General features: G+C 40.9%; 5 protein-coding genes across 24 annotated transcripts in view; 3 read left to right on the top strand and 2 right to left on the bottom strand.

Moving 5' to 3' along the window:
* The window catches only part of RAP1GAP (RAP1 GTPase activating protein), a 44646-nt gene extending 16305 nt beyond the window's left edge, over positions 1-28341 (bottom strand). For 2 of the 14 annotated variants that reach the window (XR_001920892.2, XM_018074562.2), the window contains exons 1-16: positions 24941-25392; positions 20796-20889; positions 20298-20333; positions 14901-14948; positions 13749-13787; positions 13444-13635; positions 7771-7874; positions 6232-6310; positions 5895-5948; positions 5723-5806; positions 4926-5026; positions 4180-4309; positions 3778-3933; positions 1940-2011; positions 1672-1758; positions 844-978 (exon numbers count right to left, since the gene is read on the bottom strand). Coding sequence is in view for 11 of the 14 variants with exons in the window: in XM_018074562.2 (XP_017930051.1) it covers positions 844-978; positions 1672-1758; positions 1940-2011; positions 3778-3933; positions 4180-4309; positions 4926-5026; positions 5723-5806; positions 5895-5948; positions 6232-6310; positions 7771-7874; positions 13444-13635; positions 13749-13787; positions 14901-14948; positions 20298-20333; positions 20796-20889; positions 24941-24984 (1455 nt within the window). In the remaining 3 variants the exon portion in view is untranslated. Of the gene's footprint in view, positions 1-843; positions 979-1671; positions 1759-1939; positions 2012-3777; positions 3934-4179; positions 4310-4925; positions 5027-5722; positions 5807-5894; positions 5949-6231; positions 6311-7770; positions 7875-13443; positions 13636-13748; positions 13788-14900; positions 14949-20297; positions 20334-20795; positions 20890-24771; positions 24893-24940; positions 25397-28085; positions 28195-28233 lie in introns of those variants that run through there. The other 12 variants (XM_018074563.1, XM_008927472.3, XM_018074560.2 and 9 more) reach the window with 10 other exon arrangements.
* Positions 28342-45575: 17234 nt separating this feature from the next.
* Positions 45576-49775, top strand: TMEM139 (transmembrane protein 139). The gene is made up of 3 exons (XM_025895336.2): positions 45576-45963; positions 46959-47267; positions 48611-49775. The coding sequence occupies exons 2-3, from the start codon at positions 47020-47022 to the stop codon at positions 49017-49019; spliced, it is 657 nt and encodes a 218-aa protein (XP_025751121.1). The 5' UTR covers positions 45576-45963; positions 46959-47019; the 3' UTR covers positions 49020-49775.
* Positions 49776-51909: 2134 nt separating this feature from the next.
* CASP2 (caspase 2) lies at positions 51910-69749 on the top strand. Of its 2 annotated transcripts, none has more exons than XM_018074576.2 (10): positions 51910-52202; positions 57478-57645; positions 59346-59421; positions 60778-60872; positions 62308-62484; positions 63665-63793; positions 64221-64311; positions 67881-68030; positions 68122-68231; positions 68826-69749. In XM_018074576.2, exons 1-10 carry the CDS (start codon positions 52053-52055, stop codon positions 68958-68960), a joined length of 1281 nt encoding a protein of 426 aa, XP_017930065.1. In that variant the 5' UTR covers positions 51910-52052; the 3' UTR covers positions 68961-69749. The 2 variants fall into 2 exon arrangements, with proteins under 2 accessions (XP_017930065.1, XP_017930066.1); XM_018074577.1 differs by lacking the exon at positions 68826-69749 and adding an exon at positions 64421-64482.
* A 5377-nt stretch (positions 69750-75126) lies between these two features.
* Positions 75127-132929, top strand: CLCN1 (chloride voltage-gated channel 1). 6 transcript variants are annotated; one of them, XM_018074552.2, is made up of 23 exons: positions 75127-75302; positions 102681-102831; positions 103353-103484; positions 104998-105126; positions 105230-105363; positions 105976-106053; positions 109421-109499; positions 111720-111845; positions 115170-115254; positions 117743-117844; positions 119260-119344; positions 119746-119895; positions 121794-121863; positions 123160-123270; positions 123358-123610; positions 124351-124484; positions 124992-125218; positions 125335-125440; positions 127144-127226; positions 127974-128009; positions 128663-128767; positions 130629-130715; positions 131198-132929. In XM_018074552.2, exons 1-23 carry the CDS (start codon positions 75252-75254, stop codon positions 131591-131593), a joined length of 2910 nt encoding a protein of 969 aa, XP_017930041.2. In that variant the 5' UTR covers positions 75127-75251; the 3' UTR covers positions 131594-132929. The 6 variants fall into 6 exon arrangements, with proteins under 6 accessions (XP_017930041.2, XP_017930040.2, XP_017930039.2 ...); XM_018074551.2 differs by lacking the exon at positions 75127-75302 and adding an exon at positions 96144-96538 and having other exon boundaries at positions 103353-103441; positions 104998-105043; XM_018074550.2 differs by lacking the exon at positions 75127-75302 and adding an exon at positions 96144-96538 and having other exon boundaries at positions 123403-123610.
* A 5192-nt stretch (positions 132930-138121) lies between these two features.
* The window catches only part of FAM131B (family with sequence similarity 131 member B), a 14520-nt gene continuing 8462 nt past the window's right edge, over positions 138122-144179 (bottom strand). Inside the window, exon 6 of the mRNA XM_008926986.3 lies at positions 138122-144179. This exon is cut by the window's right edge and continues 2423 nt beyond it. The gene's annotated coding sequence lies outside the window, so the exon portion shown is untranslated.

The raw sequence follows: 144179 nt of genomic DNA, 5'->3' as shown, positions 1-144179 counted from the left end.
AAATTCATGGTTAGTAGCAAAGGCAGGGTAGATTGATTTTATGTAAAAATGCACCTCACCAAAGCATCCCAGATCTGACCAAAGCTATGCACATAGCTAAAGAAACTGTATGTGAATGGATTCGTTTCAAAGCCCTTAGTAACTCTAACCAGCCTACCATACAAAGCAGGTGGAGGTCATCTGAAGAAATGCTATTCATAACACTTCTTTCCAGACAAAAGTGACATCAGATTCTCTCTATATAACCAGTTCAAAACTCAGTTTGCCCATTCATATAAAAACTTTGCTTTCTCGTATCATCTTGATCACTTTCAAAACAATGTTCTGTCACCTGATCCTGACTTATTAAAAAACTGAAACAAAACAACACCATGCCATTTACACTGAACAAAGATAAAATAACTCTGGCTTTTAGAGAGTAAGTAAAGCATCACAGTTTTTCTAGACAGTACACTCAGAGAGCCTTTTGCAACCGGACGTGTCTCATATTGGCCTTTTTAGCCACCAATGCGCTTGTAACAAACGTGGGTAGAGCCCTTCCCAAATCTTTGTTCACGAAGCCCAGCCATGACACTCAGAGACAGTTTAGAAACTCTCTTGTAGTAGTTCTTGCAACTCTTCCAATTATAACAAAAATGAATTGGAGGAGATCTGCTGTAGGAACCAAAAGCCCCTTGCTACTAGTTATTACAATTCCACTTGCAAACAGTTTCCTTTTTCTGTAAGTCACAGAATAAAACCCCATCTGACACTAGACACCAGCATGAAGCACAAAGAGTTTGACTTCTACAGGCCAGTATGGAATTCTGCACCATACTGCACCTGCTCTGTAGGATGGCTCACCTTGAAATTTTCCAGGAAGCCCCCACTGCCATTCTCTATCTTGTCATCCTCCCCTGTGGGTAATCCCATCATACTGCGGCTGCGAAGCTGCAGCTCCTCAAAAAGGCTCTCCAAGAGGGCACTCCGTGTTCTTTCCTGCATCAGCATTGGAAATGAGAATATCTTTTAACAGGAGCGGAGGATTTTTTCCCTGTTTTCTCAGTGTCTCACATCCTTCTTAAAAAAACCCAACAACCAACCAAACAAAAAATTCCCAAAACAGCAACAACGAGAACAACAAAACCCCATGAAAATACTTCAAACAGTATGAAGTGTTTTAACTGCATAGTTACAGTTTACAGTTTTACGACACAGTTATTATTGCAGTAAGACCCAGCCCTTTTAAACTCTTTCTAAAGCAAGTCATAAAGGACACTTTTTTACAGCTGATGAGACAGAGGCATGTTTTTTCCAGATCAGGCAAACAGCAGAGTCTGGAACAGAATTTGGTACCAAAAATCAGTGATATCAGTATGCATCCTGTACCATAATAGTGAGTTTCAGCTAATACAGAATTTCCTCCAGCAAACTGTATGTGTCACATTCCCATTCTTACTTGAGGATTAGACCTTTACATTAGAATGCACCTGTTCATATTCTATCACACCTGCTATGAAATATGAAGGAAGCATCCCATAACTGAGTATTAATCACATTTCATCTTCCTTTCTTAAGCAACACAAAATCAAAAGTTAAAAATTTTACTATATTTTCTTAATCTGACAATAATATCTTTATAACTACATATAATTATAATTTTTAATGGAAGCAACCAGGTAATAGACCCACCTCTAATTTAGCAAATTTCTCAGCTCGATAGCAGCTGTACTCAGCATTGATGAGCTTGACCAGAAGGAATTCACGAAATTCTGCACTCTGTAAGATAAGATGAAGACTAGACTAAACTGGAGATAAAAACAGTAATAAAAATATCACATGATAAAAGCTCTGCTTACTACTCTTTGGACCTCCAAAGTCATTTAGCCAGACTGACTCAGAACATTAAGTGTGTGTACAATATCCTCCTGCCATCTAACATTGGACCAGAGAAACAAACCTTTTTAAATATGGCTGGATTTGGCAGAGGGGGTCCAAAGAAGGGGACATCATCTCGGGCTGTGACTGAAACCTGAAATAATATAAGGGAGAAAAAAAAAGTATCGTAACACAAGTGAAACTATCAAAGTTTTCAAACTACTATGATAGACCTGATCCCTTCTGAATAATTTACATACCCAAAAGAGATCTAATACAGCGTCCTGTGCATCCCTTTGTTTCTGAACTCAGTGGATGAATGTGCTGATTTATCTCCTAGAAATTCAGCTGGATGTGCACACAGCAAGAACAACAAAAAATTGAACCGACTGCTTTTTTAAAAAATATTTTTAATAATAACCAGTATAATCAGTATATTTACCAAAAAAAATGTTTCTATTCAGGTTGCAAGATAGATTTACCTCCACTAGAACAACTTTGGTCAACATGGTTGTACTGACCTATTTGTTTTTTACAGAGAATCCTTGGTAGAGATATACTGCACACTGAGAGGAGCATCTCAGTGTCACTGCCTCTCTGAGTCACGGGTGATAAACATGCAAAAGCATTTTCCCAGTATGAAATAAGGAAATGCATGAGTTTTGTTTGTTTTATTTTTAACATGCTCCTACCTAACATATCAATGTCAAAAAAAAAAACTGTAATGCAGGCCAGCTTTTACATAGTCACTTGTCTCCTCACAGCACTTACTTATAATTACATGCAGCTATCTTACCACAGCACTTCACAACATTTCAGAGTTAATTTTTTTGTCATGTTTGAAATGGAGCAATATCGTTATTTGCTATTTCATTCAAGAGGGAACAATGTCATGACAATTGCAGCTGCCTCAAAATAACAACGAATAAACGTCACAGAGCCACAGAGCCAATGAGAGGTGTGAGTTTACCGAGAAGAAGCAGTGAATTTTTGCGCCCTACAATACAGAGAACAAGAGAAGTGGAATCCCATGCCCCTGATCAGCATGAGGCTTTCATTTGTCACTACAAAATGGCTGCCCAAAGCAGAACAATGGAAGATGGTTGCTCCACCAACACCCTCTTCGGTGGAAAAGCAGATGGAGATCCTGTCCTAATTTTGGTATTCTCAGTGTTCCTGTAGACCTCCAAGGCATAGGGACTCATCATCACCAAATCAAAATCCCTACATAATACGAGACATAACACACGGATTAAAGCGTTTCTACAATGGAAACTCCATCATAAATGCAAGTTTCTTTATATTTTCTGCTCTTTAAGCATGACTGAAAGTTGAACATAAAGATATATAGACATCCATACAGAGTCATGTCAGGGAGGGAGAAAGAGAGCTGTATCCAAAGACTGCAGATATGGAATATGAGCTCTAGCAGGACTTCTTTCAACTGGAGGGCCCTAACAGGTAGCTGTTCCCTACCAGATAGGCATCAGTTCTGAGATCCCCAAAAGCAGGTGTAGATCCCATAGATTAGGATAGCCAGCTGTATCTGACCTGAAATCTCAGGCAGTGCAAGCTCTAAGCACTGCGCGGTACAGCAGAAGAAATGCAGACATGAATTTTACCTGACTTATATCATGTAAGCAAGACAACCCCCAAAGTGGGATCAATTGTGCCTCATGTCCCTTGATGTAAACAAAATTCTTTTATCTGAATTCTTCCTGCTTCTGTTCCCAAGCTTCAAGCTTCAGAAATTCATCAGCTACTTTGAAAAACATACAACTAACACTCTAGTTTCATGTGCAGATACTTAAGAAATGAGGATGACAGCTGACTGAACCTGTACCTCTCCCAGAGGCCCAAGTACAGGTTTCCACTTCAAGGATCAAAATCAGTAGAGGGGAATCTATTGATTCTGGTTACCTTGTAGAGAGTGTCCCCAGTGGTGCTATGAGTGAGCTGAACTACCACATAAGCATGTAGGAAATTAGAAGCAATCATATCAGGGACAAAAGGTGTGCTTTCATCCTGGAAGATGATGGCTACAATGTCATTCCCAATGTGACGCTTCCGCTGAAGCTGGAGAAGAAAAAATAATAAAGAGAGAAGGCAGGTGAAAAAGTGCAGAACAGTACAATGGGGCCTCAAACACCCGTTTGCCAAGCATCTCAAACCCCTGTTCAAGCAAACCCCTCACCACTACTTTTACCATTACTCCAGCCATGATTCCCAACATTATACAGCTAGTCGTTCTCCCCTCTACACAGTCCTTCTTCGAATATCCCCCCTCTCTTAGACACACTGTTGTAGTTCTCCTTCTGATACCTGTTGGGAATCTCCCTCTGTGAAGGGCAGCTTTGTAGATACATGAAACATGATCTCCTTCCCCCGGAAATTTGTATAGACTGACTCAGTGCCTGTTTGACCTCTGGTAACATCCAAGCCTCCCCGGAACCTGAGCAAATCCATACCACGCCATAGGTCAGGCAGTAGAGATGAGAAAGTAGAAAGAAAAACGACAGTATCAGTAACAGTAGTACATCAATATTATCAAAGGTAATTTTTAGGAAGTCAGTGATAGTGACGCACCAAATCTTACCCAAACCAATGCACTGACTGAAGCTGCACAGTGTTTCTGCTGGTGAACGTACCAGCTTGCTAAAAGCTATGAAGCTAAACCAGGGATCCTCAAAGATGCTACTTTCTTTGGTATTCTTCTGAGAAACACACTCCATATTTCAGAACTACAGAAGGGATGGGCTGCCCCACAGAAAGAGCCTAAAACAATACTGTTCCATACCATTGTGAAACAAACTTGTATTTGCACTTGTTAAATAAAATTATTCTTTGATGTTACTGCGGGTCAGACTGAGATACCAGGAAAATACCAGCAGACACCTAACTAGTTTCCAGCCACGATGGCTGACAAAAGCATCCTGGGCTTCTTCACCTGCACTGGGATTCAGAGGACACAGCACTTCTCTGAAAGCAGGGCTCTAACAGAGTCGCAGCCTGTGAATGCACAGTGTTCTCTGACTCAGTTTGGCTTTCTAGCTGCGCTGGGTACGCACCCACGGAAATCCTGCAGCTGAATCTTGTCACCAAGAAAATCCAGGAACTCCAGGAAACCCTGACTCTCTACTGTGTTACTGAAGACTTCTTCTTCAGTTGTCTACAAAAGGAAAGCAGAACTTGTAAGAAGCACAAGCAGTACAAAGAACAAGCAGTAATTTCTATGCACAATTCAACCAACAAACATCTCTGCTTAAATACATTTCTGATCTGGGCCTTCCATGGTGCTGGGGATTCCTACCTCAGCCCCAAGCAGCCATTAGGGTTAGACTTAGGGTTCAGAGATCCACAAAGCCTGCACTTCCATGGACACTGGGAGTGGAAGAAGCATGCCAAGGGAAGCATGGCATTGCACCAAAATTGCTTCCTCCACACCTTTCTCATCTGGGCCACTTCATGGTTCTGGGGAGCTTTGCCTCATCCCTAAACTGCCTTTAGGGTTAGGATTAGCATTCAGAGATCCATAAAGCCTACAGCTCCAGGGACAATGGGGGTGGAAGAGACAAGAGAAGGGAAGCACAGCACTAGAACAATATCACTGCCTCCACGAACTTCATCTGGGCCACCTATGAAGCTGGGACTTCTGCTTCAATCCCAAGCTGTCATTAGGGTTAGGGTTCAGAGATCTGCAAAGCTGCCAGGGATACTGGAGGTGGAAGAGGCATGCCAAGGGAACCACGGCACTGCACAATCACTGCTGGCCTCTGCACCGCACAGATCTTCTTATTACATTTAAGCTAAGAGAACTGACTCTTTGCATTTTGTCTCACATACAGTGGGATCTGACAGAGCTTACCTGTCCAGGTTTCTGGTAGATGACCCCAAATTTGAAGTTATTGCTTATGACGTGTTCATCAAATGCAACAATAAGCTGCGAAGCCTGAGGTAATGAAAACAGAAATTATCAGCTGGATGTCATTAGCCAGATCTTGAAGGAAAAGTGACACAGACATACCAGAACACTGTACCTTGGGATAGAGGACAGGAAAGAAGCGTTCAACATTCACATCCTCACACAGTAGCTGTCAAGTGAGAAAGAGAGGGAAACAGAAACATGATTATCATTTGCCCTAGCTTGCTACACACATGAGAGTGCAGGCACTGTTTACAATTATTTGACAGGAGCCCCTTCAGGCAAAAAATCTGAGCTAAAATTAAAAGAGAAAGAAGAGAAGCTAAATGGAAGGGTAGGAGGGAACTATATGACAGTTCTACTGGGAAATAGTAGAAAAAGAGGGAAATGGGAAGACAGAAGTGAAAATAACTTGAAGAATGAGGTCTTAAACAGGCAAGCATGAATCTCACCTTTGCCATCTGGACAGCATTGGGAAACTCATTCAGACAGGAAATGGGGATTAGGTCATGTTTGGTGCCAGTACGAGTCCTGACACAAAATAAAAAAAGGCATTAGAGACATAGCTGAAGGGAAACACAAACAACACTGGTCCTTTCTTAAAGAAAGGTATCCATTTCTTCAGAGTATCCTTAAAGCAGTAAATCCCAAAGGGTTATTTTAAGCCTGGTGCATAAAGTCACTAGAAAAACAAGGTCCTTTCAGTTCTTATTGTTCATCACTTGTTGTGGGAAGCAGAGGAAGACGAAACAGGAATGTTTATTCTCTTGCTCCTTTGCATTCTTTTGTTTAAAGAAATATTTTGCTTTTCTTTTGCCCCCCGATTTTCTTTCACAGAAATCTAAATGCTGAAATACAATTCATGAACAAAGAATAATAAAGGATTCCTAAGACCACATATTGAGGGCTTGAAAGACTGTAAAAGGTCTGTTATAGACAGCTTAGGAAAGCAGATCTAAGCAAAGTAAAGGAGGCAGAAATTGGTGTAGCATTGTTCCAGAAAGATAAAGAAAAGCTTCCTTCCTCTATATTTGTATATTTAACGAGAGATATCTTTCTAAGAAAGAAGAACCATCGATCTGTCAGAATCCTCTTCAAACCATTATAAACAAGCTACTGACCAAAAAGTACTGCATATAATGAAATATCTTAATAGAGGAATTTCTACCCTTTTGTTCTTCCTTGGTCTCTTACAGGGAAGGGTTTGGGGCTCAGATAAACATTCCCAGGCACAGCTCATAAATAGGCTCTCTCTTTATTTTAAGATTATTGCTGGCACTGAAGCATTATCTGCATACAGTGATGGAAACCCACCAGTGATTCTCTTGTAGCTGACTCCTATGCAACCAGTATTTTCCCTCAGTCCTGGACGAATCCTTCTCAGCAGCAACTGTATTAGAATAACTGTTGATTCCAGTAGCATGTTGCCTACTGGAAATTCACCCAGCCCATACTGTGGTAAAAAGCTTTTCTGAAGCGTTGCCTCTCACCCATGCAAGGTCCATCTCTATTCTTCCTCTAGTTCACTCAGCAGCTCTCTCTGGGCAATGTCTCTCTGTGGAAGCCCTAAAGGTTATGGCACTTTGTAGGCTGCCCTGGGAACCTAGGAAATGTTCTAGCTCACCTTCAAGGGAGTCTTAGTCTCAAGGACAAAGCCTGGGCTAGGCTGTCCTCCATTAGGAAATCTATATTCTCCTAGAGAGTACTCACATGTCTCTAAGTAAACAAAAAACCCAGAAAAACTTCCTATTTGAGGGAAGAACAGGTATCTTTCACACAGCTACTATAAAGACGCACTTGCAAGCACCACTTCAGCTTCCTGAAGGAGACTGCTGAGAGCAACTCAGAGGGGAAGGCAAGCAGAAAAATGGCTCAAAGTTTTCTTTGTGGTCCTCTCCAGAAGAAAGTCATGAAATTCACATAGAAGGAAGCTCAAGGTAAGATGAGAGACACAGCACAGTAACATATGCTTCAACAACAGCCACTGTTACCTCAGCAACAGGCGTAGATTTTCCTGCTTCTCAATCTGTTCATACTTCACAGAAAGTACTAGGTAGCCCAAGGACATGTCACTGGAGTAAAAGTTCTGGTGCTCCTGCAAACAGGAAGCCAAAATGCATTATTCCCAACATGCTTCCCAGAGAAATTTACCAGATTTTTTTGCATACAACCTGTCACTCAAGATTAGCTGATTTTTAATTTAACTAGCAATAGCATGCTTGAAGACATGCATATGCTGTCTTCCAGCCCACTTGATCATCAATGCATGAGCATATCAGTCAGAGTGCATCCACTGTCAATTCATTTTCTCCTCACCTGTCCAACATCAGAAAGGCTCCTGAGAAGGAATAGGATTAGAACATTCAGCAACACATTTTGAAGAAATCGAGTTTCTTGTAAACAAAATTATATCTTCCGTGGACTTTCCCTGTATTCATTCAGACTGTTCATGACTAAGCAGTGGTCCTCAGCACATTCAACTGGATGTGGTTGTGGGAATTTTCTATACAAAAAGTAAGGATCATTATGCCAAATGGTTGACCTCCAAGAGTGCTCACATCTCAGGAAGGATACAGTCAGTAAGTAATCACATTGCAGATGAATGTTCTCAGCAGTGCCACTGACACTGCTCAAGCTTTAGCAGTGTGCCTAGAACAGAACCATTCAGTCAAACCATGAGCCACAATGCAAACATTTTTACAGTCTCTGTATGTAAGTGGCTGTGGTCAAACATTTCTCCTGCTGCACAGCCATATTCCAATGGTCTGTGTATATCAATATATATTGATATATAACCTCTAATCTCAAAAGGTTAAAGCATTTTGACACAGGATGTGAATGGAAACCTCTAGTACAATGAAAATACTACAAAGGTGGAATCATGCAGAAATGCTTTGATCACTCCCACCGTCCTAGTGGAAAACCTGTTTACAGCCAGTATTCAGAGCTGGCTGCTACAACAAACTCTGACCGAAGCACTGAGACTGAATTTATGCTTCCAGCAAACAGTCCAAACTTAACGAATTTGAGGTATAAGCAGAGAGACCAATGAAAATGTCATGCAGGGAATTTGGTTCTCTTTGGATTAGATTAATATCTTAATCTTTTGCTGATAACGAGAACTTCTGTTGAAAGGGGCAATAGTACATTTCAGTATTTAGCCTCCAACCCAGAGGAGTTCTTTCCTCAGCCTTTTGCATAGAAAATATAGAAGGTCTGTTCTGGCTTGCAGAACTTCTCTCAATACAAAGGTGACAGCCTTTTGCTGTCTACACGTTTTTTTGTATTAGTCATAGCTCTGACTCACTGTGAAATAAAAAGATATATCTAGTGAAATACTCTGATATCTAAGTGGACACAACCAACTTGAAGTTAACAGACATGAACCAATTCTCTCTGTGAAACAAAAAACGGAATAACTAAGACTACAATCACTACCCTGAACCTCAATGTGAAGATGAAGTTATCCAACTTCTTTAATTATTAAAGATATGATTGTCCCCATTTCCTCTTTGGGACAGGAAAAAACAACACCCAGAACTGCCCTGCTACTGACTTATGGGTAAAAGGTTTCACAGCTGATCAAATGAGAGGATCTGAAAAAGTTAAAGTGTGAGTAAAGAGCAGCAAAGAGGCAGAGTAATATGGCCTCTAGCTGCAGTGTTCAAATCCCATAAGTTCAGTGTGATCTGTCACACAAGTCAATGATAGTGACTGAACTTATCTGTCCATGGGAAGAAAAGGTGAGATCAAAGGAAGCCACAAAGGACAGTTTATTTCTTCTGATCATGACTTTCAGGATACTAATAGATTTTTGGGATGTGAACAAGAATCAGGTGCCCTGTGACCAAGGGCAGAAAGACAGAGTAGCTGAGGAATAGACAGATTCAAGGAGCAAAACAAAAGCATGTTCAATGGTCAGCTGAAGTCTAGAATCAAAACCCATAAATGAAAGAAGTCATATGCTAGGGTGGATGGCCAAGACAGGCTGTTAAGGAAAAATATGGCACAATGCCAATAAACGTCAGGACTAGAAGGCAGAGCAAAAGACAAGGAGCCAAAACCTGAAGTTAGCTGCAGCCAAAAGTAACACTGAGCTGCAAGGACCAGAAATCAAGATTTCTTTTGGTGAGACTTCTAAGCCACACCCCAGCAGATTTGACACTTTGAGATCTCAGTTGCTTTGGAGACCAGGGTATCAGCTCTGTAGGCAACATAACAGGGCTACACAAAACGGTGCAATCTTCACAGTGGAATGGGCACCAGAATTAGTGGAAGTCTTAAAATAACCGAATTTTTTTCAAAGATGCTCTGGCTGTGTAACTTGATCCTGAATGTAAGCCTGGGTTTTAAACTGAGATCTGAGTAATCATATGTATGTATAAACCTGTAATTTCCTCATTATGATTTTCTTTTTCCTCTGTGATTTTATTTCTCTGTAAAAACACATAGGAAACAGAAGGCAGACTCCGAGTCCTTCAGTGGACAACAGCATTTATCATTAGCTGTCCTGATATTAAGAGATGAACCATCAGAAGACTTTATGGTTAATACTGAAGATTCTCAGTGGTGACAAGATACCCTGGAGCTGAGATGACCTATATATAGGTACAAATTTCTTCAGCCATAGAAGCAGTTTCTGTAACATTTAATGCAGTCTGAAAGGAAGGTTTGGATTTCAAACAGATCTCTGTGAAAAGAATTAAGTCTCTTCCATGGGTCCAAGGGAAAAGACTAACTGACAGTTTGCCTCAGAAGTTATAAAGTTATTAAGACATCTGCCATCTGCAGCAACAGTACTTTAACCAGCATGAAGAAAGGACAACCTAACGGAGAAACACAGGAATGCACGGCAAGAAAGCTTCTCTCATCAGCACTGCCAGCCTCAAGCACTTGTCAAACTGCACCCTAAGTTTCTTTGACTGGCAGTTCCAATGTATACTTTTATTAAATCCCTCCTGGCTTCAGGCTACTTCTCTTTATTATAGCTTTGGAAAACAAAGTAGACATGGAATTATTCCCAAAGTATAAGACATAAGGTTTTACAGCCTTCTTCCTACAGGCAGAATAAATCTTACTGTGTAATCATCATGTAAAATACAGACCATGATGCAAAGAAAAGGAACTGAGCTATGGCTTGTGTGTCCTACCGCTTTTTTTGAAGGTTGTTTTAGAGAGTCTGCTATAAAAAGTTCTGCAAAAGAGTCAAAAGAATTGTCTGAGTGACCTGTATATGCACACCCATGCATAACACAGACATGCATATTAAGTTTGTAATACCACACAAATGCTCTAATTTCCCACCTTTTCTAAAGGATATTCCCTGAACCATTTGGCTGTGCCTCTCCCACCACATGATGCTTTTGGACTCTTCTTCAGCTAAGAACTGTTTACCATTATTCAAAGTTTGAAAGAGAATTTTCTTGACATCGCTGAAATAACCCTTCCAATGTTCTCAGCAAGAAAAGGACTCAATGCACACAGAATCAAAATCAATGGTATCACAAACTTTGCACTGAAGAAATACTCATCTAGAGAAAAAGCTCTGAGCTCCCTCCTTACCTAAGCCCTTAAACCATTGGGTAAAGTTTTCTATTAGGAAGACTTTTCTGTGACAAGAGTCCTGTTCACCCTGTTCTTTTCTGACACTGGCTTGCTCAAAAACATGCATGTTTAATTGAACACAAACACACATTCATATCAATTAAGGCAAAGAATAAAACACTGGACACTAGAATAGGAATAATATAGGAGAGAGGAGATTTTCTGTAGTACTGAGGCACTGATGGTTGGGCACTCTGCAAATACAAAGTCTGATGATACAGGGAATCCTGGATCTCACTTGCAAGGAACAATGATGATATGGCCCTGCTTGAGCAGGAGTATGGACAAGATGAGCTCCAGAGGACCCTTCCAACCTCAACTGTTTTGTGGTATCAGGTCAGCAGTGAATCCTACAATCAGATTGAAAAAATCATATCCCAATTTGTCTCTCATGCTATCTGTCTCTGGAAGCCTTCAAGCACAACCCCAAATTCAACATGACATAAAAATAATTACAGTTGGCATACTGAAAGCTTCCAGAAGGTTGCAGGATAAATGTCCATTAGCAGATTGCACAGCAAATCTGCCAGTCTTGAAAGGAAGTCTCCAGGAAGGCTTTCTTTTTTTTTCCTAAGTACTTATAAATTATATTAATATCAGTTTTCAGAGTTGCATACTACACAAGCACAACTAGTGCTGGGGACCTGCTCAAAGCTCTACCTATTCCTGTTTTTGAACTCACTGTGCAGTCATTGAGGGAGATCACTGAGTAAGCAGCATGAGTACACCTGTCAGGCTTTCTTATCTCTTTATGCTATGAACTGAATCTCAGAAGAGATCATGGTTTGTTCTCACTTGTTCTTGATGGCTAATATCATCCTTAGATCCAGTCTGGTAATCAGCCAACTCACTAAGTAGGCCAACCCAGATGGACCTTAATGGCCAGCCAGCAAACATACACTTTATGAGGCCAAGCTCTGTTTCCCTATGTGTCAAATTGAATTTTTTTAAGTCAAGGAGCATTTAGCACCAAACTCACTGTGGTGGTTTGGAGCTGGCTCCCTGCCAAGTCCCCAAACCCCACCGCAAGAGCTCCCCCCCCACCAGAACCAAGGGAAAAGAAAAAAAACCAAGAGAACCGAAATAAGAGAGCTAAAGCAACATATAAATATATTTACACTTATATTACATTTATATACAATTACAAAAACTATATACACATTAAAAAAAAAAAAACCAACAAAAACAGAAAAGAGAAAGGGAAAAGGAACAAAACAAAAAAAAAATGAAAAAACAGGTATACACACTCAATAAAGAACTAGCCAAAGAAAACCTTAATACTTTCCTTGACATAGCACAATCGCACTCAACACCGCCGCCACGCTACCAGACCCCAGATCGGCAGAAACAACAGGCCCTGTAGGCCCGGCCAGGCCTCAGCTCCCCCACAGGAGTGAGACCAGCTGCAGGAGTCTGCTGTCTCCAAACCTTGCCGGAAGGGAAGAGAGGAAGCGGCTTCTCTCCCATCTTATTTATACTCTAGCTTACGTAAAAAAATACTGGGAACATGGTCACTTCCTAGTTCTGACCTGATTACCAGAAAGGCCTAAAAAACCAAACCACTACGCTCACTTAAATCAACAACTATAAAACACACATTCCAGTTTCATCATACAGATTCTATGATGACCAAACACTGAGGAAAACAGACCATTTTTCTTCCTACTGAGAGGCTTGCACTGTCAGTGGTGAAGTCCCCTCTGAAATAATACCATCTCCATTTCCAATTTTATTACACTGTTTTCCCCTTGTCATCCCAAGGTTGGTATCTGTACAGAAGCCTCAAAATAGCTTCTTAACCAAATATAGTAATTTCCTGTGCAAATCTTTCTCTTCTATTAATGCACAGGATGATGCACATTTCCACATTTCACAAGGAGATAGAACCAACTTAACGTACTACAGGCTGTACCACAGTATGTACTTTATTTACACTAGTTCAAGACATCATAAGGAACTGAAATGGAGCAGCTCTGCAGTCATCTCTAAATCCATCAGAAAAAGCTTGAGAAACATTTCAGTCTTGAGGCTGAAAAGAAGGTTCTGAAGGTCACCCTTACCTTTCCCAGAAAATGTTTGCGGTACAGCTTGGCTGTAGGGTCACTTTCCAGTTTCACTTTACCACTCCAGGGAAAGGGTACATCAGACAGAGTTGGACTCAAGCTGGACAGGTTGTGGCTGGTCCCTTCAATCCAGTAGCCCCCAAACTGGGGTAAGATAATGAGAGGATATGGCCACCCTTTCTGTAATACCTATTCAGAAGGACGGAGAGCATCAAAACCCACACACCAATAAGCTGGAAGGCCAATAAGCTGAAAAACCAATAAAATCCAAGGAAAAACAGTGGAGAGTAGTACTAACTCACCTCATGGATGCTGGGGTAAGGAATATACTCCTCTTCTGTCTGAAATCAGAAGAGACCATTAGCAAAAGCATGTGACATCTTTTAAAGTGTTATGCGCTCATGATGGTGCAAGCTGTGCTCTCAGCTTCCATTCTTCCCTAGATCATCTTTAGAGCTTCATTTCAGGATTAAAGGTTAGACTCCATTTCCAAGGTCTCAGCATTGTAATACAGAACTTTGAGAACAAATTTAGAAGTCAGATTTTACCCACCCTCCTCCTTGAAATCACAGAATATAGGCATGGAAAATGTGGAGGTAGCCAAACTATAGGCAAATTCAATGTGGTTAGAGGAGTCTCAGTATCTCTCTTTTCCTTCCACATAGTATTAGACAGCTGCTGTTCTTCTGCAGACAGAGATGACAGCAGGAATAGTAGAAACAGTACTGTTATTTACAGTGAGACTGAGGTTGTGTCATCTCCATTGCTAGATCTGTGGCATACAACCACAGGTGCTGAGGCATGACTGAGGGAAGAGGAACAGTATCTAAGCCATTTTATGCCAACTGGATGCCCCTTCCATCACCACAAAGATCACTGACTATCTCTGTCAAACTGAGCTGTATCAATTCTCTAAGTGGTTTTTTTTAAAAGGTTATTCCAAGATTAAAATCAAGGTCAAGTTTGATTTTAAGTTTACTGGGCCTGAGCTGAGACTGAAGAAATGGAGAGGAAGAGTTGAGGATTTAAAGATGGGAATCTGTCCTTATTGTCCTAATATTGAGCAAAATGGACCAGTTTTCTAGAGTATCTCTATGTGTCTTCAAGCAGACTACTGAAATAAATGCAATCTGGTTTCATGGATATTATTACAGCTGTTATATTGACTAAATTTAAGAAATTACTTAGGCAAAATTAAGACTGCAAATAATAATAAACACTTATTGGAACCATTAAATTAGAAAAAGGGAAGTGTTAATTCTATTTCAGCTACACAGTTTCACCCTTTTGTGCAGCAATGAGGAAAAAAAAAGAAAAAAAAAAGGCAAGCATATATGTGTTCTTGGGATGTTTGTGGACTCCCTGTTCATCCAAGATGAAAATATACTGCAAGCCAGGTCAGTAATTATCTGCCATTCTCAGCAAATTAAGAGGCAACAATGACTTGGTCTGACCTTGAGAGGAGCTGGAAGGGAACATCTCTGTTCATCCAGACGACTCCCCTGGAAACATAAAGTCATAGACAGTGAATCCTAAATTTTAGCATGTCTGTTTCACTTACCCTCTGTGTCCTTCTCCATATACTTAATATGCATATTTTGTCTCTCTACATAATCTTCTATTTTATGCAAGTTTGGAAGTTTGAATTAAAAAGAGCAGGAAAGCTAGAACTTGGCCAGTCCCCTAGTTTGACATTAAAACTGAAAGGCTACCCCCAAACTTACATCTCTTAAAAAGCAGAAAGTTGGGAGATATCAAAAGCAATCTCCCAAACTGATTATCCTATGTGCTACTCTAATCTCTTCTAGCTACTTTATTTCCTATCCAAAGCAATATAAAAAAGTGGAAGAGGTAAAGACAGAACACAAAAGAACAGTATTTCCAATCATTCTTTCCTGTTCTATTCTTCCTTCTCCCTCGAAGATATTGTCAGGCAAAGCATAGAGAGCCTCAAAGCAAGGTTCAGGGAAGTAAAAAACACTTGTTTTGAGCATTAGAGTTAAACAAGAAGCCCTTTTCTTATCAAGCAGCTCATGTGCCTTGCTTCCATCCACATATGGGAACAAATCCACCTCTTGGAGGTAAGGCAGAAAATCAGAGCTTCTCTCCATCCAAACATTTGACTAGTGCAAGAGACTCTTGAAGGCAAAAAGGAGTCACATAGTGAAACCATGTACATCTGCTTTCCCAGGCACCATTACCACAAGGTGGGTTGGAATTGCAAGGCAAAAGGCTACTGAATGTCTGTTTCTTCCTGAATCAGGAGCTGGCATCCAGACTTGGTTCTCTTTCTTTAAGGCTATTCCATCCTCTGCCTTCTCACCATGGCAAAGGAGCTCACTTCCACCACACCTCTGCAGCAGAAGCATACGAGAATAGGAAAATTTTATTGAGGATAGCCCCAGCACAGAGCATAGGCCCAGGACAGAAGAAGCCAAAAAGACACGGGGGGTCAACAGGCCATAGTCAAAGTCGCCATCACAGACTGAAGAATAAGAGCCAAAATTGGCATTGCTGGATAAGAAGCTGAAAACCAGGATTTAAGTTGAAGCTTTCTCTTACACACGATACATGAATATTCAACTACTGCCACCTAAATCTTGTAACTCTCATACCAGAACATGATGCTGAGACTACATTTTTATACACCATCAGCGACTGCTTAATGGAGCGGCTAATCAGGGATTCCAGACAGGATAGGCAGCTCTCGACTTTGTTCTGAAAATAAGCAGGATGTGATTTATAACAGGTATGCCTATGTATGTATTCTACAGTGGAACTAGCTTTTAAATGAGATTCTGGTAGAAATAGGTAAATCTCAGAGGAGCTCTACAGTGGAAACTTAGGAGGCTCCAGAACAAAAGTTTTGGGCCAATGCTCCAGCTGTATAGGGTGCAAAAACTGCTAGCATAGCAACAACATTGACATTAAGAAATAGCAACCTTACATTGAGGATTATTAATAATCAGGATGCTCCTTGTAGGAGCAACAAAAGCAAAAAAAAAAGGAAACAATCCCCAACATATCTATTTCACATAAAAATGAGATTTTGGAAAAATGAGAAAGGTTATTAAAAGAATATAAAAATGAGACATAAAAAAAGCTAAACTTTAATGAAATGATGAGGAGCCAGACTTCGAGCTCCTAAAGATGTTTAACATCTTTTAAAAACTCTTAGGAAAAACCAGAAGTAAAACAGTATGGCTCAACTCCAGGGTAAGGAAAACTAGCAATAGATGCATGAGGTCCTTCTTCCTAAGTTTGAAGTTGAGTTCAATCACAAAAAAGAGCAGTAACAACAAATTTTAGTTGGTTAAATATAGAAACATAGTAAAGCACGCAAGGAACAATCAGCAGACAACAAAATTGAAAACGAAATTGATTTCCTTAAGTGTATTAGGAGAAAGAAGCTTTGAATAGTATCTACAGGGTGACACAGGATCAAACTATAAAAGCTGAGCTTTGAGAGAGTTATGCCACCACCACCACCACCCTGCCCTCAAAAAAAATATTTTTTTTTCATTTGTGTTTTCAACAAGGGATTCTAAACAAATACCAGCTTGGAACCTTTCATAGGGAAACTTCAGAAGACCTGTTTTGAATTGTGATTTTGGTATACAGCAGTCAAAATGAACAACAAATTACCGGGGCATACATAGGTACAAAGCAGCCACAGCCTTCTGCAACTAACTGTGGAAAGTACTGGCACAAACTTACTGTGCACCATGGGCTTTCTGCACATGGAAATGGAGATTGGGAAACTGCAATTTTCTAATATTTGTCTCCCCTTCCTTGACATTTTTGGCAGATCTGATAACTGCAAAAACTTTCCAGTTTCAAAGGAGGTCCTGGTAGGAGACCAATATCGCGGCAAGGCCCGAGGGAAAACTTCCTGATAAAGGAACTGCTGTTGTATCAGAGCCTCTATAGAGAGCAGAGGAATGTACCAGCACATTCCATGACCCTGCACTGTTAAGGGAGCTCCTGCTAGCCTGAGAGTAGAAGACATAGGTCTAAAGCTACCAACCTCTCCTTTAGAGTGAAGCTTAAAATACTGGCAAAGATCTAATGGAGCCGTGGGCTGTACAGTCCAAAGCTTTATTTTAAAGGGTAACCAGGACTGCGGAAATATACAGCACAAGTTGTTGGAAGTGTCAGATCACGGGCAGACCAATTTGTTGATGATCACTGTCATTCCTTGAAAGGGAAAGGCATAAACTGCAGCAGTCTCAGCCACTGGTTGAGATATTCTTCTGATTTGGTCCAGTTTGGCTTGCAGTACTGCCTTTAAGGAAAGGTTTTCCCTCACTGTTTCCCTGGGTACCCTACTGAAGACAGGATCATTCTGGGAATCTGATATTCCCAAGGTCTTGTACAGGGGAAACACCTGGCCTGAGCAAAATGAGAGAATGAATGGCAGAGAAGAAACTGTCCAAACCCAAAGTCAGGTCCAACGTGGCATAACAATGCTACAGTCACAGACGTTTTTTATGGGGAAAGAGCGGTGTCTGGAGGGGACTAGTTCAAAACAGACAACTTGGATACAAAAGGGGATACAGGGAAAAAACATGAAGGTAGTTGTGAAAAAAGAAGACTGAAAAATATGTGGAAACTAAAAAATAATGCAGAACAGAGGTAGCAAACAAAAGCAGTTAAGTGAAGAGGGACTGGCTATGCAAACGTGAAGATGTGAAAAATCTGGTTTTATTGGTTGAAATAAAATGTCCATGTTTTTCAACTACTTGCACTGCAAAGCAATCTAGGAACAGCATATTCCTGTGTGTCCTTAAAGTGTTTACTGTGACTTCACTACATCTGGAAGCATGGAATAAAGTGGCAAATAGCCCATTTACTTCCAAGTCCAATTAAAATTGAAAAGAAAAAAAGAAAGGAAAAAAAAAGGCAAACTTCTCTCCCAGATCTTGGGGATTGGTTTCAGTTTAAAAAGAGAGTACAACTTTACCTGTTAATTCATCACACACAATGCAAAATGGCTATGTTAATTGTCAGTAATACAATTAGCCTCCAAACCAATTGTTAAAATACTCAAAAATCAATTCTATCCTGTAGCTTTGCTGTTGTTATTCTACAAGAGAAATGTTCAAGTCTCTTGCTTTGCCTTTTACTCACTTTGACTGTTAATGAAAATCCCACATTTCATTTTCAAGATTGATTCAACAAATCTAAAGGATTGTCACAGTCAAATGGAAGGAGAAACCAAAAAAAAACCCCAAAAGAATAAATAATAAATTAGTAAAAATACAAAGAAAGATCACAACAAATATTAAAACAAAATATCAGGGGAGTTTTTTCTTTTGGAAAACATCTCTCTTCTTTCAAAAAACTTTTGTCATGCTTACACAGCAGATACTAGTTCTCCTAGTGCAAGTCAGATGACAAAACAAACTAAATTAGAAAAAAACAAGCTACTATACAGTCTTAACAATGGGCAGCTAAGAAAACAACACAGATGCAAAATTAAGCAGCCTGCATATGTTGGAAATTCTTATCAGGTTCCTGTTATCTAACTAAAGGAGTGCAAATCCAGTCAAGAGACTTTTCATATGGTAAACTAGGAGTCGAGAAACACTGAGAATCTTAAGCAACAGTCTTCCAGTAAGAGACATCTGCTAGTGACTCTTCTCTAAACATATTTCAAAAGGCTTGGAAAGGACTGTCATACCTTTTAACATGTGCTTGAACTGAAGCAGCACTGCATGCTCAAGCTTACTTTCCAGCACAGAGTTAAATAAGCCAGGCACACTTACAGAGCTTGTAATTCTAAATCACTGAGAATAGACCCCAAGTATAGTTTGAATGTCAGTACAGTGGTTACAAGGCCTGTGTCTGTCTAACATGAATATATAGCAGATATACCTTCAGCCCCTCCCTCCCTCCCTCTTCCTTTCTGGTCTGCCAAATACTACCTCAGCCTCATAATCTATATTCAGCATTTTGCTGCTACCTTTCACCTCCTCACCTTTATGGTCCGACTGAAGTCTTGTATTTTCCTCATACTCATAATTTGATCACCCAAATGCCAGAAAATAAGGTAATTGGTTTTGATAAGTTTAATTCCTGCACATAATAAAAGGCAGGAGTTATGTGCCATGTTGTGTGTTATGCTAGGTCAAGGTTAAGCACAGCATTTTAAAGAAGGTGCACCACTCAGGGAAAATACTGGCAGCTTGCAAGGATGCTCTGAGAACACACAACGTGAAAAATTTAAAGACTTCATTGTTATATGTTTAACACATATAACATACTATTATACTCCTATTTCTTTATTTGATAAGTTAAAAGGCAGAGAAACCTAACTCTGCCCTATTTTAATTTTATAACATAATATATGCAACTAAATGCACCTATTTCCATATAAGAATTAAGGCAGAGTCCTTCTATCTTGCACAAGTTAAAGACAGGGCCTACCATAGTTATTTATTAAACTGTTTGACCTTGCTAAACGCAGTTAGGTCAACAACCAATTAATCACCTGTCATTAGTACCTGCTACCCAGCAGAAACACAGTTTTCTGAAGAAGATGACAGAGATACCTTAATGCAGCTTTGATTTTCTCTCAGAATCACACCTCCACAAAGAACATACAGAATTATAATAATCTGTGTCTATTGCTTCCATCATGCTGGTTGGAAAAAACAAACACAGAAAAACGCTTTTGATATCCCATTGAAGAGCAGCCATAGGAGTTTGAGCCCAGAAGACCTAAACATTCTGCAAGCCCAAATTAAAGGGCACTGGGAGTGAAGTGACAGGACAAATGGCAGCTGCTTATTTGTTTGGCTATGAAAAATCAAGAGATCCCAAAACTTTACAGAATTACTTCTCCTTACCTGCATTTTTTCAATCATCTCAAACAAGTCCACAGTCTGAAAAGGAAAAGACAAGAGGGGAAAATAATTTAACATTTGAAGAAGCTAACATTATCTTCTGTCGTATCTCAGATATTGAAGGAGCCAACAGTTCCTTCCATGTTCTGGCAAGGAAACTACTTGCTCACCAAAGACATGATGGAATTGTTCTTCCTTAGAACTGATAGCATGGGCAAAACAACTGGCCAAATTGTCTTCAGCTTGTGTTGCAAAAGCTTGGCCTGAAACCTGGTCAGACAGGTATCAGGAATTTCTCTCTTTCAACGGGTCACGCTGACTTGATACAGTATGGCATAAGAACAGTTTAAATGAAAAAGTTTAGGATTCTCACAGAAGTAGGCAACTATAGCTGTAAGACATGCTTCACACGAGCTTGATTTCAGTCATTCCTCCTGCACACATAACTTTTGTTCAAAGCACACTCCAACCCTGAGCCAGAGGAACACAGACTGCTTTTACCTTGTTGGGGGCAGCCGGAGTGAGGGCACATGGAAAGCCTTCAGTGGGAGAGTCTATAACATTGCTGAAGCACCGCGCTACCTCCTCAGACCTCCTGCAACAGAGAGAGTAAAAGGAAAAAGAAAAAAAAAAAGAAAAAAGTTTTAACACTTAGAGAATTCAAGATGCCAGCGCTTGCCTGCATGTCTCCTTTGCCTTCTGCTTACTATTCCTCCCCCCAGGCCATTTCTTACCTATGAGGAAGCTGTCATTTCCTGTGAGAATCCCTGAGATATTACTACTTACCGCCTGCAAACATCCTCGATATAACAGCAAAAATCTTCTGGCCCTGAATGCTCTGCCTCTGTTCACACACAATATTTTCTTCACAACTGTCATGTAAGTGCTGAATGGTCTTTCTTTGCCAAGTTCCTCTTCCATCATGGATTTGCAGCAGACTAAAGAATCACAAGAAGGTCTCGCAAGAAGCTTTGTGTTCAGATTTTGACCGTATTAAAAGAGATGAAAGTTCTGAAATATCACCAAAATCAGCATCTAAAGGACAGCCCCAGTTGCCACAGCCTGGGTATTAGTCTCCAAGACAGGGGCATAACAGAGATGGTGTGAGATCAGAACTGATACAGCCTGCAGGAGAGATGGAGGCACAGTTCTGTGTTACCACTGCTAGTAAAGCCAGCGTGGAGATTAGATGGGCTTTTGCCTGTCCACCTGCTATGGAAAATATATTATTACTATGGCCCCTGCTGGAGCAGTAGTGTGTACAAGCAGCAGCAGCACTTTATTTGATTTCATAGAAGGGAAAATAAAAAGCAACACAAATAATCCACTGTAGTTTAAAAGACATACATACTATTCTTGTGTACTCATGTCTGGGACTGCCCTGACCCAGGTGCAGCACCTTGCACTTGAACTTGTTGAACTTCACAAGGGTCCCATGGGACCCCTTCTCGAGCTTGTCCAGGTCCCTCTGGATGGTCCCTTTCTGCTGTTGTGTCAATCATACTGCTCAGCTCTGTTTCTTTTGCAAATGTGCTGAGGGTGCTTGATCCCACTGTCTATGCCATTGATAAAGATATGAAAGAGCACCAGTCCCAAGACAGAGACCTGAGGGACACCACTCATCACTGGCCATATAATCATCATATAATGCATATAATAATCATATAATGCAATCAAGAATTGCTATCCTCTAACTATTAGATGCATGGCTGCTACAGCTTCCATTCTAAGAGATCAGTATCTGTAAGTCATGCAGACTCTTGCTTTGAAACCAGTGGCTGCATTCCCTGTTGTATGGAGGTACAACATATTTCTGTAATCATGAAGCTACTCTATCACAAGCTCCAAGAAGCATAATGCTCTGACAATTCGCAATTTATTTTAGTGGCCCAATGGCATCATGTAACTTGCATATAGGCTCATCTATACAAAGTAACACAATGCTTCCATCCCACATCCTGAAACTGGAGATGAGAGAGATCTGTGTAATGCATCTAGAGATTAAAGCCATAAAATATGTGGGAGGGAAGATGTAGGAGTTAGTCTTGACAACCCCAAATAAATATTGAAATAATTTGATGGCAAATATATTTTAAATGAATATTAGTATTATACTAATACATGCTTTATTCATCATCTTATTCATTTACTTGAAGCATATTTGGGATAAGCAAAATATATGTCCAAGGCAGTACATGAAGGATTTTCACTGTTTCTTTTAAAAACCTGAAGTTTTTATTCTGTGAGCCCTAAAAAGATAAGAGCTTAATTTGATAAATTCTCATTTTCAGAAAGAAATGTAATAGTTGAACTTTTTGTGCAACTGGGGCCTTGTTGCATGCTACAGTGTTTTCTTTGGCATGTCACTGGGTTGAACGCTGAATCATCCAGTGAAGAGTTAAATACACACCTGCATCATGGAAATCTGACAATTCCTACATGAGATCACTCTGACCAGTACTGCCCCTGTTCTCTCACCATAAATTCATCTCTATACTTTGGACTGACTGGAGAACTTTGTGCAGCAACTTCTCCTTTACTGTTGAATTCTAGTACAGTTCTATTGTCAAAATGAGTCCAGGAGAGACCAAAATCACCAGTCTTACCAGACGTTTAGAGATGTTCAAAATTCTGTAATTATCCCAGATTAGGAATGTGCCAAAAGACTTTAGAAATCCAGGAGGATTACTTGAATTTTAGGTTATCTTTTATAAAATATCACAAAAATATGGGGCCATTATAACTACTGCTTGAAAATCTACTCGTGAATTTTTAACTTCTGGAATGAAAAGCACTGACCTCTATTAAAGAAAGAGAACATACTTTTTTTCAAATTGGAACTTCAAACTCTTTGACCACAGAAAAGAAGAATATCATCCTTTTGAGAAAGAAAAGCAATTCTGCAATCTGGGAGTGGAATATTTATTTGCAAATGTATACTTGCTGAAGCTTTATTTTTAGGAAATGGCAACTAGGGGAAGCAAAGGGCCTGGAAAATGCTGAAGTCTAAACCAGGATTTTGCTAGTGACATTAACCAGTGCATTAGTTTCAAGTGGGTAGCCAAACAAAACATAGGTACTGCTGATCCACTGCCAAAGACTCCACTCTCAATTCTGAAATAGTGCAGGAAGCACCTTTGCAGACCTCTGTCTCCACACACACAGAACTCTGCTCATGCCCTATATTTCCTGTCTTGCAGCATCATTTCAGTCCTGATACAGAGATCCCTCTATATAGCTCTCAAAATTGTCACTATCTGCTATAGCTGAGCCAGTTCAAGAACCAAGTCAATGCAAACATTTGTTCTAAGAAAAATACAAATTGGACTTGACAGAATTTCATACATCCTTTCATAAGTATTCCAGAGGTAAAGGGGATTTGTTGCACTCTAAAAGACAAGTGCCCCAAATCCTCAGGTAACTCGTTTCCTGGAAGTTCACAGGGAAGCAGGTGCATAGCTACCGTAAATACTTCAGCTAATCTGGAAGCCTTCCAGAAGACGAAACACTACAGCATGATTTGCAGCTATCTACGGAATGACAGTCAATAGAATAACTGGTGTCACAGCCTGATAGGATAGTGAGACACTAATATGTTTTTTAAATCCCTCACTAGAAGGGATAGGCAATTTAGAACTGAAGGTAATGTGAAACAAAAGCAGGCCTGAAATACTCGTAAGGAAAACTCTGGGCAACCACTTCTCATGAGTAACAGCTTCTGCTCTTTCTCTCTTATCTCTCCCTTATAGAGACACATTTAGTCTACCAAATATGATTGTTAGGTATACAGTGAAGACAGCTGAAAACATGACACGAATAGCCCCACTCTCAAGCACCTGTACAGCTTTGAAATTTGCTTACACGCATATTCATAAAACTCAAGAGAAGGAATTACTGAGACAGAACTAAGAAAAGGAAACAACCACTACGGATGAGATGTGGTTTGCTCTCAGGTGGTCACAAACTTTCTGCTCGTAGACCCCGACTTCCAGTAAGGAACCTCACTTCCAGCCACACTCCCCCCAGCTCCTGCCTCTCGCGTGGAGGCCGCTGTTCAAACTCGTGGGCTGCCCATGCCCTCTGCTCAGGTCTTCGTGCAGCCACAAAGGAGATGGGCAGGGTATCGGGAGGGCCTGGAGAACCCAGCCAGCTCCCTCTGCCCGTGAGGTACAGCCCCGCGGGGCAGGAGAAAGGATAACTCTAGAGGGAAATTTATCTCACACTCCCAGCTCCTGAGAAGTCCCAACCGGAGAGCTTCCCCATTCCCAGGGCTGCAGAAGAGCCCGCCGAGCCTCCCTCTTTCCCTCCAGGGAGAGGAGCACCCTCTTGATGTATTGTATGTCACCTCATCGCCTGCGTCCCCCCGGCCAGAGCCCGTCCGGGAGGGAGGTAGGGAAGGGGGGTGGGAGAGAAGAGGGAGCGCCGGGCCCACAGCCAGACCCGGACCTGCTGGGCCGGGGCACAGCCATCGCCTTACCCCTCCTCGGCCCTCCGCCCTTCCAGGCAACCCGCGAGGGCTCTTCTGCTGCTCCAGCACTGCGCCCAGCGCCGGCAGCCGCTGCCCTGCCCCGTGCCCCAGGCTGCCGGGAAAGGCAGGGCCCCAGGCCCCGCCGGCCGCCGGCACCACTCCCGGTCCCGGTACCTACCCTCCGCAGGCTCCGGCAGGGAAGCCCTGCTCCCGGGAAAACATGCTGCACTGCTCCGCTGAGTCAGCTCCCGGGTTCCCTCCTCGGGAGCTTCCTCTCCCCCGGCCTCGCCATGGAGAAGGACTCAGGCTCCCTCCCGGTCCCCCGCGAAGCCGCGGCTCCCGCCCCCACCCCTCCTCTTCCTCCCAGGCCGGGAGTCACCGGAGAGACAGCGAAGGGACCCCCACGGCTGGCACCGGGCCCCAGCCGGCAGCGGCTCAGGGAAGGACGAGAAGGAGGAGGAGGAGGAGGGATGGAGGAAGATGAGATAAAGGGGGATGGGTTGGTGACTCCTGCCCCTCCTCCGCTGTGGAAAATGAGTTCCCCCTAGAGCCCTGGGTTGTGGGGAGTCCACGGATAGTGCAGGAGCAGCTGCTGGGACAGCCGAGCCGGGGATGCTGCTCTCCAGATTCTCCGTGATGGTAAGACAAGCACAGCGTTAGACAGGAAGAGCAGAGGGGTCTCTTATTCCACTTTGCTATAGAACAAGATCACTTCCCCAAGCTCTCAGTATCCAGTGGGGAAAGCGAGCATCAAGGCTCCGTATATGTCCATTCCCTTCAAGGGAAGGATAAGAAGATACTAAATCCACTAGCCCTTGGCATTTGGAGCTGGCATACATCAAGTACTACAGAGATTTGGCTCTACACGGCTTATGAAATAGCTCACTGATCCAACATGTAAACTTAGGAAGCTCAAATTTTGAGGAATCACAAACCCCTTAACCACATGTATTTGCATTCACTCAATAGATCGTCATTCCTAATAAAAATTGAGCGTGAGAATATGCCTTTCCATTGCAAGAGTATGCACATACCTGTGTTTAAACAAGAATACAGAGCTCTTCTGGACAATTTTTTTTAATTTTGAGTCTCAATTTCATTCCACAGGATGATGTAATGTTTCCTCTTTACATCAAGACCTATAAAAGCAGCAGCTAGAACCTTACACGAAGTGTCAGTCTCACACTGGTTTTGTTCTGACTCATGAAGGGGACATAAGGAAACACAGAATAAGAGAGAATTTGCAGAGGAGCCAGAGAGCTAGGAAAAGATGCAAAGGAAGAGTACAAATAGAATGAAGAGAAATATGAGATAGTTGATATAGTGAGGGCAGGGGGGGAGTAAAAAGAAAAATAGAGAGCAAGCAGTTACATCAAAGGTTTAGGGATGAGTGCAGCATTTTCATCTTAATGCTTCCTATAAATTCTGCTCATAAAAGACCTGGATAGAAATGATTATGGGGGCTTCAAGGGTCTGTGAGAAAAGAGACTGCAAGGAGTAAGGAATCAAGGCAGGTGACAACTTTGAATAGACAAAGAGAGTGACTACTTGCTATTTTTAGTAAGTTGCACGGAGTTCAAGTGATTCCATTTCCTCTTGTCTATTTCTTTTTTTTTTTCCCCCTTGAAGATGTGATGCTTGAGTATTGGCTAACTCATACAGCCTACGTCCTCGCTCCAACCCAAATGCCTCACAAATGGACCCAGAGCACCGAATACAGCAGCACAAGCAGTTCTCACTCATTCACCTGAATGTCTGAGCAGAGATGTGACTGGGCCAAGGCAAAGAGCCAAGCTTGCCATTTCTGCTGCATCTAGGAAGGAGGAAGAGACATTATTTTTTGCTGCTAGAGAGGGCTGCCAGCAGTAACTACTGCCCTCCCCCATCTCAGGGTCATTATCAGCAGCACTAGCAAGCCTGGACATCGTGAAAGCATACAGTAAGGCCCAGGTCTTTCTGCCATCCTTGTTCTTTGGCTACTTGCCACTATAGACAAGAGCCAACTTTGTTCACATTCAAAGCCACACTGGGCTCAGTTTTCACTTAACTGTCTCACAGCTTTACCTAACCTTCTGTGCAACTCCAGTTGTGTACAAAGTCCTCAAGATACACAAGCAAAGCAGCAAGCAATTATTAAATACCTTAACTACTGTTCTAATTAGCCTCCTTTAGCAATAATCATGTGAATAAATCACATGCAAGCAAATCCCAGGACCCCTTTCTGTTCCTCAACTTATAATCAAGCTAATGATTGTTACTATTTACCCTGTTGATGCAACAATATCACCAAATATAAGCCTTGAGTTGTACGAAGTAGATTCAGCTCCTATTGATAGTTGCATTCTGATATGACTAATTCCGAGTACTTACCATCTCAGATTGTAATTCATATATTTGTCTATAGTTGCATAGGTCATTATGCATATTATAGTTATTGTGTGTTTTAGGGACTGGCATACAATTTTCTGTTCTTTCAGATATCCATGTAGCTATATTAATACATGCATTACAGTAATTAGTGTTTATACCTTTTGCTATGTATTTTTCTAGTTTTTATTAGCAGAAGTTTTTCATTTGTTTACCTGCATTAGCATTTTATCTTGCTCACATAGGAAAAGTCTGTACTGGCTGTAACACAGAAACTAGCCCCTGCAATTTTATTAATTGAGTCATTGTGAGAACATCAGAAGCTGCACAGAAACTGCGCAGTACCAGATAAACACAGCAGCATATCCTTCAAGGGTCAACTCTTCAGGGTAAAAACTGTATTTTTTTAATGTTTTACTACAATATTACCCAAATTCATAGATGCATCCACAGATAGAAACATACATGTTTTCACATCAACTGTTTCCACAGATGTATGCACACAGCTTCTATATATAGTACTGGCTGTGCACAGACTGCACCTCCCGCTGCGCACTTGGACCCATCATTTTATGTCCAAGATTGACAGAATCAGGGTGGGCTTCCTTTGAGTCTGGACAGACCCTCTTTCATGCCCCTTCATCCCTTCAGTTTGTTTCGTTTCCTAGACAGACATCTGCTCTCCCCAGCTTCACTGTCCCTTTCTCTCTCTCCAACTGCTTCTCTACACAATTCAGTGTAGCATAATGTCTTATAAAAGCACACAAACACTTTCCCTGCTGAGGCTGAAACTACCCCAAAGTCCATCCATTACACAACGCCACGCAAGCAACAGAGAAGATATGGATCAACCCTCCCCCAGCTATCTTTGCTCCCATTCCTTCTAGATGTAAAATATTTTAATTGGCATTGCAGGCAAGATGAGAATAAAAGCAGCTAAGCTGTTCATCCCCTACCTGAGCAAGGATCTCTCATCCCCAGCTGGTGAGCAGATGGAGACAGGGAACCCAGCTGCTTTCCTTTCCTTGCACTATCAATTATTCACGTAGGTTGCAGTGTCCTCCCTCTCCCTCCCTCCCTCCCTTTCTCTTCCGCTGCCCCCACCTGCGGCTGAATGGAGGCTGAGCAGGTCGGTGCTGTCATACTTGAAACTAGAGATCATTGCCGATTGAACAGTCAGCCTGCCGAGCAGCTGTGCTCTTAAGCAGGGAAGATTGGCCCTAGCAGAAGGGGACAGACAGGAGGCAGCTCCAGAGGTGGAGCACGGACAGCTCTGTACTTCAACATCCTGCTCCCTGCACTTCTAATCCCAGACCCGTGGGGATCACCTTTAAAAATGAGAGAGGGGGTGTTTTTTCCACAGAAAAGTACATTTTTCTAGTCCTCTCAAGTATAATGGCAGTTATTTGGTGACAGTGAGCTGGGTCATCAGGATTCATGTGCATAGATCAGAGTAGGAAGGGAAAGTAGAGGACTGGAAAAATCTGAAACCTGCTTACGTAGGACTGATTTAGTATCATGGCAAAGGAACTAGAAGAGGATAATCTGAGGTGACAGGATGACATGGTACTTTCTGCAAATGCTTTTGGTAATCATAGTCATGAGACTGACCTGTGAGTTGGCATGATTGTTCAGTCACAATTTTTGTAGATTATTAAAGAATTCTTACGTGATACCAGCCTTAGGCAAAGGTAAAATGAGTTCTGGCAGACAGGCCAAGGCTTTTAAAGCATTTTGCCTCTGTAGAGGGCTACTACCTACAACTGGGTGAGTGCTTTAGATCTGCCTCACAGCAAAATTAGGTTCAATTCCCAGGCCAAATTAGCTGCTCTGTTTTGCACTGGAGTAATTCAGCCTCATGCTGGTCCCATAGGTCTGCTGGGGGACCTTCCTGCTAGGTCAACTCAAACATCACAGTAATTTCTTCTGTTAAATTTTCCCATGACCACAGATGTGGCAGAGGCACCACAGAGACAGAAAACAAAACAAAAAACCCAATATACTATGGTGCTAAAACAGAAGGTCATCATGGCTTTTCTGCCCTATTTAACTTTTCCCATCTTTTGAAAAAAAATCTGCAGGAATTTTACCGGAAGTAATAAAGAGTTTCCTGAAATTACATTAAAAATAAAGTGTCTAATAGAAATTGTTGGTATTACAACCACAATTGTGAGTAAGAAAACCAGCAATTCTTTTTAAGAGGGCACTGTGATTGTTTTTAATTATCTTGTTTTCAAAACTTCATGGATCAGTCTTTGTCAAGCATTTCTCCACAATTATGAAGGCTGGAAACTCTTTGTTTTAAATAAAGAAAAAGTTAGCACCTTTTTGTTTTTACTTGAGCATGGGAACCATCAAGTACTACAGATGGAAAAACAACAAATTTTCCATGGATTTAGTTTGTGCAGCTGTTTCAGGTCTAAGAACTTCGATTGAATCCACTGGAGCATTTACGAGACCCTTCTCTTGTGCTGAATCTTCGATGACGTTCACTTTGCAAGCTTTCCCTCCTTTGGACCATTTATGGGAAATCTTTTTTCCTGGTTGGCCATTTTAATTAATTTGTTAGTAACAGAAAAAAATTCTCTTTGAGGTAATTATCAAAGATATATCAAAGAGATAATTATCAAATTATCAAAATATAATTTTAAGGAAATTATCAAATCAATAAATTATCTTTGAGACCTTGATACCCTAATTTTAGTAGAATATAACTATTCCAGAGGTTACTAAGGGATAATGGTACACAGATAGACTGTCTAAAATATGGTTTTTTTCCAGAAAAGTAGGCTAAGAACAAAGCATGGTAAAACTCAATAAAAGTAAAAAGATCAGCATTGTAAATATTAGAACAGCAGTCATGTTTGGCTTTCCAGTAAACAAAAAATATCAATACCTGTACATCTACCTGCAGATATAGGAGCATATATTTTTGATTTTTTTTTCTGAATATTAGACTCATACTGGTCTAATTGTGTGACTATTTTGGTATCTTACAATTTGAAATTAATATTATTCATAACCTGATCAATGCAATTATAACATCCTGTCATTTATACAAGTCTTTAAATCACCCTTAGATTATAAACTGACTGAGTCTTCACATATGTCTGTAGAGACTCTAAAAGATACTGTTTCCATATAAATACTAACACTTCACATTTCCTTGAGACCTTTATTTGAAGATCTCACAATACATTACTGATATTCGTTCCCTTGCTTACCAGTATTCTACATAAGGATAAAGTGGCACAGAGACACTAACCCTCACTGTCATACAGGGTCAGCAAAAGGAGACAGAGCTCTCAGTCCATCAGTGCAGTTGTATAAACAGCTTGAGATGCCTGCATACCACACTGACACGGGGATAGTCCCACTCGGATCAGCCAGTGGATCCGCACAACATCCTGAATGCTAGTGTTGATGCGATGAAGGGGACTGGGATAAGTGGTCAGGGATGGAAATGGGATATGGCAGGACTACTTTTTTTTGCAAGCAGCAGAATTTTAAACTGGTCCTTGGAAGTGCATCATCATTCTCTCAGCAGAGCCCTTGAATAACAACTTAGTTTATTTTCAAGCTTTGAGCAAAGCTGCCTGCTAGTAGAACTTAATGATGTGAGAAGTATTAATTTATTTGCCTGTCATTACTGTACGAATTGGGGGAGATTTTGACAGTATAACTCTGGATATTTGTTAACAGAAAAAATTCATATGGAAGGAAATTATGGGATTACTTGCTAATTTCAGACATGACTGGAATGCCCAGCATTTAGAAAAGAGGAAGCAGCTCCTCCACAGAAGTTCTCACTATGGACACAGCAGAAAAACAAGAGATAACATTCAGGTTCCATCAAGGAAAATATCAGCTATATCTAAGGAAAAACTGGTTCTTCCTATGAGGGTAGTTCAGTGCTGAAAAGTGCCGAGAGAGGCTGAGTAATATCATTCTTGGAGATCTTCAGAAGATGTATGGACAAGGCCCTGAGGAGCCTGTTCTAGCTTTGAAGTTGTTTTGTGCATGGTAGTTTACCTAAATGAGACCTTTCCCTACTAATTTATTCTATGATTTTATTCACTGCATGTTAGAAAATCCATGGCATGAAATGTTCAAAAGTTCAAAGTTCATAATTTCAGTACAATATGTAAGAGCTTCAAGTTCTGCAGTGTATCAGATCATAGTCAAGTTGAAATTTTTCACCCATGGTTTCCACCCAGAAATCAAGTGCTCTAATCATTCAGCAGGTAAAAATTTTCTTGGCATATGCGAAAGTATTTGGAAAATCAGAGAGTTTGTAGCATCCAGCAAGTCTTGCCCTGGAAGTATATCACAGCTGCTCAATGAGAGGATAACTCAGGGAGATGGAAAACATGAGATGTGAGGACAACTCTACCAGAGGAAGGCACTGTAACAAGCCTATAGTTTGCAAATAGTAGTGCAGTATCTATGTAATAAGAACACCTAAGAGAAAGGTGTTCCTAGGCTCTACGGCACAATTAACTTCATAATTGCCTTTAACTAATAATTTTAACAAAGGAAAACTTTCTTTACACCCACTCTCAGCCCAGTCCCTCAAAAGCAGTGATACGCGGATATACAAAGCCAGTTCATGTCCGTGAATTACATGTGGAATCAAGGCAGAGAAGTGAAAGGATTGCCAAGGTCATGATAAAACAGATAGATGGACAGAAGAGACAGAGAGGCAGGTTGTTAGACTGGTGAGAGGCTGAAGAGCATATGGGTGAACATATGGGCCTTTCCTGGGTTGGATCGACAGGTTTAACAATTTGCAGTAATGAAATGGTATTCAAATAAGGGTAATAATAGCTGCCTAATCCAAACAGAAGGACAGGGAGCACAGGCAAAGTTTTTTTGCTATGTGTAAACCCACAAGTTTCCAAATGGTGCTTGCTGCTAGAAAGACACACGGACTGGGGAGGAATGGAGGTCAGACTGGGATGTAGTGCAGGTGAAGACAACAGAGGAACGCCTGGATGGAAAGGCAATCAGACAAGTAAATTCCTTTTGCAGAATTAGGGATAAAGTTGCTCTCAATTTCTCTCTGTCCAGATAATCTGAACCAGCTGGGATTATTCCCCACAAACATCTTCTGCAACTGTGAAGGGCAGAGAAGGAGTTAAAGCAGCCCTCAGCTCAAAGGGTGGCAGGAACGGCTCCTGTCAGACCAACCCAAGCTGGGGAATCCCCGGGGACAGGAGACTCAGGCCCCCCTCCACTGGCAGCAGCCCCCTCTTCTGGGAAATGAGAACGATGCTGCGGCCCCTTTAATAATGGGAGCCGGTGCTGATTAGTGTGGACGGCACGATCCACTGCGGAGCGGGAGCGGGACCGGGACGCCCACAAATAGGCTGCCGTGCTCGGAGCGTGTAGGTGAGACCCGACAGGGCTTACACCCCTGGCTCGCTTGTAAATACAGGCGGGGTGGGGGCAGAGGAGTCGTGCTGATAATTTCTTGGACCTGGTTAACACCTGAAATATTATGAAATGGTGTACTTCGGTGAAACATTTGTACTTCGGTGGAACATTTGTACTTCAGTGTAACGTTTCCGTTTATTTTTTTAATTGAAAGAGGATGCGAGATGATAGCTCGGGAAAAATCTCAGCCCTACTTGCGAAGGTCCCCATTCTAAAAGAAAATGTTCTCGGAGAGACCTGCAGTGAAGAGATTTGCTTAAAGTCACAGCTGAAGGGTTTGTAACAACTGGAATTTGATCTGAGATTACCTGAATCAGAGATCAGAGCCTCAGTTACAGGAACTGTCTCCTTGCTTCCCCCTTCCTTCTTACTGTTCATCAATAAAAGAAAAGCCTGTGATACAATGCCTTTCTCAATCATGGAAAGAGGAGGATATTGTTACTAACAGGAATCAGGACAGTAAACAAACGTGCAAACTGTTCACAATTAATTCCTCAACAGAATTTCATCAATTATGCCACAATGACAGGCCACCTGGAAAGCAGTAAAGATGGTTGGTTTATGCAAAGCATTAGGAGACAAAATAATGGATCATTTATTTGTTAACCAAAACAGACACGTAGAGAATAAGGAGGGTCCAGTAGTATGTGTACAACAGCCAAGAACAGTCAACACGGACAAATACTTGGCCTATACAATGACTTAAAAAGAATCACTTCATGATATTCAGTAAGAAAGTGTCTAGACGTAGGAGCCACACACTAACCCCAAATACCCAGAAAATCTACCAGTGAAGAATGTGGGGAAAATTTTGCTTCCGTGAATGGCTAAAACCATGTCCTAATGTGTTTGTACAGTACATATCACAGTAGGATACGGTTTCACATGGCATGTGTGGGCTGTACAGTGTAGATACACATATATTTATAAAATACATATATTCTGTTTATCAGCCCTGCAGTAAAAACAGAATTTATGGCTTCGAGTTTACTTATGACAAAGAAGTGCTCCCTAAACTTCTTGGAGTACTGTCAGACAACATTTCTCACAAAATAGTATTTCCACATCAAATTTAAATGAAAAAAAATAAGGAAAAATGATTTTGTGGCCGTTTTGTTAAGCACCTCACTGGCCTGGAGAGCACTAAGAGGACAAACAGCACCACCAGAAAATCAGCCTGCATAAAGCACCTTAGTCAGTAAGAATCCAGTAAAATTCCTAGGCTGCAGGGAGCTCAACTGCTACAATTAAAAAAAAAATCCTCACAGATTGCAGTGAAATCAGCTCACTCACTTCCCTGAAATGGGGTGGGGGAGGGAATCAAAAGGGTAAGAGTGAGAAAACACATGGGTTGAGATAAAGACAGTTAATAGGTAAAGAAAAGTCTGCATACACAAGCAAATCAAAACAAGGAATTCATTCACCACTTTGCATGGGCAAGCAGGTGTTCAGCCATTCCCAGAACAGCAGGGCTCCATCATGCATTGTGGTTACTTGGAAAAACAAACACCATCACACCGAATGTCCCTCCCTTCCTCCTTCTTCCCCCAGCTTTATATATACTAAGCATGACACCAAATGGTGAGGAATATCCCTTTGGCCAGCTGGGCTTAGCTATCCGGGCTGTGTCCACTTCCAGCTGGTGGTGTGAGGTGAGAAGCCAAAAAGGCCTTGACTCTGTGCAAGTACTGCTCAGCAATTGACTAAAACACCTCTAAATTATCAACACTGTTTCTAGCACAAATCCAACCCACAGCCTCATACAAGGTACTTTGAAGAAAATTAATTCTACCAAAACCAGTCAAAACCAGCACAGCATGGGATAAAAAGCATTCAGCCATTCTCAGGCAGCAAGTGGTCTTCTATAAATTGCAGACCTGAAATAAAGAATGCCAGCAATGTTTTGGTGACACATAAAACTGACAATAGAGAGAATCCAGCAATCTTCTAACACCAAGAAAGCTGCACAAACTAAAATGTAATGAAAGGAGGACAAGATGTTTACTTCCTTCTCAAAGAATATTAAGAATTGATAAATATATTGATATAACTGATGCAAATATATTTGTGGAATGAAAGGCAGAGCTATAATCAATAGTGGGACTTTATCAAAATCAGGAAAGTTAGATTTATTAGGCAGTAAATATTTACACTGCGTTATTTGCGCAACTAACCAGCCCATCTGGCTTGGTGTGAATGGTATGAAGAGAACTCAGAAGGGTCAACAGCTAAACCAGAGACTTTAGGAACAGCAAGAACAACCAGTTACTCTCTCATCCTGAAGAGTTTTGCATGGGCATGTCAAATGTGGGGAATCAGCTAATCACAGCCTTGTTTTTTATAATATCAGTATTTCATCTATCACCCCAAAACAGTAATTTCTTTTCCCCTTGACTCATGCAGTTATATACATATAGTGTTAATCTGGAGAATATCAGGTTTGATTTCCACCCTTTTCTACATGTTCTTCAAGCTGTTCCACTTCAGTTGTCTCTTACTGACCTATCACAAAAAACCGAACTACCACAAAAACCTCTTACTATGGCAATTTGTAGCCAAAACTTCTCCATTTAGAGAGCCACAATTAATAAGAAGCCTTGATTTTGTCTTTGTTTTGTTTGGAAACATGTTTACAGTCAGATTCTACACTGCTTGTTTGACCTACCAGTTTCAACACAACTTGTAAGAAAAAAATATTTAGCCTGCAAATTCATAAAATATAAAGTAAGAGCATAAAAATAATATCTGAAAATATCTCTAGAAGTGTTTTAATGAGTCATATTTTGTTCTTTATTACATTAAATAAGACATACCTTGCATGGAAATGAACATATTTCTGTCTTCTCCAGCCCCATAATGAAGAGTGTTGATATGGTAGATACTCATGTTGCCAGTTTCATAAACTTGAGGTTCAGAATTTTAAAAATTATGAGACAAGCTTAACAAAGTTCACTATAGCTGGAGTGACATGGAAGGACACTTCAAGGTAGGGTTGCAAGGGGAAAGCAGCAAGCAGAAGCAAGAGATGCAGAAAGCTGCAGTCCTCAATATAATCAAACACTTGTCAGGGATTTTGTATAAATAAAGATCAGTGCATCATTTGGCCTTTACAGTGCTCCTAAGAAACGGTAGAAATTACTTCACATCCATACATTCCTCATGCTGCTCTGTAAATATCTTTTAAGAACAGCAGGTGAACATAATATTGCCAAGGAAGCAGGCGAGTCAGCTCTTATCGTGGAGATGGCCAAATGTACATCCCATAGCAGTGACTGAAGTAGAAAATTTAGGAAGTCTTGATGATGGTCAAAGTTGTTGCTGAGTAGCTTGATAAGCAGGGGAATCTGAGTATAAGCAGTACCACTATGTATCACAGACTTGGCAACTTCATCAATATTAATGGACGCTTGGAGACTTTTTCAATATTAATCTCAAGCAGGATCTCAAGCAGGTGTAGACCGGAAACTTGTGAGAGATCTGGGTGTCACATACTGCCACAAATTCAAGTGTGAGAAGTAAAGGGTCATGTAACAGTGATTCTGTTACAAAAGACTATTATCCCTTTTTTTTTTTAATCGAGCGAGACAAAATTTGGAGGAAGAAGGGAGGAACAGAGGAGGCAGTGGACAAGAATATATAGCTCATCAGTAGTTCAAATATATTCAAAGAAGTCTCTTCAACTAGAACTATGATCTCTCATGCAATGACTGTCACTGAGAGCTTTTCAAATAGTAAACACTGTCCTCTGAATCACTCTGACATTTTTCATCAGCAAGGGATTTCACAGAACAGCTTTATGAATCAGAGGTTGCCAATAGTCAGTAAACTTGAAAACTCTTCCCAAGAAACAGAGGCACCATTTCATGGGTCATCATTGGCATCAAATATGAGTTCTGTCCAACACAGATGGCCATGAACTATGACCACTCTATCCTGAAATTCTCCCTTCAATGGAAATTTTCTCATTTTCACAGAAAGACCCTTTGCAACTAGTCAGCACTTTCTCATGGAAGCAGCAGACTTGCACAGTTTTCACTATTAATAAATTCTCAAAGCCACCAGTTCAAACAGATATACAGTTAATTCCATGTATTGAGTGTCCTGATTTTTACTTGCCTACAGTGAACAAGAAAGCTATCTCTCAGCAACAGAAGCCTTGATAACACAGAGTTCCCCTTTATAAACAATAGGAGTTGCAGTAATCACCACTGCTGCCGCCTCAGGAGAAAGCAAAAGTGGTGTACTGCTTTCACAGCACTGATTCACAAAGAGTAGGCTGGACTGGCAGTGATGTGGCACAGTGCTCTTTATGATACTGTCCCTGCAGCTGATGGCTGACCTTGAAAACAGTCATTTCCCTCCACAGGAACAAACATCCAAAACATTGTCACAATGCCATGCTAGAATGTACCAGAATAACAATTCAGATGCCGTACAAACTGCAATACTATAAGGCATGACAATGGCACATACCAGAAATGCATTATGATGTGCTCTTGCTAATTTGGCAGTGTCTATTAGGAATGCAAATCCATGCCAGAACTGGACAAAACCTGTATGTATCACTAAATAAACTAGCAGCTCGCATGTTGAGGAACCAGGCCAAGATAGAAGCTACGGTCTTTTCTGCTCATGTGACTATTTGCTTTCATAAAATAGCATATTTGCTCTTTCACTGACCCCTGTGAATGCCTGTTTGCAGGGATGTTACTGAAATGTAACACTCATTTTTCCTGAGGCAGAAAAAGGAACCAGATTGAGTTTCCTCTCTCCGAGGTGTGCTGCCTTTATGGCACATAGCTGGAGCAAAGTGTAGTGAAAACTAGTGCTAAAACTAGGCTGAAACAAACGGTATTGTCTTTGAATGGAAGATATCTAATGAAGTAAAAAAAAGGATCCCAGTTATATATATAGTTTTCAGGCAAAAACTATCTTTATTAAAATAGATTTTACTAATTTTTCTTTCTTTTTTTTTCTTTTTTTGACTAAGTTATCTCTCTCTGGCCTTCTGTACTTGAATTGTTGTTCTGTGTCTTTGTCACACTTGCTTTAGACTATGGGCACCTTAGACTGAGAATAGGCACCAAGGAGCATATGGGATTCTGCACTGCGTTTGCTATAAAGCACAACGCTTAGAGAGGGGACCAGCACCAATAACAGCAGTGTACTATTTTTCTCCAAAGCACAGCTCATCAATAAAATAGTCAAGTGATCTCTTTGCCTGACAATACCTCCTCCATTCTTCCCCCCTCTATTTACTGAAAGAATCTGAAGAAAGTGCAGCTCTGCACAATAGGAATGTAAAGGCACCTCATGGAGAGACACGGTGGGTCCCACCAGTGACAGCAAACGATGCCAAATTCCTGCTCAGGAATCTGCATTCTGTGACAGGAGCTTCAGCCTCTTTTACTCCTCTCACGCCTATTATGTTTTAGTCCACAATTATTTAGCGAGTTGGATAGTTGGTGAATTCCAACCCAAGGAGACTATATTTTAATGCTGAGTGGTAATGCCCAAATATTTCAGGTGTGGTTCCCTAGCAGAACCATCTAATGCTGTTGAAAGGAAAAGGGCATCTACCTTTCTTCAACACAGGAACGGGCCATGAGGTCCTTTCTCTTCTCCTGTGGCTGTACTGGCACTTCCTGCAGGGTTTTGTGACTGTTGGTTTCCTAACACAAGAGAAAATAGTGCTTTTTTCCTTTTTACTTTTTTATGTCTTGTTAGGAATTCAGAACATGTCAGAGAGGGTTCCAGTGTATAACAGGTTTGGCAATATAAGCAGCAAGAATATGTCACTAGGACCAGGGAGGAAGATAAGGAACAGAAGTTCTGTGGCAATTACACATTAACTTTTCTCACTGCATCTCATGTCCTTTGCCTGAAAACTTTCCTGTTTTAGAATGGTGCAATTATGTCTAGAGAAAAGAATGTTCCATCAAAAAGCAGTTCAGCATCTACAGGTTTTATTTTCTCTTATTTCCAGAGACACCTAGTACAGTCCAGAATGATAGCAAATGATCTTACTGTGTTCTTTTAACTGTTCTCAACTGATTCCTTAATTTCATCTTGCAACTATTTTTTTCTGCTCATTTGGTCTTTCCACACTAGGTATTCCACTTAATTCTTTCACCATATTCTAGCAGTAGGATCTTAACTACTCTCACTCTTCTTCACCTTCAGTGATCACCACCAGACATCTTCTCCTCTGTCTGATCCACATTAGGAGCTCTAAATTAGCAAAAAAGGAGAGGTCACTGTAGTGTTCCATTTAGTAGCATTGCAGTCACCAGAGTGGATTCCTTCAAAGAACTGCATACTTCCAATTTACATCCCAAATACAGTAACATCTGATTTTTCATCAGTAGAAGTAACGTGTGCAGAGATTCTACAAAAGTGTATAAAGTCCTCCAACAAAAAGTAAATAATTTAGACCAGGTTGGGCTTTATCATCAAACTAAATCAGATGCACAAAGTTTTACCAATGCTAATGAAACCTCACAATTTGAAAGCCGTTACTCTAAAGAGAACTCAGAATAAAAAGATGAGGAAGCTTCTTGCATTTGCTTTCTTGTGTTTTTTTTCCAGACAAAAAGCAAAACATGTGATGTAAGTGAATTTAAAAGGTTATAAGAGGAGACAAAAACCCTCCTATAGTCTTGGCAAATGCTTATTACTTGTTCTTCTCCTGGCAGACAAGGAGGTGCTGCTTTGTTAATTTTAAAGACATAGGAACTTTAGGTGTGCAGACAGCCCTGAAACACTTCTCATCTTGAACATGACTCCTCACTTTCAGCAAAGAGAAATCCATTAGTTCTGCACAACATAACAAGTGTCTCTGACTTGTTCTCTGTAGATTTATGCCTTTCATTTAACCTTCAGACAGCTGAGGAATTAATAGCAGCAGTAGAAGCTCTTCTTGTAATATCAGTCCTGTGACCACATCTCAGCTACTGTAGGTAGAAGACAGCCATGCCAAAAAACCCACCACACAGTGACTACACATATGATAACTTTCAACCATTGTCCTGTAAGAACTGGTATAAGCTGGAAGACAAAAAGAGATTGCCAGCTCTCAAGAAATGTATGAACATTCAGCTATGCAGGTCAAACAACTGGTTTTCTCAAAGTTACACACATTTTTTGAATACCCAAGCATTGGCATTTTGCTTTCTTTGGGGTTTTGCTTTCTCCTGCCTAAGACATTGTACTGACCAGAAACATATAAACCAGAGGTCATGGCTGCCCTGTGGTCTCTGTAGATACAATGCAATGATGCATTTTGCTTAGTCACAAAGCAAAACCTGGGAGACAAGAGGAGAGGTAGACAAGACAGGAAAAGTGGTTCAGTAGCACTTTGTCTCCAGTACTTGCTCAGGTTCTCAGAAATTGCTTCAGGACAAGGTTATGGGGAAGAATAGACTTAGTGATTACCATGAGATTAATCGTGCAGTGGTACGTACGTCACAGGCCCTTGGGAATAAAGCAAGCTTCTCTGCATACCGAGCTGATAAGTGAGCTTACTGTAGGTACTAAGTTAATTAGTAGCAGTCAGGGCAGGAGGTTGAGTAGATAGTGAGATGAAACAGGGGAAAGGTGAAATGCTTCCTAGAGGGGGACAAGAAGATACTGGAAGAAACAAAGAAAGAATTAAAAACAAAAAAGGAAATCCATGGTCTTAACTTAAGAGATCTACTGTTAAATGAAGGTCCCCACAGCATGACTGAACAACAAAATAAAAAGCTTTCCATAAAAAAAAAAAATCTCTTCTGCACATGAAAGGGAGACAGTTTAGGATGGCAGTATAAATGTCCTTGTTTACTCTCCCTGACTTCAACACCTTGTTTAACAAGTGATGTCTCAGGCCTTTCCTGAGCCCCTCTGCATTTTCCGAATCTTTTCATCACCAAAGACTTCTTGACGCAGCTGTGTGATCATTTTTCTCTTTGTTATGGATCCCCCCCCCACTGTAACCAATGACAGTCTGAACCAGACTATGGAGAGAATCAAAACAGCAGACAGATTAAAATTTCAGAAGTGTTTCAGAAATGCCAAAAGGCCTCATGTAGAACTGTGTTGCTAGAAAACATATTGCAAAGGTTAGTTCATAGTGGTTCATCCTCTTTTGTATCCTTAGACCCACAAAGCAGTCCAATCACATCCATAAACATGTTCAACTAATGCATTCACAGCTGCATTGTACAGTATTGTTGTTTTATGCATTCAGGTAAACGAATAAAAATAATTCCTAAATATTCAGCACCGTCATACATGAACTCCATGTGTAAAATCTGCAGGAGTTACTGAACTCTGGACCTCAATAGAAATAAACTGAAATAATACAAGCAACAATTAACACAGCAAAGACACCTACAATTTCTAGCCTTTTTCATCCTGATATTTCATATCTATGTCTATTAACATTTTTTTAAATGATGCACCAGTCAAAATTACTATACAGATTTTCAGCCAACTCAACATCTTTCTATCTATCCACAAATCAAATACACCCTTTCCAATCACCAGGGTAGTTTTCCACCAAATAATGAAGAATGTTTTCACCTTTCTGACCTTCTCTTAACTTACCAAAAAGATCTAGCCCCAAAGCAGAGCCTACTCCCCACAGTAGAATGCGCAGACAAGCAAAGTGCCTCAGCTCCCTCCACACAGCAAAAAGAAGCATAAGTACCTTCTACAGGTACTTACAAGGAGGATTCAACAATGATCAGATTGTTGGGGGGATTCAACAGTAGCCAGTGAATGTACCAGAGCTGGGAGTTGCCTAAAGTCATCAGGCTGAGCTGGAAATCCCTGATCTAACTAACAGGATTTGCTGAGTACAAGATGGGTCTTAGATTCTACACCTTTCTGTGAGACTTACTCTATCAAAGAAGGAGGAATTTCCTTCTACTCTAGTAGTTTGAGCTGACCTGGTCAAATGACAGCCACTGCAGCCCTGGAAGTTATCCACTCTTCCTCCCTTTTCCTCCACCACTCTAGCTACGCATTCCCATTGCTTCCCTTTAATGCGGAACTAGTGGTTAGATGATACTTTGGAGACTAGATTCCGCCCGCTAAATTCACTCTGGAAAAATGTAAATACTTTCCCACTAGCTGAGTTGGCCGGGCTGGCTCAGAAAGAGATTGGCTGAGCACTGAATCAAGGCAAGGACAAGAGGAAATGGAGGACAAGCAGGAAGAATAATTTTAATTACCTCCTCAAATCAGTCAGATATAAATCTTTTATCTCTAAGGAATGATTCTAACAACCACCAGCTACACTGGTTAGAAGGAAGTTGGTGTTAGTACCAACACGTGCAGATTCTACCATGGGTCAGTCATTATTCCTGTGAAGAGAGGCTGTGAAAACAGTTTTGTCAAATCTTCCTTAGCAGTCAAGATATTCTCAACACCAGGCAACTCTGAAATGGAAATTGTAGCTTTGATTTAAATGATAGCTTTGCAAAATGACATGCCACACAATAGAATCCTTACTTCCTCCCCTTTATGTGGATATTAAGTCTGCCATCTTCAAGGAATTCTCTTGACAGCAAAGAATGGATAACAATTAAAACTAAAGGTCCTTTATCTGTCAGCAGTCAAAAAAGGCAATTATGAGGAGAAAATATTCAAAACATAAAAATATTGACAAGTCTAGGCTGGAAGGGCAGATTATCTGGTCCAACCCCTTATTCAAAGCTGATCCTTAGACTCAGCTGTGTCTTGAATATTTCCAGCCAAGAGGATTCCTCCAATTCTGTGGGCAAGTAATTGCATTTTGCTCTTTTCACATTAAAGACATTTTTTTCTTATATCCACAGGCAATTACCCTTTTTCCTATTGCCTCTTGTCCTGTCACCATGTACCCTCATGAAGACTACCTCCCTCCTCTGACTACCTATTACTCTTTAGTAACTACTATAACTACTTACTACTCCGTAACCACCTACTACTATTGGAAAACTGCAAGTAGACACTCACCATCTGCCCAAGCCTTGTCTCCTCTAGGCTGTAGAAATCCAGCCTCTTAAGTTGTCAAAACTCACCAACCCTCAAAGCATCTTTGTGGCAATTCACCAGACCATATCCAGTTTTTCAGACCATACCCAAACTGGGGGAACCAGAACTTTACACAGTATCACAGGTGTGTCCTAACAAGTGCTGCATAGAACAATCCCCCCCATTGATCTGTTGACTACACTCTTACTGGTGCAGCCCAGGACACAGTTTGCCTTTATTGCTTCAAGGACACACTGCTGACTCCTGTTGAGCTTCCTGTTCATCATGTCCACCAAGGCTATTTCAGCAGAGCTGCAACCCAGTCAGTCAGACCCCAGCCTGTACTGCTGCTTAGGGTTAGTCCATCCCTGCATGACTTTGTATTTATCTTTGTTAAACCTCACGGAATTCTTGTTGGCCCAATGTTCCAAACTAAATACTATTAATAAACATTTAGCAGTAGAGCATCTTCCTATTCCAGACACACATGAGCTGCAGCCAGCTCCTGGATGTAATTCATGCCATAGTGTTTGAGAATTTCCAACGTGATAAGCACTGATGAGTTATTATAGGCAGTTTAGAGAAATCTCTGCATCAGTAGCCCTTGTCCTTATGGAATATTTCAACTTCCCAGATATCAACTTGGAATAACAAATTGCTGAGATGAGAAGATCTAGGAAATTCCTGAAGTTTGTAGGAAATAACTTCTTGTCACAGATACTCAGTGAGACACCTAGGAAGGATGCCCTCCTAGACTTGCTATTTTTGAATAAAGACTTATGGGAGATGTGATGGTAGGAGGCTGTCTTGGCCACAGTGATCATGAAATGATTGAGTTTAAAATTTTCAGTGATATTTGTTGAAGATGGTCACCTGACTAGTAGGCATGAAGAAAAAGCAGGGGCATTCAAGGTGATTTTTGCCACGTCTTTAATAATAATGGTGGACTTTAGGCTGCCCAGTCCCCTGAGTTGGAGGACCATGAGTGTGGGAACAGTAACTTTCAATTTGTGAACACTGAAATTTTAAGGGACCAGCGGTATCACTGAATGTTCACAAGCCAATGGGGCTTGGTGGGTTTCACCCCAGAGATATGAAGGAGCTAGGGGATGTTGTGGCAGAACCTCTCTTGATCATCTACCAAAGGTCTTGGGAGTCTGGGTAGGTCCCTTCTGACTGGAAGCTAGCCAGTGTTATTCCAATCTTCAAGAAAGGTGTGAGGGAAGACTGGGGGAACTACAGACATGTTAATCTAACCTCAATACCTAGAAAAATTATGGAGCAGATCATACTGGATACTATTGAAGGGCACTTCAAGACCAATGCAATCATCTGTCACAGTCAACATGGTTTCACAAAGGGAAGAAAGTCCTGTTTAGTCAATTTGATATCCTTTTGCTATAACGTCATCTGCCTAGTGGATGAAGGGAAGGCAGTGGATGTAGATTTTCTGAATTTTAGTAAGTTTATTAATACTGTCACTTCTGGACACATCCTTCTGGATGGAAGTTTTCCAGCTGTGGGATGAGTGGTTTCATTGTGCACTGGGTGAAGAACCCTCAAAAGCGTGTAGTGAACGGGGCTACATCTGGTTGGTGACTGGTCACCAGAGGTGTTCCTTAGGGCTCAATTCTAGGGCCACTTCTGTGCAATAGGACAGGACTATTTTGCAGGTAATATACAACTGCTGAGATGACCAGATCTAGAGGACAAGAGCAGGTCTGAGGGACCTAGCCAGAGGGATCTAGCCAGATTGAAGCATTAGGCAATCATTCATGGTGTGAAATTTAACAAGTCAAATGCCAGATTCTGCATCTGAGATGGAGTAACACCAGGCACAAGTATAAACTGGGAGAGGAGTGGCTGGGGAGCGTCCTGCAGAGTGAGCCCTGGGGGTGCTGGTGGGCGGCATCTCAGTGTGAGTCAGCAGTGTGTGCTTGGGCAGCCCCGAGGGCAAACCATGTCCTGGGGAGCATCAAACATGGCATCATCAGCCGCACAGAGGGAGGGGATTGTCCCACTGAGCTCAGCATTGGTGTGCCTCACATGGACTCCAGGGTGCAGTTCTGAGCCCCACCATTTCAGAGGGGTGTGAAGGTCCTTGAATGTGCCCAGAGGAGCGCAACAAAGCTGGTGGAAGGGTTGGAAGGCATGTGTTGTGAGGAGCAGCTGAGGACTTTGGGCTTGTCTGGTTTGGAGAAAGGGAGGCTGAAGGGAAACCCCCTTGCTCTCTGCAGCTTCCCTAGGAGGGTGAGAGTAGAGCGAGGTGCTGATCTCATCTTCCTGGAATCCAGTGGATGGGCACGTGGGAATGGCTCAAAGCTGCGTCAAGGGACATTAGGAAACATTTCTTTACTGAGAGAGTGGCCAGACACTGGAGCAGGCTTCCTATAGAGGGGGTCAATCAGTGCCCCAAGCCTGTCAGTGTTTAAGAGGCATTTGGACAATACCCTTAATAACTGGTTTTAACTTTTGGTCAGCCCTGAGGCAGTCAGGGAGTTGGGCTAGGTGATTGCTGTAGGTCACTTCCAACTGAAATTATTCTATTCTATTCTATTCTGTTCTATTCTATTCTATTCTAATTTTCAGACACAAACTAAAGGTTCAGATAACAGAAGTAATTCAGTACCTGTTCTCTTGCTTATCTTTCCCAGATACATTAGGGAGTAAAAAGGTTTTTAACTCAGCCCTCTGTGATATAATAACCCATTGCCCCCCTTTTTTTCCCCCTTTTGTTTGTAAAATCAAAGAGGACATAAAAAAACATTTGACAAAAAGCACTTGATCAGGATAGAAAAATGTATAGTTTTACATTTTACAGAACTTGTAAATAGTTTTATGTGTGGGCCATGTGATGTGGGCTGGGCAGGCAGTTGTTCCTGCTTTGTGAGGCAGAGTTCAAGATTCCTTTGCTACACAGGAAAAAAAAAAAAAACACCAGAATTTTCAGGGCAGTTTCTCCCATTAAAGTAAAGCAGACCAAACAGATACGACACAGGTGAGCACTCCCCCACTGCTCACTCCGCCTTCTTTCCTAATGAGTTTCCTGCTTTTGTGGGACAGACAGAGAAGAGCTGCAAAAGAGTAGGAGGTATGTGATCGTCTAGAAATTGCTTTGGATTCAGAACCTGGAAAAAGGAGATTCTACTTTCCCATGCAAAACTCATACAATGGGATCTTCTCGTTGTTTGGTACCTTCCCATGTTTAGTAGTTTCCAACTTTTATTTTCAAAAGAAATCTTCATTGTTTCCCTACAAGAAAACTCGAAAGGAGGAAGGGAGAGTTCTAACTGCTGTCCTATTCTTGGGTCAGAACAGGAAGCAGCAGTGCACATTTTTCCTTGTGATGAAGAGAGAAGTTAAACCATGACTGCTCCTACCCACCGAGACCTCTTTCTGGTAAGTATATGCTGAAAAAGAATGTGTTTCTTCTGAATATATACATTTAACTATTTTTGCTGTAACAAGGGGACATATTTAGTGTGCAAAAGTGTACATGTTACACAATGTAACATGGAACTATATAAAACTGTATATTTGTTTGGAGATGCGTATTCATAAAAAACATGCCCCTTGTGTCATGCTTTTTTCCTTCAAAGGGGTCTTCATCAAAACAGGGGGGTACATGTAGGTTAGCAGAACACATGTAAGACAATTATGGTATTCTTGAATACCACAGGTCCCTAGTATTCATTCTATATTGACTGCTGTCTCTTTCACTGAGATGGGGTCTGGAATGCAGGACAGAAAGGGCTCTTGTTTTTTAGAATGGTGCAAAAATAAGCACATCAACAGAGAAAGAACTGAGGATACAGGCAAATATTCAAACTATGCCTACACTTTGCAAAAACACACGTACCCTAGCTATATCCAGAACCTAAAGTAACATTATTGCTATAATGCTACAATGAAGTTAGATTCTCAATTTAGTGGGGCAGATGGGCCCATTAAATAAGGCTGCTTTTCTTCTGGGATCTGAATGAATATTTGAATGTTCATTATGCAACATACAAATGTCCCAGAATTAACCCTTAAAGTTATTCTGTGTTTCACTTTCATAGTAACCTCAAATCTGCATCCCAGACTGCTCTATTAAGCCAGATCTTTTTAGATATGCCTGGCAATAAGTGCTTAGGGTCTATTTATGCATTTCATGTCTTCCAACTGTGTGTCCGAGTGTTCCTATTATTCAATATGCATTCACACAGGAAATTCTAGCACATTTACATTGGTGTGCATTTATGCGGATTTCGCAGACTTATTATGTATGTGCATAGTTCATGTTCTCATGATGTCCTTTGCTCTAGTATGTATGTTCTTACTTTGGTCATGATACTTATAATGTGTTTATATTCTCATGTTTCATGTTGAAAAAACTGTTCCATCTTCCACAGATGTCTGTCCCTTTAACTGCTCATCTGTTCTCAACTACCTGCTACCACCATCTATACTACCATGTGGTTAGAGACACGCTGGAAGAACATCCGCCAAACCTTGCTGCTTCTTTTCACTGCTGCTCTTCTCATTGGTGTCACCATGCTGGCCATTTCATCTAATATCAACCCAGTAGGCTATTTCTTTCTAGGGGTAGGGGGAGTGTGCCTGGTCGGCTATTTGCTGAGTGTGTTTGTTGAGTGTTACCTGAGGAATCAACACCGACATGACGCAAATGAAATACCTCCAAACAGTCAAAGCCAAGCAGGGTAAGCAGCAACCTGGTTATTGCTTTTTAACCCTCTCACCTCAGTCATGGGCATTTTACACACTGTTTTGCTGCCCTTCCCCTGGGGCAACAAACACAGACTCCATTCCCAAAGACAAAAGTTGTTTTCAGGTTGTTTTCCTTCATTCTTCAGGTGGAGGTTGCAAATATCTATGCCACACATCTCCTGTATCTTGTTCAATATGTATTTTCTTCCCCCCGGAAACTGATTCACTAAAAATTTCCAAGGTTGAACAGATCCAGGCCCAGTTTTATTTTACTTTGAGTAATCGAGGCTTGCCAAACAATGACTCAGACAAGGAAAAAGAAAAAATGCTGAAGCAATACTGAATCTTATTTGGGTTTAGTTCTATAAAACTTATCTCTGGAGCTACTGTTCCTTGGCAAACTTTTTAAAAGAAACCTGTATCTGGATCTGTTTCCAGTCTTAAAATCCCAATTTGACAATAATAAATCCTGATTTTGAGAGGCTTTGAATACTTCTTTTTGGCTTCATGTACATTTGCAGGTTCTCAGTATCACCTAATTTAACCCTTGTTTGCCTACTATAGTTGACTAGTTTGACTTTATTTGTATCTTTGCTTCCTTGTATAATCCAGGTAATCAGTTTCCACACCCGTAAATGACTTAACAGTCTCAAATACAGGACCTGTGGGAGGAGAAAAAATGTTACTATGTGTTTATTTTTAGAAAGACTACAAAAAAAAAAGTCTATATTGGGCTCTGCTAGCTTGGGGGCATACTAGAAGAAAATTAGTATCTTTTATTTGAAAATATGACCTGAAAAGAAAAATGTTCCTAAAGTAGCATTTTTTCTTTGCAGATAATTCTTCTCAACACAGAACAACTAGTCCTTGTTTAAATGAAATGAAAATACTAATTTTCTTCAGTTCTTAAAAATAGATGAACATTGATCTAATGTATTAAAAAAGCAAGGTCCTGTTTTATTCCAAGAAATAATCAATAGTTAACAATTTGTCATAATAAATTTTAACTCGTAGGAGATTTTAACTGAGGGACATCAAGCTAAGCCTAGTACACAGAACTGAACAGTGGGGGTGACTTCACTTACTCTGGGGAGTGTGGGAAAATGGTCAGATGAGCCATTCTCTGTACCAGTAAGCAAGACATTAAGTTGGCTGGACAAGTGAACTGATCCAGGGGCAGAATACATACAGCAATACCACGTGAGATACCCTGTCTCAGTCTCATCTATTTGTTGATTGTAGCATGGTCCCCATAGTACATAATCTGTGCTATCTGCCTCTGCATAAACTGAGCAGTAAAATAACCGATGTAACTGGCCTTCCTCTCTTGCACAAGGGTGAATGCTGCCTATGAAGCGCCCACCTATGAGGAGGTGATGACCATGTCATCTCCAGCAATATGGACAATTACATCCAACCCAGGCCCAGTGCCCTCGCCATTGAGCGAGCCTCCTCCTTACAGCGTCGTTATCGAATCCTCTGGTCAACAAGAGATTATGGTCGAGGCTCTCCGGGTGTCAGTGCCACCAGACACGAGGCCCACCTCTGAGACAGACACAGGCTCCAGGATACAGCTGCAGCTGGTGTTGCCCCCAAGACCACAGCGGTTTGTTTCAGACATCCATGAGGAGAGAGATATTGAAGACAGGTTTGAACCACTAGAACCACTCACTCCACCACCTGCTTATGAGAGTGCCATCAGTGATGAGGTCTTTGAAGATGTTTGCCATCCCTCTGCATTATGATTACTTTCACCTTCCATGAATACAGAACCAAACCCTTACCCTAATACAGAATGCTCTTAGAAAGAAGGTGAAAGGGCTGAGATTTTTCATGCCTGAAACTGTAAAAGTTTGTCTCACCATTCTTTGAAACAGAGCTGAACTACAAACACAGCTTCTGATGTCACTAGAATCTTTTTGCACAAAATAAAAATCGATGCAATACCACAGTGCTTTGACTTCGCAGATACATAAAACCACCGTGAGGAAAGTTGTGTTATATACGGCAACATTCTCAAACTGAAGATACACCTTTATGGGGGAAAAGAGCAAATCATGAGAACAGACAAGGTTATCAAAGAACCTCTGAAGAAGGACTGTAAGATGCAGCCAAAAGAATCTGCCTGGGAAAAGGGAGGAATAGAAACAGCACTAAGCACGTTCTGCCTGTGCATTACAAACAGCAACATTGCTGAGAGCTGTGCAGTCATCAGCCACCCGGAAATCCTTACAGAGAGACCAAGCCTGCACTTCCTGGAGTTGCTGTTTTGCGGCAACAAAAATTTATGGTTTGTGCTGTTTGTCGCTGCCCCTCTGCCACACCTGTGCCACATCCTCAGCTGTGCTGCACTGGAGCATGACTGAGGGGAGGGTGGCTGTCTGCATCTGGAAGCTGGTACCACCCAATATGTGTCACTTAAGGTAAAAAAACTGATGGCAAGCATGGCATCATGAAATTACTTCTGTTCTTCACAAGGTTCTCATCCCACACAGCTGGTAGTGTGCAAGAGGGGGATAAGTTTTCCTCCTGTAAGAGAGGCTGGCAGTGGGATATACACATATATAAGCATCCTCTGCCTAGATCAGTAGTCTTGGTGGCTCTAGTGCAGGGTGTGTGTCTCTGCTGTAATACAGCCCCTAACAGATGGCTTGAGATACTTTATTGTCATCATGGCAAGGACTTGCACGGAAATCTCTGTAACCACGCTGTACTCAGAGGCTTCTCTCTGGACTCTGGAAAGGTCCAGTCTGTCTGCCGAGGCCAGAGCTGCAGTGGAGAGCACCTGAGAATAATAGTCCCAAGGCACAAGTGTTCTTCATCATGATGGCTCTAGGCTGGAGCCAGGTTTTAGCTCTCACTGATCAGTGGTGATGTGCAGTCTCTTAAAATGGGTGAGTTAAACTGAGAGCCTCTGCAGTGTCAAAGTGGTCTACATTCATAGACCATGCAAGGAGACATTCACGTCTGGTGAATGTCCAAATTAAAAAATAAAAATAAAAATGGTGGTCCGAATCGCCTCATGAAGGAGAGCAGCAATCATCACAGCCTTGCTCGTATGACTGCATCATCTTGAATTCCTATGAGGAACCATCAAACCACAGCTAGAAGCAAACAAACTATTTCTTATAGTTTGATTCTTTATAGTTCAAAGAAAAAAAAGGACTCTCTATGTTGTTTGTAAATAAACAGGACTGCATTAAAAATTCCTGGTGGCATCATTTATATTTCCTCCCAAAACAACCACTCCACAAAGCCATGCTTTTGGCTCACATTCTGCTTATCTGATAATCTTGGCTTAGAAAAAGGAGAGGTGTTCCATTTCTGAATGTACAGCTACATCACTTTAATATCATTAGTGATGAAGGAGGTATGATACCTCTATCATAGAAGTATTGTGAGAGACAAATTTGCTGACAGAGGCAATGTGATTTCTTTAAAGCCAATCACTACTTGCATTTCCCTCCTCTAACTGCAAACAGAACAGAAAAAACCTCACTAAAAAGTGATATGGGTAGACAACATAGGCATAGAAACTTTGAGTCTTAAACTGGGCAACTCTGTGTGTACCAAACTGCCAGGAGTGAGGAAGAAATTCATGTAACCACCACAGATTAAAAGCTGGCCAAAACAAAGACCAAAAATGCCATCAGTTATGACCACTTGGATTTTGTCTTCAGCTTCTGTAAGGGTTTTCAAGCCTTTGGACTTGTGTTAAGCTTTAGCATGTGGAACTCCTGCACACCAAGGAGCAACCATCTGAAGCTTTACATGATGTTTTTGTAAGTCCTATGAGGAACAGCTGTGGGAGCTGGGGTTGTTTAGCCTGGAGAAAAGGAGTTTCAGGGGTCACCTTATCACTCTCTACAACTACCTGAAAGGAGGTTGTAGCCAGGTGTGTGTGGGGGTGACCTATTATCCCAGGCAACTAGCGACGGGACGAGAGAACATAGTCTTAAGCTGTGCCAGAGGAGGTTCAAGTTAGCCATCAGGAGTTTCTTCACAGAAAGGTTGTCAAGCATTGGAACTGGCTCTCCAGGAAGGTGCTGGAGTCACTGTCCCTGGAGGTGGATGTGGCACTCAGTGCTATAGTCTAGTTTGGCAAGGTGGTGTTTAAAGGTTGGACTCAATGATGTCAGAGAGCTTTTCCAATCATAATGACCCTGTGATAATATGACAAGTGCTGCGAATTTGCTTATGCTAGAAGGATGGTCACTTTGATCTTCCGTTCGTATTTCACATGTTCTCTGCAAACCCTGTGTGCTCCCTGTCTCCCTCTGAACTACTGCGCGTTATCTTTTCTGATTTCAGCTGATTTCCGCTGAAACGCACGTGTGACAAAACACAGGAAACAAAACCTCTAAAATTAAAAAAAAAAATAAATTTCCAAGAACCAGTATGTTCGCAAGGAAAGCTGTACTTGTTAACACTCTCTGCAGACAGGACCATGCCACGCCTCTGCTGTGCCGCACTACAACCCCCCGCCATGATTCCACCCCTCCATCCCCCGCCCCTGAGAGGCCGCGCCCCAGCCCGCGCGCGGGCAGGAGGCGGCGGGAAACCGCTCCCGCTCCGTGGGAGGTCACGTGACGGCGGGAAAGCGGGTCTCGCGCTTTGAATCGCGGGTGCCGCCGGGAAAAGGCGGGCGGGAAGGGCCTTTTCCGTCTGTTGTGAGCGGGAGGCTGCCGCCCGTGCTAGCCCTCCTGAGCGAAAAGTCGGGAGGAGTGCGGGTGGGTCTTTGCCGCTGAGTGTGCCCGGGTCTCCCCTCTTCTCCCAGGATGCTGGTGGCGTGCGGAATGCAGCGGTGTCACCAGGAAGCGCTCAAGAAGAACCGGGTGATCCTGGCGAAGCAGCTTGTGTTGCATGTACTGGTGGAGCACATGGTAGAGAAAGACATCATCACCCCGGAGATGGTGGAAATGATACAGGTACGCGGGGTGGGCTCGCCTGCGCCGTGGCCATTATTTCTGGCTAAGCTCGATGTCGTTCTTAGGAGTGGCAGCATGAAAGAAACCTCGCCTGTGTGTTACCTGCACATTTTAACGTGATTGCATTTAGGGAAAGAGCAAAGCCGTGTGGGGTTTGATTGTAGCGTGCAGAAGAACTGTGAGGTGCTTTTGGCAGTGTGTATTTTGTCAAAAGTTCACTGTTCGGGTGCTGATGTGCAGTTGCAGCAGGCTGCACTTTGTGGATCGGAGTCCTTTGTTGTCTTTTTCAGCCTTTTTTTTCTCCACTCGTAGAAGCAGAAATAGTACACGTTTCCAAAAGAACACCGTGAAAGCAAGTAAATGAATACGTTGTCAACCAGCTTGTTGTGGCACGTTTCACACAAAGAATTTGTGCTGTATATGTGTTTTTGTAAACTGCGTTAAGAACCTTGCAGGATTCAAGGCCCACTCTCAGCTGACAAATGGGCCTGTGTTTGTAGGCCTGTGTTACTTACCCTGTGCAGAGGGTACTATGGAGAGAAGTCATTGGAAATAGCTTGGGATTTCTTCCAGAGGGAGGGATGGTAGTGCACTGAACACCATGCAGGATGGAGATACAGGTCTTCAAAGAAAGCAGACTGGAAAGGAAATGACTGAAGTTGCACGGCAAGGGCATCTCAGGACTCAAGTAAGCAACTGAGAGAGTTTTTAGTTCCCTATAAAGTTGATGGTCCTGTAATAAGAACAGGTTATGAACTATTTTCAGGGCATCACTGCTTACAGTGTAAACCTGAGACTGATAAGATTCTTGATAGCAATGACGAAATAACTTCCAGATTAATTTTGAGTCATTGTCAAAGATAACATGAATCACTTTGCATACTTTGGCTCAGTGTCAAAGATAATGACAGGTTCCTCATGGGACCTGCCAAGTTGTGGGAGATGCGGGCAGTCTTACCTGAAATAGTTCAAGTCCCTTCTTGTACTGGTTTTGTCTGGAATCATTTCTTCATAGTACCTGGTGCGGGGCTGTGTTTGGATTTATGCTGGAAACAGTGTTGATAATATAGAGGTGTTTTAGGCATTGCTGAGCAGCGCTTACACAGAGCCAAGGACTTTTCTTCTCGCCCCACCTCAGCAATCATGCGGGGGGTAGGGGGGTGAGGCACATATCTGAGACAGCTGACCTCTACTGACCCAAGGGATATTCCACAATATTTGGTGTCATGGTCAGCGTATAAAGCTGGGGGAAGACGAAGGAAGAGGTGAACTCTGAGAGTGACAGTGTTTGTCTTCCCAAGTCACCTTTTCACGGGATGGAGTCCTGCTGTTCTGGGGGTGGCTGAACACCTGCCTGCTGACAGGAAGCAGTGAATTAATTCTTTGTTTTGCTTTGCGTGTGTGGCTTTTGCTTTACCTATTAAACCATCTTTATCTCAAGTTCTCTCGCTTGTTCAGTTTTGATTCTGCCCACTGTCCTGCTGGGGAGGGAGTAACTGAGCGTCTGTGTGGTGCTTAGCAGCCCATGGGTCTTGAACAGCAACATTGCTGAAGTATGGATGATTAGTAGGGATGTTCATTTGATGGCCTGCAGTTTGTCACTGAAGGGAGAGTGAGGTGAGGGGAAGGAAAAGGGTAAAAAAAAAAAGCCCTCTCAAAGTTAGAGTAATGCCAGAGATAATACTCCTTTTGGCAAGGTGCTGCTATAGTTGAGACATATTAAACTGAGAGGTGAAGAAGACTAAAGGAATCTTCCCCTCCAGGTGTATTTGAGTAAAAGGAGATGCTACAATACTCAGTAATGGATTATCAGTAAGGAGAAAGGTGTTATGATGGATAAGTGAGGTAAAGAGTAATAGCTTAGTGAAAAAATTCTGCCTAATACAATATACACACATAACTAGGAGTTTAAATGTATGTAAACAGCAATAGCAGCCTGAGCAAGAGAGCGAAGGGACTTGAACTACTGTTGCAGGGTATGGATCTGGAAATTGCAACAAAAATGGAAATATGGCAGAGGTGGGCAGAAAGCATTCACAACTGGAACAGTAGTACTGCAAAATATGCATTGTACTAGAAGGATAGAAATGAAGGGAACATTTACAGGATAGTACTAGTCATAACAGTACCAGAGAGAAAAAGTAAGATGCCTGAAAAAAAAAATCACTTGAATGGAAAACACTTTGTCTTCCCTTTCATTTTTCTGTTGTAGGTCTGTGAATTTTTAATATTCTTCCAGTCTCTGGCTCAAGTGTGAGCAAAGGTCTTAGAAGTACTGCTAGGTAGCCTGTTCTTGAAAATGCATTCTGATGCCAGTCATCAGGTACTTTAGTGGAAACAGGAGGAGCCAATTGTCACTGTGTCTGATAAAAAAGCGTAGATTTTTCTGGATATTATAACTAATTGGTTCTATATATATATATCTCCCCCTGCTCCTCCAGTAAGTCAGGAAATCAAGATCAGGATAAATAGTTACATTCTAAATCATACTGTCTTAAAAGCACAACAGTGACATTGGTCCTGTGAACTTGATTTAAGATGAACAAAAGAAGATGATGATTCTGGAAATAGAGCACTTAAATAATCTTTTGTAGTCTAAGGAAAGTCAAATAAACCAAGTAGCTCAGGGAGATGAAGTAAGGATGAAGTTTTTTCAAGTGTGAAGTGTGAAACCAGTACTGAAACTTTACCACAAGTAAGAAAAAGGGGGGAGGGGAGGGGAGGGTGTTGCCGGAAGAGCCACAGAAGACAAAGGTGATTGAGTTGGATGAAGAGCTCATAAGGAATATGAAAAGTAAAGAGTTTAAGGTGTACATTGGAGAAGAATTAATAAACAGAAGCAGCTTCCTTTGATGTCTGAAATGTGGGGAGATAATAGGATCTGACAGGAATGAATTTAAATTGGGTCATTCACAAAGATATTAAACAGTGTGAGTTTTTTTCCACTATATACACTTTGAATAAAGAGTAAAGAAAAAAAATTGTGTTTTCTTTGTAGTGAAGATGATGTAAATAAAATTATCTAGGTGAAGACCCAGAAGAGGGGAATTTTGAACACAGAGCAAAAACAAGGTGAAAATAAAGTGGGATAGTGGAAACAGCTGTTTTTAAGGCAAAGTCCAAAATCCACTTTTTAAATGCCTTCTTCTCAGAGCATGAGATGTTCTTCCAGAGCTCTAGGATGGACCTTCAAAATGGCAGATAAGATAGCAAGAGCTTTGCTCTTTAAACAGTTGGAACACTCTATACTGTAAGCAAAGATTGAGACCATGTAGATTTGGAAATTTAAATACTCTGTGTTGATCGCTAGACAGTAATGAGAAGGGATCGCTGGTTTTGACAAAGTGATAATAAATTTGTTTAGAATGTTTGTAAAATATGTATGATCTTTTCACAGATTTTGTGTTTATATTCTGGCTCAATAAGACTAATATTATGGAATGTTGACAGAAATTCAGAATTTGTTTTACAACCAGTTCCTGTTATGCAGATTATCAAACCCATCTGTGAGGGTACATAAATAAATTAAGGATGTATTGGAAAATAAAATGAAAGAAGTGTGTCTTAGGGAAGTTTTACTTCTGAATGTTTGCTGAACATTATTTAGTGTAGTCTAAATGTGGTGTTGATGTGGAAGTTAAAGAGGTACAGCCTTTTGGGTGTTTAATGAAACATTAGGGAAGAAGTCTTCCAAAAGCTGACTGGTATATATACAAATATGATGCATACATACATATGCAGAATATGAATGTTATGGAAATTTCTTAACTTTTTAATAAAACTTAAAATCCAGTTCTTAAGGTCAGCCTGTGTTCTTAACTATGATTTATGACTTAAGAGTCACAGACTACGGAAACATTAAGTGAAGAAGATGAGTGATCCTCAGTTCGTCTCAAACAGCTGCAGGCCTACCAGAGAGAAATAAACAATTCATATATACTTTGGAAATAAGCTCTCAATTTACTTTATTAGTTAAAATAAAACTCAATGAGTTTACAGGAAGATATAAGTGTACGGAGCTGGTTATTTTCTGTGGACTAATGGAGAAGTGTTACTGGGAGAAAGGGGAAAGTGCCTTCATACCTCTGGAAAGGCACAAGTGTATGCACCTCTAGTCAACAGTGCTCTGAAAGTTGAGGATTCTATTGGAATAGGGAAAGGTACTGGCAAGGGGACAAGGCCATTTATGAGGAGCCTGAAAGAAAGTGACTTGTTTACTGTAGCAAATCAAGACCACTTTATAGAAAGAAGTTTGATAAATAAGGGAAAGGACAGGAGAATACTGAAGTCACCGTTGATACAAAAATAAATGCTGTTAGTCATGAATGAATCTAGCTCTGAAATTCTCAATAGGTTTATGAACATTGGATCAACAAGATTTTGCAGTATACTAAACTATTTTTTAAATTTTATGAAAGAAACCAGGTGATGTGATGTCTTCTGTAGCAGAAGATATGTGCCTCAAGGCACTGTTTTCCTGTGATTGCTGTCTTGTTAAGCCTTAATTCTCACCAGCTGTTTTCAATCATCCACCAAAAGGAGACATCTCAGATCTAAGTGATAATTAAAAAAAAAAACCACAAAACTTATTTATGATATCCAGTATTTTAGTATGTGATTTTTGGTGTCTTTTAGATTTCACGAGGAAGGTTATTATTGTATAAATTATACATTTTGTTGGCAAATACCCTGTTAGTGTTCTAACAAATAGAACTTCTTGACAATGTTTAACAAATACATTAAATTTCATTTTTGATGGTTACTTTTTCACTTAGACTAGAATATATTGCCTCATTGGTCTAAATGTTACAGTCTGTACCTACCAAGTACCATTGTGGAATTGACTGTATATAGTAAGTATTTTACTTAATGTTTTCTGGAGGATTTGAGTATATGCATGCGACCATAAACCATTGGATAGTAGTGGAATCGTGTTTTGGACTCTTTGTATATTCAATGAGGAAAAATAGATACTATTCCAACGGTAACTGGAAGTAAAAGTTTGGAGAGAATATGGTGTATTACTGTGCATGGTAATGTATGAATTGTTGGCTTGTTGTATTGTTATATGCTCTCATCCTTGAGCAAATAGGAACAGAGGAGTGTGAACAAAATCAGCTAGGAAGTGTATAATAATGGATCTAGCATAGATAAGCATAGTGGTGAAATGTATATCTGAAATTTAAAAAGCAGTTGTTCTGATAATTCATTGAAAATTAATTGTGTTGCATATTACTTAGAACGTGGATTTTGTTTTCTTTTCCTCTGGGTCTAGGCGAAGTCTGGGAGCTTTGACCGAAATGTGGAATTCCTCAATTTGCTGCCCAAGAGAGGCCCTAATGCCTTCTCAGCCTTCTGTGAAGCTTTACGAGAAACCCAACAGCAGCATCTGGAGGCAAGGATCTTGAAGACAGTGTCCGACCTGAGCCATGAGATTGCAAGGGTATAACAGTTTTTAAAAAATAAGACGGGTGGACTGCATTTCAGATTGGGTTGGGGACAAAGGACTCTGTCAAATGGGGAAAAAAACCAATTGTTTACGAAAAACAGGATGGGATTTTGTTGCAAGTTGAAGCTTGTAGAAGCCTTAGTAAAAACAGAGAGGAGGGAATTTGGGAAGAAGAGAATTTTCATGCTACCACCAATCACAAGTGGAAGAGACCTCTGGAGGTCACCTGGCCTGACTCCCCTGCTCAAGCAGCATCACCTTCAGCAGGTTTTCCAGGGTCACGTCTGGCTGGTTTTTGAATATCCCTAAGGATGGAGATTCCGCAACCCCTCTGTGCAACCTCCTCCAGTGCTCAGGCATCCTCAGAGTAGAAAAGTGTTTGCTGATGTTCAGATGGAGCCTCCTGGGTTTCAGTTTGTGCCCATGGCCTATAGTTTTGACATTGGGCACCACTGAAAAGAGCCTGGTTTTGTCCTCTTTACAGCCTCCCTTCAGGTATTCATATGCATTGATAAGTTCCCTCTGAGCCTTTTTTTCTTAAAGCTGAGCAGTCCCAGCTCCCTCAGCCTCTCCCCATATGTGAGTTGCTCCAGTCTCTTCAAGTTTGTGGCCTGTTGTTGGCCTCTCTCCAGTATGTCCATGTCTCTTGTATAGAGGAACCAGAACTGGACACAGCACTCCAGATTCAGGCTTGCCAGGGCTGAGCAGAGGGGAAGGATCACCTCCCTTCGTCTGTGCTGCTGGCAACATTCCTCCTAATGCAGCCCAGGGTACTATTTGTCTTTGTGCCAAGCGTACATTGCTGGTCCCTGTTTGACATGTCCTTTACTGCCAAGCTGCTTCCCAGTTGGATGGTCCCCAACATATATTGATGCACGGGATGGCTCCTCCCCAGGTGCAGGGCTTTGAACATCTTTTTCTGAACTGTACAGTGTTCCTGGGTGTTCTTGCATCCAGCATGTTGTTAATGGATGTCATCATTAATCCAAAAGCTGCAAAGAAAATATTTTCTCCAAATTTTTTTGTTTTAACATTCAGTGGTTCTCTGAGTAGGAAGCTACTGAAAGCTGGTCTTGTCTGTTGAGGAAAGAGATACTTATATTTCTTTCTTTTGGTGTTTTTATTTTCACTTTTTCACTATCTGTAGATGTTAGCATTGAACTAAAGGAAGAATTTTGCAGATTCCATATTCTTAGTGCATTGGCAAGGATGGAAACTCTCATTAAGCATATATTCTACAAAGGAATGGAGACAAGACACTTTTGAACAGAGATGTTCCCTTATTAAAACATAGGATTTATTAGATTACGCTCTTCTGGGGTTTTTTTTTGTTTTCAATTGTGCTTTACTATTCAAACAATGAAATCTTGACAGCAGACAAAAATATAGGAATCACTGGACAAATTTCTGGCCAAAACAAGGAGGATATGGTGACTTCAGTGTAAGGTTTCCAGACTGAGAATTTGGGTAGAAGTAGAGATGAGCAAAGAAAGGAAGGAGTTTTATCTTGAGAGAAAATGCTGGTGCCTTGTCATGATATTTTGTTTGGATGTGAACCGTAATATTATTTTCAAGTCATTTTTATGTGTAGGTAAATGCATGTATCTTTTTTCCATGATAACTTAAGGCTTGTACCATAGATGAAAACAATAGCTGTTTTATACTACTTTTTTTATGTATTGGATGTCTTGTAGCTTGAGCACTGTCATGGATCAGATCTTCCATTCCCTGTCAGTGAGTCCTGTAATTCAAAGAGACCACGCTGGATTGGTGAGTTGCGTGTGACTTTGTGGGTACTTGATTTGATATCTGTTTGGCTGCTTCTAATTTCTTAATAGTCTCTTAATTCAATTCTAGAAACAAGCTTGCCACCACTTTGCTCATCCCAGGAATACAAACTTGACAGATGAAGAGAGTGATTTAGGCTAGAAAATGGAAGTGAAATAGAGAACCAAATTAGTTTCTAGTCAGCTTCATTTACTCCTACAGGAAATTTTGTTGCTTAAAACAGTACACGTCAGTAAAATTTTAGATTTTTCAAAGACTTCCTTCTTTGTTTAAGATTTGTAATGGAGTTTCACTGAACTAGAGCTGTGACAAGATACTGATTTTGGGCAGTATGCCTTAACTTTAACTTATTACTTGGAAAAAGCAGTCTAAGTATAAGGCCTTATGTGTGTTACGTGAGCACAACTTGGTTTTCTGTAGCTTCTGTCGAGTGCAGCAAATCAGCTTTTTTTTGACATGCATTTGTGACTTAGACCAGGGAACTGTTCTAATAAATAGTTGTTGGAATGAATCTCCTTGCTAGTATTTATGTTGCTTGTGATAACGTCTGGAGTATTCATTTTCCCTAACTATTTTTTGGAGACTTTTTTGGGGTTGTTTTTTTTTGTTTATGTGCAATGGTTTTAGGGTTTGATTGTTTTGATTTTTTTAGAGCATATATTCCTCCATCCAGGAGAACCATGCCTCAAAAGGCTGAAAAAGAATTTCAAAGGAGATCGTGAATGTCATTAGCTCAGTTTCTTCGGTACAGAGGAGTGTTTGCCTGCAAATGGCAAATAGTTGATTATCATTCCCCTCATCTGCTGTTATCCAGAGAGAAGTGTTGCGGCAGATAAAAAAAGAAAAGGGCATTGCACTTTGTGAAAGTTGGAAACTTCTCATTTGATCACTTATGCATGTGTTCAGCATGGGAAGCCTTTTATGAAAGGAAAAACAGTATTTTGTTTGAATTTTTCTAGCAACATTTTGTCAGCCAAACTGTGAAAGGAATAACATACTGTGCAAAATGACAGCACAAGGCTCTAATTTTAGATGAGAATGGTGTTTTCATTCTGTAGACCCAAATTCACTAGGCCTTAGATAAGTCTAGCCCACATACAAGCCAAAAAACAAGTCACCAATTAAAATAATAAAAAAAAAATACCCTTACAGTATGTTTTTCCTGCTGTGTTTCATTTTGTCTCTGTAGTCCCTGATCTGACAAAATTTTTAGGGGTGAGAATAGTATAATACAGAAATATGCAGAAGAGAATATAGTTCAGAATTTGCAAGTTACTTCCTTAATGCAGAGACTTTGTGATTGAAATTTATTATTATTGATATGTTTACCTTACACAGGACCAATGGAAGTTTCCTTGGATAATGGAGATGGTCACTCAATTCCTCCAGTGAAATATTGCACTCCTGAATTTTATCGTGATCATCAGCACTTGGTAAGTCATTAACAGAGAAATTCTTAAGATGTGAAAGTTGTGAGGTGTTTGGTCTATCAGCTGAACACCTGCTACTTAAAATTTTTGAGTTGAAACGCTTCACTGGGATGCAGATCAGTGCTGTGCTATTTGTGTAACTGAAAGGTGTTACCAGTTGTGATCCATTTGATGTAGTTCTCATTTACAAGTGTCAAGAAATTGAAGTTCTGTAACTCTATACAAATTTCTGCCTCTATTTTTCATTCATGAAGAGCTTGGTGAAATGCCTTTTGTTCTGTTGCTCTGTGTAAGCTGTCAGTATTATTGCCTCAAATTTATCTGTCTGTGTCCTCATCTTCTGTATGATGACACACCCTGTAAATGACCATAGGGTCATTTCAATTAGTAATCACTAACAGACTTGGCTGTTTCAATTGCCAGCTCTACCTGAAAGAGTCCTTAGGCTTAAAGAACCAGGTCAGGATTCTGTGCTGGGTAGTACTAGGTAGAACATCCTGAATTTCTAATCTTCTGCTGCAGTGTTTGAAGTTATGTAGGTAGTCTAATCACTTTTTGTTTATTCTGTTTGTAAAGCATGGGTTGTGGTGGGGTGGGCTTAAGGAATAAAATTATTTTGTATAATGGGGTAAATACTTCATTAGGGTTACACAATGTGCTAACAACACTTCTGTCAGAAGCTCTTTGTATAGCAAAACAGTTTTTTTTCCTTTGTGTGTTTGTTTTTGTTTGGTTGTGTGGTCGTGGGTTTTTGGGGGTTTTTTTGAAACTGTCTATTGAGGTGACCTGATTAATAAGCTGTGCCAGTGTGAACTTGACTGGCTCCTTTTACATCTATGCCTGGATACACCTTATTTGATATTCTCCTTTGGTATTAAATTTTACTTCCAATTTACAGGAGTATTAGTAACTGAATTACTATTGATTTGTTGTTGTTAGATTGGTAGGGACAAAGGGGGAAGTTAGTTTGAAGATACTCCTCTTAAATTAGTTCTTTTCCTGTTAAGCTTTTTTGCCAGTCACATAATTTTCAAGATCAATGCCTGACAGTCTCTTGCTGTTACAATTGTACTCACATGCTATTTTACACCTCTGTCTGCTCCCAACAGCAATTAAGAAATACTAGCAATGTTATGAAGTGTTCTTCAGTACCATTGATGGGGATAGCGGAAATATGTGGGGCCCTGCAGGGGTGAGGGTGAGGAAAGGGGAAAAAAGTTAGCAAGAGCTAATTTGCAGTTTGAAATGAATAAACTGTGTTTCTTTTAAAATGAGAAATAAACCAGTCCAACAATAATAGTATCATAGGCTTATCAGTTGTGGAAGCTTGCAAATACAGGAATATGATATCAAGTTGGTATGTAGGGGTTGCTGTTCTACTCTAACACACTATTTCTTTGTGTAGTTTAAATTTATCTGTTTTAAATCTTCTTCTCAGGCATACAAGGTGGTATCAGAGCCCCGAGGCTTGGCACTTATTCTCAGCAATGTCAGCTTCAGCTGTGAGAAGGACTTGGAGTATCGCAAAGGGGGAGACGTGGACTGTGCTTCCCTGGAGATGCTTTTCAAGCACCTTGGGTATCGAGTGACTGTTCTTCCTAATCGAACTGCACAGGTAAGGAGGTGGATCCCAGTACTTCACAACTGGTATGAATGAGAGTTTGTAACTGTTACATAATCATCATGAGATGTTCCCTTTGGTGTGGAACTAAGCTTTGAACAGGAAGGTGTGAATTATCGCTTATGAATAGAATGGGATAATGTCTGCTCACATACTGATCAATATGAGGAAGCTTGGAAGGCAGAGCTCTTACGATGGAAAGCAGTATTACAAAGGACCATGAGAGGTACTACTGCAGTCTGACTCTAGTACAAGGTGCAAGAATTTCTAGACCACACCTTGCATGTGTTTTTAAAACACAAATGAATAAAGTGTACACTTGAGATAGACTTTTACAGTGTTCTGCTGCCCTAAAAATTAAACTTTGCAAATACTTGATGTAGTATTTGCAAGTGTGGTGTTTTCATGTCCTTTCATTGATGAAGTCAATTGTTGTCCTATTTATCAGTCTTCCAGTATCTGTGCAGTTAAGTTCCACTTTTTCCATCTTTGCTTTGCTAAAGAAGAGGCTGTGTTTCACTTAGGAAAGTTAGTAGTGTTCTGTGACTAACTTAATCAAGCCACTATCCCTGGGAATGGAACTGCTGCCTTTTCCAGCTTGTTCTTATTTCTTTTAAATCCCTGTGAACCCAGGTGGTACAAAACCTGTTAAAGAGTGTTTTACTCAAGAAAGCAGCTTTTACAACATTATAATAATACTTTTGCACCTACCATGTTGTCAGAGTTTGTAAAGTTTTTCAGTTTAAATTATTTATTGACCACTATTGACCTCTGAAGTCCCAGAGTATATATCTGTTAAGTTGCTCCAATATACCAGTCAGACTCAAGTGTCAGTGTAAAACCTTTGTAAAATACCAGTTAGTTTCTTCTGTGTTGAATCCACATGTACCAACTCAGGTACTTGCTGCATCCCCCTATTGGCCAAGTGATTCTTACTTCACAATGTCATACTTAGAACTGAATATTACATAAAAGAACAAGAACATTTTGCTGGGTTTGGGTGGGTTTTTTTAAATAAAACACATCTTTTTACTATAAACTTGTTCTATGTGGGTGGTGTTTTGTTTTTTTTTTTTGTAAGAGGAGGGACCGGTTCTGTTTTTCCATAAATATTGACTTGCATTCCCTGTGCAAGTCTGGAAAGGATTAAACGGGTTTTTTTATTCTGTTCCAGGAGATGCAGAATGCATTGGAGAGATTCTCCAAGCTGCCAGATCATCAGTACGTGGATTCCTGCGTTGTAGCTTTGCTTTCCCATGGTGTGGAGGGTGCGGTTTATGGTAGTGATGGCAAGCTACTACAGGTATATTGCTGTATCCCGATGTGGGGTTGTAGGTTGTCTCTAGGAAAGTACCAAGAAAGAGGGGGGAAAAGTTTTTAAAAAATGAAGTGATAGGAGACTGAGGATTCACATTTTTTTTTAAATGGAAAAAATAAGGGCTTGTGGGAAGAAAAGGGCAGGAGTCTGTGAGTGGTCTGGAAGATAAAGACTGGCGAGTAGGGGGAAATTATTTCATTCTCTCTTTCTGTACAAGTACTAGGTAGAGTGCAAGAACTCAAACTAGCAGTAGGTGGGGAAGGGGTGTGTTTGTCACATGCTGAGTTTGGAGATAAAGGAGAAAATACCAAGACTGATGAGGTAATAACCAAAATACAGGGAAGCAAGGTGAGGCTGGGTTTGGCTTATAGAAGGCTACAGTGAAGAATATTTATCTTCTTTCTTCTCTCAGTTGCAGGAGGTTTTCCGGCTCTTTGACAACGCAAACTGTCCAAATCTCCAGAATAAACCTAAAATGTTCTTTATTCAGGCCTGCCGGGGAGGTGAGTGCCCAAATGCTAAAAGTACTTGGCATGCCATTAAGGCTCGTTTTGCACACATGCACACCCTCACATTCAACTTGCTGTCATCTCTCCTGTTTGCTTCTCTCAGGTGTAAGTGGGACCCATATTCACCTCCCTCTGCCCTGCTGCTGCCACTGCATCTGTTGCTCTGTAAGTGTCTTTTGCTCTGCATGAGGTGTGTGCATTGACTTGCAGACCTCAGAGCACCTTAGTGACATAAAGCTCTGTCATACCCCACTCATACATTGAGGCTTTCTCATACTGTGCCTGCATTAAGGGGAGTGGGGCATACGGTGCACAAATTGCAGCACAGCATGGAGAGGTACACTGGCACTGGAGTCTTGTCTGAGATCGTGTCTTTCTCTTCATCCTCGATGTGTTGCGTCTCTTGTGATTGTCTCTTGAGCTGTCAAAGTTGGTTCCAAGTATTTTTGGGGGGGTGTCTTTTTTTACTTTACCCTAGCCTGTTTTCAACCTCAAAATGGCCATTCTTTCTACCCTATTCCTCATACTGTTAGAGAATTCTTATGTGCTAATGTACAGAACTATTTCCTTGATTCTCATACACCTGTTCTTTTTCTATGCTTTGTGGTTTTTGTCTTTTTTTTTTTTTAATTCTGCTATTCCTTTTCCTTCTTTTTGTAACTAAACACATATCTGTAACTAACCACCTTTTAGATCTGCTAATGACGGAATTTTTCCATCAAGTGTTTGCACTTTCTGAGATCGCTGTGAAATTGCAGATACTCCAAAGTGAAGTTCTGTCTTATGGTTTTGTTTTTTCCCCTTATGATAGAGATTCTAGTGTATATGCTCTTTCCCCTGCTTTTCCCTTGTTCCTTGCAATTGTCCTTTTCTTTTTATTTTTCTCAAGCTTTATAGTTTGTCCTCTAGCCGAGAGGATAGTTCATTCACCTGTTATCTAACCTTGTTTAATCCCAATGCAGGGAAAAACCTAAAGTCTACGTGAAGTATTTTGGCAATCAGAAACATTCCAATCCCTCTGAGTATTTGGAAATATTGTAACATGCATGTTTACAATATGTAATGAATGTGATTGCTTTCCTTATGTTATTGAACGTTTAGATACTCTTGAGCAAATGTGAATGCGCAGACTCAGTGTGGAAATAAATGTAATGAAATAATTGGTAATTAGGTTTATTTGACTGTAATGTTACCATAACAAGTCTGTTAAGACTAACAAATCAAGCTTGGCCTTTTTATTCCCAAAAAAGTTGCAGTTAAGAAAGAGTAGTAAAGTTTCCTATGCACAATACTTTAGAACTGGGATACTCTGAAAGACAAAGGACTGAGACTTGAACAACTGAAAGGGAAAACTCTTTCCTCGATTAAAAAAAAAAGGCAAAACCCTGCCCTTTCTAACCTCTTTTAAACCTTGATTAATAGTTGGAGGGGAAAATCAGTTACAAAGTAATTAATTGTCAACAAAAATGTGTACCCTTTCATGTTAGCATTCAAAGGTTAGACTAGCCAATACAATTTTTTTTCAAAAACAGCATTTAAAAGACTGTATAAATAGTATGGAAACTTTAGAATAGTAGTAAATCTATCAATGATGTACAAGTTAGCTGGAGCTATTTGAAACAAAATGAGAAATACACAGGTTATTCTTCTTCCCTAATGTTATGTAGTAAGCCTGCTCTGTGTTCTATTAATGGCACATTAAAAAATGTAGCTAAAGAAGATTCAGTAAAGTGTTAATTTCCAAAGAGCCTTTGGCAGGAGTCTACTAAAGAACTGAAGTAGTCCACTTACAGTCATGGATCAAAAACCAGTGGCTACAGAAAACAATGGGAAAAGTTTCAGTATGACATAATGTAACTCTGAAGCTGCTTTATATCTGTGTTTAGTGTAGTAGTTGATCCAGAAGAGTAAAGAACTGTGCTAAGTAATGATAGATGGGTAGTTAGCAGTTATTTAAATCAGTTGGTGAAATACCTATCTGGCAGCTTCAGTAAAATGTGAACAGACTAGATCAATCTGTGTGGCTGTTATTGCTGATATAAATTAGAGGTTAAGTGTGCAGAGTGTTTTACAGGTTTTAGTTATGTTGGTAAGTTGACTTGAGCGGTGTTTGAAGACAAATGCACAAGGAAGATGTGTAATTCTGAAGCTTTAATCAAAAAAGTTTTGACTTTTTACATAGTGGGATGATGGCAGTGTGAATAATATAGCTTGACTGTAAAATTACCTGAGTCTTATCTGAAATAACAAACACCGTAAACAGTACACTGAATTTTTAAGAAGATAGAGAACTGAAGGGATTTGGAAAACTGTGATAAAAGACATGAAAAAAGTGTGGTTAAAAATGGAAAAATTTGCATTGCTACCTTAAAGAGATGAGGAAGAAACTTAATGGAAGTCATTTGAGCTATGGAGCATTATTCTAGGCTGTATCTAACCTGTCAGACAATCACAGCCCTCCCACTGCTGCTTTCACTTTAGAGGAAAAGAACAATGTTGCTGACTTATGAACTGACCATTTCCTGTGCATAATTATGAGATACCACTAGTGCCACTGCCTGTAAAAGGGTTAGAAGTCCAAATGTACTTTGAAGGTTTGAGCTGGCATCAAAAACTAAGAACCATCTAACAGGAAGGCCTTTGAAGTGGACACTTTCATCTCCTAAGACTAGTCTGACCCATGCTGTTAGGAAGAAAGTAGAATAATAGATTCTCATCTTAAAAGTAAAGGGGGGGAGAAGGCAAAATTATATAAAAATGTAGCTTTAATTTTCTTACAACATATCTGAACTATCAAAGTTATCACCACCTAGATTATAATGGAAACTCTGCATCATGTAAAAGAACCAATTAAGAATATCTATACTTTTATAGTACATACTAATAAATCTTAGAAAAGGCATTAAATACTCTCTTAAGATTTTAAACTAATCTCCGTGTACTGGAGTTCTCATATTTGGGCTCAGATTATTTTGCATTTTTCTGCTGCACAATTTATGCTTTTGATTAATACAAGCAGTATTGCAGTCAGGTTTTAGAACTAGGTGAGATACTTGGTCCATATTTTCTATATAGCTTGGAGGTAGACCTGAGCAACTAGAATTATAGCACTTGTTTGAGTTCTGCAGTAAATAGGTCTTTAGCAGTGCAAACTGCACTAGACCTTTTTGGATATTTTTCAGGTAGGTACAAGTGGAAAATCACAACTTTATGGCTAGGCATCAAATCCTTCCATGCATGGTGGAGAACTGTCAGAAACTTCTCTTCTTTCATGGTTATCCCATGAACTGCATAGGAAGAGGGAGGAGCAGACATCAGCATGCAGACCAAGTCAGGTTAAGCTGAGCAGTTGTTGTTGTCTGCATTAGTTTGTGCAGAAGGACTTTCAGATGAGTTTTTAAAACAGCTGAAGAAACTTAAAGTTCATGCAAAAGCTTTCTGCTTGGCAGCGGTTGTGGCATTGCTGACCAGAGCCCAAAAGTAAGGAAGTACAGGAAAACTACACCCAGTAATTCTGGATAATTTCCCCCCCCCCCGCCCCTCCTTGTTTACTGCCACCACAGATAAGTTCGACCAGGGAGTGGATCAAAGAGATGGGAAGGAACGGTCAGATTCCTCAGGCTGTGAGGAAAGTGATGCAAACAAGGAAGAAAGTCTCAAGCTGCGTCTGCCTACATGCTCGGATATGATCTGTGGATATGCTTGTCTGAAAGGTACTGGGTAGAGGCCCTAATTGTTTGTGCATAAAGAGGTTTTATGTGTCTGTGTTCCCCAAAAACTTCATCATAGACGCTTTCCTTTCAGGCACTGTGGCCATTCGAAACACCAAGCACGGATCCTGGTATATCGAAGCTCTCACCTCTGTGTTTGCAGAGGACTCCCGAGACACTCACGTGGCTGACATGTTGGTGAAGGTAAGCAGGAGTGTGTTCACCCTCCCACTTTTACCTGGTTTTTGAAGAGCCTTTCGGTGCTTCAAAATGGTAGGATTAGTCTACTGTTAAAGCAAGTGTTCTTGCCTTGTTTGTAGCAAAATTACTATTTGTTTCCCAGTTCATATTTATTTATTTATGTGCAGTTCCATAGCAGTTTAACCAAAGTAAAAATGCAGTTTCTTGCACTGCTTTTGTTTCACTTGTGTGGTCACATGATGAACTTGCAAGAAGAATTAATCTTTCTTGCCAGGAATTACTTTTCTTCTATAGAAATAACTTTCTTTTTCAGGTGAATTCATTCCCTGAACAGGCACACCACATAGCTGTAAAAGCTCTAGTACTCACATAAGGTAAAGATTGAGAAAATCGGGGAAGAAGGAGTGAAGAAAGCAGTGTGATCACGGCAACTTGAGCTGCTGTGGAACTGCACCCTAGTTCTTTCTCCTTACGGTTTAGAAAGGCAATACAAAGAGGACTACTTAATATGTTAAACAGAAAACAATGACATTTTTCTTCCATCTTAATCCTTCCAGTCATTTTATTTTTTTTTATTTTTTTTAATATCACATCTAGGTGAATAGGCAAATCAAGCAACGAGAGGCTTATGCCCCAGACACAGAATTTCACCGCTGCAAGGAAATGTCAGAATATTCTAGCACACTCTGTCGGGATCTTTACCTGTTTCCTGGCTATCTACCAGGAAAATAACCTTCTGTATTTGAAGAGGGATACTGCCAAACCTGAACTTTGACTATGGATGTCTGCGTTTTTATTCTTATTGACTGTGACAACATCAGATGTGCAAGCAAGGAATGCTTCTTCATCTGGCCAGTCCAATTCTTGCTTGATGTGTTTTTCTAAAATATTCTGGCAACTCTCTTTGTAATCTGATTCAGTTCAGGGTTTAAAATTCTAATATCCTGATTTGCTTTGTATGTATAGAAATTGATGGAAAGAGGATCAGCACTAGAATTTGGAAGACATGGGAACATCCTTTGGAAGGAGATGTGAGGACATTTGTAAACAAAGTGAAAGTGAAAATGGACTATTAGTACAACTTTAAAAAAAGTTAAGCCTTTCTGAAAGGAAAATTAGTCATAAAATGCTACTTATCTTATGCTTGTATTTTAAAAATTTTAAATACTTTCTGTGTGGTTCTTCATACAGGACAGTTTACTACTGTGTATATTAGAAAAAGAGCTCCCTTGTAAAGGAGAATCCTCCCCCTCTTTAAAATGAAAGGTTATGTTCTCAGTATTCAGCACTTTCCTACCCATTGTGATCACTTAAAAGTCTATTTTTCTACATTCTTTCTATAGTGAAGTTATCAAGAGAGTTACAAGACATCCCAGATTATCAGCAAAACAAATAGAAACCTAGACAAGTCTGCAGAAACTGCCCCAGAAATAGGTTTAAATCTATAAATTGTAGATTAGTTCCCCATAGTCACAAGAATGAACAATTGCATGGAATATTATTTTTCAGGAATTTGTTTGCCATACTGACAGCATTCAGTCCACCAACTTCTCAGGAGTCTATAAATTGTACTGTACAACTGAAGCCCTGAAACCCTACAGCCTTGAACAAAAGGATCGCTTGTTTTTTTTTTAATTAACAAAAATATTCAAGGCAGCTCTTTACAGTCTAAGTATGTTACTTAGATTATTTATCACTGGAGTTTGTTTCCTTTTAAATGAAAGGGAAGAGTTTCACATTATTACCCTATTATGAGTTTAATTTCTTCAACCATGGTCATTGGAAAGCATAATCTACCACTTCTTTTGAAAATTTCCTTCACAGTCTCTTCAAGCTGTAACTTGTCTCTTGCTGTGTCCAATTGCAGTTACTCCCATTTGATGTGATGTGGGAGATGGGCATTTTTCTGGTTTTGTGGTAGAGCCTGAATCCTGGGATACTGGATTACATATGGACTACAGGCTGTTCACTTGAGTCTCAGTCTTCTTCATTTTGTAGTAGTAAGCTAGCATAGTTCCTGGCTTACTCCTTTTCTAATGTAAGTATGACTTTTAAAATATTTTTTTTTTTCAGGATAGAATTATGAATAGGAAGCACAAAGGGATATGAAGGGAGGCTGGAAAACTAGACATATGCTTTTTTATTCTTCTGCCTAGGAAAATGAAGGCTGAGTTTCCTCCAGTTGACAAAGGTGCATCATTAACATTTATCTTGCATTTGTCTTACACACAATGTGATAAACGGAACAAGAATCATACTTGCCAATTGGTGCCTTACTCTGAAGTTTAAAGGCTGTTGTACCTTCCTGGAGTACAAACAGTCTTCCTGAGTGCTCCCTCTATGAAATGGTGCAATATTTTACAGATAGGTATATTGATGAAGAGTCCACTCTGATGGATTAAATTTCTGTAGGATTGCATCAAGTTGTATTGTCACTGCCACTTTTGTATGTTCTTTTTGTATACTTGTATTTTACTGCCTTGAAGCATTAAAATAAAGAATTCTTGTTTGATTAATCTGTGCAGTATCTTCCATTTGGAGAGTCAGACCTCTGTGTAGAAGTGGAGGTTCTATATAAAAACAATTTCACGTAATTTCTTGAGATAGTACATCCCAGAGGCACTTTTGAACTCTTAGGCCTGCTACTTGCTAGCTGCAACCAGTGTGAGTTGCTTTGAAATTTTGATAACACCTGAGCTAAACAAAGGCTAATACATTAATAAAGACATATGAGGCAGAACCACCAGGTAGGAGGTTGATGATGTGCTTCAGCACATCAGAAAACTTTGGGCCTGGTGTTCTTGCCAAAATGAATGGCTCCTGAAAAAAAGGAGTCTTGGAAAGAGGAAGAGCCCAAACAGAAGGTGAAAATACCAGCTGGAGGAAAACTCCTGGAAGTGGAATATCCAAGGAATCAGAGAACTGCATGAGAACAAATGCCAGGGGATGCCCAGAGGCCTTGATGTGTTATGCCAAAGACTTGTAACTTGGGGCAGCTGTACAGCACAGAACCAACAGAACTTTCTGTTCCACCTTCACAAACAAGCAATGAAAGCCAATGAGTATGAAATAAGAAGGTAAAAGCTCTGTTTTCATTAGTTCTAAAATAATCCCCAGTATCCAGACCCACTAGAGGTTGCCATTTACCTTGTCATTTGTTACACCTAGAAGAGTCCGAGTTCTGTTTTTAGTGAAGGAGTACATTGGTTTTGTTAATACTACTGAATTCTGATACAGGAAATCTAGTAGTAATATTAGCACTGGAATTACCAACATCTAGTTGTGGAGAAAGTGTAGTCCAGAAGTCGTAGTAAACAAGATGTTTGTATTTTCACAGAAGTAAGTTTTGAGCTACTAGTATAGTATAAGGAATTAGTTTTAATAGTTGGGATAGCTGACAAATGTTAACAGCTGCACGTTTTGTCTTGAAACCTAAAGAATAAGGTCAAAGATTTTGTTTTATGGGATGGGGAGTGAAAACAGTGAATCCAATGATGACAAAGTATTTTAAAAATCTTAAATTGTATGAAAATATTTATTAATTATTTATAAATTGTACATTTATTTAAAATTCAGTATAATCAATGAAATTGTAGTTCTAAACTGTTTTTGTTTCCATATTTACCATTATTAAAAGTAATAGGTACTCAAAGGATCCGACTTTATAAAAATAGTCATTGGTACCCTTAAAAATTAGGATGTACAGAATGGTACTGAAAGAGGGCATGCTTTCCAAAACATGAAAAGATTTGAGTAACATCTTATAAATGAAATTTATGCAAAGCTGAGGCTCCTAACATACACAGTACCTGTGTTGTGCCAAGTATTCTTACCCTTCAGGGTATGAGAATTCTTCACTACATCACAACACTAAATTATTAAGTTAGGAGAAGGAAATGCAAGAAAAGATACTGTTATGTAATAGATGGTGTCATCAGCATATGCATACAGAAAACAGTTTCTTTAAAAGGAAGGGAATGAAACAAGGATCTCCAGAGAAGTTACAACCAATCATTGTCACAGGATCAGCAGCCTTGGTGAGTCTGTTTACCTAAGAGTGAGCTATGTCCTACTCAGTGCAATTTGGCCTGGTGTTGCTGCTTTTGCCAGTCCTACACACAGAATTCTCTCTTGTGAAGGTATTCTTCTGTTTCCATTCATCTGCATTTGGTACCTTGGTTTATGGTAAGTATTATGTATAACTTGGTCTTTAGTCTGTGTTTTTGCATAAACTGTTCCACCTGCATGCACAAATTCTTAAGATGACATCTGTGTAATTCATTACCTCTTTGAAAGAGCTCACAGTTGGACTCATTTCTCTAACTTAGAAATATAACTGTAATTGCTATGGTTCAGGCCATTTTTTTTTTTAATTTTAATTTTCTTTGTCACTCCTAAAGGTTTTGATTTGCAGCCGCAAAATAAAGATGAACAGTTACACCTCCCATAGAAATCATGTTTTGACAAAGGTAAGCATCATGCTGTATTAAGAAAATACTTAGATTTGAATTTGTTATGCTCAGTTTGTAAAGAAAAAACACAAACTAGCTAGCTGTTAGTCACTTGTAAAGTGACTTAGGGTGAGAAGAAAAGGTCGCACTGAGCACAGGCTTAAATTTTCTAAATCAATTTACACAGAAAAAGCAGTTAAGGAATGTTACAAACTGCCACTGCCTCTTGCATCTCTGGCTTGGGTATTCCTCCTGCCCAACCCAGAAACCCTGGGCTTCATGCCCCAGCAGGTGCATTCAGGACATGTCCTGGTCCCATCCTGGAGGCTGGAGCATACACTTGTGCACTCCTGTTGCTAAGACCACAGGCCTGGGCTGCCTACAGCCCTGGTCTGACCCAGTTAGTAGTGCCAGGTCTCCTCACACAGGTCTGACCTGTAGCTAACACTCTGGGCACCCCTTGAGATGATCCAGAGAGCTATGGCCGCTCCAGCTGCTGATGCTGAGACCCCACTTGCTTCAGCTCCTGTCCCCAGAACTCCAACACCTCTGGTCTGACTGCTGTTGCTGACCCCAAATTCACTCATGCCAGTCTTGCCAGCTGCTGACGTCTCAAACTTACAGCATCATATGCATGGGATAATGAGATTTCATGGAAAGATAATGAAGAAGGCATTTGATAAGAAGATAGGACAGACATTGACCAGCTTTGGTTTTCACAAAACCTGTCCCTTTCCATCTGTTCCCCTTTTTGTTCCTCCCCAAGCCTTTTCCTTAGCAAGTTTTGCACAGTCCCGCAGACTTAGTTCAAATCCTTATGTTCCTCTTGTTTCCCTCTTCATAATAGTTAAAAAGTCCAGGCTGGACCTGTCCAAAACTGTGGCTGTAGTTTTCTTAATGGCCTGTCAAATAGTGACTAGATATTTGGTCTTTTGCATGATTTCTGTCTTCTCTCTGTCTCTGAGTTCTGGGTCTCTGTGGTGTTAGTTGTGGCTTCCCAACTTTTGCACTGAAAAAGTCCTTGACTGAATAACCTTAATAAAGGAGATGCTTTCACCTTTCACATAACCTTACATAACCCATCTTTATTTAGTGGGAACAGCAGCTTAGGAAGTCATGACGTTGCTCTAAGTAACTGCTTTGCCTAGATATAGAATTTATCATTTTCCCTGAATGAAAAGCTTTACAGATAGCAGATAAAAAAAATGAGCAGTTGTCTGTGAAAAGATCTGTGGCCTATATTATCTGCTTCATTCCCCACACACTTCTGTGCTTGCTGCTGCCTCAGGGTACAGCAGACAGTAGCACTGACTCAGCTGAGGATGTAGCTGTTGCTACAGCTGCTCAGTGCTGTTTTTCAAGGCAGAAACACACAGCAGCACCCTGATTTTGTGCTTTATATACTGTTAGTTCCTCCTTGCTTTTCTTGTGGCAAAGACCCCAAAAGCACAGCAGGGCAGGAGACAGGACCTCCCTACTTTGCAACCCTGCAGATGTCCCAGGATCCTCAAGAGCCCACAAACCCTGACTGTGCTGTTGAGCAACTTTGACTGGATTTAGGTACACCAAAATTTGGTTAAGCATAGATTTTTCTGTTGTCTTCTATATTCCCATGTCATTTCTAGTCAGAGATTAAGAAAAAAACCCACCAACTTTAACACAAGAATAAAAACATGTCTTTACATGAGGATGCCTGAGCACTGGAGGACGTTGCACAGAGAGTTGCGGAGTCTCCATCCTTAGAGATACTCAAAAGCTGTCTGGACGTGGCTCTGAGCAACTGGCTCCAGGGGTGCTGGTTGAGCAGGGAGGTTGGGCCTGATGACTTCCAGAGCTCCCTTCCAGCATCAACCATTCTGTGATTCTGGATGAAAAAGACACTGAGTGTTGTTTATGCCCATGGATGAAGGTACTAAGACTGTGAGGAAGGCTGCTTATTCATGGGGAGGTAATGAGCAATAATGGATGTGCTTTAAGAAAAATTACGTTAAATGTGAAGACAGCTTGTAGTTTATATGAAGAATATTCTTCCACAGCCAGCTAGGAATACTTCCCCTCTCAGATGCTGACACTTCCCAAAGTTGTCCCTGAAACAAGTTGTAGGAATAATCCTGCTTAAGTTGCAGGATGGTTCTCTTGTCTCTAATTTTGGTAATTTTTCTTTTCCACCCTTTTCATCCCTAGTCTCTCTCTGCTGTCAGCACCTATTCTGTCTATGGTCCCCCTTACCCTTTCCAAATGCAGTGAAGAATGACATTGCCTGAGAGAGGAGAGGGAAATGTTACCTCCTGTTAATTTACTGAGCTGTCCCATTGCCAGGTCAGCAGAGAGAGATTAAGGCAGGGAAGCGGCTGCTGTGTCCAAGCAGACTGAACAGGAGGGGGCAGGGAGTTTCTGGTTACACTCTCCCTCTCTGTCTTTCCCTCACCAGTAACCTTCTCTCTCAGGGTGCTCTGTGGGATTTCAGCTGAAGCCTTGTGCCTGTTTCACTCCATGATTCTGCTGTGGGTGGCAGATAGGAAAACATTGTCCTGAACAAACCCTAATCCCACAGGACACGGTTGCTGGGGATATGACTGGGGATGCCTCTCCAACAAAAGCGTTCAGATACCAACAAACACTGGTGAGTACAATACCTGCAGCAGGACAGAATGTTTCCTACATGATAGCTGGCTTCCGTTCTCTGCTTAAGGGGCTCAATGCTTTCTTTGCCTACAAATATCCTTCCCTGTTTGCATTAGACAAACTCTGTGAGAGATCTACCTGAGCACTTGTTCCAGTAGTGGCTTCCTCCAAGAGAGAACGAGGCCATATTTTCCTTTGCTCAGTATGAAAATGAGAGTTGATCCACGTGGATGAAAAATTTACATCACCAGACAAGGAAAAAGGTGCTGGAGTGACTCAGGGCTGTAGCAATGCCTACTCTGCAGAGATGCATAGAAATTCAACTGCTGGTTGTGAATGGGTTTCCTTTTTCCAGACAACCACAGATAAGACACGGAAACCTTTCCCTGCCCTTCCTTGCAGCTCCCAGAAGATGTGGTTAGGATTCTGCCATAGTGGCTGTTAACAGGTGCTGTGAGAGCATGGAACATGTTGTTCTTTTGGGCATATCCAACTGGCGTCAGGCACTGCTTTGCTTTATAGGTATTTGGATATGAACTGTTGTACCAGTTTCTGCTTTAAATACTTTAAAGAGTTACCACCAACTAGGAGAACTAAGATTCATTGCATCTCGTAAGTCCTCACACTTTTCTGGGCAAGTGGAGGTAGCAGCCTGTACTGTGTCTAAAAAGCCACTTTGGTCACTGAGGTGGGAAGTAGCATCATACATTCTAGATTGCTTGTGGAGCAGCACGAAGGGAATCCCAGCCTCTAAAAATGAATAGTGACCTGAGCATGCAAAGTTTTGGTAGCAGTGTTTAGAGACAAATAAGATTGTGTTGAGGCTGAGGAAAGTATGCAATCTCATCTTCTTTAAGCTACTGAAAAGAAAGATGGAGACTTTACCTGTTACTCTATGGTATCTCTTGGGCACATCCAAGTAAGGTCTTGTACTGCTTTGTTTATAGATATTTGAATGAAGGCTGTTGCTACACTTTCTGGTTTCTGTTTCTAGAACATCTGATTTACTAAGGGGAAGGTGTGATTGTCTTTGGGAGCAGAAAGCTGAGCTGAAGAACAAGAGAGTAGCTTTCAGTTCAAAATTCTCTGCTGCTGAACACTACTCTTGTGTAGGACATAGTGCCTTACAGATGAATGAAGAACTGTATGATCTTTGTGACCATATAGCCCTTTATGACTGAAATATTGATTTAAAATTCAGAGTTATGTAATGAATGTAAATTTCTGAGTGCTCCAAATAGGCATATCACAAGCACATGCCCTCAGCTCAACAATGTTTTACTAAGAGCCCTATTTATCGCATATAAAGTATTAATATTGCTGAAGGATACAATCGTTACAGTGGAAAGGCTGTATCATGATATATTTCATCTCTGGCAGCCTGACTTTGTTGTCCAATACAAAAAAGAATCATCCTCACTGTTCGGAGTGAGTGGTACCAACACTGGGTCATCGAGACTGAGCCTAATATAGAACGTAATGGGACTGCAGTGACCTGTTTGCATAGTAAACAAACTTGTAATGATTGCATAAGACACTGAACTGTAAGGAAATAATAAAAACCTGAACAAAAGCAGTGGTAAAGAAGAGAGCATGGGACAGCAAAAGATGCAGAAATAGCAAATATGCTATTTGGTTAAAATGGCTATATTTCTTCTGCAAATGTAACAAACTCATGAATATCTACAGTTTTCAGTTTTAGGTTCCTTAGGGTAGAACTAGACCAGTCAGAGTATTTAGACTAATGAGAGTTTTCTTGAATGTGGGAAGACACAACTAGTACTAGATTTCTTGAGTTCAAAGATCGTGGTCTGTATTATGTGAGCGAAGGCAAGTCTTTGACAAAATATTTGTATATTACTGAATAGCTATTGGGGAGAGAAAGAAAGAAAATGTCTTACATGATCTTAATTTATTCATAAATTCATCCCAAATATTTGCCATTGAGAGTTCTTTTAGGCTTCTGGACAGGTCAGGATAGGGTAATAAATGGTAGCTGTTTGATTCCTGAGGTATCTGCATAGGTAAACCCAAAAGGATCAGTTCTTTATTGAATTCAAGTCCCAGATAAGCTTTGTGATAAGGAGGCAGCCATGCTACAACCTGTTTCATAAGAGATGACTGTAAAGTTGGGAATTCTTTGAGAATGACCATCTATATTCAAGTCCTCAGGAATCATAGGCAGAGTAGCAGCTAATTACTGAGAGCAGCTAGTTGCTGGATATAATCCAAGCATTAGTGTTAAGTAGGCACTGAATCTCAATGAAGAATAAATTATTTCTCAAAACAAGAAAAATGAATAACATTTATAAGGATTAAGTAGCAAGTGAAAAAGGGATCATAATTCTGCATGTAGTTGCCTTAAGTGGATACCAGGCACTTTCAGGATTTGAGTATCTTAGCAATTTTACACCTTAAATGCTATCTTTAGGAGCAGGCTCCTCTCAAGTGTCATCATTACCTCTCTTCACTCCGTATTCTCAGTCATGTTAGTTCTTTCTTGTTTAGTGAGTGAACAATAGCAGAGAGCACTTCTGAACTAATGCGGCATACATTAATTTTAAGACATCAGACATAAAGCAATCGCTGCTCTTTGGGCATGCTGATCAGTAGTAAAAGAGAGAAAGTAGGTCGTTGCCTGACTTCAAAGACTGTAGGAATGATTTCTATTTTCCTCTGATTTAGAAAATGTATTACAGTGTCACAATCTGTAACCTAAGTTACTCGTGAAGTAACTTATACTTTGGGATGAGGAGATATGGTAGAGTGAGTAGTTGCTGGTCAGCCGTCAAGGTCACAAATGGTCTACATGAGAGTGCTGATGAGTCATCTGACCATTTCTTGTCCTTAGATCCCTTCTATGATTGAAGTATCTCTGCTTATTTATATAATATGGCCACTTTATTAATTTTTTCCACTCCTGGCTTTTTTTTTCCCCATTCCTCTCCAATAATCTATTTTAGCCATTTCTTTCCCAGGTATTCATTGCCTCTTTCTCACTTACTCTTTTACCATTCTCTTGTTATCCTCATATACTTTTTCCTCACTTGTCTTCTGCTGCGTCTCCTCAATCTGTTTCTCTGCCGTTCCTGCTCTCAATATCTATGAAGCCAAGTGTTAGGTTTCACAGCTGTGTTTTTCTCTGTGCCTTCCTCACATCCCTGCCATTGGATTCTGTTCTAAAAATATCCCATGTGACCCTTTCCCTGTGCTGTCCCAAGGCAGAGGGGGGATTCTCCACAGCTCCTCTCTCCTCTTTTTTTTTTGAAGATGTTGTCAATCACACAGAAAGTAATATTAGAAGGCAGAAGAGACCTGGAGAACTGAGGTCATGAGAAAGATCATTTGTGCAGATTTCTATTGCCCGTTCTAAAGCTGAAGAGGACAAAAGATGCAGATGAATACGGGGCCAAGCTGTACATGGCAAGATGTAGGCTGCTGACTGTGACAGTAGAAAAGAAAAATAGGAATTTTTAACTCAGTCCATCACTGCATGGGAGAGATGTGCAGAGCTGCCCTACCTAGGAATTTTTTTGATATATTTTGCTGTGGCCATAAGCTCTGCTGTGAGACCTAGCATATTCCTGAGGAAATTCTCTCACTTCCAGTTTGTATTGCTAGCAGGTGTGGTCTCCATAGTTCTATTAATAATTGAACTTTGCCTGCCATTATTTTGTTTTTGTTTCTATCAAAGCAAAAAAACCAGAGTCATAGTAAGATCTAGATGGGAAGGGAACTCTGGCAGTATCCTGTCCAACCTCCTTGGTCATGAATTTTCCTTGTTTCAAGTCATGGCTGTTGCCTCTTGCATTTTCTTTGTGCCTCTCTGAGAAGAGCCTGGCTCTGTGTTGTCTATACCTTCCTTCTGGGTAATGGCAGACAGCAAATAGATCCCCCTTAGCCTCTTCTCTGGGGTGAATAAACCCAGCTCCTTCAACCTGTCCAGAAAACAATCCAGGCAAGACTTCCCAAGGTGACACCCACAGCTGCACACTAGTGCTGTATATTCCTGACCTAAATGCTTTTTCCCCTAGAGAAAGTTTGGTCAGTAGCACATGCAAGAGATATGGTACTAAAGACTTTTCCTGCCGCTCGTCATTGCCTTCCCTGGCTGTTGCCCATGTTGTCCTTGTACTGAAACGCAGGAGCAGTTACAGCCCCACAGGAGCAGCTTCCCTGCAAACACTGTGCCCTGGATAGCACCATCGTGGCAGGGGGTGCAAGGGGCCTTTTCTGCTACTTGCAGAAAGATATTTTTTCACACGTTTCCAGCATCAGTCAGGTATTTGGTTCTTTTGGGAAGGTGTACAGAATTGTACTTTTTAAAATGTTATTTCCAAACCACCTGAAGTGTCCAGGTACAAAGTGGAACTCTCACACCAGGAGCTCTCTCACCAGGAGCTAGTGGGATAGCAGTGGTGGTGTCCCTCAGCACTGCAGTTGTCTGTTCCTGAGAAAGCTGTCACAATTATAGCACAGTAGCAGTAAGAATATACTTCAGTGATTTTGTCCAGCTACATATCCCTTATTTATAATGCTACAAAATTTAAGCTTTTCCATGAATGGTACAGACCTCCTGCCCAAACAAATAAATCCCAGAGGTTGGTAGCATGCTGATCAATTTAAACCTTGCTGTTGATCTTGTGCTGTAAAAAGTAAGAAAACTTGCTTGTGTATAAATGGCATATGGGGGCATCCCACATTTGTTTGAAACTTAATAGGGTAGCTATATGCTTTAAGCTTTAATATATGGACAAAGAAAGTACATAATTGTTTTGACAGCTGATATATGCTAATTTGGCAATGTAGCAGATTAAATTATTTCAGGTGAGTTTGTGGCCGAGGGTGTATGTATGGAAAGACCATGTACTAGAACTCCTGACATTAAAAGAAGTTAGACCTGTTGCTAGTATAGTTCTCAACAATGGCAGTAGAGGGGCAAGTGGAATACAGAAATTGCTGCCCAAGCTGTACAGCAGGTGGCATACAAAGTATGGTAAATGAGAAATAATTCATCAATACTGAAATGTACAGCAAATAAAAATCCCCAAGGTAAACTCGACTACTGTTGTGAATCTCCATGAAATCACAGCAAAAAACATGGGCATGCTGGAGAGAAGCTGGTGGTAAACACTACATAAAAATAAGTTATTTTTTCAATGTTTGCTTTAGCAAAGCAGCAGTAAGTTGCTGTTGTCAGTTTTGATGGAACAGCTTCCACATACCTGCATGATAAACGATAACTGTTAACTCATTAACACAGAGGGAGAACAAACATAGCTTAATAATGTTGGAGAGCACCTTATCAGACAGAATCTACTTATTTAGTGTTTACTAAGTGACACAGGACTTTTTGGGGAACCAGATTATATTGTGGATTCTTTGCATCAAGAAAGCATGTTATGTTTTTGTATTCTTCACACTGAACATAGGACTAACAAAGAGATCCTCCGTGAGTTGTGACTGCAACAGGCACTTTAGTCTTTTGACATTGATAAGGATATAGGGAGGGTTAAAGGTTTTGCTCACTTTGTTAAAACTCAGCCATGTACCTCTACAACAAATTCCTGCCTCCTGGTGAAGAAATTGATTCTTATGTGTCCATAAAGGAACCAAGTGGATGTTGGGAGTCACAGTCATCCATTTCCATAACATATTTATAAAAGGCCATGGATCAGGAATGTTTGCTTATCAACTATCAGCACTGAGAGTGGATTCTAAAAGTACATAAAAATACAAAGCACCTTCACTGTATCTGTTGTATTGATAATGCAATTGTAAGTGGCACCTACACATTTTCAAAGAAAGCCATTATCTGTAGGTCTAAAAACTCTGACAAATTACATGTGGTATGTTGTTTTCTGATTTGGTGATGTGAAGAAATGCAGCGTTTAAGTACATAATCTCGTGCACCCATAGGTTTGTTTCAGATTAAAGTTAGTCCAATTAGTCTTAACTGTGTATAGTCTAGCATACATATTCTTTGATATGGTGTAAACTGCTATAGTGACTGTGGATGTCTATAATCTGAGACCTGGAGTTATCCAAATCTCCACTAGGACACTGAAGAACAGAATTTGCCTGAAGACCCCTCACAGAAGCTTACAAAATATTTTACTATCAGAAAGAATTTACTGCTTTTAACAGCTACAGAAAAATATTTACCCAGTATTGAGAATGTACTCAGCCTGGGTACAGATCACAGTCCTCCAAACAGATTTCAGAATTACATGAGGCTTTCTTCAGACAACTGGAAGAGTTTCATGTTTACAAGCAATACAGGAGGTTTCTGAAGTGCATTGACAAGTTCTTAACACTGATAATCAAGGTGACAGCAAGAGGAGGTGCTCTGCTGGACCCGATATTTACAAAGGAGAAAGGAGTGGTCAGGGTGTGAAGGCTCAGGACAGCCTCAAGATATGAGAAGAGAGAAGGGCTAAAAACAAGATCTCAATCCTTGAGTTCAGGAGAGAAGTCTTTAGCTCTTCAGGGATCTGCTTGGGTGAACCCCATGGGATATGGCCCAGAAGAGAAGAGGGCTCCAAGAGAGCTGGTTGGTGTAAAGGAATCATCTCCTCCAAGCTCAGAAATGATCCATCCTGCTGAGCAGGAAATCAAGCAAAGGCAGCAGGAAGCCTGCATGAATTAACAAGGAGCTCCTGACTAAACTCAGACAGAAGAAGGCGCAAGCAGCGTCATGTGACCTGGGAGGAATCTAGAAACACCAGCCCAGTGTGTGAGGATGAAGTTAAGAAAACCAAAGCTCATCTGGAATTTAATCTGGTGAGGGACATGAAGGGCAACAAGAATGCTTCTACAGGCATATCAACAGCAAAATGGTCAGGGGACCAGATGACAAAGAGCAAGGACTCTCATTGGAAGAGGTTGAGATCAGGGAGCATTTAAACAAACTGGACATGGACACATCCATGGAACCTAATGGGATGCACCCACAAGTATGAGGGAGTTGGTCAATCTCATTGCAAGGCCACTCTCACTTATCTTTCAAAGATCATAGGGATTCACAGTGGTTACTGAGAATAAAACAAATGTCACTCATCTTCAAAAAGGACAAGAAGTCCAGCAAACTACAGGCTGGCCCACTTCACCTCAATCCCCAGAAAGGTGATAGAGCAACTCATCTTGGGAACCATTTCCAGGCACATGAAGGACAGGAAGATGACTGGGAGTAGCCAACATGGATTTGTGAAGGGAAAATCACTCTTAACCAACATATAGCCTTCAGTGATCAGATGACAGCTTGGTGGATGAAGGGAAAACAATGGACTAGTTTATCTTGACTTTAGCAATGCGTTTGTCTCCCACAACATCCTCAGGAAGAAAATTAGGCTAGACAAGTGGACCTCAAAGTGGATTTAAAACTGGCTGAACTGCAGGGCTCAAAAGGTTGTGAACAGTAGCACAAAGGCCAGTTAGAGGCCACTCATTAGCACTGTACCCCAGGGGTCAATACTGGATCCAGTACATTTAACCTCTTCATTAATTACCTAAATAATGGAACTAAGTAAACTTTCAGCAGATTGCAGATAATACAAAACTGGGATGAGCAGTTGATATGCTGGAAATTTGCATTACCATTCAGAGGGACCTTGTCAGGGTGGAGGAATGGGCAGAGAAGAATCTCATGAAGTTCAACAAAGGGAAGTGTAGAGTCCTGCACCTGGGGAGGAACAATCCAATGCACCAATCCATGCTGGGGGCTGACTGACTGGAAAGCAGCTTGGCCTGGGGGTCCTGGTGGACACCAAGTTAAACATGAGCCAGCAGTGTGTCCTTGCTGCAAAGGAGGCCAGTGGTGTCCTGGGCTGCATTAGGGTGAGCGTTGCTGATGGGCTGTGGGAGGTGATCCTGTCCTTCCGCTTAGCTGTGATGAGGCCATACCTGGAGTCCTGTGTCCAATTCTGTGCTCCCCAGTTCAAAAAACATATAGAGCTACTGGAAAGAGTTCTGCAAAAGGCCACAAAGATGATGAAGAGACTGGAGCATCTCACATCTGAGGAAAGGCTGAAAGAGCTGGAATTGTTCAGCCAGAAGAGAAATCTCAGGTGAGGTCTTGTCATCTGATGGAAGACTGAACGTGGTGAAGCCAGACTCTTCTCACTGGTGCCCAGTGACAGGACAAGATGGAAATGGCACAAACTGAAATAGGAATTTTTGTCTGAACATAAAGAAAGAGGATTTGCATGACTGACTACTAGCACAGGTTACCTGGAGAGGTTATAGAGTTTGCATCCTTGGAGACATTCAAAAGCTGTCTGGACATAGCCTGGGGCAGCCTACTTCTGTTGACACTGCTTGAGCATGGTATTGGACAAGACAGCATGTGTCCCATCCAAAGCTCAAATATTCTGTGATTCTGTAATTAACTAAAGTACTCAGAGGAACCGCAGTGCAAGTTAGCTACTGGTCTACAAGATTATTGTCTTCTAAATATGATGCAGAATGTATTTTTAATTCTTCATCTGTAATGAACTCTCTTATCTACCCTTATTGTTAAGTGATTCACACAAACCTGTCATTTACTTCTATTATGGAGAAGCAAATTAAAACTCTTTGCCTGCATCTAAATTCCAAGAAATTCTGACTTCAGTAGAACAAGATGAATATTTTTGATCAACTTTTTTGTTGTTGTTCTTCTGAACTGACCCTTCTGAACAACTGACCCTACCTCCTGAGATACAGCAAAACAAATCTTCTCAGTTCACTTTCTTCATATCACTCGTTATTTTATTCATGTCCAGATCTCCTTGCCCTTTTCAGCCTGGGAGGTTCAAATCTACTTAACTCTTGCTCATACAGCAGCTATTCCATAATTTTGACCATCCTCTGAAACTTCTTCCAGTTCTATTGTATTCTTTTTTAAACTGGGAGAAACAGAAAGGCAAACATTACTCAGATGTAGTTGCACATTGCATTTAGTTCAGTCTTATTTTCCTACTTCTTAACCTGTAATTCTAAATAAATGCTGAGAGAATCATTATCATGACCATTCCGCGTAACCCCAAGACCTTATTCTTAAATAGTAAAAGCTTAAATAGCAACAGTTGGAGGATTCTGGTGTATGCAAAGCTAGAATGTCTGTTCCTCCTCAGAGTAATCACTTTAGATTTATTTTGACTTCTGTGATTTTATTGCTCAATCATCCTGTTAAAGTCTTTGTACAATTCTTCAGCCATTTTTATTCTTCTGAATTCCTTAACAACACTGTTAGCCCTTATCCAGACCAAAGAGGTAGTTGATATTAATGCTGCTTGGCATCAAGTTTATTATCAGAGATAGAGGACATGGCACTGAGGGTAGGCTGCTTTTAGTTCCATTTTCATATAGAAATAGGGCATGTTGGAAACCTCATTTCCATTAGTTTGAAGTCCATAATGCTTCAGGCTCATAGGGCAAAAGAGCTGCAGGATCACCTAAGCTTTTCCAAGTAATGGCAAATGCAGCACTAAATTTATCACAGCTGTGCCACAGAGTAGTGACAGAAGAAACAGCCAGAGTGGGGTAGGAACTTTATTCCAGAGGTACATAGAAATCTTTCTCTTGGGAAGATGAAGCAAAGGCTAAGCAAAGTTCTCTTCCCTAAATGTATGTTTTAGTGCTGCACATGAGCATGTACTTTGTAGTTGACATGATATATTGACAGCCACATGAATAGCCTGGTACTTACATGCTGCTCCTCTAACCTGTAGTGAACTCACTCAGAGCACAACTGAGCAGTTAACTGCATGAGGATATGAATATTTTTTTGTCAGTTTACCTTTGACAATGCTCAGAGCAGAAACATCAAAGCTAGTGCAAGGAAAGGAATGTGACTGTCCTTTCTTTATGCTGCTCACAGTTTTGGGACAGCTGTGAAGGTTCGGGCCACACTGAAAAATCTTGAATTGCTGTGTGTTCTCTCTTCTTTAACTGAGCTATATTTCAAAAGCAGTCTCAACTACTCTTATGCCATGACTGCAGAAAAGTTCTCTTTTTTTTCTTGCCTTATACCAAAAGATAAAAGACCAGACTCGACACTTTGTCTGGAGATGTGGAACAAGGGAGACTAAGAAGGTCAAGGTCTGATATATTACTAGCTTTTGATTAGGCCAGTGTACAGTGTGACAGGCAGCCTTTTCTGTGCATAGCTTGGGTAGAGTGTCTTGTTCCATCCTGGCTTGTAGCCCCTCACCACAAGGGCCCAGAAACAGGCAGAATATCTGCAAGTAGTCCTTCCCCATGGTACCTTTCACTCCCCATTCAGCTACAGCCCTAAGCTGCCCTATGTCATCCTTATTCTCTACTTTTACTGTTCCTTCGCTGTGGGAAACTGCTTGAATGCTACGTAGCAAATAGTGTAATGTTAGATATTCCAACATACCCTTTCTAAATCATTCTGCAAAGATTTTTGACTCTTTCAGAACCTCTAGTGGTTTCCACTTCCAACACAACCCCTTTTTGTATGTGTAGGGTTTTACCTCCTTTTTCCCACTTTCCCAGATCAGTGTGCTTGGGTTTGTAGTAAAGGGATCTTGTCTAAAGAGAATGAACAATCATCAGCTGATGGCATTTTGCTACTGAATGTGGAGGACTGACATAGCTGATTCCATAACAGTGTATCAGCTGACTCTTTATGCTTCCCAGGGTGAAGTCTTACAATATAATATAATGTGATATGATCTGATGTCAAGTATCTGTGAAAAGGGATAGACTTATTTTCTTCCCTCTGTTTTTGGATTTGCTTTCCTATTGCCCCTGTCCTGATTAGTCTAATGTCCATGACTGTAATGTTAAATTAGCTCAGGCCATTGATTGAAGAGAAATCCAAACCATCAAGACAACTGGTTTTCCATCAACTCGTCTTGGTCACCTCTCAGTCACATGATTGTTCAAAACCTATGAAAGGATGAGAAAATTGTTTGTTAATGCAGCTTCTTGCTACAGACTGTTGTGAAGAGTGACCTTGTACAGGAGGGACAGACCAGCTGCAGGAATCAGTCTGGAGAAGCAGGTGTACCTGCTTTGGTTCCTGTTTTGGTACTTCATTTGCATTGAACCATATTTGCTTTCTATGTCTAATTTGTTTGTTCACAGACTCTGATCTGTCCTGCACCTGAGGATACAGAATTATTGTAACTTTGCTATCCTTCATAGAAACAGCCTGAAGAAAAAAATGCTTTTGCATGCGTGATTCTCTCCTAAATCTTCAGTCCAAAGTGTGCTGATAACCTTCTAAATATTCAGATTTTTAAAATTAGTTCTGCTCTCTGCCAGAATGCAGGTGATATACTTCCTAGAACCTTCTTTTTCTTCAGGGTGTAGAGGAAATGTATGATATGATCTGTTTCCCAGAGGAGCTGCAGCAATGGCAAGAAAAAAACCAACATGTCAGGACAATCAAACTTCCAAATCCTACACCTTATTCTACTTCTGCCAACATTCACTGTAAAATGATGGATCACAAGGCAAATACCCATCCAGCTCCAAAACCTCTTAATACAACTGCGTGTTTGCCATATCCTTCTGCTGGCAGCCATCACTATGTGTAGGTATGGCAAGATGATCAGGTACATGCCATTTTCCAAAGCCTTTGGACCTGTCTTTCCATAGGTCCTATAATGCCCATTTTAAAATGATCATCAGGCCAGCAAGAAGTGACAACAGCCCTTATGGAGAGTAGATGGTCATCTGGGAAGGACAACAGTTAGGTGCCAGAGGCTGTCCATGAGATGTTCTTGTGCAAGATGCAGGTTCTGTCTAGTCAGGAGCAGCTCAGACTGATTCGTTCCACATGGATATAGGTGAAAGAAGCATTATTATCTGGCTGGAGAGTGTACCAGGAGTCCTTTAGGGAGTGCTGACCTCCTGCCTTCTTGATGATATCTGCCTCTTGTTTCCAGTGCAGTTCTGTCAGCAGGGCAGAATAAAAATTCACAGCTGGCTCCAAACACTCCTGTGGACTGAGGACTGCTGAAGAAGGCGTCTCAATAAAAATGACATTGCAGACCTGGTATCAGAACACAGATATTAAAGACATTAAAGCACTTCTAAGCAGATCTGAATGTGCAGCAGCTGATTTAGTGCAATGATCATGTTCCTCAGTGTACAAGACTATAGGTCAAGACCGGACAGGATTGTAATGATGAGTGTGGCAAAACAGTATGAAATTGTATAGACAGACATGTCTGTCCAAGTGGTCCTGCCACAAAGTGCACTTAGATTGGTGAAGATCTCCTGCAGGAAGGCAGTGGGGAACCCTCCTGCCCAAAGCCAAAAGAATACTGTGTACCTACAGAGACTTTACCCCCATCCCATGGGGTTTAACGACAGCATTTTGAGCAGTTTCATTTGGAGGGAGAGAGAATGGGAGAAAGGAACCTGGTGGCCAGCAGTGGTGATGCCACTGGTACCAGCAGTGCTGTATACCAGCCAGTTCTGTAGCCAGAGCTGTGGTCCTCATGGTACAGGGAGGCACCATAGCAACACCTTCTGAATCGCCTTCTCCCTTTGAACACTGATAAAGATGAGGTTGTAATTTGCCATGGCAAGGGTCAGCTGCATCTTCTTCCCAGGGCAACGAGTCTTCAGCAGGTGGCACAGCTTATGCCTCAGCACAATGTGTCTGAGGAGCCTGCAGACTTGTATGAGCCCATCGTCCTTGTGGTGCACAAAACCTGTGGTCTGAGATATTTGTCCTCCTCTGCAAAGTAAAGGTCCCCAGACCAGTCAGTGCACCTGTCAGAGAGCAGCAATGCTCTCCCTGATGCAAGAACAACCAGCAGAGGGAATGGGATTTGAAAAATTTCACAAGGACCATCTCTGCTTTTTTTTGGTTTACTGACTTATCCATATCAAAATATTCTATAGACATAACGCTATTTGTGGAATAAAATCTGTCTGTGATACAGATGGGCAAAAATTGATATACACCCCAGACCAAGGGCAGTGTTTGAAGAAGATACCAAGATACTCTTAGGGTTTATTGCTGACTCTGAACACCTAATAATGCACGAGCAGGACTGTGAGCAATGCTGTTACACAAACAAACATGGCATCCAAAAATCTATAATTTCTCATAAACAGTCTGAGTTTAGCAGCTCCTAGAACTAATTTCTGTTCTCAACTTGAATGAAAGGTAGCATAGTTTCCACTGTTTATCCTCTGCATCTTCTTCTGCGTTGGCTCATTATCTCTCCACCATTCCTGATTTCGGTCAACAGCTTCTTATGTTGATCTATGTCCACTTCTTGGACTCCTGTTCCAGCTTTATTTATAATAAATAAAAATATTTTATATTTTTAGATGGCATGGACATTAAATGCCAGTTCTGGGACGTAATGCCATTTATGGGCAACTTCCTGCACTTTCTTCTGCTGACTTATTTTGTCATCAACTGGAAATACTAGGCTTCCTCTCTCTTTGACATCTGGAGATTGTTTCTGCTTCATGGCCCTGGAGTACTTCTTGCACTTTTTCCCTTGTGACAGTCAAAATAGGCTCTTGCTGGTAAGTATGCAGCAGCTTTAGTTTAATAAGTTCCACAGAGAAAAGACTTTCTGCAGCCTTCATGCCAAGAATGGCCCAGTACTTCAACCTGGATGCACTTGCTTGATGCAGTTCTTCTTCCCTTACCCCAACACCTTCCTACAAGTCAAAGCAAAGGACTGATAAAAGAGGGAGAGAGTCCAGTGAATGTCAGCTGACTCTCACTATCATCCCTGTATCAGCAGCCAGTGATAACAGGAAAGGTTATTGCTGCAGGGGAATTGCTTTGCCCTCATTTGTGATGGATTTATTATTCAGTCTGCCAAGAGAAACACTATCTTCCCTCTGTTTACCTTAGTCTTTATCTCATATTACCACCAGGGATTGTTTTATGGGAAACAGGCAAGACCTCAGCTGTGCTGGATGATTAGGTGCTTTTGTATAGGTATCTGCATTTAGATGGAGGAAGGAGAAGGAAAACAGGAAGCTTAGTCAAAACTAAGATTTACTAGTATAACATAGTAAATAAGGCATATAAAAAATCTTGAATGGCAATGATAATACAATCTGTGCTATAACTTTTATATTGACACCATTTGTCTCGGCTATCTGAGACAGGACAGGATAAACTTGTACAGACAACAACTAGTACTTGGCAACCATGGAATTCTTGTAAGTAGTTCACAGCACTTGCTCTAATCATGGTGGAAGTCTGAAATGTAAGCAAGACTCACATGTTACTGAGAAAAGGGTTATGGTTGATTATGTCTCTGCTGCAATCAGAAAAGACAGTCCCTTTCCTCATTTCTAGGTGTGTTCCTGACCACTTCTTTACTAATATTCACGTGGCTGTTCATCACCTGGAATGGAGAGCTGAGCTGGCTGAAAAATTAATTTTTTTTCTTGCATCAAGCTTCCTGATCACTAGTTCCAGTATGTAAAAAATTAGGACTGTCCTTTTCAACCAGTCTGCTCCTTAAGTCCCCTAAATTATGTAATGTAATCACTCTTTCAGAGATATCTATAGATTATAGGGCTTCAAAGAAATTACTTTTCAAGACTTTGAAAGTTGAACATATACCAAGAAAATTAAATACATTATTTCTTTTCTTGCATATCTCTAATCCTAGCTACGGCCTTCTGGAGATACTCTGTCCATACTTACGCTCTCTTCTTCTTGACCAACGCCAGCTCAAGCTCACCACAAACATGTCCTTGAAACTTTCCCGTTTCAACTCAGTCCAAATAATTTTACTTCATAAGCCATTCCTCTTCCTAAACCTTTCAGCTTTGACCACACATTTTCCTAGTTGGCCATGGCTTACATAAGAGGCAGCATTCTTCACTTGAAATTAGCCAAATCCGACTCAAAACCAGGAGCCCTGGCACAGCCTGTGGCAGCCCAGCTCTGTGCAGCTCATCACTGCACTTTCTTTCCACCCTCGTGATGTCAGTCATGCTGCTGTGTAATAGCATGATTGACAGACCTAATGTGCAATTATGAATTTTACCTATGCAACAGGCAATCTATAGAGAGAAGGGGAAGAAAGGCACAAGCTGTAGATTATCTGTGCTGAAATAAAAAGAAATTCACTAGCTTAGAAGCATCCCTAATAAATCTGTATTTCCTAGATGTTCTTTGGTCCTTTCTGCTAAAACTGTCTTCAAGCCAATTACATCAGAGAATGTTTGTCATGCAAAATTATTATCCTAGAAAATAAGAAATCCACTGAATCCACTTCAAACAGTTAAATGTTTGCTAGTTCTCACTGACTTTAGCTGCTTTTGGATGCACGGTCCAGTTATAAAAAGTTTTCTGCTTCTCAGCAGTCCACTATTAGTTTTTTCTTTAACTTTTTGGCACTTGTATACACACTGTGCCTATTTGATTTGTTCTTGGTTTATTCTAAGACAAGACAATCACTTCTCTACCCCGCCAGTGAGACACCTCTTCATTTGGAAAGTCTTTGAGCATATGCAAAGAAGAAATTATTTAATAGAAGCTACAGGATGCTGTAGGGTAGGGAATCACTGATGGAATTGAGGACTGCAATTTAAGAAGAGGGGCAGCTGTAGGGGAGGAGTCATCCAAGCTGTGGAGGTATGGAAACAATCTCCTAGGCAATAGACTGTAAGCACAAAATTTTAGCAGCTCAGAAGGTCATCAGCTTAATTGCAACCAAGGTCACAGTGGGTGGGGAAGAGTTGTGTATGAGCTATATATTTATTTCTGTGCTTCCTGACTTGCATGCTTGAAGTTTTCTCTGTTTAAAAAAATCAAATTATCTTATTTTTATTCCAGTAAAGGCTGTTCTGTTTTGAGTTTTGAAGCCTGATGGTCTCACCAGGACAGTCAGATCCACTTTAAAGCTCCGAATGAGCTGGGATCCATTTATAAAACCTAATTTTGCTGTCTTCTCTTTCATCTGATTTTCTGTATCTTGCTCTTGTTGCTGTGTTTGTTTACGTTCTCTCTGCTTGTTATTTTTGCTCTCAGTTCCAACCTGTGACCACATTGTGATGTAGGACAAGACAATCTCAAGTTAACAAGTAATTTACCTTAAGTGCCAGCATTAACATGGATATGGTGCTCTGTGCAGACTGTCACAGTTGGATTGTTTCTGGAACTGAGACATAACTTTAAAGTTCATTTATTTTTTGTCAAGTCATGGTATATCATACTGTCATATCATGTCATACCACAGTGTCATCATGCCCTATCATGATCTATTCAAGTTTCCTTCCAAATTCATCTATTCCAACATGTACTTCAATGGCTCCTTCATGTCCTTGTGTTCCTGTAAGTATTTACCTGCTTTCAATTGTGAGATTTTTCCCCCATTCTGCCTCTCTCTACTTGAGTTATCAAAAGCTAATGATTCTCAAAATCTACCCTGTTTCTGTCAATTTTACTCTATTCAGTCTAGTATTAGTCAGTACATGTCCACTTGAATATCATCATATTATCTTGTTATTTCTCCATGATGAAAGCTCTTGAACTTTCTGGTCTTTTTACTTTTTGCTGTGAATTCAACCCTTCTTTTAAGTGTCCTCTGAGAATTCTCTGTCATTGTGTCTCCTGGCTTACTATGTGCCCCTGCACAGCTTAAATTTTTGTCTTTTGCTGCTGTTCAAGCCTCAGTCCATGATCTATATCTTTCTTTAACTTCAAAAGCTGCCTTTTCTTCCAGTTTCCCTCCCTCTTCCTAACCCTTTTCACAGCATTCTCTCTCTGCCAAAGCTCTAATTGCCTCCTGTAGCTCTTTGAAGCCACCATGGGTATTCTTCTAATAAAATGTCCTAGTCGAGCACTTTGTTCTCATTTAGAAGCCATTGCCTTATCTGACACATACTGAAATCTTTTTCCTGCCTTTTCCATCTTTTTCTGCTCTATCTCAAGCTATTGCTTGAGGCAAAATACGCTTGTTGTATCTTCTTCCTGTCCAGCATCTCATTGTCTCATGCCCTTCTGTGCTTTGTCTCTTTTTACCTCTGTGTTTATCTCTTAGACCCTCTGTTGCTGTTAAGTAGTCCTCCTTTTGTTACCTTTCTCCTCTTCCTCCTTTAAAACTCCCTTTTTCACCTTTACAGTTTCTTTTGTCTCATATCTATCTTTTACACTCTCGTTCACAGCCTGGTAGACCTGTTGGACTGAGCTTTCTAAAGCACAGAATGCTATTTTTTCTTTGTTCTTAAATGACTGTTTTTCTATTCTGCATGCAGGGTTCTGAGTAACAATAACTGCCTCAGAAAATTCAACTTCTGTCAGTCTGGGGTGGTAGAGGGCTTGCACTACCAGCTGCTATAATGTCTGTGTATGAAGTATTGGTGGCAGCTGAAAAACAAACATGATGTTTTGTTCCAGAGGAGGCTGCAGTCTGGTGGTGGGCCATTGCATTTGTATACAGTGAGATCATGAAGTGGTCTAGATCTTTTAGGATGAATCTGCTACACAACAAACCAAAAAAAGCTCTAGCATAAGCAGAAGTCTCAGAAGTTAGAATGATATCTGATAATTGTGTGGGCAGAGCACAGGGAACATTAAGATTGTCACTGTAGACTAATAGTACTGGGATTTCAGGTGATAAATCTCCATAAGAGAAGTGCAAGTCTTCAATTATCTGTCCCCTCACCCTATCAGAGCTTTCACTATAAAGGCAGTAGAATGGGAAGGCCATTATATACATATATGAGGGAATTATATGTTTATTTTCTGCATCTTGAAAAGCATGCAGGAGAAATAAAGGCAGATAAAGGGAGACCTGAGAGAAAACTAGGAAGAAGAGGGAGAAAAATAGATGGCTGACTGAAGAGACCCATCTTGGGTGAGAGTTCTTCCAACTTCTGTTCCTTCCTTTTCCATCACTTAATACCTTAATTTGGACTATAGCTGCAGTTTCATCTGTCACAAAGATGCCCTGCTTGAAGGAAGTACACTCAGAAACATACTTTGCAGTCCCACTAGGGCCTGTAATGTGCAAAGAAAAAAAAAAAGGTGTATGAGCAAGTTGTATACCTTTCCTCTTGCATGCCATGAGCAGTCCAGAAACTTTTGTGAGCCTTTTCAAGAGGCTTAGGTGCACCTGAAGAGTCAAGCTATGCATACAGATCATCTGTGTTTGTAGCTAGTGCAAGATGGTTATTAAATCTTCTTCTCTTTTTTGTCTGTGCTAGTTTCCTGAGTCTGCTGGCAACATCTTAAGCAGCAGCAGTGCTAAACTGCTGAGTCCTGGTATAAGGGCAGAGCAAGCCCTGGGTAGTAGAAAGCAGGACAAATGAACAATAAAGAAAATACAGGAAGAAGAACTGTGGCAAGAAGTTACAGGAAAAGTGATAGGGGAGATTTGACAGCAGTTGCCAGGCAGCAGCAATGCAGAAAGGCAGACTTTTTTTGGAGTGTGCTCTGTATTCTGTACTTATGTTACTCTGTGGATCTGAAAACACAGGCAAGACAACAGGCAGAGCTGGAACTATACATTTTGTTAGATCAGTTCTCAGTCTTTTTCTTGTTAAACGGTATCGCAGTATGGAGACCAGGGGTAGAGATATTTTTTGATGAGAAGTGCTGTCCCACCGGTAATCAGATAAATCCTAGGTCCTTAGCTGCAGATGTCCTTGGAGCTAGGTCTTTAGAGTGTACATAGGTACCACCACAGCACAATGGTTGTTCAATTATCACTCTACCACTCCATGCACTGGATGAGATGTATTATGTTGCGGAAAGCAAGAATGAGGGCTCAGGGTTTTTGTAGGTTGCCTTCTTCATGTGGATAGTAGAGGTTCAAGTGGCATCTAGAGTCATTTGGTGAATGTTGGCCTTGGGATCATTCATGCTTTTATTGATAAGGTGAGTGACACTGGTGCTGAGAGGCTGAGGGGGACAATTCTTGGAAAAAGCCTTTCAGGGTAGGATCATCCTATTTTAGGCTATTATTATATAATTATTTCCCATGGAAATTTCACAACAATATTAGGCAAGAGAGAGAGTAGAGTTTGATTAGCTGGCAGTGTGGGGTTCATTTTCATACTGTAGCAATTTCTAATGTGCTATTCTTGTGCCTCTTGAAAAACATGAGCTAGAAGAGTGAACTTTTGGGTAAAGGTTCTCAGTAGTTTTTTCCAGTGGCTGTGATGAGTGTTCCCCTCCGGTACACGTAATAGGAACTAAAGATCTGGCACTGTATTACAGCTTTGATGTTTACTGAGCCTTACTGTGGTTGGTGTTTAGGCTTCCTATATATGATGTGCACTTATATTCTACAGAGTTTTTTATGTTTTATACACTATATAGTATATGCTATGCCATAGTGACATTGGTCTTCCAAAAGCATATCAGTATGTTGGGAGCAATTAATGCTTTTATAGATGGTAATCTATGAGGGTATCCAAATGTTTTTCTCTGATTTCCTAGACACAGTCACTTAGAAACTCTTCTTTAAGGTGACTCATTACAAGTTTTGTCCTACTGGTTGGTAGGTAGCCTTCCTCCAGAAAACATTGCTTGTTGATGGTAAAGTGAGTGCTGGTGGGAATGAAACAGGTAAGTCTCTAGATTTTGAGGCAGCACTGGTATTGCTTTTGTAAATATTCAGTGCTTGCCTGGCCCACCACCAGTTGTGGGTTGTAGAGACTAACAATATCCGCATGGATATTATTGCTAATGAACATCGATATGGATATCTTAGCGGAAACACTGGAGGAGTTGAAAAGGTGATTTATGGAGGAAATTAGGTGTGTCTTCTTCTTGGAGACTTTCTTTCTAATTCACTCTCAAGGACTATGCAGATTAAGAAAAAGCAAAAGAAGAAATGTTTTACAGGGGTCTGCAAAATGAAACAATGGGACCACTGCTTGGAATTTTGCCTCTCTTTCAACACCATCCTGCCTGCAAATCTCTTATCCTGCAGTATGAGAAGCTTGACATGTGAGGTCTTTTTTCTTTCTTTTTTGTACACAGTTTTTAGGATCCTGAACTCACTGTTCTTTCGTAATTAACAGCTATCAGAATGGATACAGGCAGCACACTGGCAGTACTGGTAGATGCCTCTAGGCCATGTTGCTCTAACACGCTTCTTATTCCTAGCACTGTCTGGTAGCTCACTGGTGTTGGCTCAGCTTGTTGCTTTTTTCCCTGGCTGAGAAACAACTGGCAGATTGGAGAAAAAAAGCTGTTCAATGCTCTAGTGTGTGAAAAATGAGCATTAAGAAGAATAAATTTCTGCATACACCTATAATTGAGTACCTGCAGAGCAGTTTGGTGACTTTCTTCAAAGTGCAAAGTGTTCCCCATAAGGGCACGTGGGAAGGCTGAGATTAGACTGTAATGCTCAGCAGTTTACAGGGATGCCTGACTTCTCCATTGGGATTGTTCCTTCTCTTGTGGGCCGTGGACTTAGGTAAAATTTTCTTGGGACACTAAGTGGGCACCTATCTTGTTCCATCTCATCATAGTTGCTGGCATCTTTATGATTGTCACTCAGTCTTTTGGACATCTGGTATCTGGGGAGAGAATGAGGAAGCCCCTTGACTTTTGTAGTCATTGCAAACACAGCTTGCTCAGGATGGGAAGCTGTGAAAGAACTGATGTCCTGGATAATATTTTCTGCTTCCTCCTGTCTGCTTTCTTTCTCTGTACTTATATCTCTGTCTGTCATACCACCTCCTTCCCCCTCCCCCTTCCCTCTCCTTCAGGAGTTCCCCTCTTGCTCACACCTGATATTCAATCCCAACAGAGTTATTGCCTTTTGCTGAGATCAGGCACAGTACTGAGGAATCATGTGGCAGATGAAGGTTGCTATAAATATAGTTGAACCCTGTCATCACTGCCTTTGTGCAGGAAGGGAAGAAAGTGAGAGAGGCACAAGGAGGAGGAGGGTAGGGGGTGCAGAGAGAAAGAGAGTGCAAGAATAGGACAAGTCAGAGTGGTCTGAGGAGAGAAAAAAAGAAGGAAGGAGCAGCAGAAAATGCGGAGGCCTTGCTCTCTGCCAGAACACGAGGTGGTTCTAGGTAAGGCCCAGAGCAGCAGCTCCGTTAAGGATGAGCGTGAGGAAGAGTAGAGGCATGGAGAGCTCAGAGACCATGACGCAGGAACCCGAATCGAAGCCAGCTTTGTGGGGGGGCACACCGCAATACGACTATGTCTGCTTTGAGAAATGCACCCGTTATGGGATACCCCTGGAGGCAGGACGCGAGGCCGGGGGGACAGGGGACGACCCGCGCTACCTGGAGAACTCCCTCAGCTACCCACAGGTAGGGCTGGACAACTGGGATGTTTGTGGCAGCACAGGTCTCCCTGAGATCACATAGGCTCTTAGGGCTCCCAGAACAGTGCTGGTAGAGGACACATCACTGTCCATTCCCAGTCCTACCAATTCTCCCCTTTCTGTTTGTTGACTCCCAGGTCAGGCATTGGCATTCAGGGTTGTACTTAAAGCCAGGAGTCCTTATCAGCATTTCAAGTCAGAGGTCATTTTCACCTGCCATAGATTCAATGAGAGTTGGAATGGACATGCTGGGATGGGGAAAAATCAACAAGTGCATTAATGTATTTGTAACAACAAAGAGAAGCTGCAGCTGCCTTCATCTGCATAGTGATATTAAATAGAGCAGAAGAGTGAATAAAATCAAAGAGAACAGTGATGTAGATGGATGGGTATCTGTCTGCACAGCTGTATAGATGAAGTAAAGCTCTCTTGTGACTTTTCTCTGACCAAAAAGAACTTCGTGGTCATAGACCCATACATGTATATTGATAGTTTTGGTAATTCTTAGGGGAGCTGTAAATGAGGGATTTTCTAACCCTTACACTTGACCTGGCTTTTGTTGTAGTTCATAAAAGCAGTGGTTCAGAAAAATATCTGGGACAGAGATGTACTCTGGTTATGGCTTCTTGTTCCACCACTCTCTGTATCTTCTTTACCTCTACTTTTGGGACACCCTCATGCAAAGGGAGGTTTTATAGCAGAGCCCTGGTATCTAATTTCCTACCACTCTGCTCAAACCAATCTGACCTAAGAGGGCTTTGGTGCAATGAAGGATCCAATTAAATGATGAGGGAGAGAGTGTGTGAATGTGCAATTCATAGAGCGGGTGTTTCTCCTTACATGAATACAAATCCCCTTACATGGATGGTGAATAATTGGTGGGGGAAGACATTTGTGATTTAGTGATAGAAAAAAAAGCCACATTTGGCACCAAGAAAATTTCTTCCAGTAGATAAGCATCCCAAGGAGGATGGTTATGTGTCACATCACAAAAGATAAGAGAATTGGTTATCTGGCCATATTCAGGAATTTCTCTTCTGAAACTAAAACATCAGAGAATTTGCATGTGTCCTACACTAAAGTCTTCCAAAACTACCCCCCGGATGGTTTGTAATCAGCAGCGCCACTGGGAAGGCCTCTCGAAAAGGTCTGACTGGAGCATGGGGTGGGGTGGGACAGGATGGAGAGGTGCGTGTGCCCACCTGGAGCAGAACTCCACTGGGGGTCACGCCTGCCCCATGGGGTGCAAGTACGGCAGCACCTGGGGCTGGAGAGCTGAGATGGGCAAAGGAAATGCATCTTGGTGTGTGCACCATGAACAGACAGTGAGCTGGGGTGTGGGAGGGAGCTGCAGGATGTAAACTGCTTCTCCAGTTAAGTGCATCCCAGAAACATTCCAGTTCACGCACATCCACCAGATACGCCAGTCCCACACATCTAAAACCATACTCACCAGCAGACACAGATGACACAGTAAGGAGATACAACACACTGCTGCGCTCTTGCTGCCTGGCACCAGAATGTCTCTGCCCTCGGCTCCAGAGGCATGATGGTCAGTGCACGTAGATAGACAACCTCAAGCACAAACAAGAAGGCCATCAAATCCATTCCCAAGGATATCTTCAGGCAGATATGTCCCCAAGCAAACATGCATTTGTGAACAAAATTTGCAACCGAAAAAAAAGACTGTTCTATTTATAGTTTTACTGAAAAATATGTCCCAGAAATACTTCACATAAACAACCATGTACACATATGCTTGTATGTTTATGTATGAAACTTTGTATGCAGACATATTCTGGCAAAGCCAGGCTTGCTGTGCATGTGTGTATTTTGCTAGCCATTCATCCACATTCAGATAAATTATAAATATGCATGTATACTTTGTACAAACATGCATACTTATTAGCATGTTATTAACATGAAAAACAACCTGCTGCACATGTTTTCATCCATTTCCATCTAGATTAATCATTAAGATTTCTTTCTCCACTGATGCGTGAAAAAACATTTGGCAGAGAGAGGTTTTGATTCTGTTGTACACTTTTCTTTTGCTAGCTGTTGCCTTCTGTTTTACCTGTGATTTGATTGGATTTACACAGGCCCTAGAACAGTGAAGTCTTGGTCTTTTGCCTTGGACCTTCAAATGGTAAAAAAGCATATAGTGCTTAATAGATAACAAAATAATAGTAGGATGATAATAATAATAATAAAAATAATAATATACACATGATGTTGGACAATTAAGATAACAGATAGTAGATATATGATAGATGATATAACATACCTTGATAAAAATATACATTATCATACACTGTAGGATTTTGTATTGCTTTCTGTCTGCATGAAAAAGCAGCTACAGCTGGTGAAGTATTTAGAAGCTGTGTTATTTGTGACTATAGAAAGTGTGTTCCTGGCAGAGAGCTCACTCAGCAATACACAGATGGGTGTAGTGGGAGGCATGTGCAATACGAAATCAGGCAATGCAGTAATACAGAATAACAGGCTCACAGAGAGGTAGGTGAGAGGGCCTCTGGAGCTCTCCAGCCCAAGCTCCTACTCACAGCAGGACTGACTCCAAAGACAGGTCAGGTTGTTCAGGGCCTTTTCCGGGCACATTCTGAGCATCTCCAAGACTGAAGATTCCCCAGCTCTCTGGGTATCTGTTCCTGTGTTGAACCACCCTCAAGAGGGGGTAGATGGGGACATGTTTTCCTTTTGCGTGGATTTTTTTGCAAGCTGTATTTTTTCCCTTTTGTCCTTCATTGTTCCCCTCCACGAAGTCTTGCTCTGATGTTTCTCTCCAACCCCTCTCGCCCTTCAAGTAATGGAATTGCTGACAGACCCTCCCCTTTGCCAACTTTTCTACAGGAAAAACTATTACTTTGTTGCTGTCCCCCACTGCTTGCATGTGCCTCACTGGCTCTACTTTTTACTGACATCTGAATCTACTTATGCGGTTAATTCTGGGAGTTTTCACCTTTGAGACCAATATGGCTTCTCTTTTGTGATCCATCAGAAAAAATTCACCTAATGAAGATAGAAGGATGGTTACAAGGCTGGAATGAAAGGGATGAGAAGCAGAGCCCAGGACTGCCTCAGTGACTAGGAGCAACAACTTATAAACAGGATGCACTGACAGTGCTGGGGAAGGGGGGTTTCAGGACTGGAGTATTCTGTGTAAAATGTATTGTTCAGTCTGAACGGCATGGGAAATAGCTTAGACTTTGGACTGTGAGAGAACAGTTTTATACATGTGCTGAGCTCTCAGAAAATAGCTCCCAGAAAAGTCTTGAGATTGTGATGTATTTTTTCTCTGAGATTCTGTGCAGCTTTTCCTCTGTTACTCAAGCAATGAAAATTCCCCAGTTTTTGGGAAGACAAACCCTGAAAATGTTCTTCACCCTCGCTGTGTTTTCTCCCTGGATGTTTTTTTTTTATATATGTATGTTCCTCCCCTTAATCTTTAGTGGTATTTACACCTTCAGCTGGTTTTACACCATTATCACGGTCTCACTCAGCATTTAGCCAAGCTAGGCATGATAGTACCTTTTCTGATTCAACCCTTAGGTGGTAACTGAGATCTTATAAAATTGTCTTCAATTTTTCTGGTGCTCAGAAATCCTGTGTTCCTTGTGTTAGTGAGGGAGCAACAGAAGAAGAAACAGTCAGAGTCTTACTGTGTTATATTTTTAGTTTTACATGCCTTCTAGTGGAGTAGATAGTTCTTGCCTAACCTAATTTTGCTTTAAGGTAATCCTCTGCTTTCTGGATTCTTTCTCTGTCCCACAATCTCTTACCATTTTAGATACTGCCAGATTCCTGGAGAAGCAAAGCACATGTGCAAATGAGTTGAAACCATCTTGTTTGGCAGGACAAACTTCTTTTTTTTTATATCTGTGGACTAACTTCTTTTTTCCCACATCCTGAGTGCACCATTTTCCAGCCAGCCAGAAGCAGTGAACCGAGATACCATATGAGGACTTTCAACATTCTTACTATTAGACTGTCATGGTGTTCTATCTGGCAGATGGAAGATTCTAATTTGAATTTCATATTTGATATAGGTTTGAGTTCACAATTGAGTTTAAGCTATATTTGATATAAATGCATCCCTCATGACCATTTAACAGCAATGAAACACTAGCTGAGGTGATGTGAAGATGCATTTGTCTAAAATCTGTTAGTACTTAGCATTTTTGGCTGAAATAGACACAGTGAGAGAAAAAAACCTGAGCAGTTTGCTATGTAGGACTGCATTCTGTATGTGGCAGCTTTTAGATGAAATTCTTCAGCCTGATGTTTCACTGTCCTGACTGTATTATGGAGTTCAGAGCATGGCCATTCCTCACTGCAAAGGATCTGCATTGCTTAATTTACCTAGAATGTGTTGGTAATCATATGGTTAATAATTGCATTAAATTTGTGTAGTTTCCAATACAGTGATGAAAAGAAGAATACCTTCAGCTGTTCAGGTAGGATCAATCTGTCCAAGAAACACTAGGTGAGCCACCTTTAGAACAGCATGATTTAATAAAGCATAGATGTGTTCAGTGAAAAAAAATCCACTAGGATTTCCAAAGGGAGCTATGGCATATGGTTCAAGTGTCTCTTGAGGAATACGTGCAAATAAATAAAATAATTAGGACATTCAGTCATATGTGTTATACTGAAGTATTAACTGATAGAGCACTGAAACAGGTGCTCAGAGAAGCTGAAAAAATTCCACCCTTGGAGATGTTTAGGAATTGCCTGGGACAAAGTCTTGAGCAGCCTAATCTGGTTTATCTGGCTTTGGAGTTTGCATTCTGTGGGCAGAGGCTTGGCCTGGAAACTTCCGGAGGTGCCTTCCAGTGTAAATCTCTCTTTGAGTCTCTGAATCTATTTTATCTTAGGGGAACAGGAACATCTCTTGTGTTACCTCAAAAGGAGGAGGCAGGAACTGTCAAATAGAAATGTCTTCTAAGTGTGTGGTAGTGCATTATCTCTCTCCTATGTCTAATTGTTCTCCAGCTAAAGTGTTTGACTTCACTGATAAAAACATTGCTCACTCTCCTCCTGCCAGAAAATCTCAGAGCAGCAGATGTTGTACTGCGGAGGAAGCAGAGTTGCCTTCTTACAGGTGGGAAGTGCATCAGGTGGTAACCTGACCTGAAGTAAAGCTAAACCTGGTTCATTGAAGGACATGTGAGGTGGAGAGGCTTATTCTCAGCTTCTTAAATACACACCTTCCCCACCTATACTCTGGAAGAGTGAGGTAGGATAGCTGCTCTTCAGGGAATCTGGTAAACAAACAAGGGGGCACAGTCAGGGTTCTTCAAACTCCCTTAAGATCCTGTTGACAAGACAGCACAACTGCCGTGTTTACTGCATACCCATGTATGATATATCCTTGCTAAGCATGTGTAGCTAGTTGTGAATTGCATATAACCAATGGCATTTCAAGATTAGTATCTGAAGACAAAGACTGGACTAAGCAGTTAGGAAATTCAGAGGAATTGGAGATACATGAGGATTTAACATGCTGATTTGGGTAAATACCAGAAGTGCAGTACTCAGTGATATTTCTGAGCTGATGCTGATTCTTTTCCTCTGGAGGCACTATCAGTGGCTGTGTGCCCTGTTAAGCAATCCTTGGCAGCAGGAGGAACAGATGCAGGACATTCCTGCAGCCTTTTCGATAGTGTAATACATCTCAAAACCTTCAGAGATGTTTTACAGTGCTGCTGAAATCTGTGAGACAGCTTTGAGGATGGCAGCCTGATGTGAACTCTTTTGACCTTCTTTTGTACCTCCAGAAAGTCTGCTCAATCTCTTTAGACCACAGCCAGCTTTTTCTTGGCATGTTCGAAGACAATGAGAATTCTGTGACCATATCTTGTACTCCCAAAAAGGAGATGAAAAGGTTTTGGAAAGATTGAGAAGTGGGAACTAGAAAGAAAAAAGAAAAAAAGCATAATGAGCTGCATCGGTCTGAGAGCTTCTATCTCAGTCTCCCTCCTTGGGTACATTTGGGCCCACACCTTGGACTATTGGTGGATTGATCTGCCTTTTCATCCTTAATGCTATCTGTGAAGGAGCATTGCCTTACCTTTTCTATTGATCTGTCTTGCTTTCTGCTCCTCTAGCTTTATGGCAAATACACAGATCAGATAACTGACATTTCAGAGAAGGAAGCAGGAAAACTATTGAAGAAACAGGCCCAAAAGAACAATGGAAGACCCCTGAAACGTGACAGTCAAGTACAGATCAAAGAAGAACACTATTCCAAATGTCAAGGTAGGGAGACTTCATCTTTCATTACCCTATGACCAGACATTGGGTAGGCCTGCCAGAGAGATGGAATTTAAGCAATTGTGACTGGGGAGAAGGACAGGGGGAAGGAAAAGGAATCTCACTGAAAGAAAAAATTTGTTCATGTGAGCTTTCATCCTAGGAAGAGTCAAGATCTGTTTGGAATAAAAAACAACAATAATATTTTTTTCCACAACAGATCTCTGTAACAAGAGGAAAACGACTTCCTTGTATCAGACTTTTGCTGTTAGTATACAAGATGTTAAATTCCATCCTATGTATCGTCACACACACACACACACACACACACACACACACACACACTCCCTTCCCTTTTATTTTTTTTGCATAACTGTGTGAGAGAAGGATGGGTCCCAGTCCTTCAACACAAATCCCATGATGCTTCCAAATAAATCCTGATTGTGGTCAGTTCTCAGCATAGGAGAGATAGACATGTGCTTCATCTATCTTCCCTCAATTTTTCTGGTTCACTCTTCCCTCCACAGACTGTGCTAAACGCATGCAGAAATATATTACCAAGAAGCTTGGAGAGGACTGGATTTTCTTGGTTCTGCTGGGTCTGGTCATGGCGTTGGTGAGCTGGGGAATGGATTATGCCAGTGCAAAGAGCCTACAGGGTGGGTCCTGTTCAGGTGTTGCAAAAGCAGATTGTAAATGATACGAATGTTTTACATTCGTAAAACATAAAAAAAAACATAAAGCCCAGTGATCAATGTTCCTCCTCCTTTAACATCAGTATACATCCTCACCCCTTGCTGTCAGGGCAATTTGAAGTTTGAAGGTTAAATGGGAAGAGGTTCATTAAAAGGATGGCAGGGAAAAAATTTAGAAGTTAGTGGGCATAAACAAAGGATATGTGTATAATGAGCCAAAGACAAAACCATTACCTTCAATACCTTCCCCTTCTACTCCCTTGAATATACAGGAGCACAGGGAAGTAGTACTGTGGTCCTTCCTATTATACTGCTTCTCTTCCTCCCCAAGAATATTAAGCACATGAAGATGGGAAGGGGAAGGAGTTCTGAGACGTCCTCCTGACACTGTTTTGACTTTTTATATCATTATTCTTTCCAACTTTTATTTATACAGTGCCCTGCAGTTTTTTGCTACCTGGCATCATAGCGCTCTGACCTTTGGCCCTTTTCAGGAAGATCTCTTCTTTGCTGTCTTATATCCCTTCCCTGCATTTTTCCTGTGGTCTGTTTCCCCTTTCCCAGCTATAAAAATTATAAGATTTTTCAGGCCCCCTTCCCCTTATCTCAGTGTGCACACACACACACAGCATTGCTCACATCCTTTTAACTGCACTGTTCCTTTGTCCTTACCTTCAGCATCCCAATCCTTACCGGCACATGCACACCAGCCCTTTCTGCTTGGCTACTGATTTCTACTAGACACTGCAGTTCCTCAAAGCTCCCAATATTCCTTCAACCAAGGTTCCTCCCAGAGCTTCCCCATCTACCAGGAGTCTGCTATAGTCTACCAGTCTCTGAGAGTCCCTATCCTTTACTTTCTGCAGCTGAGTCCTTTGGTTTTTGGGTTTTTTTCCTTTCCCTCTCCCAAGTCTCAGCCTCCTACTGCATAGGGAGCCAACTCAGGCAGAGAAGATACAGTTGCACAGGAGCTACAGTTAGTTTGGATTCTCAGCCACTCGTGCTGTGGTATCTGCCTGAGCACTGCTGTTTTAATAGCTGTTGGCACAGCTCCCCTCATGCTGCTGCTCTCCAAGGCAAATCATAATCAGAGCTTTTAAACTGTTTTTTAGGAAGAAAAGATTGGTGGACCACTTTATTCTCCTTCAGGACACACATAAGAGAGTCAGGCTGCCAAATGAAAAGAAACTGTACAGTGATTCAACCTCACAACTGCTTGTAACACACCTCTTCTTAGGTCACACTGGGGCACAGGCATTAATAGTGTCTTCTATCCATTCCTCTGGAATGCCTACTTTATTTGGGAATTCATACTCAAAATGTAACAAGGCTTGTCTTAGAAAATGAAGACTTTGGGGTAGCATTTCTCAGGGAGATTTAGCATGGGCACGTTTGCAAGTGTGTGATTCTTTGATATGTAGCAACCTGTTTGGAGCACCTGTGGTTACTGACAACTTCTCTGTTTTTCTGTCTACAGCCTACAAGTGGATGTACAGAAAGGTGCACCCGAATGTTCCTATGCAGTATGTGGTGTGGGTTGCATACCCACTTGCTCTTATTCTGTTTGCCGCCATTGTCTGCCACCTCGTCTCTCCACAGGCTGTTGGTGAGGGCAGAAGGCATGGCAAAATCTGTTTCTGTCTGTCTTGTTTTTCTTGTTTCATTTGCCTGCGGGTTTAGTTCATTCCCTGCTCTGCTGTTGTTACCAGGGTCTGGGATCCCAGAGCTCAAGACCATTATGAGGGGAGTGGTCCTCAAGGAATATCTCACTCTCAAAGCTTTTGTGGCCAAAGTTGTGAGCCTTACAGCTGGGCTTGGAAGTGGCATGCCTGTGGGGAAAGAGGTAAATATTGCTGTTTCCATGTGCAATAGTGATCAGAGTCTGGAAAATAAATGGATATTGGAGGACTGAGGAAGATTAAAGGGTCTGTAGCACAAGACTTATGAGGAGTGGCTAAGAGCTAGCGTGGTTTAGCCTAGAGAAAAGGAGGTTAAGGAGGGACCTTGTCACTCTCTACAACTAGACAAACTGAAAAGAAGTTGTAGCCAGGTGGGGGTTGGTCTCTTCTCCCAGGTAACAAATGACAGGACAAGAGGAAGTGGCCTCAAGTTGCACCAGGGGAAGTTTAGACTAGATATTAGGAAAAACCTCTTCACTGAAAGGGTTGTCAGGCATTGAAATAGGCTGCCCAGGCAAGTGATGGAATCACCACCCCTGGAAGAATTCAAAAGCTGAGTGGTTGTGGCATCTGGGGACATGGTCTAGTGGTGAACATGGTGCTGCTGGGTTAACAGCTGGACTCTGTGATCTCGGTGATCTAGGTCTTTTCCAACCCTGTTGATTGTCTGAATGGTTGAGATGGCCAAAGAAAAATTATGAGGTCTTCAATAGCTAAATGGTTGTCAGTAACCAGAGGGTAACCCTCTCTTATTTCCTCCTCCTCTTCTCTTGCAGGGTCCTTTTGTTCATATTGCCAGTATCTGTGCTGCAGTACTCAGCAAGTTCATGTCAATCTTCTGTGGTGTGTATGAGGTAAGACATGTGTCTCTGCATATAGCTTTTCCACAGGCTGAACTCTGTAGACACATAGGATAGTATGGGTAGGCCACAGAACAGAGAGGAAATATGGTTTGAAGTTCACTGTACTGCTGAGCAGCAAACTACAAGCCAAAAAAAATGGTAGTGGGAGGCCAGATATACAGTCTAGGACCACCAATGTTACCTTTCAATTACACAGAGGCTGATTAGGAATATGTATTTGACAAGTTTTCAATGCTGATACTTTTGCACTGTGATCATTGTCTGTATAAAAAAGTAGCTGCAGACAAAAATCAATTTGTCTTTAAGCCAAATTTATACAGCATTGCTAATTATAGACACTGATACCATCTCTATGCTTTTGTTATTGCAGAACAACCTCTGCAGGCTGATCACTGTGTTGACTAGTTGTACAAAAAAATCTATTAACTGCACATATAGCTAAATGCAGGAACTCCCTTACGTGCAGGCTCTTAGCAGAAACTTACTGTATAATACAACAACTGGAGGGGCTGTTTTACTTGAGTGTCTGCGCACAAGGACCAGATGTCACTGCCGAAGACCAGCTGACAGTACTAAAGGCTGCACTAAAGCGTGTAGAGCCTGCTATTTGTAATAGCAGTGGCTGAATCTGCTGCTTGCTGTTGCTTATTTTCATTATTCTGGGTCCTAACCCCCTGGCTTTGCTCCCTCTAACCCCAGCATGCCCGTCTCTGGCTGCACTCTGTTCCAGAATGTGCATAGGCAGTTCGACCTTCTGGTGCCGGCTTGCGCAGTTGGAGTTGGATGTTGCTTCGGGGCTCCTCTTGGAGGCAAGTGTCTTCCTATATGTGGCATTTAATGTACAAGTCATTTAGCCTCCTGCTGTGAGATTTTCTGCTCTCAGGAAAGGTTCTCCACAGATACCTTACCACTCTAGCAACACGAGTTCTTTCTTTTCACATGAAACTGGTGGTAGCAAAAGGAAGGGAAGGTTGTAGGAAGAGTGACACCTAGTAATACGCTGATTTCTAATCAATAGCTTGTTCAGTCCCTGCCTGCCATGGACATTGTTCCAGCTGGAGAGCACCAAGGGCTGTCCAGAAAGTCAACAAGGATCGAGTAGAGAACGGAAGTTAAAAAACACTTCAATGTAAGGAGTAGCAGCAGAGCAGGAGGTGATGGCAAGTGTGACAGGAGGTGATAATGTGAACTGGAAACTACTACATGAATACTTCATCAATGAACTGGAGAACAGAAACATCAGTGTGTGAAGTTTTGAACTCCCCATATCAGAGAGGTGCAAAGAGCCAATGGGATGATTGGGAGTTTGGAGTAATGATATATGAGGAGAAGCTGAGAAAGTTGGGTTTGTTCAGCCTAAAGGAGAAAAGGCTAAAGGGGGATGGTGTAACCAATGTCATCAGCCACCTAAAGGGAGGTTTTAGCAAAGATTAATCCAGGAATCTTTCCAGAGTGACATAGTACAAGAAGCAACGGACAAAACTTCCAATGAGGGAAATTTTGACTGTGTTCAAGGAAATTATGTTCCCTTCTCCCAGCGGTGATTCAGCACTGCCATAGATACTCAGAGTTTCCAGGGAGTTTCCACCCTTGGAGATGTTCAGGACTCACCTGGACAAGAACTTGATTTAGCCTTGGAATTAGCAGAACTCGGAGCAGGAAGTTGAAGGAGGCAACTCCAGTAGTCCCTTCCCACCTTTCTATGATCCCAGTTTGAGGAGAAATGTGGAAATTTATGTCTCCTCCTCACATTTGTACTAATCTTCTGATGCATGGAATTTCTTTAAACAGCACATGTGCCAGAGGAACATAACTTCTCTTAAAGCAGTGGAAATATATTCATAAATAATTTGTCTTTAAAACATTCTACATTCTTTGTTGTGCCTTCATTTCACTTCTCTCCCTCCCCATGCACTGCCCTGAGCCTCTCTCCATGGTTATTGTGCTCATAAGTTTAAGGAGTTTTTAAATGCTGGTTTTTTTCTAAGTTGGCTTTATTTCGTCCATACACTACTTTCCTGTTAGTCTTCAAATGGATGAGTTAGCTGACATGCAACATGGTCTTGCAGCAGCAATAATAATGATCTTTACTCTGGCTGGCTATTTTAAAAAAAGGAATGTAGTTTGTCTGCTACAGATTAGAGGTTCTTCAATTGATAACTTGAGAAAAGATGTGCCTGGAAGAAAATCAGGCTCAGCAAGAAAGAGGCTGAGAGCTTTATGTCCCCTTGCAACAAGGGAAATTCTATCCTTGCATAAAAAACATTTCTTCCCTTGCCCCAAGGTGGTTCAGGGGGCACAAGTGCCAAGAAAGGCTAGGGAATCTCCACTGTTGGAGGTGTTCAGGGCTCACCTAGCACCCTGATCCAGAACACCCTGATCCTAGCACCCTTGGTCTAACCTTGGAGTTAGTCCATCTCTGATGGAGAGATAGAGAAGCACTCAGAGCCACCTTCCAAACTAAAACTTGCTGTGAGTCTGTGATAACACTGTAGTATGGGAACAAACAGAAAATTATAATAATGTTTGTAGCCCTAGTTCCTCTTTTGGAATCACACCAAATTGCCATATGTGATTTCCATTACTTGGGAGACGTAATCTTCAACTGACCTTAGTCCAGGATATAGCTTGCAACTTCATATCATATTGCCCATGGTGCATAATTCTTGGCACTGTTGCTGATAAATACCATTCTATGTTTTAATGAGGATGGATATAAAAAGCCAGTTTATCCCTTGACAAGTTAATGGTGCCCAGTCTCTTATAAAGTCTCTACCTTTTATACCTTCCAATTCCCTTTATTATCATGATAGTTTTCACCAGGATAGCACAATGTTTTACTAGGTGATCTGTTACCCACTCACCTACCCAGCGTGAAAGGACCTTCAGCATGAGTCCACACTCTGCTCTGGACATGCATGTACCTTGTACACGCTGACTTACACGGTGGGGTTTTGAGGCAGTCTGTGGCACAAGCGCATCCTGAGATTCCCTGCCAAAGTAAAAGAGGTGGAACAAAACCTACTTGGGCTCATTCCACCCTCTGGAATATTTTCCATGAGACATTTCTTTTACAGTGACAGAAATGTGCATGTTTCAATGGAAGATGAGATGCTGCCTTCTTCATGTGTCTTGAATGTGTGATTCCAGGTATATGCCTGTCCTATGCCAGGTCTTGTCTTTTGAATATTTTGAAGCCATTTCAGTAGGGAGAAATAAGATAAATGTAGCTATAACTGAGACTGGTGACAGAGCTGGGTGATATTATGTGGCCATACCTGCCAGTTTTGTTACTCACTCTCTGATTTCTTTCCTTCTTTCTTCTGTTTGTCTGTCTCTCTGTCTCTTTCACCAGTAGCAGCCATATTATTACACGGATATCCTGACTGTGGGGTGTGCTGTGGGTGTTGGCTGCTGCTTTGGGACACCACTTGGAGGCAAGTGGCTGTTCTGTTTCCTTTTTCTCAGGTACCTAAATCCTCTCCTGACTAGTCCTCCTCTCCTCTTCCCCTTTCCTGCACCACATTTTTGATCTGTCATTTACTTTAGACAAAGCTTACCTTTATTGTTACCAACCTCTCCAGCATCTCTGACACAGTCTTTTTTCCCACATGTTGTCCACCTTCTGGAGGCAAGAGGGGAAGGCTCTCTAGAACAGTGGTCTCCAAATTGGGGTGCACGTATCCCAGGGGGTGCGCAAGGTTATCGATTGGGTGTGGGAAGGAAATAGCGGAATTTTTATTTTTTTAATATAAAAAACTAAATAAATTAAACTTTGCTAACATTAAGTATACGAATTCGCAGTGGTGCCCTCTTATGTCATATGGCCACTTATCACATACAGTGCATGAGGCATAGGGTTGTTCCCAAAGCAGAGAGTTGACCATGGTGCCTCAATCATTTGCTTTCTTTCAGCATATTGCAATGTATTGCAATCAATATGTGCCCACATTGGATTAAGTGGATTTTTGGATTATATTATCTAGTGTTACTAAACTAATCCTCACAAATTTGACAAGTGGCTTAAAAAGATCCCTGCAAAGAGGCCATGGATTGAAGATAATACTAATAATGCAAGCTCAGACAAATGACAAGAAAATGGCAGAGCTGACACTTCTACTCCTAGTACAGGCTCTTAATCAGCCACACTATGGGATACAGCAGTGGTCAGCTAATCAGACCTGACAATAAGTTGGACAAAAAAATCAAAATTATCAAAGGCTATTTTAAATATGGATTTACATCTGCTATCATTAACGATGAACCTCACCCTAAGTGTGTATTGTGCTTTGAGAAGTTCACTAATGATGGTATGAAGCCATCAGAAATAGTAAGACATTTAAAATCTAAGCATCCAGAACATGAAGACAAACCTCTACAATTATTTTAGTGATGTTTCAAGTCATGTGACATTCAATACAGTACAAAATTTCACTGAACTTAATGACAAATTACACTTAATGACATTAGTGTAGAAGACAGGAAGGTTTTTCTTGCTTCACAGTGAAATACAAAAAGCCACATACCACCGAGAAAACACTTGTTCTTCCTGCCAAGGTAAAAGTGTCTGCAATAATACACAGAAAGCAATAGAGCAGCAAACTAAAATGCATTCCTTGGTCAGCAAATGCTATGGAAAGATACATAGGAAACATTGCTAAAGGTTTGAAGAAACAGGTATTTGTACAAATTACACTCTAGAAGCGGCTTCCTGTTTGGATGGATGAAAGTACAGGTGTTTCTAAAATGCCTCACATTATGGTATTTGCCAAATTCTGTTTCAATAGTGAAATACATGCAGAACTACTTTCCGTGAGTCACTGAAGGAAGGATCTAGTACAGAAGCTGTGTTCTCAACAGTAAATCACTTCTTTAATAAAAACACTTTACGGAAAAGCTGTGGAGCAGACTAAGAGAAGGACTGGGTGGTAAGGTTACATTGATAGTGCTACATCGGGAATTTGTTCACTGTGATGTTCATGGATGAGCTATTGCAGCAAAGACATGGGAGACAGACATGCACAAGGTGCTACAGGGTATCATTGATGCGCTTCATTTCATAAAAACAAGACTGAAACAGTAGAATCTTTGCAATACATTGTAATGAGATGGGGGGGGGCAGTGACCATGAAAATTCTACAGATATTTGCTGATTATCTCATGGCAACTGAATTTAAAGAGCAGTTACACATTTTTCTTTTACAAAAATGACAAGTCTTCTGAATTTGCTGATCTTTTCTGTGATGACAGGAGTCTGTCAGTAGCATGCTACCTAGCAGTTATTTTTGAAAAAATAAACATACTTGATGTATGTACTTGATGTACTTCAAAGTGAGAACAAATTTTTTTTGCTCCATTAATAAATAAAACAAATACTTTTTTAAAATGTTTGTTTATTTCATCATCTCATCTTTTTTTTCTTTTTTTGTGTATGTTTTATATTGTACATAATATTTTAGTACGGTAATGCATGCATATTATTTTTAAATAAATACACATAAAAGGGAGGGTACATGCTCAAAAATCTTTTATTGATAGGGGTATGTGATCAAATAAGTGTGGAGACCACTGCTCTAGAAGGCTATTTAGAAGCCTCTCTCATGCTTCTAACATTGCACTTCTGATTTTAACTTTGCTCCCTTTCCAACTCTTTATAGGGGTACTTTTCAGCATTGAGGTCACTTCCACTTACTTCGCTGTGCGCAATTATTGGAGAGGTTTCTTTGCAGCTACCTTTAGTGCCTTCATTTTCCGAGTTCTTGCAGTTTGGAACAAGGATGCAGGTAAGCTAAGAGCTACTGTCTTTGTACAAAAGTTGCTGTATTAATGCATTACTTTCCATCTTCCTCAAAACCACAATGTTCTACGACGTTTGAAACTTCTACCATAACATGTGATTTCTGCAGTACAGAGAAGAGAAAGTGTCATGTCATAGATTATCTAACCTAACCTATTCCTAAGTGTGCTGAGGATATGACTGATAAATGACAGAATATGAGCGTTTGGCAAGCAAAAGGGCCCCTGAGGTGAGATTTTTGCCTCTACTCAAAATAATACGAAGGCTGTAAATACAGAGATATCCCATCACAGAGAATGCAATACCTACCATAGTGTATGCTGCTGTGATCTGATGGAAATACCATGGTCTACTTTGATCATCTCTTGACTAAAAACATTAAAACAAATAGTCAAGAAAATTGAGATGATTAAATGATTAAGAGGCTACAGGATTGGTAGGATATGACTGAAGGTCCTGAAAAAATAACCGTCTCAAGTAACTGAAAAGCATGAGAGTGACATTTGTGCAGACAGAAATAGCACAGGGCAAGCTTCTTCAGGAAAGCATCTCAGACACTGCAGGAATAGAGCTCTGGTGCAGAAGGATGCCATTTCTATGTAAATCTCTTCCTTATAATGCCTTTTTATTTCATTTTTACAGTTGTATCTATTTTATTGATCTGAGCTCCATGGGAGCAGTTTGCTTAGTTGAAAGTGCTATAACTTGTATCTCTGGGCTTCACAGGGCTGGATTTTTTTGGAGTTTGAACATACTCTTGAATATAGAAAATGACTACACTTTCTACTCGAATGTAGAAAGTGAATACATCTTTGTTTATGTCACAGTGCCTAAAAGCAAGGGGTATTCAACCATTAGATCTGTCACAAAACACCCCTCCCCCCAATCTTTCTGTTCCTTCCATAAAAAAATATAAGAAATTCAAAGAGAGATGACAGGAGATAATCTCCTGTCCTTCACTTTGTCTACTTTCTCAAATCACTAGAAATCAGCCTAATCCTGAAACATCTTGACTCCCGTCCCTTCTTCAAAATCATCCAGACAGCTTTAATATCCATATTAATGGCTCCTTAAGTTCTGCTTCATTGACTGTCTGGGTTAAAAAGCTCCATGATTCAATTGTCTATTACAAATTGTTCCTTTTCATAGTTCTGAATTTTCTTTGTCTGTGTTGCTAGTCTCCTTGTTCTTGTATTAAGGAACTAGAAATTTTTGTCTAGCTAAGTCATTCATTATTTTATGATCTGTTATCATGCCTGCTCTAACTTATCTTTCATGTCTTTTCTTGCTCATTTCCCTTGGAAGTTACAAGAGCAGTCTTTTCAGTCTTTGTTCATGCAAGGATTTTTCTGTTATGCCTGCTACCAGGAAGTAGCAGGTAGGGAAGTGATCATATCAGAGTGACAGATGCAATTAAGTTGTGTAGCATCTCACCAAAAGTCTTTTATTTCTTAGACCCACAAAATCTTTGCCTGCTTCTAGATACTCATGGCTTTCTTGGCAGGCTTTACACCATTATCTGTACTTTCCAAATTACAATTGGCCCGCTCTCTTTGACTGCTGAAGCTTAAGCCCCTGTTTGCCAGCCATGGAAGACTGGAGTTCTACAATTTGCAGAACTTCTGCTTTACCATGTCCCAAACTTTCATCTTATTTGCCATAGTGTTTTATGCCTTGCCTTCCTCCTGCTCCTTCTGATCACTTCTACATGTTATTTTAAAGTGTTTATGTGTTATTTTAAAGTTCAAAGCTATTTTTAAGTAGACTTCACATTAACTAGACTTTCTCATTTCTTTTTACTTTTTCTAACCTTGTAAGAATTGAACAGCTACTCTAAAGTGGTGAAGTTTGTAGCCAATGGAGAGAAAAAGGCTTAGACATTCAGTTTCAGTATGGGTTAGCCACTCAGGAAAGAGAATGAAGATAGGTGCGGTGAATCTTTCTGTGGAAAGTTCTTTCTGTCTTGTGGGAGTAGAGAGGGAACCTAGAAAGACTCAGACTAAGTGCTGTGACTGTCTCCCTTTGCTCTGGTCACCCTGTGGCAAAAGTCTTTGAAAATGAGCCCTACTATATTTTTTAGTGCACTGCCATTTAGTGGCTTGGACCATCTGCTTCCTAAAACTGTATTGAGATGATCCCTTTTTTGGGCTGATCTAACAAAAAAAGAGGACATCTCGCTTTTCACCATCTTTGATTCCCCTCCCTTGTACCATCTCTGTGTTTGTTTGACCCCTCCATTCAACTTGCTTTCCTGGCAGAGGACTAATTCAGGAAAAGAGCAGATAGGTTTTCTGTCAGGTTGCAATGAGATGAAAGAACTAAGTGAAGGCTGTGGGAATGGGCACGATGGGAAAGGAGAACAGTGCAGCTGGGAGGGAAGGAACATGGTGAAGAGCCAGACAGCAAGATCTTCCCAATTTGGAAAGTAGCTAATGTAACCCACAGAGACCTGATTAAATCATTGCCCTAAACCTAGTGCTGCCTGAACAATTAACAAGTAATTAATGCCTCCTGTCATTGCTATACAATGCTAGATTTTCACTACTTCTTTTATTTCCTCATTTTGCAAATAATCGCTTCATCCAGGGCAAACTGGGATTTACATCCATCCTCATTCAGCTGCATTTCCACCCTATTAAATTGCTAATTTGTACTTCACCCATTGGCATACAGATATGTACGGTTTCCACACAACAGTGTACCTCCAGATAAAAGTAAGACAGGTTTCAATATTTCATTTTAGCAGGGCAACACTACCAGGAGGAGTGAGCTGGAGAAGATGGTGCTTAGCTGATCTTTTCCATCTCTCATTTCTAAGCCTTTCATTGTTTTGGTACCAGTCAGAAATTTTTCAGATGTAACTTCAGAGAGGATCTGAGTTTTGTTTCTAGAAGGCAATCACAACTGTGGGTGACACAGCTTCTCCAGATATGCAAGCACTACCTGCCTCAGCAAAGAGACCTTTTCAGAGTCAGTGAGTATAGTGAACAGAGATTTTTTTTTTCTGCAATAGTGAATGGATGGTAGAAGACAAGAAAGAAAGGAAAACCCTTTAAAAATCTGAGATTGTAGTTAAAAAATGTATACAGTCTTTGAAAACAAATTTATAATATCTAGGGTTGCAAGTGCTGAAAAATAGGCGCTACTAAAATCAGAGCAGTCTGCCAATCTGTAATACTGTATATAATGTCATGAAACCACACAGGAGCACATATAAACTAGTTTCCTTGTCCCTACTCCTAGATTTTATGGCATTTAACTTCTCACCTCATTATTACCTTTCCTCCTCTACCTCCTTGTTCTCTCACAGATACCATCACAGCCCTGTTCAGAACAAACTTCCGTATGGATTTCCCCTTTGATCTGCAAGAGCTGCCAGCATTTGCTGTAATAGGGTAAGTTCCCAGGAAACTGACTCCTTGCTCTACAAAGTTATAATGTGATCTCTGTTAGGAATTCCTCTGCCAAATAGTTACATACATCACTTTTAGACACTTTGGTTGTCACAAATAAGGCTTCTACTTGTTGGAATTCCTCCTTCAGATGGTGTCCATGTAGCACAATGAGTAAAGAAGGAAATGTGGCTATTATCAAGTTGTTTGTCATTTCCTTTCCACATATCTTCTTGAAAAATTAAGTTCTGAGGAAAAAAAAAAAAGTAAGTTTAACTTGGTTGAAGTTCTGGGAATAGATTTACTGAATGGGCCTTTAACTGTTTCGATGGCATCCCCAAGTGAACCGATCCAACAAGTATGGCCTTTTCACATGACAAAAATGAAACAAAAGATTTAACCAGAAGTTTCATTTTCATCAGGTCAGAATGGTTATCCTTTTCAAAACAGGTTGGTACATCCGACATGGTGGCAAGGGCAACTGAACTGTAATTGGATTCAGTGAGAACGATGGTTAATTTATTAAGATGAACATCAGTTTTATTTTGTTTATGGAGATATCTGATTTGGTTTCATTTGTGGATGTGGATTCTTTGATTGGGAAATGAAAGAATGAACTCAAGAAGAATAAATATTGGGAAATACTAGAGAAAACCTGACTTTGGAATTGCTGTGAGGAAACATCTCTGGTTAGAGGTTGAGAGAGGCTCCAGAGAAATCACTGCAGAGCAATAATGAAGGGAATGTACTGTAAGAACAAACACTTGTACTGGTGTGGTGATCACATTCTGTTGCAAGACCTGGATCCCAGACCAGGAATGTATTTGAGGTTTTACAGCTCCTTTTAGTAGGCTGCCCTCCTCTTAATTTATTTGAACATGAACTGAAGTGGAATTTTTTGAAGACATCAGATATATTGAAAATGCATGAATATGCACGAGTTCTTGCTAATAATATGTATCCATTTTGTTCTTCCCCTTAAACAGACTTGCATGCTGAACTAAGGGAATCTATTTGTTTAGACTGGCAAGGAAAAAAGTAATCCTGATTTACAGCTGATTGGTAGAATGCAAAACTTCTTGTTGCCATGTTTTGAACAGAGTTGACAGAGCTGGATTTTTTCGGTACTGTATATAGGCTAGGAAAAGGATATATGGCAACTACAAAATACTTTCAAGTGCCTGGGTGTTCAGTGTGGTAGTTAAAATAGAAGACAACTCTAAAACTTAGATAATTTTGGATAAAGTCCTGATGCCAACTTGGAATGCTCCAAATTCTCTTAAGTCTCAAAGTTGAACTCTCTTTCTATCCAACATATTTCTTCGCTTTCAGGTAGGACAAGCACTATCAATAGGTAGATCTTGTTCTTCCCTGTCAGCAAATATTAAATTGCATAATATATACAGGAAGTGCACTTCCAGTTTGTTGGCAAATTATTAGACATGAATGGAGAGATCTATTTTTAAAAATAAGGTGTTACAGAGAAATGTAGTTCACTGTGAAGTCCTTAGGCCTATATTGCCTGGTCTATTTTAACTGTAGTTCTAAACAGTGCTTGCTTAAAATATTTAAGAGTAGTTCATTGGACATGTTTGTTTGTGAACAGCTTTAGATTTAGTTTAAACTTGTTTCTATGCAATTCTTAAATGACCAAGCAGGATTTTTTTCAACATGCAATGTTTTAAGTATGCTAAATTAATCTTTGAGATTTGGCAAAAGCATTCTTAGCACATAACAAGGAAAATTCCATTCATTTTTAAAATTAATAGAATGAAAATCTTATCTGTTTATTCTCAATATTATGTGGATTAGTTATGTGCCACATAAAATAAGGCTTCCCCTCACAAATTCCAAATTCCAAATTCCAAATGCAGTCTTTATTAGGCCCTATTTATCCTGGTTTCATTAGGCTACAGAGCATAAGGATAAGACCACTATACCACTATATTTTTTTTTTTTACTTTATTAGGATCAGAAACTTAGGCCTAGGTGATTAGGATCATAGAAATTACATACTTTGCTATAGGCAAAAGAGTTGCAATTACTTTTAGTATTTGTTTTAGGCATATAATTTTGCTGAATCAGAGTTAAACTCCCTTCATTTTAACTATTTCCTGTTCCAACCTGATGTTTAATTTCTGACAATACTGGTCTTTATCCAGTTACTCTTTGACAGCCCCCACTGAGAACTTGCAATCACTTTTTATAGATTATTTTACAGATTTTTATAGATGAGATTTCCCCCTCTAAGCAAGAGAAAATTTAAGTGCTAAAATGACATTATGAATGACAAAGAGGTCCGAAGTAATCTCTTCCCTTTCATCAGGGAGTCAATGTTTTCAAATGAGTTGCTGTAGGAGTAACCCTTTAAGTGACATTTAAAAGACTTCATAAGCAGCTGAAGACGAAATGACTTAAATTCATTTTCTTGGTTGATGGTTTGTGCATTGTCTGTTTTTTTTATGATTTTATTTATTTTTCTCCATATTAGCATATGTTCTGGGTTCCTTGGAGCGTTTTTTGTTTATCTCAATCGCCAAGTGGTCCTGTGCATCCGGCGTCACAAGGCTCTGAGCCAGTTTCTCACCAAACAGTGAGTGCCTCTGAAGATACTCTCTTTAGAGACCAGATTTCTACACCCTACTGCTATTGGATAGTAACAAATGCTTTCTGGAAGGTATTATAATATTTCAAGTGTGAGATAGTAAAAGTATGAGAAACTGCTCTCATACAGGAGTAAGATCTCTGTAACCATCAAGAGAATTTTTCTGCACTGGATTTTCTTCTTGATCAGCCCCAATTGTCTCAAGTAGTTTACTGGTTTAGAAAGGTGACTGTAATATTCATTAAGAGGACAAGGGAAACTATTGATTAGATAGATAATATTTTCCCCCTCTAAAGTCCTAGCCTCCAAAGATATAATCTGAAGAAGAAAAAATGGCTAACTGTAAATATCTTCAGTCTCTTTAACAGAAGAAATCTTATGCTATGAGAGGTGTGGAGGGCCTAGATTTCTTAGTGAGTTGCAGACCTGAGCAGAATAAAACTACTAGATAAATAGAAGTTCGAACTAACTTAATTTCTTATGTGGAAAACAAATTGTCTTTCTTCATTATGTAGCATTACCCACAAGCATCGGCAGAGCCATCAAATTAAGTTAATAACAAAGTGAAGCAAAGCCTGCGAAGTGGGAATTTACTTTAATTTTTTTCAGAATTTTGTAGGCCCTTAGACTGAAAGAAATTAAAGTTTATATTTTGCCTTCCTGAATACCACAGCATCTCAGAAAACACTTCCTATAGTGAGCACAGTAACTTGCCAGGGGAGACATGACAGGATTAATCCAGCACGTAGAGGTAGCCTTATGTTGTCCTAGTGCTCATGAAGTGTCTCAGTTTACCCAGAAACCCACACTGGGACTGGACACAGCAGTAGGAAAACACAGATGGCTTCAGCCTGCTCTCCAGCTATGGCCCAGTGGCCCAGCACATCTAGACCCACTAAATACCAAGGACACTTTCCCCAGAATTGTGATGGTCAGCAATTCCGTGGAAAGAGAAGCAGTTTTTCCCATAAGATTTAACGCAGTAAGGGGTGCCTGCGGGAAAAAACTGTACATTAAATCCACTAGGACAGGACACACTGCATGGGTGATGAAGAAGCAATACTGGCATAATCAGAACAAATGGAGGAGGTACTGACTTTTGACAATTGGTCGACACATCATTGCAAATACAAGTTTCCCTGTGCACATTCAAGTTTGTGCATTTTGTACATCCCTCTCTCTTCCTCCATCCCTCCCATTACATTAACTCTGGTTGGAAAAAGGGCTTTGCTGACAGGTGAACTCTCTATGAATTATGATGATAAGTGGAGCCAGTAACAGCACTCCAAAGCACAGGATAGAGGTACAGAGAGCTTTCACAGAAATAGCATTCGTAGTTCTGAAGCGATAGTGTTACAAGAGAATGTGGGGTCATATTTTAAAAAATTTTTCTTCCTTTACAGTCGACTCATATACCCTGGGGTTATAACCTTCCTTATAGCCACTGCGACATTTCCTCCTGGATTTGGGCAGTTCATGGCAGGAGAGGTGAGAGTGGAACGTGTATTAGCAATTCCATGCAATTCTGCATAACAATCTCTTCCTATCCTGTGCCCCCATAACTTTGTGTCATGGAAAGGGGAAGAAAGATATGGGAGGAGTTTGAACTGAGGAGGCACTATATGATCCCTGCTGTCTCCTTCATATAAAACTTGAAATAGGTCCATTCTCCTAAGCAAATAATAAGGAAGATGTCACTCCATGTGTAAAAGTAGTTATCCTTTCACCTGTTCAGGTAAAGTTTTATCTCTCTTCCCGAAGATGAAAAATGTGAATTAAGTCTAGTAATCATGAATTACCAAAGTAAAAATCTCCTCCACTTTCTTGCAACAGTTAGAATACTTACTCTATCTAATCTCATGACTCACACCTGTTTTTTTACTGCTCAGTTGATGCCACGGGAAGCCATCAGCACTCTCTTTGATAACTATACCTGGATAAAACACGCTGGGGACACTCAGATCCTAGGGAAATCTGCTGCGTGGATCCATCCTAAAGTCAGCATCTTCGTCATCATCCTGCTCTTCTTCCTTGTGAAGGTAGGAAACACTGCTCCCTAGGTCAATCTCATCACACATTCTGATGAATGACCTTTGATACTCACTGTATAGATGCTGGTAGGGAGGACTACATCAGGAAAGATTTATCAAATTCCACAAAAATAAATACTTGACTAAAAAGCTCTCAGATAATATATATTTGATTTGAATAAATTTTGGTAGTCTATTTTATATTCCTGACTACAGATAGGAGACAAATAAGAATATGTGAGGATCAAGGATTTGTTACAATTTCTTTGTTTACCATAATTGGATGGAGAAATACATCTGAAAACAGTTTTACTCGCATCTCAGAAAGCAACAGCAGATTAAAAGTTCTGAGCTGACATGGTGCATGGAAGTTGCAACTGTTCAGCCTTGAAAGGATCAGTTGTGTAACTGATACAGGACAGAACAAAAGAAAACATCTGAAAGAAGAAAACATGGTATTACAGTTTTCAAAATACAAACAGCAAGAAAGAGGTTTTCCTAAGATGGAAAAAAAAACATATAAAAGGATAAAAATATCATAGAAAAGGTCCTATTTTTCCTATTTATTGCAAAGGAACAGAAGAGCTGAGGCCACCTTGCAATGTCAGTCAAACGTTTCAGTAGATCAGGAATGGACATCAATGAGTGATTGACACAGCTGTTTCCACCTACAGTAAAACAGTCTATCGAATTTCTGACAGGAGGCTAAGGGTTCTGCTTGTGTGATAATTCTTATTACAGTGTTCCAAGCAGATAAGGTCTCCTTCAGCTGAATAAAAGAGGTATGGACTACATGGTGTATCTCTTCTGAGTCCATCTTTTTGTCTTTGGAAGAGCTGCATCCTCACATACTAGAGTCATTGGCCTTGTCTTACTAACTAAAGGCTTTCTCAACTCACTAGATGACTGTGCCAAGCAGTTTATTTTCTTCTGGATATGTTCAGAGTTGAGATAGACCATATAAACAAGAAACTACTGGTTTTACTCTGGGCAAAGCCTTGGCCTGATCCTCCACTGCACTGTAGTTCCAGTTCTCAACTATATTTGGCCAGGTTTGGTACTGCAAAGACAGAGCTTAGTTAGCAGTACTCCATTTCTGCAGCTTGCTGGCCTCTGTGGCCAACCAGGAACTTTTCCTCAAATGGCTTATGGAAGGAAGAGCACATTGGCCTTTGTGGTATTTTTAAGACTGTTGCCTCCAGAAGAAGTCTGTATGTGCTGGGCGAAGTCAGCATTTGAATTGGTCTTAGCAATACCAGAACAGATTTCATTATTTTGACCAATGTAGAGATAACACAAGAGGCAACAGACACAAGCTTGAGTAAACAAAACTTAGGAGTTAGACTTCAGGAAAAAATTTTCCTGACTGTGGGTCAGCAGTAGCACAAATATCCAGAAAAGCTGGGGAATCTCCACCCTTCAAGATGTTTAGAACTCACCTGGAGAAGACTCTGAGCAACCCCATCTAACTTAGGAGGTAGCACTTCTGGGAGCAGGGAGTTGGGGAAAAGGCCTCCAGAATTCTCTTTGTACTGAAATCTTTCTGAATCAGTGAATTTTTGACAACCCTGTTCTATAGAAAGCTAAGGTGTTTGGAGCAGTAGGAAATATCAACTCCTGAGGTCCAAGGCAAAGGAGTTCTCCTGTTCATCCATCCCCTTGGTGATTCAGCTTCCCTGCCACCACAGGGGTCACATAGAGGTCCTCTGCATCAGTGCTGGTGTGTTGCCACAATTCCTCCAGCTCCCTTTCATGCTTCACAGCCCCTTTATCCTTTACTTTCTGGCTGAACTGGCAGATCCCTCAGAACATGATTCCTCATAGATTCACAGGATGGACAGTAGAGTGAGGCTGCAGGAAATGCTATTGCTGCTCAGTAACAACTGCACTCTCTGCCTCTGTTCTAGTTCTGCATGTCTGCTGTTTTTACTACGATGCCAATCCCCTGTGGAGGCTTCATGCCTGTTTTCGTATTAGGTGAGTCTCAATTTTTTGTTGCAGCATATACGTCTGACAGGTGGGGAGGATAAGAGAGTCATTGCATGCATACATGCCCAGTAGGTTTCTTCCAGTGTATGAGGAGTCATCACATGATCTCTACAACAAGCTTGATTAGCAGTCCATACACCAGCCTCTGAATCTCTGTTTTTGCCATTCTCCCAACCCCTGAAGCCAAATGCTGAGGAGAAAATCCCTGTCCTTTTATATAAGGAAAGCCACACTGTGGGAAGACATGCTAAGCCATGGCCTTCTAATCTCTCTGCCTCTTCACCTACAGAGAAACTTTCATCCTACAATTCGTAGTAATTGCTCCTTTCACCCCTGAAGGCCAGCTAGAAGAGACAACCTCAAAACTATTACCTGCTATGTAATCTATGACTTCTTCATTTCTTCTGACTGAAATGTGATAACAGAAGTTATTGGTTTTTTAACTGGTTTTAATTCCAATAACAAAAAATAAAATTACTATTATGCTAATGTTAAGAAAGAGAAGCTAAATTAGACTGAATTATACAAACTCATGAAGTTCAGCATTAAGTACCCACAAGTCAAACATAACAATGTGCTCTAAGGACCTACATGTTCTTGCAGGCAGCTACTGAACATGACTCAGTAGCATGCCCTTGCAGTGATGAAGGCTAACTACAAACAAGGCTGTATTAGGAAAAACCTAGCCAGCAAGGCAAAGAAATTGGTTATTTCCCCGCATTCAGCATTTTGGACACAATTCTGGAATACTGTGCCATTTTGTGTCCACGAATACAAAAGATCCTTGCAGACCTGTAAAACCTGTCTGGACAAGGCCAGGGGTGCCTTGGTCTCGCTTTGAAATTAGCCCTGTTCTGAGCAGGGATCAGAACAAGACCTCCGAAAGTCCCTTCCCACCTAAACTTTTCTGTAAGCTGTGATTGTAATGTTTGGACATTCAGAGAATGTCTGAAGGGCCTCAACTGTGATTTGGGCTGACATGGTACACAGTCTGAAAATATGTCCTCCTGTCTGAGAAGCGCAAGTACAGCTGTGCCTGGTGTGTCCAAGTGGATGAATGAGGGGTCAATTGTATTTACATTCTTAGTATCCTTTTCTCCTCCTGGAATCTAACTTCCATATTTTGTAACTGAGAACTACTTTTTAGTCTGCAGTGTCATTTTAATGTAAGTTTTGGCTTTATTTCTGTTAGAAAATATTCAAGTGATTGCCCAGCACAGCTACACAGGACAGACTGGATGTTCCTTAAATGTTAATTCTGTAACTGTCAGTGATATTTTTCAGGTGCTGCATTTGGACGTCTTATTGGGGAAATCATGGCAGCACTTTTTCCCAACGGGATCCTCTTTGATGGTATTGTTTATCAAATCTTACCTGGAGGTTATGCTGTCATTGGTGAGTCTCCATGTCTTTCTTTGTCTCCGCCTGGTCCCATCATTGGAACTTTCCTTATTTACATGACATGCTGTTTCTATATGATAGTCTTCTCTCCTTGTTCCTTTTCCACCCTACCTGGGAAAGGTGCAGCAGCTTTGACAGGAGCCGTGAGCCACACTGTCTCCACTGCTGTGATCTGCTTCGAGCTGACAGGTCAGATCTCTCACATCCTCCCTATGATGGTGGCTGTCATTCTTGCCAACATGGTGGCCCAGAGTTTGCAGCCCAGCCTCTATGACAGCATCATCCAGGTGAAGAAGTTGCCCTACCTGCCAGACCTGGGCTGGAATCACATAAGGTATAGTTGTAAAACAGAGGTGGAGGCAGAGAGTGGCAAAGAAATAAAGCAGAAAAGGATAAGACCACAGGAGGAAAAAAAGTTATGAAAACAGGATAGTACTACAAAGGAAATAAAAAGACAGAAAAGGCTTGCAGCGCAAAAAAACAAATGATGGAGTAGAATTAGGGTTCATACACAAAAACAGAGAAAAGTCCTCTTTTTTCACTGAAAGCAAAGGTTTGAATGACCTGTGTTGTTACTGAATCTGTATGAAAATTGCCAAATTGCTTTAGTTTAAAAATTTTAAATAGAGAGTTTCATTTATCTTAATTCAGTGGGGTTGGGTTTTTTTTTTCTTTAACAAATGTTTGAAATATCATTTTATTTGGATATTTTGCTTGAAGCAAAATTCAGTTATTCATACATATGACTTCCTCTCTCTAGTATATGTAATATACATAGGTAAGTATATAAAAAACATCTATACATATGTGTGTATTTTTTGGTGTAGGGTAATGAGGTGGAATACATTAATGTAATATAATAATATATGTAATAATAACACTGTAATGAATATCCAGTTAGTCTGTGTTGATCCTGTTGGAAAGTCCTCTGGTTAGTCATGCAGATCATTTGGTATTTGTATTTTCAGCTTTCACTTTTTAAAGAAGTGGTCATTTATGTATTTCTTTAAGGAATTTACCTGCTAGGCATTGTTAATATGCTGACTCTTCCCCTTATTGTCCATAAATTCACAGCAAATACAATATCTTTGTGGAGGATATTATGGTCCAAGATGTGAAATTTGTCTCCTCCAACTGTAAATACCGAGACTTGCAAACTGTACTCCAAAGCACCACAGTGAAGACTTTGCCTTTGGTGGACTCACCAGGTAAGCAATGTGAAGAAACTGATCTTTCCTGAAGACTGTCTCAGCTTAAAGAGCCAGAGAAACTAGCTTTCAAATTATATCCTGTGAAACAGACAGTGTGAACCTACTACATAAAAAAAATCTTCCTAAAAATCTTTCTCTGTGGATGATGTATGACAGGAGGCTGTTCCAGCTGGTCAGACAGGTAAGCTGGAGTGTGGGTGGTGAAGCAGATATAGCACATAAGGGAGGCGTGTGGGAAGTTTGTAGACTGAACTGTGACAACAGGGCCCTCCTGGGATCTTGCATAAGTTAAGAGCCTGCTTCTGATGTGGTGCTGAGGAGGGGCACAGCTCAGGAAGGGTGAGCTTCCTTACCACAGCCTAGTAGCAACTAGCACGGCTGATTAATGACTCCTGTATAGCTCTAGACAGAACGAGCCCAAGCACTTTGAAGAGCCATGAGGGAGGAAAGGGACAATCAAAACCTTGAAGTGGCTTAATGGCTTCTCTGCTCCGTGTTATGCAGAAACCATGATCCTTCTGGGGTCTGTAGAGCGATCGGAACTGCAAGCTCTCCTCCAGAGACATATAAGCCCAGAGCGACGACAGCTCCTCAACAAAGAAATGCAGCAGAAGCTGTCTGAGGCACCTTACGATGGACACAGCCAGGGACCGTGGGCAAACCTGCCAAAGCTGAAGCATGACTCTTTTGCTTATGTTGATGAGGATGAGGATACAGATGAGAAGGGAGAGGTGAGGGAGACAAGTGGAGAGATTGCAACACAGAGACTGCTTAAGAAGCAGTAAGGCATTTGGAGATGCTGAGAAAGAAATGACACAAGGTGGACTTTATTTTCTCTCCATAACAGCTGACTCAGCCCCCAAGTCCCACTCCCAGTTACCCAGAGGAGCCAAATGGCCTGACAAGTCCTCTTAAACAAATGACTGAAACTTTGGAGCCCCAGCAACACTCAGGTATGGTAACTTCTGGCATGCCTCAAACACATCCTAGCCAGCTTGGGGAAGCTTTCATGCTAACTGTTTGTACATGCCTGTGCGGGTGCTAGTTTCCCAGAGACTGAGAAAAGGAGCTTTCTCTGCCATTCCAATATTAAAGATACTTTGTTAGTGCACCTCAAAATCATTGTATTGTACCCAGAAAGATCTTCTGTTGTGATCCCTCAGAGAGCATGGCAAAAGTAGGCCCACTAAAGATGCTCTCTCTCTTTTAGTACTCCCCACTCCACCCTTTGCAATAACATCTCCTTGGAGATTTTCTGGAGAGTCTGCATGGAACATCTCTTGGCTTCTTCACCACATGGATTAATTTCCCTGGGGAAAGCAGCCTGAGAGCTAAACAGCCGCACTTGGTTTTTGAGTAGCTTAGGCTGTTGTTCAGCCTTCTCCAAAACTGAACAGTTCCTCCCTTAGACATGCAACTCTTTGATTCAGCTACATTAATATGATGGACAAATACTGATGTATTGTGTTCTTTGTGTACCAACCCAGCCTATATTATCTTTGCTCTCAAGACTGTACTCACAGTGCATTTCTGATTCATATGTCATGTATATTTGATACAGGATAGTGGGTTGTTTTTCTCCTTTACGCATCCTGAAACATGCAGAGAGTGAGTAAGCACAGAGATATACCTCAGTATTGAGAATTAATACAGAGGATAGGACTCTAGCTCATGCTTTTAGGCACCCAGAGGTTAGCATATAATACAGCATATAGCAAATTCTGGTTCATCAACACCCCTCATGTATGACTAAACCTCTAAGGCATAGAAAAACCCATGCTATGCTTTCACAGCAGTGGAGTGCTGGAGCAGCCATCCACCTTCCCTACCAAAGCAGAAAAAGAATCACATATGAAAACAAGGACAGTGTGTGAGACATTTTGTGGGAAGATAGTACTGAGTGACCCAGGAACGACAAGAGGAAGTGGTACAGGAATGACTCTGTGAGGCCTTGCCATTTTTAGTTTTGCTCATAGCTATCATTTCTGACCAAATTTCCTCCACAGCCTTGTTTACAACAGCACAAAATTCTCTCCTGCTCTTTGCTGACTCTTGCCTATGCTGCGTGGGAGTATAACTCTGGTCTTTTCCATTCCCATAATTACACTGCTGTTACAACCCATGGACTCCTCACCCCTTTGCACCTGTCACATTCAGTCTGTTGATATATTTTGTCTTTGAACTGTTTTCCAAATTCTTACCTCCTTTGCCACATTCGTCCTCCAAGTCACATTCTCTTTGTGGACTGCAGAAACCTCTTGTCACAGCATTTTATCCCATGTATCAGATTGTTTGCTGTATTAGTAGTCCTGCCTTTGGTTTGTTGTTTTGTTTTTTCTGATTTATGAATACTATCTGCAAAGACAACTTTGTAATGGTTTACTTCCTATCTTTGAAAAACAGATATTGCATGGGAATATTCATTCTGGAATGTCCCAGACACCACCTTACAATTGCATGGGAATATTCATTCTGGAATGTCCCAGACACCACCTTACAAATTCAATGCTAGATTGTGACTGACTCAGCCCTATCATATCATGTCCCTCATATTATTTCCATGCCTGCCTTGGGTAAGGGGATGGGCATGGGGCTTTGTATTTTTGTCTCTCATTTGTTCTTCTCTCTTTTCCATGTGTTTGTTCTCATTGTTCAGGCAATTCCAGGCATTTGAGGCAACTGATCCAGCAGCTTTTGTGCCATTGCAGCCATCCACTTGAAACAGAGAGCACTGTCCAGGTTAGAGCTACAGAGAGATTAGTAGTATCCTGAAGAAGGAAGGGAATGCAATGGAAATAGAACCTACTATTCAGAGACATTCAGCATTTGGCCAAAACATGGACACAATCATGGTCCTGAACTCTGACAGCATCAGCATTCTCCAAAGAGAAAGGGTGTGATTACTGTAAAGGACTGTGTATCTTCCTCAAGAGCCACCTCTGCTCAAGTGTCAAGGCTGCCACCATGATTGAGTGTGGGCATTTTCTCTCAGTGAAAAAATTAATGATATTTTGGATAACCTGCAATAAAGTGCAGTTCTATTCCATTTGGCAAACACTTTTGGCTAGACAGAGAAAAATTAAAAAGTGCTTTTGGCTCTTGCCATGTTAAATGTCCTTGGTTATCTGACATGTCTGCACAGGCTTTGTGGATATCATAAAGAGCTTATGGGAGACCCATCCACCCTAGAACAGTGGTTGGACCCCACATGGGATATCTTGAGAGCATCTAAATCAGTACTAGATGCCCATGTTTGGGCACCTGAATTGCTCCACCAGAATTCCATGGTGAATTGTCATTGACAAGAGAAGCACAGCAAGAACAAGGTACACCTTATAATGGATGAATATAAAGAAAATCTAAGCACTCAGTAATATACTATTTGGAGCAAAAAGGGAACCACGGGGGTCTGTGCAGGTTTTTATTTTCTGTACTCAGTGAAACTGTGGGGTTTTTGGCTGTCCTGAAGAGTGTTTTCTCCTACAGGAGCCGGCAGAAGTTGAGACAATGACACCAGAAGAGGTAAGACCAGCTGCAGAAAGGGAGTGAGGTTAAGTGAGTGCTTCTTATACCCATTTCCTGTCACTTGCAATACTTCCTGAACACCAGCAACCTCAGTGATTGCCACATAAAGCCATGGCTAAAGCCATTTTCTTCTTCAAGTTGCACAGTGGGCAAGTCTCACCCGATAAGAGCAGATTGTCTGGCTAGATGTGCTGATAAGGCTCTGACTAATGTGACCTACCTTTGAAGTCAGCCTTGCTGCAAGCAGTGTTTTGGACTAGAGACCTCCACAGGTGCCCCCTCACCTAAATCTTTCTGTGGTCCTATGTTATTCCTTCACTTTTTACACAAAGGATCAATTATCTTGCAATGACAAGGGGAAGATGCACTCAGAAAGGAAAGCAAAAGATGTTCACTCCCTCTTTAAGCAGGAAGAAGCAAAACCTCATTTTCTCAGAATACCTCTGAGGTACTGGAATTGCTCTGTTTCCACAGGGACTTGACATCAAGCAAGAAAGGGATGTGAAACCTCAGGGGGGTGATATAATGGGCAAGATGAACAATCTACGTAGGAAGGAAGAAGCATTAACAGAAGAAGGGGACTAGTTTGGGTACACAAGGCAGCAACACTGCAGATCACTGTAAGTGATTCCTCTTCTTTCCTGTGTCAGATAGATGCTTGGGAACAGGAGGAGCTGAACAAGAATGTGTGCTTTGACAGCTGCCGCATAGACCCCTGCCCTTTCCAACTGGTGGAGAGAACTTCCCTGCACAAGGTGGGTGCTGATATCTCCCTGAGGCATATATCATTTTTCTCCATCCTATCATTGCAAGTTCAGTCTATAACTTATTTCTTCTCCTTGTCTTCACCTACAACTACTACCACCAGCTACTTCCACATCCAGTTACAGAAGTCAGTTTGTTCCTACAACCTTCTGTGTGTACCTCCAATCTCCTGCAAAACAAAAGGCTGTGTGATAAGAACTCTGAGTGCATTTATTTATAAACCTTTTGGACACCACACAGGATTTCCCAGCCACTACCTTAACACTGTAGTAGAATTTTATGCCTTGCTGCTGTGGCATTACACTGAGATTTACACTCTACTTTGTCAGTGTGCAGTACTGGAATGAGTACTCCTGGATTTCTCAGGGTTTTTCTGTCAGGGTTTAGAGTCTGCCTATATCATAGGTTCTTCATTGAACTGAAGCACAAGGAAAGAGGAAACTGGATCATGCAACTTCTAGAGTCAACACAGGATGACTGGGGATTAAAGCAATCGTATGTCAGGGGAAGAGAGGACTGGCCTTTCACTTAATGGAAAGGAAAAGCAGTCTACTGAAGTGAAAGTGCACAGTACCTGTTTTTATAAATATTCATTTAATGTGAATGGTCAGCATATACCTTGCACAAAATTAATTAATTGCTGTTATCAAAGGGTAAGATGGCCTTGAGCAAAATAAGAGCAGGTTAGCATATAGTTCAGATGAGTTTGGTGTTTTCTAAAGGGCTGGCTGAAGTGATCTGAAAACCACTAGCATTTATCTTTGAGAATATAGGGGTTACAAGAAATTACACTTGAAGGCTGCAAAAGGGGAAGTTTTGTACCTGTTATACAAAAGAGCAAGTGAGAAACTCTGAAAAAAGAGACAAATCAATTTAACTTGGATGCACACAAAAAAGCAGGAATAAATAATCAGACTATCTGAGGTATGCACAGTTAGAGCTAAATGTAAGACTACTGACAATGGCAAGAATATAACTGTTTACCATGATCAAACTATATTTAAGCAGTCTCATTTTCTTTTACATTAGAGTAAAATGTCTTGTTCCTGAGAAATGAGATTTTTCCTAGTTTACACTTGAAAATGACATTCAATATCTCGTGATGTAAAAAAACAGGCAAACACCAACTGTGAAAGGATGACTAAACATAAGACCACAGGTAAAGTCAGCTAGAGCTCAGCTAAAAGAAATTGAAGGTTGGAAATACACCATAGATGAGCACTGAGAATGTGGAAAGTTTTAGAAAGCCAAATCTATGAAGAATAGTAAAATAACAGGGTATATTTAAGCTTAAGAAAAGAAGACTGATAACGGTGTGATATTTGCCCTTTCAAGGAGACTTCACAAGAGAAAGGGAATAACTTGTTCTCAGTGTTCTCACTGCACTGGATAAGCAGCAACAAGCTTAAGTTTTAATAAAAAACATTCTGGAACAGGAAAAAATAAATCTTCTATTGTTAAGGAAAGCACTAAAATAAATAACCTAAGCAGTTTCTGGCTTTACATAGGCTAGGTCAATTTCCAGCACCGAAATGAAATAGATCTGTGTAAGTCCTCAAATACACAACACAGGGTATTGCATGTGAATCTCTGCCAGATGCAGGATGAGAGTGACCTTGAGAATGATGTTCTCCATCATCAACGCATTCCCAACTATGGCTGCACAGCAGAAGGACCAAAGAGCAGCATTTGGCAAATACAAAAGGGAAGGCAGTTTCTCACTGGGATAACTGCAGACTTGCATGCCTTTGTGATTCCCATTTCTAAATCCCAAGTACCAGCTCTAGCACCAAGTACCATGCTACCAGTTTCCAAAATCCCTAAAATGGTCTTTTGTGGTTTTGCCCATAGACGCATACATTGTTCTCATTACTGGGCCTCAGCCATGCCTATGTAACCAGTATGGGGAAGCTGAGGGGAGTGTTGGCTTTGGAAGAGGTAAGTACAGATCCCTTACCATCCTCTTAATTAACTGCAAATGTCCTGTGGATCACTGCAATACCTTACAGGTGCTGCAAGTTCCAGCTGGGAATATTTATAATTATAATTGCTGCATTTTCAATCCAGTGTTGAATTCTGAATCAACTCTTTGGAAGCCATGTAGAGGAATGGATGACTGCATTTCAGAGGAGGCAGCAGGTGTTATTTACAAGAATGTTAGAAGGTTCATCCTTTTCGTGAATGTAGGGCTCTTAACTGAGTGGCTATTGCTGTTTCTGAAAGTGGTGTGGAGTTTGTTATTTACCATGGAATTTTTCATTACACGACCAATGTAAAAGATTATCTCCATAGGCCTCAGAGCTAGAGCTATGACTCTATTTGTGGTCCCTTTGCCCTGGGGAGTAGATGAACTTCTGCTGAGTAAGGTTGGATCACTCTTCTCTTCATTTCTTTCTTCTGAACTTTTTCTCTTCTTACAGCTCCAGAAGGCAATAGAAGGTTCCACGCGCTCCGGGGTTCGTCTCCGCCCACCCCTCGCCAGTTTCCGAAATACCAACCGGACTTCCACCAAAACTGAGGTCAGTCAGGCCGCTCAGGCGTGGAGCCGGGAGGACAATGGCATGGTGGCAGCACAGCAAGCAGCACCCTTGGGTACGGAGAGCCCACTGCCTCCCTGCCCGGACTCCCCGCAGCCCTCACACTCGCATGACGAGGGGGAAGTCCCATGCTCCACTTATGCCACTGATACTGAGTTGGAAGAGATGGAGCTTACAGGGCCAGTTGCTGAAAACATCTCAGACATCCTCAAGGACATAAACCTCCGCACCACTGACTTGGATGAAGATGAAGATGAGGATGAGGATGTCCGCTTATAACTGGTGTGAGGGTAGTAGTCCATCACACTCTTCAGTGAGCCAGTCTTCTTGTGTTTGCTCCTCAAAGAGAAGCTTTTGGATGTTCTTTGCGATCCCCACAGAGGTATGATTCAGCTGGGAGGAGGGGCATCAGACCAACCCTTTCTTCTGCTGCATTGTCTCTGTACAAAGACTGTTGGGCTGTTGGACTATAGAGGTGTGTGCAAGCATCGGATGTGGACTGGAAGGTGCCAAAGTACAGGCTCATAATGCTTAGGCTTCTGCCATGTCTACATAACGCAGCAGAAGGGGTTGTAACAGGATATGAATACTGCTGGACACAGTCAGGATGCTCTGGGTCAATCTGCCATGTGGAAAGTGGAAGAGGAGCAGTTCTTCTCATTTGTCATTGCTGTCATCCTTCCAGTCACACCTGGCCTGCACATACCAGTGTAACACAGCCAGGCCCCCACCCTAGAAGCATATTGCTGCTTCTGACTGCAATCCTGTCCATGTTGCTGCAGCTCCTTTTCACTACTAGCTTTTATCTTGCATCCCCCCCCAAACATTCCCATGTAGAACATTTTTATTCTTTCTCAATATTTACTCTGGGATTTTCCTGGATGGGGGTGCAGTTAGGAGCTTCTCCTCTGTCCTTTAGCTGAGCCACGCCCTAAAAACAGATAGAAGGAAAATAATTGGTATATGTCTCATGTCTTGAATTCAGCCAGGGCTTTAGAAAGCACTGGAAGGGAGAAAAGCCTCTCTGTTTTCCCCTAATCTCTGGAATTTTTAAACAGAATGTGAAAATTTCAAGTGGGGGCATTCTCAGTGTTGGGGGAAGAGGAGTAAAGCAGCATATATGTACTTATATTTCAAATACCTGTACTTGTCTCTCTGAATCACTGTTCACAATTTTTCCACAGTTATAGTCTTAAAATACAAGAACTCAAAATAAAAAAAAATATGGAGTGTTTGCCAAGAAATATAGCAGAGGGAAGCCACATTTTCTACACTTTGAAAACAGGTTTCTTTCTGAAAACTCCTGCTTTCTTTCCTGCTAATTCTGCACTGCCTACTTTCCACATATTTCTGCATACCTCATATCTGAGAATTCCAGCTCTCACTTTTGCCAGCTTCTCTCCATTGTGACTAACAGCAGAGACCTCAACCCTTGTCTACAGCATCCCTCTCTATTCCAGTTCTAAATCTGGAGCAGATCTTGATCTGCATCTTGCAAAAAGATGTCTTGTCAGTTCGTGTCATGCATGCAAAATCTTAGCATCCAAAGATAAGATGCTGGTTTGTTTAACTCACTGCTCTTGTGAGGTTTTCTCAGTAAATAGGCAAAATCAAATTCTGTGTATTCTGCAGCTTTCTTCTAATAGTCTACATCTCTTTCTATCATATTTTTGGTGTCTCGTGGCACTTATATGCAATCCCAAGAGGCCTATTGGATGCGTTTCCACTTACCAGCAACAGAGAAGAAATCCAGGCTTGGAGAATATGTTCTTGGGGGTATTCTCCCAGATACTGGGTGACATCCCCTTTCCTGATATTATTATAGCATTACCTAAACTTAGAGTGACCAGTTTCACCTTAACAGGTAACTTTCCACAAGCTCTCTCAGTAGCAAGTCAAAAATATCATTACCTCTAACCCAGGTGCCAAAGGAAAATTCCCTCCTGGCTTTAATTCCAAGGATTGACATTGACCTTGCACCAATTCCTCTCTGATGATGCTTATGGGTGGGAGAGTCTGTGACAAGATTACAGTAGAAGGAAATTTTACCAGCTAGTCTCTTGAAGAGGGAAAAATTTATTTCTGCTGCCTGGAATTCAGAGCCCACCAGCTGTGTATTGTCTTTGGCACATGATCCACCTTTATGAGCTAACTGGGGACAGCCTTTCCCTTTCTTCTGTCCTCCCAGAGTCCCCCTGTCCTTGTGAGAAGACAACACTGATCTGAGGGCAAGTCTCTTGCACACACCAGCTGCTTGCCTCCACCAGAGGGGCACATTTCTGTCTGCCAGGCATCAGCACACAGCCTCCCCGCTACCTTTGTGTCACCTTCTGCTGCCTGCAGAGAAGAGGCAAAACAACTGCTTTTTTTTCTTAGGGAACTGTGATAGCCCTTTATATAAGCAAAGGAGAAAGGACATTCCTTTTAAACCCACACAAATGTGCAGTGAGTGACAACACTGAGACCAAATCAGATCTGAGGGTCCACGTACCCTCACGAACGACGAGTTTCTCCAAGTCATCCCCAGCCTTACAGTGCAGATTTACATTTTGTAGCTAAAACAAATGCTTCCACTGAGATAGATGAGACAAGGAGAAATTTTGAGATTGGAGTCAATACACCTCCCCCTCTCCTCTCCTGAATACAGATACATGTTCTGCTCCAGTCCCACACTTCTCCTACAGTGTGTTACAGAAGAACTGGGATTTTGACTAGCTGAGAAAGCAGATGGAGTCTAAATCAAAGCCAATGAGCATGTGAGTCATTACAGACAGACTGTGAGCTGGGGGAGATGAAGTTGGAACAAAAATGATGCACATGGAGAGGCTTGGGGAGCTTGGAGTAAGACACAAGCTAACCTGGAAAGCTTGTTGAGGTTTATCACCTGACAATATACAAGCACACACATGTGCTCACACATTCACACACGCGTATTTCTCCATTCCTATTGCCTTTAGCTTCTCAGGCTTCCTATGAGGAGCTGGATTTCTCTCTGTGGGGAAACTGAAAGGTGAGTGTAACTGCTGCTTCTTGTAGACACTACTCAAGATCCATTCCAGGTATTGCCTCCACCCATGGAACAGAAGCAGCGCTCATCTGCACCATTTTCTCACCTGTATTCATACATGAAAAAGCATAGGGAGTCAGGATGGGACAAAAAAACATACTGCAAAGATGGTCTGCAAAGGCTGAAGTTATTTCCACTTCCATTTTACCAATAAAATCTTTCACTGAGCTGATGCCAAGTACTTTAATAGGTGTAAAATGTGTAGTAAACTGACACTTGTCAAGGGAACTCGCTCTCCCATAGTAAACACTGCTGTCTCGTTAAACTGAGACAGCACCCAACATATAACAGTATGAGAAGAACACAACAATGAAATATCTCCTGAGAAGAACACAACAATGAAATATCTCCATCAGAGCAGAAAATCTGGGGGAAACACCACCATCAAAAACAACTAAAGAAAAACTAAAAAAAAATCCTTTGACCTTGTATCTTCAAAATAAGTGCAATCTTAATTTCAACTAATTGTCAGTTCACTGAAGTAAATGAAGGCGAGAAGTTATGTCTTAAATTTTAATCTAGCAAAAAACAGAACTCTCACATGGCATTCAAAGGTGAAAGCAGAAAATTTGTTTTCAAATGCATCAATATAAAGAATTAAAAAAATAGGGGAAACTTAAGGTTGGTAAGATAAGAGGTAGGGCTTTGGGTAGCTATGACAAGGCTAAGAGATGTAGTCATGAGTCAGATGAAGGAGAAAACACATGGAGATGGACTATTGGACAATAAGAAAAATTTGCCTGAACAATGTAACTTTTGGTTGGCAAATTACTTGAGACTAAGAAAAATTCTAGTTTGCTAAGCCTAAGGACAAAACCACATAGTACAAGCAGAAATAGAGAGACAGGTTGAGTCCATGAAAATAACCTCCCTCTCCTTCCCAGTTGTACAAACACTGTATAGAAGTGTGTGTTTTGTGGCCAAAGGGCACAAGACAGGGCAATAACTAGCTTAGCAAGTAAAGATTCCTCTTTGCCAAATTAGTCCAACCCTAGGAAGGGTATAATGAAAAACACACTATTAAAAATATGGTCACAGCAAGAACTAAGTTATTCATGGTCACATAAGCACATATCTGGGCACAGCTCTCATAAAAATTTAATAAACACTGGAGACCAATAATTAATATTTACACCTAAAAGCCATGCCTGAGCATTAGTATTCTCAGAGAAAAATATTTTATATCTTAAGCCATGTGATGCAAAACTTTTTAAGGCTTTATTTGTGGGAGGCAAGCTTAAGTTGGTCCTGATCAAAAGCCGCAGGCTGTTCTGTGTCTTTCCCCCTGCCACTGGACAGACAACTCTGTGCATGTGTACTCACACACACTCAAACATCACCTCCTTCAAATCACAGCTGTGCAATAGCAGAAAGCTCTGCAATTCAGTTGCCTGTGCCCTGAACCAAATCTCCCCTTCACTCAGTTAGCTGGAAGTCACTAAGTCACGGTGCAGCATCATGGAAAGACAAGCAACTAAAGACACTGCTGGGGCCACTCCTGGGATTAGTGTGAAAGCTACCTGAAGCTAGTCTCAGCCAAACCTATTACTAGTTCAAGCACTTGCCTTTCAAATGAGCATTTGTTCACATCCCAGCTGTTTTGGCGTGCTGCTTGTGCAAACATTTTCTGTTCCACAGTAAAACCATTTACTGAAACATATTCAGCCAACTTGAAGGATTGCACCTGACAATGTATGCTGAGGAAAAGTCCTGTAGCAAATTTATAAAGAAAACAGAATGTAGAGAAATGAAAATGTGAATTGCCTGCTTTACATGAACAACAACCCAAACACTGCTAATATCTCACTATTTACTGGATAGCTACTAAGTCTGAAGAACAGAAGGTAAAAATACAAGACATACTGAGATATATTCAAAAATAAAGTCACACGAACTCAAATTAGAAGCTTTTCAGTTTTTCCACACAGAAACAAATGCAAAAGACAGTAATGGAAGATTTATGAAGAATGCATTTGCAAAAAAAAAAAAAAAAAAAAAATAATTGCTTTTTTTTCTCCCCCTCAAACTTCTACAGTGCACTTAAGCAAATGGGCTGTGAAAAGAAATGGGAGCTAAGATGGTTGGATTATGACCAAACATGTCACAGAATCTTATGCTTAAATCAAATTTGCAATTTCTCTAGCACAGAAGATATGAACTGTTTGAGGAACTGTATAGAAAATACCCTTGCAGCTGGCATAGTGCAGATCCAGTGAGGTGTGCAGCAAAAATGCTCTTATGCCCTTTTTATTTACTGTTTTCATAAACGACTTAGAAGTAAGATAGGAGAAATTGTAAAACAGTAACATGAGAGAAACATATGGTAGGTTTGCCATCTAGTCTAAACAGAGAAATAAGCAGAAAGTGGAAATCAGAGCCTGAGGCAGACACCATAGAATAAGATTCATGTTGGGGCTAAGCAGCTAAATCCAGAGGAGACAAACCTAACTGAGGGATATGTCTAGCCTAGTATGATGGTAAAAGAGTTCTTTTAGGTGAAGCACTCAGCAGCTGGACATCATCTCCATAGCATAACGTGAAATTAAGAAAAAAAGACATTGCAGAGATACGACTTTCAGGCCCAGAAAAATCCTATTTTCCCAAGGACTTAAACAAATGTGAAATAACTGATTTCATCTGGCACATGTTTAAAAAAAACCAGTAGTGACAATTTAAAGGCCATTTGGAAAAAAACCCAAAAGACAGAAAGCCCTCCACAAAACCAGGAGAGAGTACTGTGGGACTTACAAGGATTGACAAAAAATAAAAAAAAAACTGAAGAAGTTAAGTGTGTCTTATGCAAGTCAAAATTAATTATATGCACATAATTATGCAGATATACATACTGAGTGGTGGGTGGCAATCTATTCAAGTAGTAAAAGCAGGTAAACTGGAAAGAAGCAAATTAACTTCAAATAGAATACAGAAAGCAATGATCACCTAAATAGTCCTGATTGTGAAATATGCTATGCCTTAAGCACGGCAAAGGGACACTGCCTAGCCCCTGGAAGAACCAGTGGAAAAGCACAAGTATCTTGACAAGGAAATATATATCTTTTATGACTAGAATTTAAAAGTCTCATATGGCAAACAAATAGCTACTGGATCTGGCCTAATGTCCTAGATCAGAAGCAGATGATACAACAATGTTGGAAGTGCAGAGATGTTCCTTTCCCTCTGGGTCAACTAATTCCCCAATCCGCTAAGAGAACATCAGGCTGAGAAGCACTGATTTAAAACTGAAATGTGAACTCAGAGTTGTGCTACCCAAAGTCAGTGCCTAAGCATCAAACTCCTCTTTGTGTCCAGTCCTAACCTGCTGCTGTGAAACTTGTCCAACTCTGTGCCAGATGTGTCTGCATGTCACCAATATCGGGACAAAACTTACATGTATCCAGTGTAACAGGAAAACTCACTCGATGCTAAACTAGAGGATTCTGTTGATGTGATGCTATCTGTCCTCAAATCTGCCACAATGGCCTGGGATTCGTGTCACGGTAGTCACAGACACACATTAGATTTTAGCTCTGTATACTCAAACATTCTTATCTTCTTAATGAGAAAGAGCATATCAGATATTTCCTACTCTGGAATGCTTCTCCAAGCCACCACGGATCCTTTTCAACATGGTCCATCCAACTATGGAAACCCACCCCCTCTTCCTAGGATCCTCCTTCCTGAGACGCAACTCCCCTGGAATCAGTCCCACAGAAATAAAACACTTCCACCAGCCAGGATGGCAAGACCACATTCTGTTTAATAACAACTCCATAAAGGACTGTACATGCTATTTTGAGCTACCTCCCCTCCTTTACTGTGGTTACTGCCACATACAGGCATGGAGGTGTGTAGTGCCATATAAATTTCTAAGTCTATATGTAGTGTGTGCACATGTATGCGTGTGGTTGTACATGTATGTATTTATATATATCTTTGTAGAAGTGTTATCTCATAAGTCACATTATCAAAACATGCGAAGTATATCCAACAAAAATTTTCAGGCAAACATGTTTTGGAGCTGGAAGACCAAAGGCAAATCAGACTCATTTTAGTTATTAAGGGCTGGGGTGGGACAAGGTAAGGATGAAAGCTTTCAGTAGCGGGTCCCTTTCCCTTGTTTTACTTCAATTCAGTACTTTCTCCCCAAACATCAATGCACCTCTGTAAACACTAGCTTGAAAGAATAAATATAATCACCATGCAGCCTCCCCGCTACAGAAAGTGTACAGGCTTGGGGGAAGCTCTTTAAAATTGCTTCGCAGCAACCTCCATTGTCCCATACACTTATGCTAAGGTAGTTTCAGATACCGAGAATACAACATTTAAAGACCCAAGCCTTTAGTTATTTTTATACATGCTTCAGGAATCCATTCTGCATGCTACCCCTGAGACTCCCATCCACCACCCTTGTACCTCCCAAAACCTCAGTCTTTACCCACCCATATCTAAAAAATAGCTGAAACAAGAGAAATCCTGTTCCTCATTAAATTATTTTGAGTCCCAATTTTATAATGTAGGGATTCCCAGAGACCTCCAATCATGCACAACATCCACAAATTAGAGAAGAAAAATTAAAGCCAAACAAGAATATATACCTGCAAAAGAGCTTTTGGCTTGCTACATTGCTCAAGCATGCAGTATCTGAAAGGAAGGAAAATCCACTTGTACTTGCCTCATGGGAACTTGGCAGGGCTCTGGAAGAGGGTTCTTAACCTTTTGGCCTCCAACTCATGACCAGATTTCCATGCCCAATGAAAATGAACCCAGAAGGCCAATGAATCTGGACTAGATGCCTGTATCTTATTAGAAGCAAATCTTCATGCATGATCTTGTCTACATAATGGAGAAAAGCCTTTATTGTCTTGCTAGCATGGACATTTGATCCCTTGTGGGAAAGCAAAAACAAGACTAGGTTTCAGAGGGCATTTAAAATGTCCCCAGTCAAAGGAGATGAGGAAGATCCACAGGACACTGTAATCTCTCTCTTCCTAGAAGACAGCAGTTACTACTTATCAATAGGTAAGTCCTGCCCATGGCAGAGGGGTTGGACTAGATGATCTTTAAGGTCCCTTCCAACCCAAACCATTCTGTGATTCTATAGTATCTGCACTGAGAACAGTCTTGAACAAGTCTTTACAGTTTTAGTAAACATAATCTTTCTCGGACCAAATTTTTCCTCTTCCAACAACGTGTATCTGCACTGGAAAAATATATCACATATTTATTCTCTTTTGTGCAGACCAACACTGACAATCACAGAGCTTCTCTTAATTTCCAAGGAAAAGATAACACTTTGATCTGCCTATGCTGGGGAAAAATGCCAGTGCAAGGATGTAAATAGACCCTAATGTTCCAAGTGCAAATCGTCCATGTCCATTTGTTAACACAATAACCATTTGTCTTCACGCCTACACCTGTCGATTCATGGAGCTGGTTGTGCTGCTGAAAGAGTGTAGTGTCTCCAGGTTCCATGACAAATTCTGAGAGAAAGAGAGACGTTGATCCGGCACACAAGTCCAGCTCTTCTGCTCCTGCGCTACTTAGCCTGGGAAAAGCCTATGATACAAAAGAGGCACCTGACATTGACTTTACAGCTTGCAATCATATTTGAGACTGTGCTTTAATGACTGTAGTCTGTCCTACACATATGTTTAGTTCTAATAGGCACTATTTTACTCACATTTTCCCTGTTTATTTTTCCTTTCCCTGAGCCATGGCATAGATATCTTTCCCTGTCAGATTGCTACAGGGGAGGAAAACCAAAGATGAAACTGTTACTTAGTTACATTTTTCTAGATGTAAGGGCACCGACTTTTTCTTCTCTTTTTTCTTTTTCTTTTAGAAAAAGTCAAAAAGTTAATTTAAAAGACATGCCAGAGTTGTCTGAACAACATTGGAAATTCCACCTGGGAGAAATCAGAAGGAAGAGCTTAGACTACGTCAATGTTGCTCTGCTTTCTATAGCATTTAGAGGTGGATTTATTTGAGTTTCTCCTTCCAGACAATTACCAATACATCAGTTAAGGCAAACTGAGCTGAATTTAGGTATTTTAGGTTTCCAGTGAGAACAAAACTCACATTAACTTCATTTGGACAAGGAGTAAGTTCTTACTTGGTGTATTTCTCATAAGATTTCCCTGAAGAACTAAGCATGTTGAGAATGGTTTTTCAAAGATAATGCAAAGAAGCTAGCAGGTACCCTTTCCTATCACTTTGTCTTACAGAAAAAACAGTGTGGCTTGGACTAAGGAGCACTATAAGCTGCAACAATCCTGGATTTACAGCTTGTGCAGCAAGTCTGCCATGAAGCTTCCTACCTGAATTGTGTAAACAAAAGACATTTAGCTTTTCTTGACCTTTTTCCCGAGCCTTTCTCTCAATGTCTTTCCCTCTCTAGCTAGACTTCTCCTTGCCCTTGCACAGAGCACACATAGATGTCCACAAGCCTGTACTGTTGCACACTACCTTGCCTCACCACCATACCTCATACCTCTGTCCAACTAAGAGAACAATTTCCTCTCCCTGGTTCTCTTCTCTGGGGTTACAACTAACATTTTTTCATTGTTGTTGTACACAGTACAGCACACACAGACTCTGCGTAGGTGAGAAGTGCTCTTCTGGATCTCACACTAGATTGGAACTGGTTTAAAGACAGGAATAAGCCTCCCTTGCTCCAGCTGTGCTTCACTCTTGCACAAGGCTCTCCTCTTGCAATTACAGGATAAGACTTATCAGTACCTTTAGCTGCCATGGAGTTTAATCACTGAGTGCATCTAAGATTTATGCATGTTAATTTTATTAATTCCATGCATCTATCAAGTTACTCCTGTCCTCCTGTCCCTTGCAAGGGTTTATCTCAAAGGAGCCTTTGGAAAGGAAGGGAATAGTGAGGGAAATAACAGAGCATAAACAACAACAAACACCAAATCAAGTAAGAGCATACTAGAAATTCCAAGAAAAACACTATGGAAGAGAAAGGGAAATATGTCCTTCATGGTGCCCCAGTTGGGCTTATTCTTTTCAGACAGGTACTTCACAATCGGCTTAAGCCCATTTAAGTTGCATTGGCAACCAGTCTTCCACATGACCATCTGCACATTTTACCAGCCCTCAGTGATGCTTGCCTCACCAAGTGGAGCAATATGAAGAGTTCATCCCACTGAAACCCTTATTTTGATAAGGGACTGGGTTAGTTTTCAATGGGACCAGTTCCTGAGCAGGCAAATGAGTGCTAGCGCTGGTGCTTTTTAGGCAGTAGAAGTACACAGCTGGTGCTGGCGGAAAGGAGGAGGCATGACAGCTCCTTAGAGCAGCTTAGATTCATCATGAAGATGCCACTTCAAAGCGCGCTTTCCCTATTTCTCTAACCTGATATAAAGGAAAGCCAGCTGCTGTGAACAGCACTATCTCCCCCTCTGCTTACAGCTGTTCCCTCTTCACTTTTATAGTAGGGTAAAAGTGCATGGTTTGCTGTGGGTCAACTGTGCATCAGCATCAGCACAAGGGTTGTGGGAGGTGAGCACAGCCAGGGCAAAGGGCTGCCTTCCTTCACAGCAGCTGACCATTGGATCAGCTTAGAAGCATGGTTAAACTGTTCTTTGCTGCAAGTCTGTCGCTAAAGGTGACATTAAAGTTTTTAAGGGGGAAAGCAAGTGGGTGACTTGTCAGCAGCTTTCCAGAAGAAGGTGATGGTAATTTAGAGGCACAGAAACTGAAAGGAGCAGACTGACTTCTCCATCCCAGAGTCTGAGGTAATGGAGTTGAAGAGAACTCAGAAGGCTTATAAAGAAAGCTTCAGATTTATAAAAAAAACCCCAACAACTTATGAAATAGTTTAATCAGGTATGAGCAATCATAGGAAAAGGAACAAGAGAGAATTTTCTTGCAGTGGAAGCTTTTAAATTAGGGTCACTTGTGTTTAAGCTTTCTTTGTGTTTAGCAAAATAATTTCAACAAGTTCCTATTGAAGACAAAGGCTTGGGGAAAAGATGAGAATCTTCTACCTCCACTGCTTCAAGAATATCCAAATTTTTCTGTAGTGCAGCTCTGCTTTACAAAAGGTTTGTGGAAACAAACAGCAGGCTCAGTTTCTTAGTAACTGCAGATCAGGAATATTGAGCTTACCTTTCGTCTTATTTTCAGCCTCGCAAATACAATTTGGGCTCTGACTATTTGGCTGGACTCTCTCCAGCTCATCCCTCCTCACCAGGATAAAGGGATTGCAGGCCAAATTTCACTCACAGAGCACCTGTGCCTCCCATATGCTTGAATAGGTGTATCTACATAATAACAGCTTTTCTGGGAAACGTACACTAGGTTCCAGGTCTCTCTCTAATATTGGATACACACAACCAGCAGGCCTGTTACATAAGAAAAGGCCAGGTTATACAAACAATTTTCCACTTTCAAAGAGATTCAAACTGCCTTTCCAGTTCAGCTCAGGATGCTCACGCAGGTGACAAGTGTAGATAGGCAGATCTGCTCTCTCTGGTCAAGCTCCTAGCAAATACAGATACATTTCTCTTTTGGATTGTGGAGAGGTCACGGAAAATAGCCTTTTTCTTTCTTTCAGGAAAAGGCTGAAATTTTATTATTCACAGAAAGTCAAGACCTTTATGAAAAAAAAAAATTAGTAAGTTTGGAAGTTTTTACAGAGAGTAGTGTTCAAACCAGTCTGTATTCACAGAGAATGAGGCTATCTACAGGTTTCTAGAGATCAGGTTACAGAATTATACAGCAGGGTATAATTCTCTATCCCATTCCACAGAGGTTAATTTTTTTCACACTTCTTCCCATGTAGATAATTCCTTGTCACTGTCTTCCACGGAGACAATGTACATCTTTTAGACATGAGTCACACATCTTAGTAAATGTACCACATGTCCATATTAAAGAAAAAGAAGGCCTGGACAAGCTGACCCACTTGTCCCAGTCCTGTAAACAACACAGAGGGATCATTAGAAGCTACTGTAAAGTCACCGTAAACATCCAGATTGCTCCTGGAGAGGCACATGGGAACAAAACGGTTTGGAGAGGAAAACAAGAAGCCACCCAAATCTCCCAGAAAGAAACATACCCAACAAACATTTGTTTCCCTGAAGGATTTTTAAAAAAAGAAATAAGAAAAGGTTAACACTCATTTGTCATCTGCTGATGTGCTCTTGGCACTTGCCCCATCTCCCTTTTCTGTCTAGCGTGATTTCCTAGGCCCCGCTCTAAGGTTAGACCCAAACCAGTTCAGGACAATGAGCTAGCACTGGTCCTGCAAGAATTATAGAAGATCGTATTTATCAAACCCTCCTGCCCAGGGGAGGTTAGCACCTGAATGTGTAAACATCTTTGAAGAGATATTGAAAGGTCATCATTCAGGAGAAGAGCTACCTCCTTAGAGAGATGTAAGCAAGACCAAACAAATGAGTAAAAAAAGATGATCACAAAAACTTTTCCCTCTTACCTACACCAAATTACCAATCTTACTTAAATATCCCAAAAGTCTTCCCTTTAGAGGTGCAAGAGAGGGAAGACAGATCCACTTGAAGTGGACTTTGCTGGAACAACTTAGTTATTGAAAGAAGAGTCCCTCTTCATGCAGCTGCCAGTGTAAGTGGGAGAAAGCTGAGTGGGGTAAAGTTCTACCTGAGAACCCCATTCCTACTTTTTGTAATTCCTGGATGTCACCTGCTTTGCTTGCCAGGAGCTGTCTGAACTCTGAGACTTGATGGTATTACTTCAGTCACAATTTATTCTCCTTAGACATTCTTCCCTGCAAATATGCAGGAACTAAATCTGAAGCAGGGA

The sequence above is a fragment of the Manacus vitellinus genome, unplaced genomic scaffold (genome assembly GCF_001715985.3).
Source record: "Manacus vitellinus isolate BGI_N305 unplaced genomic scaffold, ASM171598v3 scaffold_28_pilon, whole genome shotgun sequence".
NCBI classification, from domain to species: Eukaryota; Metazoa; Chordata; class Aves; order Passeriformes; family Pipridae; genus Manacus; species Manacus vitellinus.
This window is presented reverse-complemented; position numbering and strand designations above follow the sequence as displayed.

Coding starts and splice junctions, on each gene's coding strand:
- CASP2 (XM_018074576.2), top strand. CDS start 52,053: ATGCTGGTGGCGTGCGGAATGCAGCGGTGTCACCAGGAAGCGCTCAAG. Junction 59,422..60,777: donor AAAGAGACCACGCTGGATTG/GTGAGTTGCGTG, acceptor TACCTTACACAG/GACCAATGGAAGTTTCCTTG. Junction 62,485..63,664: donor TTCCTAATCGAACTGCACAG/GTAAGGAGGTGG, acceptor ATTCTGTTCCAG/GAGATGCAGAATGCATTGGA.
- TMEM139 (XM_025895336.2), top strand. CDS start 47,020: ATGTGGTTAGAGACACGCTGGAAGAACATCCGCCAAACCTTGCTGCTT. Junction 47,268..48,610: donor AACAGTCAAAGCCAAGCAGG/GTAAGCAGCAAC, acceptor CTCTTGCACAAG/GGTGAATGCTGCCTATGAAG.
- CLCN1 (XM_018074549.2), top strand. CDS start 96,326: ATGAGCGTGAGGAAGAGTAGAGGCATGGAGAGCTCAGAGACCATGACG. Junction 119,345..119,745: donor GGCAGTTCATGGCAGGAGAG/GTGAGAGTGGAA, acceptor TTTACTGCTCAG/TTGATGCCACGGGAAGCCAT. Junction 119,896..121,793: donor TGCTCTTCTTCCTTGTGAAG/GTAGGAAACACT, acceptor CCTCTGTTCTAG/TTCTGCATGTCTGCTGTTTT.